Here is a 135,241-nt window from a genome sequence, read left to right as displayed (position 1 = left end):
TGTGCTACCTGGTAGATTGTGTGTCATCAGACCGGACAACGTTGGTCTTTGACTGATTGTGGCGTAAAACACACTTATTCATTTACTTATATCGGAAATTGAATGTTCATCTTAATTGTTATTGTTGAACATGTAATATATTTTTTACAGAAATAAAACGGTGACATAATAACTACAACTTTATGTGAGCGCGAGTAGCTTTTTAGGAATGAGATGAATAAGTCTTATAAAGTTGTAAGCTTCTTCACAACCGTTTAACTATGAATTGACTGTATTGGGTAATCAAAAAAGAGATAGGACCTAAAATAGCCAAATTTCATACGATTTCACTTGTCCGGCATCTTGGATGTAAGGCGAAAACATTTCAGCGCGTTTGAAGCCACTGAGAACGCCCCCTGCAGAGTTGGACGAACATTCTGCGGTGGCGCGGCTGAGTTGACCAAAGGCTATCAGCAGTATTTCCTGTCCAGGTTATTTAGGTCGGTTGTTTGTGTGTGTGTGTGTGTGTGCGTGTGCGTGTGCGTGTGCGTGTGCGTGTATGCGTGTGTGCGTGTTTGCGTGCGTGCGTGCGTGCGTGCGGGTGGGGGGTGTGGGCGGGGGGTGGGGGTGGCGTGGGGGGTGAGATTGGGGGGATAGATGATAGATTTAGCAACAAGTAAGGTCATCTTGAGTGGGAGGGTATTAGCATATGAACTATGATTCTCTTTAGGCAGAAAATGAAGATCCACGATGTTCGACCTGGTAGAAGTGTGTTATCAAACCTCACAGCATTGGTTTTTTGACTGACTGTAGCGTCAAAACAAACTCATTCATTTACTTGAACTGAATGTTCATCTTAATTGTTATGGATAGTCACGGAGCCATGATCCAGAGTACAGGGTGTCATTAAATAGAAATAAACTAAGTAATAATAGGATTACCAGAAAAACGGGGTTTTACACACAAGCCAATAAACTTCGCTCATTAACACCAGAGTAAGTCAGTACAAGATTGAAAACTGCCCCATAATTATGTATGACATGCTTGTCGGGTATTGCTACATATATATGTGAAAACAAAGTTATTAAAATGAAGAGCAAAACTAATGAAAGTTAACAATAAACGTGTATACGTGTTATATCGTCACTGCAAAAATAATGACTGTTTGTCTTTAGTATTAACATTCAAATACGTTATATCTGTATTAGCGATATTGTCTTTGTTCCACCGGTGAGTCAGCGTTAGCCGTACTATCTCGTAGTATAATAATGTATTTCTGAAGACATCACGATACAGTTTTTACGATGCATCACGTCTGCACTAGCGCTTGATAACAGCCTTGGGTGTTTCAGTGGTTTAAATCGCTGCTCTTGATATTGTTGATTAAACTTTGATACTATGAACAATATAATGTTATGTGAGAGGTTGACTTTAGAACGGTAACATACTAATAGTATATAGGATGACATAAACAGAACAATGAGAAGTTCGTCCAGATTAGTGTATAGGCAACATTTAATAATTAAAATAATTACATTCAACAACTCCCCTTTTAAGTCCATTTTCCTGACTTATAAGTAAATGCAAGAACAATCGGCCGGAATACAATGTATAGTTCTTGTCCACTTCCATATGACTATCTAGCATACAATAAGCTATCGGGTCCCGTTTAGATCGGTTTGGGTGGCAGCCTAGATAGCCACAGAATAGTTTCATCTTGGAATCTCCCATATCACTGGGGATACTCTTCAATTTAAATGGAGTTACTCGTCACGATTCCGAACCTTCACGTGACTGTGTTTATGAACCATTGTCAAATAGTGGTGACATTAAATCTAGGAAACAATACGCGAAATCCCGCATGCACAGAACGGAAAATTTGGTCAAGGCATTAAGTAATCCGCATGCGCAGAACGATTGATTTCAATACTTCCGCTAAGCGCTTCGAGTGCTGCGTCAAACGCGGGCCTGTAATCTAACACGCGGGGACTGACCAATGAAAACCGAGAAGTAGAAATACCGGTAGACGCTGTTGCTTGATTGACAATGTCAATCAAGAAAGGGAGGAGCTTAACGCTATCGTTCTCTCCCAGTAAATTCCGATGTCAAATAACGACGTTATTTGGACGGAAAAACGATGGTTTGAAAACGTCCAAATAACGTCGTTTTTCCGTCCAATGACCATATACGGAAAAAAACGACGTTTTCGTGTTTGCAGTGTTAGAGTTGATTATTTTCAATTTTGAGAAATTTGGAATTTGGAAACTTGCAATTGGTGGCGGGACTAAGGGATGGTGTGGCTATGTGGTTTTGGGATTTGTGTTTTATTAGTTTTTTATTATTGGTGGTTTATTTTTTGCAATTTTAGTAGTTCAGTTTTTATAAGGAAGATGCTTAATGCTTTGAAGGTTTGTGTATCGTTGAGCGGATTTAGAAGTGTTGCTACTGTTAGGTGAGTGCTGCAGTCTGACCTGTCCCGGACTTTGTCTTGATTATAAAACTACTACACAGTTCAAACTCAGTGGTGGATTTGTTGCTTTAGTCACTGTCAAGGAGTCAAAAAGTGGAGCTGTTTACTCAGCAAGTGGTTGAGTTTAATCTGTCGGATATTTGAGGATCGGCTCAATACTGCATACGGCACTGCGTACTCCCAAGGTTAGTATGTGATGTGTACTGTAGCATCGTACGTGCGTATACGTGTTTGTATGTGTATGGGTATGTGCAGCTCCGTTGCATGTGCATAACTTAGTGCATGCAATTACGTATATATATTTCAATACAATCGATTTGATATAGAATATGTTTTAAACTGATATTGAAGATGTACTATAATATTAGACATCTATGGTTATATGTTTCTACTTGGGTAATGTCTCTGTTGGGTAAAGACATGTATGGAAATGTATTCAAAATGGTTTGTGATTCAAATCAATACGTTTCACTGGTTTCGCAATACTGTATTTCACCTGCTGTCACTGCACGTCACGGTGTGTATAGGCAACCCCGCCCAGGGCATTGTGGAGATCCTCTATGATAGGACGAAATAAAACTTGACAAGAGGTAAGTCGCTGACCATTTCTCACTTGAACTTTATATTGTATCAAAGAATCTGCTCAACATCTAACAAAACTTTTTAATTTACATAACTTTAAAATTTAGAAATATGTGAAAATAGATTGCATTGATATGTGGTAACACAACGTGACGCATTTGTTATTGTTCTGAGAACACACATTCGATTTTGATAGAGAAAGATGCTATATTTAATGGTACTGATTACAGAGCACCGTGATTTAGCTGTTATGTTACTAGTTATAAGGCATATTGTAATAACTGTAATATTGCTGGTTACAGAGTACCTTGATATAGCTGTAATGATACTAGTAAAAAGGCACCATGCAATAGCTGTAATGGTACCAGTTATAACGGTACCAAAAACCCTTTTCGTGCACACATGGTATTATCAGTATTTGACAGTGATTCATTAACACATGCTTAGGATATAGTCTGAATGGTAAAATGGACTCCTAGCAAAGGTTTCCGATGATTATGGAAAAGGTTTTGTCGCTTTTATTTTTATCATTAAACCACTTGAGAAAGCACAACATTTTCCGAGTCAGATCTCGGTCAAGGTTCGGTATATGACGTATTCACCGGACATGGCAGTGAAATCAAATGTTTCAAAGAGTTAGCGGCATGATAAAGAAAACCCAACTGTGCGGCACAGAATCAGCAAATAAATACCCGGATACACAAGGGGGGTTCACAACATAAAGCGTTACAATTCATCACAGACAGTTTTACACTGGATTGTGTTGGCAAATAGTGAATGGACGCTGAAAGCCCTTACGTTGTACACAGAAAGACGAGAGAATTCAAATCAATCAGGAAGTATATGAATATTATGAATAACGATCGGCCCCCTTTTGGAAGTGTGTGTCAAATTTGAATATTAGTCAAGACTCTAAAGAGTGTACATGTATGTGCGTGGCGCTTTACGATCAGACAAGGTCATTCACCAGTATTTCAATGATACGAATGTTTTTAGCGTTGGGGATCTTTGCCGTTTGTGTCTATAAGTCATGACGGGGTGGGGGTGGTCGACTCCCATGATTCACTGGTGTCTCAGTGGTATCAGCGGTGGTTGCATTTCATTGGTAACGTCGACAGTGGTATAAGAGTTACACAAATACCAAGATGACACATTGTAACAGCGTGATCCTTATTAGTCAGAAAGAAATGACAGTAAGGACCTCATTCGTACCCGCAATCCTAACAGGGTATTTAATTACATGGGCATTTATCAGTGATACTCGACACAACATGTACCTTGAAGTGTATATTACAAAATTCAAAACACTCAATATGAAAGAAAGCAAAAGTTCCATATAGAATATCAACTATAAAACAATAACAATGAATGGTAATGATATTGCATAAAACTTAAACTATATACCATGGTAAAAACGTGTAATATTATTTATAGTATTTCAATATATTTTGTTTGAACAAATGAAAGTAGAGAAAGGGGATATGTGAACTATTCCTGTCATTTTGTCAGTGAAAACCGTTTTCATATACACTGCCGGGCAAAAGCAAGTATACACTTAGCAATTGGTTTGATTTGGATTTGATATAAAAAAGTGACAAGCATTATCAGGCTGAAAACAGTCGCCGGTTCTGAGGTACTCATTGATATGATGAATTAATATCGCCTATATTATCCTCATCAAGTACGTCACCAGCGAATAACTATTTCTTATTTGTTTCATTTTTAGCCACCATCAAACAAACAAGGGTGTAAACTTCTTTTCGCCCGGCAGTTTACATGTATATCTTATTGTGATTGCGACAACCGAGAAAGCTTTCTGGATGTTTACAAATCAAATAACATCAATTGTCGGGACAGACACATTTTATTCTGGATGCTCTATACTTCATAAGTTAATTAACCACATTTCGTACATCCTGCTGTGAGGGTAACACATCATCATGTGATGATGTCATAGGGAACACCTCTGTTGGGATTCCCGGACATGTTTGGTCTTAACCTATGTTTGTAGTAAGAAGCTACATAATGGATCTCTGACAAAATATATCCTTACACTTCAGTTAGCATCTGTACCTGTGGCAGTCAGCAACGTTACTAACAATAATACATACAGTAGATCTACTCAGCACTTCGGGTTCATGCGAGAGGTTCCTGGGGAAACAATTGCAAGGTCCAGTTCCTGCTGTTCTGTTTGGGCCATGCTGCCAGTTTGGGACGGTCTGGAGTTTTCCGTATCTCTGTTAGCGGAATGGAGAAGGTGGGTCTTTGTAATCATGTACCGAGTCAGGATTGTTTTGAGCATCCACTTATTATTGATTATTCACCCTTCACCTTAGTACATCTGATACCTGACTCAATTCACTTTAAACAATATTCGAATATAATCAGTTGTGAAAGATGTATATACAGTTATGACATCTACTTGTCTGTCCAGGGATACAGTATATTACATACCAATTGCCCCAGTGTCAAAATACAGCTTACTCTATTCTTGCAGCCACATTCCTCATTCTCTATTTGATCTTGGTGGTGGTGATCGGCCTACCAATACTCTTCACGGAGATGGCCCTCGATGAGTTCGCCTCAGAAGGGACGATCACAGTGTAGAAGTTAAGCAACAAACCAATAATCAGGGGGGAGACTTTATACTGAGGGGGGGGGGGGGGGGGGGGGGGATGGGGAATATATCCGCCCGGGGGAGATTTTATTTCAGAACAGATTCTGTACCGGTATAAAATATAAAATCTCCGGGGGGAGAATTTGTACGAGGAAGAGTTTGTACCGGGACACCGGCATTCCAGGGTAATAGTTTCGTTGGGGACATAAAGCAGTCAATGCTTATGTTGTATGAGCAATAGTTGTAACAAAGTAAAAAGCATTAAGAAATAATCATATGTTATTTCTCTAGACAGGATCATATATACAGATCTTTCTCCTCGGGTCTAGGTTGTGGATATTTGCATTACTCATATTGAAAGAAAGCTCAGACGCATTGCACCTACATTGAATATACATTTAACACACACTGCACATACACAAATTATCTCAGTTCTCCATCGTGGCCTGTATATGTTTTATATAATCTCCGAAGTTGTATCTGGGATAAGCAATTCGTTCATTTCTTATGTACGATCCATTTTTTACTGAGTCATATTGCGACATGATCTTTGTTACTTACAAAATGTAGATGGCAGAAGATATTGCATGGATAATGATGAGAGTAACATCTGTCTTCTTATATGTTGCAGGTATCGGCTTGGCTATGGTTATCACCAGTGCAATGTGTGTCCATCTACTACAATGTCGTCGTCATGCACACCATCTACTACATGTTTGTCAGCTACGTCAATCTTGACGACACGGTACCCTGGGGGTCGTGTGGCAATCCTTGGAATACCGACTCCTGATCCAGGACGACATCACAAAGAGCTGCCTGATCAAGTTCACTACAGCCATGTAAGAGTACTGGAAGTCAGTTTCAGATTCTGCTTTTGAGGGAAGCAATTGAAGGTGAATCCATGGATAGTAACCAAGCAAATTTTGGTTTCTGATTCTTTAAACATAAAGAGATAAGATCGCGTCCATTAGGGGACTACTGTTTTCTGATTGGCTGATAACAGAGTGGGCAGGGCTTGTGTTACATTTTTGCGCTGAACGATGACACTGATTTCGTCTCGTTTTGCGTTAATTATTAAATGTTATTATTGATGACGTATTTATTTATACGAAATGCCTTGTTTTTTGCGTTTACGAAGGAGGTATAAACTTTAGCTGTATACACAATGTGCACACTTGGTTTTACTTTCGTACCTTCATAAACTCATATTTATTATAACAGTTATATTTGTAAATTTTTACGTTATGTACTTTGTCTCCATGAATCTGATGGTTTTGAAGATTTCGGAGGGTTCAGTCCCAAGAAAACCATGTAACCCTTTCCTGGCTCCACGTCATCTTCTGTCTGAAGAAGGGAATCAAGACATCAGGCAAGGTACATTAAGTATTTGTTACCCAATATCTGGAGGCCATGTTAATTCGGCTACTATTGCTCGTCAAAAGGTACGACTTCGTGAATCAATAATCTGCAACAAAGCGGTTTGAAGTCCACATTTGTGAGATGTATATTCCTCCACGTGTGTTTACATACCGGCGTAATGTCCAACTATAGAAAGTAGGCAATCTGAATATTCAATACATCTGATTCGTTTTTCAGTTAATTAACACACGACTTTGTTTAGTCACTAGATGAAAGAAAGATGTTACTAAGACACCTACCTTCCAGACTTTCGTCATAATTTCAAAATAAAACTATAGTTTATTTTCTTATACAATCTATCTCATACATGTATGATTAATAACGAGTATTTATGTTACTCGTGTTCCCATCCCAGGTCGTGTATTTCACCGCTACCTTCCCCTACGTCATTCCTGTGGTGCTGCTGATCCGGGGCCTGACGCTGCCAGGGCAAGAGCATCGCATTTTGCATGACCCAACAGGTCACTAGGTTGACAGAGGCCAAGGTAACATAAAATGTCAACGCCAGCAAAAAATCGTTCTTCATTATCTGCCTTAACAAAAAAAATTGGGCGTAAAAGGCAAAATAATGGAGAAAATAACTTGAAAATCAGTGATGACCGGGCTTCGCGAAAACATCGTCTAAACGCCGTCTATCTGCCTTCCCCTTAACGATTTGGCAGAGATTAAACAGAGAAATTATTTTTCGGGTGCTCCCTTTTCACAAGGTAGATAATCTAACAGCTAAATATCGAAGAACAGAGCTTTTTTGTAATAAGAGAAGCAATTACTTTTATATATAAAATATATACCTTAGGAAGAGAATAATCAATTGATATATTGCCACCACTCGCTCATTGTATTCAGGTATGGGGAGATGCCGCCACTCAGACATTTTAGTCATTGGGAGCTGGATTTGGCAGTGTGTGGACCATGTAAAGTTACAAGTTATGAGCAACTGTCAGCAGTGAGTTGATTGCAGAAACATAGCACCCTTGCCTCCGACAATAATGGTCGTTTGAATTTTTAGTTAATGTATATTTATAAAAATTATTTTGTTTTAGCGTTAATGTGATGAAGAGGAAGCAATAAGGTTTTCCAACATGCGCCTATAGCCATGTTTACACTTTGTGTCTTGGAACAAGGGCTCTGAGCTGATGATGAGCCTAACCAGCCTAATTGTGCCAGGATCACCCAAACCCTCCTTGCTGCATTTTATATCTTAATCTGCACATAATAATAATATATGAATTTCAGAGCTGAACGCTCGCAATAAAGTCAAAGCCACAAACACTTATGCTGTACCCGTTCTTTCATATTCTATTGGTCTTGCTGATTAGACGAAACAAGAAATTTTGGGTATTGACACCCTCACACGAGAAACATGTCAGACAACAGATCCAACCACCCTCGCTCTTCCCCAATCGCATATATTTACCAGTTATAATTGGAGCGCGTCGATTGATTAACGTGGAGGCTCTTCAAGATAGAATTGTATTGTGCACACAATTATTTGTCTGATGATCATCTTGTGAAGCATGTCAAGACTCATGATGAAAACAAGACATTCCGCAGTTTCATTAAAGGAGCCAAGGATGCGGGACATCATCTCGATGCCAATGATGGTTTTGTTGATGGTTCCGTACTGCTGGAAAGTACAGACATGTGTGTCAACCAAGCGAAGTATTAAATATTAAATTTAGCCCAGACTATCTGGCAAAAGAGAAACTATCTAAACGAATTTATGTGCAGTGTGTTGAGACAGCAACCCTCCAGAATCCTTCGCTTGGATGCAGTCGGCTGGCCTGAAAAGTGAAACAGAAGGCTTTTTGTTTGCTGCTAAGGACCAATCCCTTCCCACTCAAAACCGTCAATGTGCGACTTTGCATCAAAATGTAAATATGAAATGTAGATTATGCAATGAATTTAATGAGACCGTCCAACACATTGTAAGCGGATGCACAGTTTTGGCACAAACACAGTATCTTAAGCGACATGATGGAGTGGCTCGATTCCTACAGTGTTTCTTTATTCGTTTCCATCAGTATTTGTTTGTTTCAGTTCCTCCAAAAGTGTCAGCCACTTAGTGCTCCCCGGCCTACTACGGAGACTACACGTTCCCATCGTGGACTGAGGGGATTGGCTGGTGCATGGTTGTTACCCTGTTGCTATCATTATCCTGGATATGGTGGTCTACACGCTCGGACTCCAAAGTTCGAAATACATCATTTCCAACTGTGTTTTCCAGAGTACTGCAAACATGTCTACATAGGCACGATGAAGTTTTATTCTATTGTTCATGAAGTCCATGCACATGTGTAGAAGCGTTTGAAGACTAACGAGATATTATATGAAATATTTTATACCATAAAACGCCGACATTCCACAATCATGGTGCAGGACTAACGCTTTCTTGCCGAAGTGATGATTCCTACAAAGCAGCATTGCTGGCGCATTGGGATCATTGTCTAATCAGATTAAAGTGTTCGCCCCCACAGCTGGGGACTTGCTAACCAGGCAAATCGGACCTCATCACTCCTGAGGCTCCTGGTAGCAGGGGCCACGCTATGGACAAGACTAGTGCGTGCACTGAGAAGGGGAGCCCAGCATCCAGTGTCATAGGTGACAACTCTGGATACTACATGTACAGCAACAGACTATAAGCTACGACCAGAGCTGTTATATTAGTAATACTTATTCTTACAAATTATGAGTTCTGGTCAATTATATACAGACATGGTTCTGCAGTCATAATCCGATAATCTATTCCACTATTTAAGTGTGTCACGGGCGGTTGATGTTTAACACTGTAGTAAAAACCACCACCAAGGGTATGGTGCTTATGAACCAATGATTACAATCAGGCTAGCATGGGTTTCGAAATCACTATCAAAGGATCCTGGCCTGCATTTGGGACACATCGCAACAATTTAACCGCCTTGGACGGCTTGACTATCCGTGCCCCAAATGACTGTGCCCTTGGACATGTAAGCTTGACTGTATCCAGACGGCTGCACCACCATAGTATCTGGGCCAATAGAAATTTTCCCGGGGTTAATTTTCACGCGTCACCATAGACGTGAAAGACTCAAGTGGACGCGCAAAGATGGCAGAACCGAAACTGGCAGTCTGAGAGAATCACGTTTTCTGATTAGAGCAGGTTCCAGCTCTTCAGAGCAGATGGTTGTTTATGTACGTGTGTGTCGTCAACTAGACGACTTCACGGCTGTTCCATCTGGAGGTGGCAGCGTAATTATCTCATCCAAGTTCTTTACTGTATCCCAATTGCGTGGATCGATGCTCATGATGTCAAGCACTGGATTATCTGGTCCAGACTTGATTATTTACAGACCGCCACCATATCGCTCGAATATTGCTGAGTGCGGCGTTAAACAACAAAACCCGACAATAAATACAATAAGGAAGAGAATTTATGGATGTCAACTTCCTTATTACGATGAACACATGCTTTCTCCTTCATCTTAATTCAACGAAGGAGTACGCATATACTCCGAAACGTTGTGTATATATATATATATATATATATATATTTCACCACGCTTATCCTTTTACGTTAAATCAAATTGAAAGTTGCGAAAGTGGTCGGGTGCGTCACGGCAGTCGTACATTGTAAATCGATTTATAGATCTAGCTCGATAATTATATGTCTGTAGAAGCTCTATGCATAACTTATATAGGATGCAAACCGATTTTGATGCGTGTGACTATCTTGTTTGGTTTAATAAAGTGTTTGTAAATATCTCTCGTTCTCATGAATTTCTTCAGTTCTGCCTTGTAATCGCAAAATGAATGACGTCTCGCGATTTTTTATGAATGAAAAAAGTAGTCCCGGTGTGACAGAGGTCACGGTTATCCAATCAAAACGAATAAAACAAGGTCAACCTTGTACGACACACGTGTGACGTACGGATTTAGTATCTTACCACCTGTATCTTCACCACGTGGGTAATAAAGTTGGAGATGCGTAATTTGATACAGATGATGGAGACGATGATGCATTGAATGACAAAGAAGATGTAGACGAGACTTGCAAATGTGAAGAAAGTTGTGATGATCCTGAAGAAAAGGTGTTGGGGCAAGTTGAGGTCCGAGATAGAGATAATGGCATCAATGTTGTGGATGTTGTATAAAGCAACGACGAGGGTAATGATGAGGGAAGTAGCAGAAATTGTGAGGTCTATAGTGAGGAGGATAGAGTTCAAGTTCCGGCTTTACCCTATCTAGCTCTCGAAAGAATAGTAATCCATGCAGTCAGGTTATCGCCTTTAATGCGCTATGCTTTACAAATGGTGAGCCCGGCCTTTGCTGAAATTGTGAGGAGCGTGGGATATCCTCAGATTTACCTCCAGCCACGCCAAGCTCATCTTCCCGAGGCAAGTAAGTTAACTGACTATGAAAGTCCAGTTTCCACCCTTGCCGAACTAGGCCAGTATTATGGAGTTAGATTTTGGCTGGACTAACGAGTATAAGGATAGTCCAATCAAAATCACGCATCGAAATCGAAATCCGGTTCGTAGAGTGTCATGCAGATTTTGGTCGACTGCAGGATTTGCAAAACATGTGCACCGCTAACTCCTTGTAAACAGATATTTTCTAAATCTTTTGATGTTTTTAATCAAGGTGCTCACGTGATTTGATGCACTTCGCGATGTAAGACTCGTTTTATCACAATATAGATCTTGATTATCGATCAGATCGTCTTGACTGGGCGCCACCGTTTTGTTTGAAACAAATGCAAGTGATACGAGAGGTTGAATCTGATTGGTCAAAAGGGGAGGCACAGAAAAGACATAACACGTAATAGCCACTGGTGACGCTACGATCGAGCCCAGGAATTCCAGCCTAGTTTGGCAAGGGCGGAAACTGGACTTTCAAAGTCAGTTAACTCTCTTGCCTCGGGAAGATGCGCCAAGCTATTAGCATACCAAATCTAGTCAGCGTGGCGAGACTAGCCCGTATTTATGGACGCCAGATTGGATGTAGGAGGCAGATGGTCAAGGGCATGGTTAACTCTGACGGAAGTTGGGTATGGATCGTACGACGTTGTTAAACTGTCGTGGAGGTAGATAAGTCCTGAAACAGCATCCTCGTGTTTGAAACCAAAAATGATAATTAAAAAAATACCAAAGTAAAATATTTAAAGATAATGATAAAAAATGAAACAACAACAACATCCCCCCCCCCCCCCAACAAAAAAACCAACAACAACAACAACAACAAAGAAAAAAAAACAAAACAAAAAAACAACAACAACAACAAAAACAACAAAACTTGACAGATGGTTTGCGACCTTGACGTGGTTGGCAGGCTTTAATCTAACAGAAAACTTTTTAGAAACAATAGTGACACTCAATACTCCGTAGTAAGTATTGTTAAATTCACAATAACTACCTATATCACAAAAGGTTATTGTGTTTTTAATACGATACTAGTACATGTCACAGTTTTGCAAAAGAAATTGTCATATATTATTATTGTTACTTCACATCACTTGTATACCAAATACACTATTGATTGATCTTTCTATGGAAACTTGTTGTGGATCTATGCCGTGTTTTAGTTTCCCACAGCACCTCTTTGTAATTCATTCCCTTGTAAAAAAACGAGGGGTACTTAACTTTTTTAACTGTGTATATGTTTACTATAACACATAAGATAATATGAAGATAATATATATATATACTAGTATGCAACTTTATTACAAAAAACTCTCAACCCGTTTTGTAATAATTATTACACTTTGAAACGATTCCAATATTAGGTCAACTTTTCATCCAAAGTAGATATGATGACGACCAAACTTAACGTAAAGACCGTTTGTGTTCCTAATTGAACTTGTAAGCAAGTTATGGGTGCCAATTGAACACTTTCAGCATAATTCACCAAGTTTATTACACTTTGCAACTTTATTACAAAACGGGTTGCCATGTGCATTTCACTTTGTAATAAGACTCTCAACCCGTTTTGTAATAATTATTACACTTTGCAACTTTATTACAAAACGGGTTGTAACAAAGCCTTGCATTTAAAATCATTTATGGTCACAATAGGACAATACCTTTTTTTTTCATTTCGCAAATAGTATTTAAGCAAAAACTATCCACATCAGTAAAAGATTTTTTAACCCTGTATACTATTCCAGCATTTTTGATCAGGACATCCAATCCCCCGTAGTTGGTCTGTAGGAATGACTTCAGTCGCTCTACGCTTGACTGGTCGTTGAGGTCCAGCTGGTGGAACTTTGGCCGCAAGCCTTCCTTGTTGAGGTCAGCAACAGCTGCCTGGCGACGACCTTCATCTCGTGCTGTAAGGTAGAACAACGATGGGATGGGCGTAATGCTTCTGTCAACAGTACTTCCGTTCCGTCGCTTTGTTTGAGCTTAATTTGGTTGGAAAGCCCACGATGATGCAGGTCCATCACCTAGGGTACAGCACTGGGACAAATCTTGGACTTGACTCCATGTTCAAAGGATTCTAGTAAACCTTGGAGATGCCATCTTCCAGAGGCAAGGGGGTTAACTGAAAAGTCCAGTTTCCACCCTTGCCGAACTAAGATGGAATTTCCAGGCTCGACCTACAGATGGGTGCACAACAGTCCACTGACAGTTTTCTCTTGAACACAGACCTACAGATGGGTGCACCACAGTCCAGTGCCAGTTATCTCTTGAACACAGACCTACAGATGGGTGCACCACAGTCCACTGACAGTTATCTCTTGGACATAGACCTACAGATGGGTGCACCACAGTCCAGTGACAGTTATCTCTTGAACACAGACCTACAGATGGGTGCACCACAGTCAGCTGACAGTTATATCTTGGACACAGACCTACAGATTGGTGCACCACAGTGCACTGACAGTTATCACTTGGACACAGACCTACAGATGGGTGCACAACAGTCCAGTGACAGTTATCTCTTGAACACAGGCCTACAGATGGGTGCACCACACTGACAGTTTTCTCTTGAACACAGACCTACAGATGGGTGCACCACAGTCCAGGGACAGTTTTTTCTTGAACACAGACCTACAGATGGGTGCACCTCAGTCCAGTGACAGTTATCTCTTGAACACAGACCTACAGATGGGTGCACCACAGTCCAGAGACAGTTTTTTCTTGAACACAGACCTACAGATGGGTGCACCACAGTCCAGGGACAGTTTTTTCTTGAACACAGACCTACAGATGGGTGCACCTCAGTCCAGTGACAGTTATCTCTTGAACACAGACCTACAGATGGGTGCACCACAGTCCAGGGACAGTTTTTTCTTGAACACAGACCTACAGATGGGTGCACCTCAGTCCAGTGACAGTTATCTCTTGAACACAGACCTACAGATGGGTGCACCACAGTCCAGAGACAGTTTTTTCTTGAACACAGACCTACAGATGGGTGCACCTCAGTCCAGTGACAATTATCTCTTGAACACAGACCTACAGATGGGTGCACCACAGTCCAGAGACAGTTTTTTCTTGAACACAGACCTACAGATGGGTGCACCTCAGTCTAGTGACAGTTATCTCTTGAACACAGACCTACAGATGGGTGCACCACAGTCCAGAGACAGTTTTTTCTTGAACACAGACCTACAGATGGGTGCACCTCAGTCCAGTGACAGTTATCTCTTGAACACAGACCTACAGATGGGTGCACCTCAGTCCAGTGACAGTTATCTCTTAGACACAGACCTACAGATGGGTGCACCTCAGTCCAGTGACAGTTATATCTTGAACACAGACCTACAGATGGGTGCACCACAGTCCAGTGACAGTTATCTCTTGAACACAGACCTACAGATGGGTGCACCTCAGTCCAGTGACAGTTATCTCTTAGACACAGACCTACAGATGGGTGCACCGAAGTCCAGTGACAGTTATCTCTTGGACGCAGACCTACAGATGGGTGCACCACACTGACAGTTTTCTCTTGAACACAGACCTACAGATGGCTGCACCACAGTCCAGTGACAGTTATCTCTTGAACACAGACCTACAGATGGGTGCACCACAGTCCAGTGACAGTTTTTTCTTGAACACAGACCTACAGATGGGTGCACCTCAGTCCAGTGACAGTTATCTCTTGAACACAGACCTACAGATGGGTGCACCACAGTCCAGTGACAGTTATCTCTTGGACACAGACCTACAGATGGGTGCACCACAGTCCACTGACAGTTATCTCTTGAACACAGACCTACAGATGGGTGCACCACAGTCCACTGACAGTTATATCTTGCACACAGACCTACAGATGCCTGCACCACAGTCCAGTGACAGTTTTCTCTTGAACACAGACCTACAGATGGGTGCACCACAGTCCAGTGACAGTTATCTCTTGGACACAGACCTACAGATGGGTGCACCTCAGTCCAGTGACAGTTATCTCTTGGACACAGACCTACAGATGGGTGCACCACAGTCCAGTGACAGTTATCTCTTGGAAACAGACCTACAGATGGGTGCACAACAGTCCAGTGACAGTTATCTCTTGGACACATACCTACAGATGGGTGCACCTCAGTCCAGTGACAGTTATCTCTTGGACAGTGACTCACAGACCTACAGATGGGTGCACCACAGTCCAGTGACAGTTATCTCTTGAACACAGACCTACAGATGGCTGCACCACAGTCCAGTGACAGTTATCTCTTGGACTCAGACCTACAGATGGGTGCACCACAGTCCACTGACAGTTATCTCTTGAACACAGACCTACAGATGGGTGCACCTCAGTCCACTGACAGTTATATCTTGCACACAGACCTACAGATGGCTGCACGACAGTCCAGTGACAGTTATCTCTTGGACAGTGACTCACAGACCTACAGATGGGTGCACCACAGTCCAGTGACAGTTATCTCTTGAACACAGACCTACAGATGGCTGCACCACAGTCCAGTGACAGTTATCTCTTGGACACAGACCTACAGATGGGTGCACCACAGTCCAGTGACAGTTTTTTCTTGAACACAGACCTACAGATGGGTGCACCACAGTCCACTGACAGTTATCTCTTGGACATAGACCTACAGATGGGTGCACCACAGTCCAGTGACAGTTATCTCTTGAACACAGACCTACAGATGGGTGCACCACAGTCAGCTGACAGTTATATCTTGGACACAGACCTACAGATTGGTGCACCACAGTGCACTGACAGTTATCACTTGGACACAGACCTACAGATGGGTGCACAACAGTCCAGTGACAGTTATCTCTTGAACACAGGCCTACAGATGGGTGCACCACACTGACAGTTTTCTCTTGAACACAGACCTACAGATGGGTGCACCACAGTCCAGGGACAGTTTTTTCTTGAACACAGACCTACAGATGGGTGCACCTCAGTCCAGTGACAGTTATCTCTTGAACACAGACCTACAGATGGGTGCACCACAGTCCAGAGACAGTTTTTTCTTGAACACAGACCTACAGATGGGTGCACCTCAGTCCAGTGACAATTATCTCTTGAACACAGACCTACAGATGGGTGCACCACAGTCCAGAGACAGTTTTTTCTTGAACACAGACCTACAGATGGGTGCACCTCAGTCTAGTGACAGTTATCTCTTGAACACAGACCTACAGATGGGTGCACCACAGTCCAGAGACAGTTTTTTCTTGAACACAGACCTACAGATGGGTGCACCTCAGTCCAGTGACAGTTATCTCTTGAACACAGACCTACAGATGGGTGCACCTCAGTCCAGTGACAGTTATCTCTTAGACACAGACCTACAGATGGGTGCACCTCAGTCCAGTGACAGTTATATCTTGAACACAGACCTACAGATGGGTGCACCACAGTCCAGTGACAGTTATCTCTTGAACACAGACCTACAGATGGGTGCACCTCAGTCCAGTGACAGTTATCTCTTAGACACAGACCTACAGATGGGTGCACCGAAGTCCAGTGACAGTTATCTCTTGGACGCAGACCTACAGATGGGTGCACCACACTGACAGTTTTCTCTTGAACACAGACCTACAGATGGCTGCACCACAGTCCAGTGACAGTTATCTCTTGAACACAGACCTACAGATGGGTGCACCACAGTCCAGTGACAGTTTTTTCTTGAACACAGACCTACAGATGGGTGCACCTCAGTCCAGTGACAGTTATCTCTTGAACACAGACCTACAGATGGGTGCACCACAGTCCAGTGACAGTTATCTCTTGGACACAGACCTACAGATGGGTGCACCACAGTCCACTGACAGTTATCTCTTGAACACAGACCTACAGATGGGTGCACCACAGTCCACTGACAGTTATATCTTGCACACAGACCTACAGATGCCTGCACCACAGTCCAGTGACAGTTTTCTCTTGAACACAGACCTACAGATGGGTGCACCACAGTCCAGTGACAGTTATCTCTTGGACACAGACCTACAGATGGGTGCACCTCAGTCCAGTGACAGTTATCTCTTGGACACAGACCTACAGATGGGTGCACCACAGTCCAGTGACAGTTATCTCTTGGAAACAGACCTACAGATGGGTGCACAACAGTCCAGTGACAGTTATCTCTTGGACACATACCTACAGATGGGTGCACCTCAGTCCAGTGACAGTTATCTCTTGGACAGTGACTCACAGACCTACAGATGGGTGCACCACAGTCCAGTGACAGTTATCTCTTGAACACAGACCTACAGATGGCTGCACCACAGTCCAGTGACAGTTATCTCTTGGACTCAGACCTACAGATGGGTGCACCACAGTCCACTGACAGTTATCTCTTGAACACAGACCTACAGATGGGTGCACCTCAGTCCACTGACAGTTATATCTTGCACACAGACCTACAGATGGCTGCACGACAGTCCAGTGACAGTTATCTCTTGGACAGTGACTCACAGACCTACAGATGGGTGCACCACAGTCCAGTGACAGTTATCTCTTGAACACAGACCTACAGATGGCTGCACCACAGTCCAGTGACAGTTATCTCTTGGACACAGACCTACAGATGGGTGCACCTCAGTCCAGTGACAGTTATCTCTTGGACACAGACCTACAGATGGGTGCACCTCAGTCCAGTGACAGTTATCTCTTGGACACAGACCTACAGATGGGTGCACCACAGTCCAGTGACATTTAGTAAGTATCCAAGAAAGTACTAATCATTTCCAAACTTAAAGTCAGCTCTTTTATAACTTTAATCGACTCGGGCAAATGTTTATTAACTTTTTAATTTCCGTATATTTCACATCACTGACAATGACCGCATTGTGAGTATATTATCAACATCAACTGTAGGTCGTCAGTTGTAAACTATAAGCAGTCTCGTCTCATGTCAACACTCCTCTCTGTTGTTTACTTGTCAACTTGCCTACATGCTTTGAAAAAGGATTCCTTACACCGGTAGGGTGAGTGAGTGAGTGAGTTGAGTTTGACGCCGCTTTTAACAGTATTACAGTTATATCACGGCGTGTCAGCTTAATGTGGGAGGAAAGCCCGAAGTTATGCAGGTCTCAGACGTTTACCACTTCGGTGAAACCCACGAGCACAGGTATGGTGCTGACAAACCTAGAAACATAAACGGGGCGAACCGGGATTCACAATCATAGGTTTCTAGCGTGCCCAAGGGGCGCAACTCTGCACAGCAAATCGCGGCGCCCTAGACGACTGTGTAATGCACGGTTAGTTGAACGAATACTACATGTGCAATGTGTGCGCATTAATTTTAATGATTCAAATAATAAAATCAGTTTATGATACTGTTAAATTAATTATATATAGAAAGGAATTTTGGAGCAGGTGCATTTTTGATAAGCCAATAACTTTATATACCCTGGACATACGATGTCAAATGGACCTAATCATGATTTGTTTCTCAGAAAGGGGTACCTTTATAACGGAAGTCGGGCATATTGCCAAAGATTTTAACATATATATAAGTACATTGTTTATTCATTCACTTCTCATGTGAATTAAAACCACTGCACACAAGGATATGCAGAATGCATAAGACATGCTACGCTAGGTTTCTTAGAAAGGGGTACCTATAAAAATAAAAGCTGGCATGTTGCCAAGGATTGAAACATATATATAAATATATAACCTACTTTTTGTTGTTTGCAGGAGCACGTTACTGACGAGACAGCTCCCGGGAGATATTGTTTATCTGACGAAGGACCTGACTGGGTTTTTCCATGACACATTTCAAGGAGGGTGACGTTGCAACACTTCGTGCATGTAACACAGGTAATACACCCTACTGTCGCTCTGGGGAGTACAACTGGCCGACGCGTCTAAGGTTCCGACATTCGCTGTGCAAAATAATGTCTTCCCCTTTTCTGGAACAATGTTTCTTTTTTATATCCCTCTTATTTTAAAGTTAAACCCAAATATTTATTACAATTCTGATACATACTGACATACAATTATCACTGTTGAGCTGGTAATTTAGCAAAAGTTCGACCCAATAAAAGATAATGGTATACGGACAGAAAACATCAGATGATTCACAGAGATGTGTACAGGTACGTCGCATCTTACACAAACATCCGACATGGGACATAGTGTGACTGCCTGATTAAGCAGTGGCCACAGAACAGCCACAGATTCTGCTGTATACATGAGGGGTGGGCGGAACTGGAAATGTGCCAGGTATACACTACGTGATAATGTAAACAAATGCATAGATATTACGACAGTCAATATACTTAGCTCATCACGTAAGTTATATGAATAGATGCAGGTCCGTGCGCACATCAAACTGTCACACAGAATGGGTCGAACTTTCTAGTATACAGCCGTGTGATATCTGCGATCATCTTTAAGGTAGGTTTCTGGATTTATTGAATACATATTAGTAAGTTTATGTAAGAGAAATGGTATGCCCAAATGTAAGCAAACTGGTCATGTTGATGTATTGACATCTGACCATTAATAACAACCAGAAAACTGTATGTCTGTACTGCAATCAGGCTGCAATGGCGGACCAACGTAACGTGATTCACTGTGGTCAATCAGCCTGAACACAACCATGGCTTCATTAACTTAGCAATTAGTCAAAAGTATTTTGATACAACATCAGCCAAGTAAAACATAATAACACGTATAATCTTCAAAGAAAAGAGATAATTGAAGTTGTGTGCTTCTAATTATAACTAAACAATGTGTTTTTTTATTGTGGAAAATAAATATGTATACCATTTCGAATGGTGTCGAGCACACTTTCTGTGGTGTTTAATTTTCAATCATCAGTTTACAGCTGTACCAGAGGTGAAATGGGGTTTAACGTCGCGTTCAGGATTATTGCACTTATATAGCGATGTGTGTGGCTGTGTTTTCTTGTATTAGTCGGGAGTTATGCCGATTTTATAGCCTACTGAGATACCATGCCGTTATTAACATGAATACTACACTCAGACACAGTATACTGACTCCGGGCTGACCAGTCCTTTGTTTTGGCCTCTTAATGCCGAGCGCCAGGCAGGGTAACAAAACATACCATCTGTTAAATTCCTTGGGTATGAAGTGGAATTGAACCCCCGACCTCCCGCACTCCGGGCGGACGCTCTCCCATTAGACCACGGAGGCAGCCAGAGCTGTACCAGACATTGATCGTTTATTGACGTTTGTTCTCAATCTTTTTTCGTAAATTTGAAAGTCAACATCGTGTAGTTTTTTTCATTTTATTGAAATGTTATAGTTCCATCTGTTCGTTTGCAGAAGGTTCACAATCATGACTACAGGAGAGTGCGCGGCTCTTTGGACTGTGGCCACCCTGTCAGTCGTTAGTACACTCGTCAACGGTATGTATACATACATCGAACTCGAATTCAGTGTAGATGAATAACAGAACTGTAAATTATTTACTAATTCTGTAACAGAAAATTGATTTCGGACACTTGATATACTTGAAAATATGTTCAGTATGAATCATGTGATATAAGTCACAGAGTCTTGTAAACCGAATGCTCCTACTCAGATATATATGTACGATAGATATGTACGAATAGATTAATATTGTGATGAATAGTGGTCACTTGTGAGCATAACATTATTCTTCACGTTTAAACACTGAGCGATTTCCATGTGACAATACACTAAACTGGCTTTTAAACCTGCTACATTATCATTATGTGACATGTTCCGTACATGCAGGTCAACTTCCATGCCATACTAATGGCTGTCTCCATGGTAACGGTGGTCTCCGGTGCAAGTCATGTTTGCCTGGGTGTTACGGCTCCAATTGCAGTTCCTCATGCCATGGAAGCTGCCACACAGACGGCTGTGACAGAGACACTGGTCTGTGTTTTAGATGTCGACCTGGGATCTACGGAGAAGACTGCGCCAAAACATGTCCGCAACAATGCGCCAACAGTATGACAGGCGGGACTGTCTACTGTGAACGACACACAGGCGCGTGTTCTGAAGCATGTACACGAGGATGGACTGGTACACACTGCAGTGAACGATGTCCGCCCAACTGCAAGGGTCAAACCTGTAACAAGCAAACAAAACAGTGTATCCTTGGTTGTGAGACAGGCTGGACAGGAGGCTACTGTAATTCAACATGTGACAACTGTCTGATGAAGAGATGCAACGACAACGGCTATTGTCTGCTGAGGTGTAAAGCGGGCTTCTTTGGACAGGGTTGTGAGAAGAGATGTCCACACTGCTGGACTACTGGTTGTGACAGACGGACTGGGGTATGTGAACAGTGTCAGCCTGGTTACCATGGAAACCGTTGTAACGAAAGGTGTGCTGAGACATGTTATAAAGGTCGGGAGGGTCATAGAAACTGTGACCGCGACACCAAGGCGTGCCTGGAGGGCTGTGAAACTGGATGGCACGGTTCTCATTGCCATACACCGTGCAGTGCCTCCTGCATGTCCTCATGTTACAGCCGCGATGGCTCCTGTGTAGATGGCTGTGTAGCAGGTTACTATGGGAAACATTGTCACAGGAGATGCATTCATGAAAACTGTAAAAACAACACGTGTGACCACAATGGTCATTGCACGGAATGTGAAGATGGCTGGTTTGGAGAAGACTGTGATCAGCATTGCCCAGCACTGTGTGAGTCTTGTCTTCGAGACACTGGACAATGTTCACGATGTTCCGATGGTTACCATGGCCCTGGCTGTGCTGAACGTTACCAATACCCATGCAGCGAGAACTGTGAGACATGCGACCAGACAACGGGGTGTACAAGGTGTAGAGAAGGACATTCCCTTGAAGACAGCAAATGTACCTCCACGCTCCCCTCAACATCTGGGGCAGATTCTGTGAAGCAAACGCTACATAAAATGAAACATGCGTTTACTGTTTCTCTAGCATTTCTTATCTGTGTTTGCGCTATGACATGGCGTATCTAGAAGATAAGTTGCTATCTTAGTTCCTAGTATTCATGTACGACTTAAAACAGATTATTATGTATGATTTCAGTAAAACAACTTCAAGCGATACAGTAGATGTAATGTGCACTCAATATTGACTCCGTCTATATGTCATTAAGCATTTTGTATATTGCCAAAATGTTCTGCATATGATTTTGTTACAAAATATGCCTTAGTTTTTATTTGGTATTCGTTGCGTGATGTAAGTTAATGATGATATTAAACATGTATATAGTGTTAATATTACATAATTGTTTTTGTTAATTCTGTTATATGTTATATAAAATAAATATCTGTGTTACTATTCTTAACCGTTTTATCGTTTGGTTCTTGTTGCATAGTCTTGTAATCACATGACAGCCAGAACAAAACGGACAATATTATTTCATAAATCGTCTAGTAAAGGCAGCATCAACGTATCCAATACGCTGCACATGACTGAGGTTTGCTTATCAATCTCATTTTATATAAGCATTCCTGAAGAGGAACGTGTTCGAGCCTAAATGTTAAGTCTTGAGCCAGTAGTAACGGCAGCCGGTTGCTTTCCCTATGTTACACTATGGGCTGACGCTACAATTGAATCCAAATATATTTCAAGAGATAAAATCGAATAATCACAATGTAAGGGACATGGGATGTCCCGGCGAGAGGTAACCGATATTTTGCATGTGTCTTAGTCTGTGATTTTGGAACAGATTTTGGAACAGGTGTCTGCTGGCACAAAATGTCACAGGGCGCCCGAGGCCAACAACACAATTCCAGAATCGAGAAAAACAGAAACCTGTTTTCCAAAATTGATCCCAAACAGACAGTAAAATGGTTGTTCACTTCGCCAGGCCACTGGGTTCAAGTTACTGACCAGAAAATTAGAAAACGCCTGCTTGCTTTGCGACCACGTGTTGTACCAACGTCAACAAAGTAGCTCGCTCTTGCCAGACGCAAAAGGAGCTTAGAGCACAGCGAACATCAAAGATTTGGTCGTGGGTATGTAATGGGGCAGGATCACTATGACTGCCAGAACGCGACTACATATTGTCCATGGACTGTACTACCGCGGCAACGAGCTGGCGACATTAGTTGTGCCGTTTGCGCGCCATGTTGGTCCACGTTTTGTCTGTCGGGACGATGACATCCCCACCATGCATGTATCGTAGCTGGCTACATCCAGGAGCCATACGTCCCTAGAATGCATAGGCCAGCCATGAGTTCCTACCTTTTCCTTCATAGGGCAGGCCTGGGACATGATCGGCCGACGTGTACACCGACGTCAAAGGCCACACGCTACGTTAACCGACATGGACCAGAGCTGCAAGAGGAGTGGAGATTTCCTCAAATTGTCAAGTCATCTCAAACATTCATATTTTGTCGACTACACACCCCTGTTGTCTTTCATGATTGCTTTCACCCTTACAATACACCACCTTCATGATCAGTTGATTGTCATGTTAAACCTAGTCCTTCCTTGTTCTTATCCATCCATCACTCCATACCTTTTTGTATTTCAGTAATCATCCGTTATCGTCGAATATCCACTACGTTTTGTGGAGAGTGTATATGTAAACTGCAGGCAAAGTTACTGTTATTCCATTACACTGAAAAAACCATTATGTGAAGATTATGTTATTGTTTCCGTAAACTTACATCTGACAACAGGATGGGGACTAAAATGATATACGTTATGTATCATTGGTATCTCTTTAACGAAAACGAGTGGGTGTCTGTGTCCTATTCCTTTACGTTTATAACTTCCGATGTCACTAGTTACATGTAAGTAAACAATCGTTATGTTGCTTAAAACAATAATGATATGGAAGTTCAATATTCGCTATTTGAAACAGGGGGTGTCAGACTGGGGACAATTGATTGGCGGTCATCTACATATTATTTAGTTGTCGTACGATTACTTAAGTATAACGAGTTGACACATATTGAGTGTCATTTTTTTTTAAAGATCCATTTCCATATTTTGATGATTCAAGTTAACCGAATTGACACAACACCAAATAATGTATACAAAATACCGATAAGGCATTTTGTCTTTGTCAAATGATGGTGAGTGAGTGAGTATGGTTTTACGCCACTTTTAGCAATACTCCACCAATATCACGGCGGGGGACACCAGAACTGGGCTTCACACATTGTACCCATGTCGGGAATCGAACCCGGGTCTTCGGCGTGACGAGCAAACGCTTTAACCACTAGGCTACCCAAATGATGGTCCCCTGTCTCCCCTGTTTTTCATGGTAGTGGTAACAAACAAAGCGAGCTCGGTGAGGTAACCGTGACTAGTTCTCCTTGTTGCCAAGCTGAACAATAGCCCTGAGTTACAGGACTGCTCACTGTTTGGACGTGTGCCTATATAGCTATCTATACGTCTGGGTCGACAGTATGCGACTAAGCAGTGTATAAGGCAACTGAGACTTGATACACCCCCCCCCCCCCCCCCCCCCCCCCCCCGGCTTGTGGCGATGATACAATCTTCACTCGTTTTGCTGTCAGTCGCTTCACATTTGTACATTCGAATGTTACAGAATGTTACTTTCTGAACTGCCATATATGGGAATGCTATTGATAAGGCAACTTCAACAGTGACAAAGTACAAGGACGTGCATGCGATGTTATTGTGTTCTACTTTGACGACAGTGGGCGGAGTTGTAGGCTACCTGCTGTGACTAAGCTGCACCCCGGGAAAACATATCTCAAGTCCCCCTCCACTAGTCAGGCGACACGGCCTCCGGGGTCAATCATTATTGCGTTTGTACTGATCACGCGATACGAACATTATAAGGTCACACAGGCCGATAAGAAACACATATTATATAAGAAATATAACTTTGCTATTTGACGTACGTGTTGTTGTTGCTGTACAAAGAGTTTCCTGAAATACTTGCGTCCATACAGTGGACATAAAAAGGAGCATCTGTGTCCAGGTTTTCACCTGTCCATGCAAGTGTACACTTACACATGGGTTTTTGGTTGTTAGGACTATTCAGTTTGGGCTGAAATTGTCACAGTGTTGTCAAAAAGTTCGCAGATTTAATTCATATGACATTATTAGACTTGAATTTTTCCATTTGTGTTCAGATAAGCGATTTCGGTGATAATACAAGTAGCGTGAACAGTACAAGACGAACGTACATTTCTGTAAAGTAGGATACGGAAAAAATATGTTTTCGGGATAACTGTGGATTGTAAGTTGAATTTGAAAACATGTCATCGCAAACATACAGAAATACACAGAACTGACCCTGATATGGGATGTGTCAAGATGAACCCTTCAGATAACATGTTTATCTGAGTCTTATGTTCATGGCTAAACATAGCATGTATTTCTTTTGTCGCTGATGTCAGTGGAGTCCCGCAGCTGCGTTAGCTGTACAGGAGATATGCACACCAGGCCTGTCCTTACATGCGCATGACTAGAAGGCGTATATCACAGGGGACACAAACGACTGTTTTTGGTGTAAACAAGTGACCAACTTGTTTGCAATGGACGACGGTGTATGAAGTCTGTGGATAAATATTAATGCCAAAGTTGGCTGATAGCCGTTCAGACGGAGGAAAATGATTCGTGCTGTCATTATCCTCGTTATTGTTTTTGCTACAGGTAAGTTTTTTACATATTGTAGTCAGGGGGACATGTGTCTGGTTAGCATCAGAGGCTGCACGTAAATCTATCTTATATACGTTTGGTAATAGTGTATGGACTATACAACGCTCAAGTTATGGTATATGTATTATACAACGCTCATGTAATGGTGTATGTACTATACAACGCTCAAGTTATGGTATATGTATTATACAACGTTCAAGTAATGGTATATGTACTAAACAACGCTCAAGTTATGGTATATGTATTATACAACGCTCAAGTAATGGTGTATGTACTATACAACGTTCAAGTAATGGTGTATGTACTATACAACGTTCAAGTAATGGTGTATGTACTATACAACGTTCAAGTAATGGTGTATGTACTATACAACGCTCAAGTAATGGTATATGTACTATTCAACGCTCAAGTAATGGTATATGTATTATACAACGCTCAAGTAATGGTGTACGTACTATACAACGTTAAAGTAATGGTATATGTACTATACAACGCTCAAGTAATGGTATATGTACTATACAACGCTCAAGTAATGGTATATGTACTATACAACGTTCAAGTAATGGTATATGTACTATACAACGCTCAAGTAATGGTATATGTACTATACAACGTTCAAGTAATGGTGTATGTACTATACAACGCTCAAGTAATGGTATATGTACTATACAACGCTCAAGTAATGGTATATGTACTATACAACGTTCAAGTAATGGTATATGTACTATACAACGCTCAAGTAATGGTATATGTACTATACAACGTTCAAGTAATGGTGTATGTACTATACAACGCTCAAGTAATGGTGTATGCACTATACAACGCTCAAGTAATGGTATATGCATTATACAACGCTCAAGTAATGGTATATGTATTATACAACGCTCAAGTAATGGTATATGTATTATACAACAGTCAATTACTGCTATATGTACTATACAACGCTCAAGTAATGGTATAGGATATATACAACGCTCAAGTTATGGTATATGTACTATACAACGCTCAAATAATGGTGTATGTACCATACAACGCTCAAGTAATGGTATATGTACCATACAACGCTCAAGTAATGGTATATGTACCATTCAACGCTCAAGTAATGGTTTATGTAAAATACAATTTGTGAACCCCATTTCTGGTGTCCTACGCCAGGATATAGCTAACAGCGACGTAATACCCCATTCATTCATTCATTCATTCATTTCTGATGCTAATGACAAATAGTTATCATTAGTTGTTTTTGCTTCAGAGGCAGAATCGAGGGATGGCTATCATAGAAAGTACTGCAAGTCTGGGTGTCGAAGTTTGCTGAACGGACCCCCCTGTCAACAATGCAAATATGGTTGCTATGGGGACAACTGTACACACCACTGCAGACGGTGTGACATTAGCGGGTGCGACAGAATGACAGGAATCTGCTATAGGTGCAAACCAGGCTACTATGGTGGAAGCTGCGATAACCACTGTCCCCGAGGATGCACGTCCAATGGGTATGAAGACTGTGACCGCGAGACAGGAGTTTGTTTACAAGGCTGCAGAGTTGGGTATCACGGCAGGAGATGTGACCGACAGTGTCCAAAACATTGTAAGCATTCAACCTGTCGAAAAGAAACAGGCAGTTGTTCATACGGCTGCAGAGAAGGTTGGAGGGGCACATCCTGCACCGACTCTACTCCCGATTGCCCCAACTGTGTACATGGACTATGTGGACTGGACGGGAAGTGCAGCACGAGGTGTATACCAGGCTTGTATGGGCAATATTGTGACTGGAAATGCTTAAACTGTCACACAACTGGATGTGACAAGAATTCGGGCAGATGTAACGCATGTTCTCCGGGGTTCTACGGGAGTCGGTGTAATCTGCGGTGTAATAGAAACTGTTACACAGGGCTGGACCACGTCCGTCGTTGTCACCGGGGAACGGGTCAATGCCTGGAGGGGTGTAGGGAAGGGTGGCATGGGGGCTTCTGTAACAAACGCTGCAGCAGCAACTGTAAAGACTCCAGATGCTTCAGTGATGATGGTTCCTGCGTTGATGGCTGTGAAGAAGGTTGGAGCGGAATACACTGTGATCAGGAAACAAATTGTCTTCGAGGCATGCGTGATAGAGACGGAGAATGCCTCCTAGGTTGTTTACAGGGTTGGACAGGACGAACATGCCACATCAAGTGTCCTTTCTATTGCGAGACTTGTGATGCAGAGACGGGGCAATGCCTCCAGTGTTCACCAGGATATTTTGGTGCCGCATGTGCCTATGAATGCAGCCTATCCTGTACCAACCTGACATGTGATATGGATGGCGCCTGCACACATGGGTGTATAGACGGGATGTCCGGTACCCGGTGCCAGACTACATGTCGGTGGCCGTGTTCTTCCTGTACCCAGAGTGGGAAATGCACAGCATGCCTCCCAGGGTACAGGTTGATGGGAAGACAATGCATAGACACTGTTCATCAGACCATGTCATCACCGGGGGCTGCTTCATCAGCTCTGTCACATAGTCCAGGTAGATATCGACGTACTTCATACATATAAAATGCAAATGGGAATGATTGGTCGTGTCGTCATCAAGAACATCCCATTTCTACGTCAACAAAAAAGGCCCGTGAATTAAGGAATGGCAAATCATCATAGGGTACACAATGATATCATAATTCAAATCAAACATACTCATCTATAGGGTATTTGTTATATTCTTATTTCACTGCTATTTTACGAATGCACCATGTCCTTGTTTACAACACTAATATAACGTTTTTGTTACAGGCAATATTTTACAAGTAGATGCGATGGTATTGTTTTCTGGTGTCCTGGCATCACTCTACAACCCACAGTAGATCACCACAGCTGCACTTAAAGCAGGTGTGGCGAGTGGTTTCTTCATGTGTGTATCTACAAGAGTCCCAGGAGAGACTGTCGCAGCTCGAACCTACTGTTTTTGTGTCGGTAGTTGAGAACAGTTCATGTAACAGACGAATGTTCATGTTAAAACTTGTATATCAATAAAGTTCTAACTGTGTATATATCATGTTGTGTCATTAATGAAACAAAACATACAGGAAAGCGCTTAATCCAGACGGACAATTATCGTACTGATTTCTGTTATAACAAGAAAATATCTTAAACTAAAAATACCGTGAAGATCCTGGATTAGAATTGTTATTCAGTAATCCATGCTTGTCGTAAGAGGCGACTAGCAGGATCCGGTGGTCAGAATCGCTGACTTGGTTGATGCATGTCATCGTATCCCAGTTGCGAGGCTCGATGTTCATTGTCAGTCATTGAATAGTCTGGTCCATATTAGATTATTTACAAATCGCCGTCATATAGATGGAATATTGCTGAGGGCGGCGTTAAGCAACAAGCAAACAGACTTAATTGCATCCAAACTGATTACGTAATATTCTTCGGGGGATAGTTCTATTCATCCGAAAACACTACAACTGGCAATTGGAAAAAGGACTGAAAGTCACATGCACACAAAGTGCACACGTGTACAGTTAAGTTCAGACCTTTATCGTATCTTTGAAGTAGTAATGACTGAATCTGAAAAGCACGAAGGGAATGTACAAGGGAATATTTAATTCACGTCTCATTATTTCAAAAACGCAGTGCTTATAAAAACCTTCTTGAACTTTCATCGCGTGGACCGATGCTCACGATATCAATCACTGGATTGTCTGGTCCTGACTCGATTATTTACAGACCGCCGTCATATAGCTGGAATATTGCTGAGTGCGGCGTAAAACAACAAACAAACAAACAAACAAATTCAAACTGAAAACGTTCAATTTAAGAAATTGTAGGACACAAAAGATAAAAGTTGTTGTGGCAAACACAACATAACTGTAATCTGATTGGAAAACTAGTTATTTTTAGAAATTAATTCATGGATTAAATTAGGAATTATTAGATAGAACATACGCCACAGTATTCTAATTGCACTGTCAGTGTCAATGTTTGGTGATGCATGTTAGCGGTCAGTGTGAGGGTTTTTGTGCGATGCTGGTGCATGTACAGGGTAGGGAAAGACGAGGTTCCGACGTTACATGTCATACAAGAAATGAATGCTCAATAAAATATAAATAATCCCACTATCTACATGTCACTCATGTATACATGCTACTGCATGTTTCACACTTTGCAACGGGCCAGACGTTGAATCAGATCTTTATACTGACCTGTGACAAGCGCCAATGTATTTACCCACCAAAGCCAGGTCATAACTATTTAGAGGTGTATGTGCGACATATTTATTGCACAATCACGAACAGTCGTATGGAGGTCAAACACGACACTCTCTAGTCACTAACAAATTGGAAAAAAAAAATTTAAAAAGGTGAGGTGAAAAATGATTTAGCATCGCTATCAAGTTGATATAGCGTGTGTTTTTTGTGCGTGTGTTTTGGGTTTGTTATGTGTGCGTGCGTGCGTGCGTGCGTGCGTGCGTGCGTGCGTGCGTGCGTGCGTGCCATTTACACCCCACTCAGACAGAGTATACTGACTCCGTGCCGACCAGGCCTTGTTTCATCCTCTTTATCCCGTGCGTCAGGCCGGGTAACAAGTACCATATTTGAACAACTTTTTGTATGCCGCGGCCGGGGATCGAACCGCCGACCTTCTGGTCCCAGGGCGGACGTATTATCCTACATGACCACGGAGGCGGTTTATATTACCGATAACGAATGAACCGTACCGGTGATATTGATATCCATACATGTGTATAACATCGTGTTATTTGGTACCAGATTAAACATGTCATTGTCGGAATCAACGAAACGCAGTAGCGATCCGTATTCTCATTTCGTCCATTGGTAGAAGGTACAAGGAGTGGGCACACACGCAATACTGAGTTCACAATACCTTGACCTTTGTCGTTTTGCCTGTAATGTCTTTATACTGGACAGGTGTCCACTATGTTCTTGTTTGCACTGTGTCTCTACTCAACACCTGTTCAGATGTACTGTTTTAACTTATCGTATAACCATTATGATTATGTTATTCGTTCAAATAAACAAAACATTAGCATTTGCATTAAAATATAGTTGACCATCTTTTTACAAGGTTTGGAAGTGATTGCAGCATGGTCAATAATTAAAACTAGTATTTACGGACGTTACTATGCTTCATTTGAACGTGACATGTTTTAACTATGCAGGCCGACGCTGAGCTATACACACGATATTAATCCGCCTGTTTGTTTTATTGACAAATGACAATAATAAATATCAGATTTTATTATTCAATCTCACCATTTACTTGTATTCACAGTGAGCCTCTAAGTAGAAATATAACATCATTCGACAGTCGTGCATGGATGGATGTTCTAATAGATACAACCGTTTACACTTTATTAATTTCTATTTTAATTTTTAATTCTTCACTCTCCTTTGAAATGATATTAAAACTAGATTTTGAAATGACATAAATTAAAAAAAGTTTCTTGGCAAATGTCCCAGCATAAAGTCATTTCGAAAAGAACAATTCAATCCTTACGACCAGATTCGCGATAGCAAGCAGGTAGTACAGTAACTAGTAATCCCCTTATGATCCAGACAAACAACTACACAATATACAGTTGCCGGGGTGAGGTAATACCTCCGTGGTGGTAGTGCATGTTATGCCTGATACCTGCATGCTAAAGAGGGACGCGGGTGGCCAACTGCTCGAATACTGCGCAGAGGTTCGTTCCTAGACATGCCGGGACACAGTGCTAGAGGGTGCTAGGCCCAGGCCCAGATCCAACCAGAATACGACCTCCGACCGTCACTTCCTGATCCATCGTCGATGTTTTCAATTTTAGGAAAATGACAACGCTTACTTTTCGCCATCATCCCGAAGCACAAGTGCCCGCCAGTCTTGGGAAGATGACATTACGCTGACATACCGCAGTCAAATGCGCTTCAAAACGGCGTTAAATCTAACTCACTCATTTTGATCATTACTACAGTTGGATTTGAAATAGTTAAGTTAAGATTCATTATGTAAACATTTACATTAACTTGTACTCAGGTGAGTTAAATATAATGCCCTTTAGGTCAATGTAACTGTATACAGACACATGGAAAAACAGAAACAAACTGCTCGTGTATTCACAAGGAAATATTTGTGCATGTGTGCTGAGTTATACCAGGGCTTGCAGTCGGGGGTTTATTGAACAATATGTAGGTCAAACGTGACTTGCTTGCTAACATTGCTGATAAGAAAGTACACCCATGCACCCGACGCAAGAACACCTTGACATTAGCGGATGAGCACACATACACTAAGGACTTGTACAGTTTCCCCAAACTGGTGTGTCTGCAACTATAGCTCTTCAGGATGTTTCTGGTTTGTAGTCGTTTAATTTAATTTTTTAAATAAAAATAAAAATCTTACTAACTTTCCAATGAAAATGACGGCAGTTGGTGTTCATCCTATTATAAAGGGCAATCATATCTCGCTCCCTCGCCAAATTCACACTCTAGATACAGGGTCATACAGGGAAATCACCCACCGTCTTAACAGTTTAGCATAAAAGCATAGTATTTAATTTTCTAAAATATTTTAACCACCAATGAATAGAATGCTATCTATAAAAACAAATTCAAGCTTTGCATACGTGAGAGTGCTATTTACATAAGCTGTTTATATATATGTTCATATGTACGCATTAACTACCTTCATTCCTTCATTTCCTGAAAGGTGACAATCGAGGTGTTGGACATGGCGACATGAATATAACCTTCATTTTAAGTTCAGTTTTATAGTGTCCTCGTCATGGAAGCAAATGACATCATTCATTGTTTGATGGCGTTATTACACTTATAACGCTCCGTTAACTTGATGATATGACGAGACCGAACCAAGCTTACATTGACAGTGGCGTTGTAACTGGTTTACGACTGTTTGAGTGCAAATAGAACGAGACCTAGAGGGCTGCAGAAAATCGGCATTATCTAAGCAGCATGTGTTTTAGAATTGTTGCTGTAACTAGGTATACGAAGCCAGAACATGTCATTAGGAACGGACGATTAAAGTGTATTTACGGTAATCTTCTGTTAATCGACATTTCCATCTCATAACGTCGTACTCAATGTATTTATAATGGTCATCTCACAAACAGCATTAAAAATGTAAAATATACCACGATATCATGTCTCCCAGTCATATTGACATCTGTGTAGTACCGTACCCACAACATGAGTCTCTCAGCTGGTTCGGACATCCGGTCACAAGGAAACTGTAGTTATTAAAATAAATACAATGTGTAAATAGCTACACTAGGAAGTGCGTAGTGTTAGTCCTTTCGTTGCACTTGCTAGCTGCTGGTGGAATCACGACGTTCTCTACACATGACGCGTTCACCACTAGGAGTTCAGCCTGATAACATGTAAAGACAGATTGGCTGTGCAGAGTTGCGCCCCTTGGGCACGCTAGAAACCCATGATCGTGGGTTCGAATCACTGTTGGTCCCGATTATGTATCCAAGTGTGTTAACACCATACCCTTGCTCGGGGGTTTCACCAAAGTGGTAAACGTCGGGGCGGGGGTGGGGGGTGGGGGCTGTCAAAAAAGAGACCCGAGATACATCAGGTTAAAATGTATGTATGTATGTATGTATGTATGTATGTATGTATGTATGTATGTATGTATGTATGTATGTATGCTTGAATTCTGTTTTACAAGCACCTCAGCATTGAATTTCAAGTAAGTTTCGCAAAAAACGCAAATTATAAAGTTGAAGACGCGAAAGCGATGTCCCCTCTCGGCAATCACTGGTTCACATACATTCACCTATATAAGTGCAATGCTGATATTTTATCACATTCATCAAGATCAAACATTTTCAACTGCACGAATTGATAAATGATATTACAAGTGTACCTGAATAGTGCTTATTCCTATTTTTCATTTCGGTGATTTCAATGGAATAGAAACAAACAGCTTCCAATATTATTAAATCAATGAATATCCCAGAAAGTGTAGATCTGGTTTTAAACAAGAGCAAATGTTTACATTTCAATGTTCAGTTTCACATTTCTCCTGATCTGGGACATCTCCCGACTGATAAGTGGTCATCCATTACACCAGCCATGCTCCTTTTATGTAAATCGTCACAGTCCGTTTTGCTTTGTGTATCTGTGTTCCTCTGTGGAGAAACAAGAACCTTCATTTCTATGTGAGTCAAGGAAACGGGGCTGCCCTCGGAGGGTTGTCCTGGGAAATCAGGATCATTAACATGGTCCCTTTGATTATCTGTGCTCGACGTGTCTCCGTGTGCTTCCTTCACCTCGCAGTAGTCGTGTGGAGCAGTATGGGTAGATGAAATGTCACCTTTTCCACATCGAGAGGGTGGTAGCGGAGGAAGTTTTCTTCGAAACCGTTTTCTCCGTTCTTCCTTTCCACCGTCTGTAGGAAGGGATGCTCTTGCTCTACAGTGTCTTGTGTGAAATGAATAGCAATATTATAATGATATTTGGACATTTACCCTTGTAGGGTGTTACAAAATACAAAAGATTTATTATTTTTCCTTGTTATGCATTTACCACTAGTCTTTAATTCCTGTTTATTAAGCTCAATGTAATGAGGGAAGAGTTGTTTATAAAGAAGGGTAATATAGTGTGCAGCGCTAAAGTAACATAGAAAGTATTTATTACATGTACGTGTATGTGAAATGAAACAATGCATTGCTATTTTAATTTATTCTGTATATTAAACCAATAAGGTGTATTGCTATGATTGGCCAAAACGGCAATAGAGTTCATATTATAGTTTTGTTCCCTTCCGATATGCATATTAACATGTCCATTATGTAAATAATTTTAAACTGTTCTCATAGACGTTAACTTAACCAGTTGTGTTAAGTAACGACAGTAGTGCATGAACACCTTACGTGTAAGTGCGCGTGACTTCATAAGACACGTACCGGTATACAAGCAGAGAGATGACAACAATACACATCCCAGCAAACACAACCAAAGATATTATGATAATGACCAGCGTCCTCAAGTTGACGGCACCACCCTGACCAGTGTCTGAAACAGTGAACGATGAGGTCAACACGAAGCAGTATTACCTCATCTCCAAATGTACAGCACTTATGAGTGGGAATTTAGACAGATTCTATAAATATTGGTCATCATGCCATACACTTTTTTGTACCATGGAAGTCACTTTTTCCTGTTTTGTAAAAACAATATGAATGCAACAAATAAAACAATTATTAATGATGAGGTCATTTAGCAAAGCCTGAACTCAAGTGACTGACTCAGTGTACATTGATTCAGGTCCCTATGTTGAAGGTGGGCTCGACATAAACAAATGGACAATGTGCTTTCGAAATCTAATCTTATGTCTGATCCATGTTATATGCCACATAGATGATTGATGAAAGACTCCGGCTCGTGCAATGAAATTGGTTCAGTACTCATTTCCGTAACAGCAACCTCACTGAGTATTTAAGATAGTACGCAGGTAAAAACACAGTTGTGTATGATATAAGGAAGCAAAATGTAAACGACCATATTGGAATACGAAACATTTTATGCTCATTGATATCTGATTGCTTTAATCATGGAAACGCTAAGTACTGTGACATATGCATGCACAAATAATGGAGAAAATAATATACAAATTCTAACCTAATGGTATTCATAGACAATTGTATCAGCTTGTTAAAAGGGTTGGTGTCAGTGGGTCTTTCCTTTGGCATCGTCAGTTGTCTTTGGATGTCTACATATATCTCCATTATATCTCTCGCAATGTTGGCAGTTGCGAGAACATTCCAGTGTACATGGCGTTCCATGACGACCCGCAACACAACCAAGTGTACAGCATATATGCATGTACATCACACTGCAGACACATTCATCAGCAAACATATATGCATGTATATCACACTGCAGACACATTCATCAGCAATCATATATACCTGTACATCACACTGCAGACATATTCATCAGCAATCATATATACCTGTACATCACACTGCAGACACATTCATCAGCAATCATATATACCTGTACATCACACTGCAGACACATTCATCAGCAATCATATATACCTGTATATCACACTGCAGACACATTCATCAGCGATCATATATACATGTATATCACACTGCAGACACATTCATCAGCAATCATATATACCTGTATATCACACTGCAGACACATTCATCAGCAATCATTTATACCTGTACATCACACTGCAGACACATTCATCAGCAGCATATATACATGTACATCACACTGCAGACACATTCATCAGCAATCATATATACATGTATATCACACTGCAGACACATTCATCAGCAATCATACAATGGTGTGGACGGCACAAGGAATGGGGATTTTTTAGGCTTTTAAACAATTCCTCGTATGACCACGACGGGTGTTGATGACGGCCATTGGGATCTGGGTCCAAATACAGTACGTAGAAAAGCTGCAATAAGATCTTCCGCAGTTATCTGCCTTGGACTAGATCAAGTGTTAAATAGGGTTCAAATCCGGACGGTGGATCGGGCCAAGACATGGTGATTGCATGCGACAGTCTTCGATTTCCTTGCGATAACCTACGATAATTTAGGACTAAGATCGGTTCGAAAATCTGGGTCGTATGACACTCATAATCTGACATCCTTCTGCTGATTTGTCTTACGTATTAAAACTCCTTTCTGTTGCACGCATCAATGAATCGGCAAACATATTGTTTGTTTGTTTGTTTATTTGTTGTTTAACGCCGCACTCAACAATATTCCAGCTATATGACGGCGGTCTGTAAATTATCGAGTCTGGTCCAGACAATCCAGTGATTGACATCATGAGCATCGATCCACGCAATTGGGATCGATGACATGCATCAACCAAGTCAGCGCGCGAGCCTGACCACCCGACCCTGTTAGTCGCCTTTTACGTCAAACATGGGTCGCTGAAGGCCTATTCTTAACCCGAGTCTTCACGGGTCGGCAAACATGTTTACTTTGAGGGATATATATTTTAAATAAACAACAACATTAAATTAGCGAGTGGGTTCAGTTTAACGTCGCTACTAGCAACAGAGGTATCATGGTTGTGTGTGTCGATAGGGGTGTAAAGGAGGAACGGATGGGGGTGAGGTGAGGTGAAATGGGGTTTAACGTCGCGTCCAAGATTATTGCACTTATATAGCTACGTGTATGCACGTCTGTGTGTGTGTTTGTGTGTGTGGCTGTTTGTACTAGTCCGGACTGATGCCAATTTATAGTGCTAGCTCACTGAGATACCATGCCGCGGTTTAACATGAATACCAAACTCAGACACAGTATACTGATTCCGAGCCGACCAGTCCTTGTTTTAGCCCCTTAATGCCGAGCGCCAGACAGGGTAACATCAAGTACCATCTTTTGGTATGAGGGGCGGTCGGGTAGCCTAGTGGTTAAAGCGTTCGCTCGTCACGCCGAAGACCCGGGTTCGATTCCCGACATGGGTACAATGTGTGAAGCCCATTTCTGGTGTCCCCCCGCCGTGATATTGCTGGAATATTGCTAAAAGCGGCGTAAAACCATACTCACTCACTCGCTTGGTATGACGCGGCCGGGGATCGAACCCCGGACCTTCCGCTGTCCAGGCGGCCGCCCTACCACTGGACCACGGAGGCGGTCAGGAATGGATGGGTCAATAGTGTAACATCAAATAAGTAAATAATCAATTGTGTTTGTGTTGTACCGTTAAAATGTATTTCATAACAATTTAAAAAAACCAAGACACTGCCATGAAATGAGTCGTATGCTTGCTCTAAGGATCACAATAGAGTACCTACCCATTTTTGGTGGTGTTATTATTTTGTAGCTTTATAGCCCAACAAGGCTACCATACATTGGTTTCACAGAGTTGTATCCGGGCTCTTGGCTCATGCAGCTCGTGATTCTTAGTGATTGCAGGTCACATGACCTGTCCATTGCACAGCGCCACATGTGCTATACTGAACACCGGTGCATCCGTTCGTCATGACGCAAAGTTATCATCACACACTCCTAGAACAGGTAGTTATCTCAGAATATGCATGACCATTGTCTTGACATGTTAAAACAGGCCAAAGATTAATCTCAGCAATAATTGATCCCATCATAACAGCAAAACGGAGTTCCGTACAGACATGCCGACTGAAATGTAGGCGGCACAGGTGGCCATGTCGTCTAAGGCGCCGCAATTAGCTGTGCAGGGTTGCGTCCCCTGGGCACGCCATAAACCTATGATTGTGGGTTCAAGTCCCGGTTTGCCTCGATTTTGTGTCTGTCTGTCAGCACCATACACGTGCTCGTGGGTTCCCCAAAATGGTAAACATCTCAGAACTGCATCACTTCGGGCTTTCCTCCCACATCAAACTCACACGCCGTGATATAACTGGAATCCTGTTCAAAGCGGCGTTTAACCCAACCCACTCACTTATCTACCAACGGCTGGTCGGTAGAGGCGATTAATGTGGATCGAGTTCTCACACATAGTGGCCTGGCATGGTTCGTTGCTCGTGGTTTCAGTCACTGTTTTTCCTGGTCCAAATTCTATTATTTACAAGCCACCATGATATAAGCGGCATATGGCCATGACTATGCCTGTTGTACGTTGCTGAGCTGATCTGCAATCAGCGAGCACAACGGTCCTATCAAATCAATCAATCAATGTTTATTGGATCCATGAAGATCCGGGGTAGAATAGGTCTTTAGCAACCCATGCTTGCTGTAAAAGGCGACTATGCTTGCCGTAAAAGGCGACCATGCTTGTCGTAAGAGGCGATTAACGGGATCGGGTGGTCAGACTCGATGGCTCGGTTGATGCATGTCATCGCATCCCAATTGCGTAGAACGATGCTCATGTCAATCACTGAATTGACTGGTCCAGGCTCGATTATTTATAGCAGGAATAGTGCTGAGTGCGGCGTAAAACAACAAATCTCATACCATTTCTTACATTGGAAAAGGTAAAACCTCGCACGCGGGATGAGGTCTTCCTTGGAAAAAGTAAAACCTCCCAATAGGTTATTACGCGATAGAAAGATATCTACAATTCCATAGGCAAAAGTAGTCGTAGGTTTATAAGGGCGGTGTATCAAAACGCCCATCTTTAACTCATGCGGATTCAGGGGCAGACTAGGTCCCCTGTCCCACATGCACCACAGAGGACCGGGTGGACACAATGGCTACTGACAGCAGTGCGGGAGACTCTCAGCTGTGACAGGACTTGTCTATTCCAGACGCTATATGGTTTGCTGGACGTTGTAATTAATGCAGTGGCGGCATACACCTTCACGTTCTTGTCTCTAGGGAGAGAAGAAGACTGAAGAACGGGGGTCGTGGGGAGGCAGGTTCGAGTTCCTGCTGTCCTGTGTGGGCTACGCTGTTGGTCTAGGAAACGTCTGGAGGTTCCCTTACCTCTGCTACAGGAATGGAGGAGGTCAGTGTTAAACATCTTTGCGTTGATGGTTTGTTCAATGAAACCCAGAAGCGCTATATGTGTTAATATTAAATTAAGATAAGACCCGTTAACTAGGCTAGCCTCTGACAAGCTGGCAGTCCCAGCAAGTTGGATTCAAGTCGTTCAAACAACCCTTTGTTTGTATTTAAATTTCAGATGTACATTATTCGTGTGGGATAAAACATGTCAGAGGGTATTTACCCGGCTCCAAGGGATAAAACCGAGCGGCGTAAGCCCCGAGGTTAAATCTCATAAAAAAAAAACGATGGTAAATGTTTTATCTAAATCATAAACCGAAAAATGAAACTTTAAACATTTATCAACATGTTTGTTTCAAACATGCTTTCCATGAAGCTTAGGAAACGGCCTTAAAATATTTGTTACTGGCGTACAGGTACTTGAACGCATTATGATTTATCAGATCAGCGCCTATGGCTACAGACACAAAGTAGCATGTTCGGTCCGCGGGGATATAAAGAAACCGTTTGTCATTTGATCTTACATTTCATAACATTAAGTTCAAATAGAAAATAAATTTCTAGCAAGATGCATTTATATGTTACAATATAAACGTAAGTTGAATTAATAAAATTCCTGGGATATTATGTATAGTCCTAGGATATTATTACATCCCTGTTTGAGATTTAACCCGATTGGAGAAGAATAGGATGACGTCACTGGAGGTCAATGACTGCCTGTTCATCATGAAACAGCTTATAATATTATTTTGAAGCACGTTTTGTTTACAGCTACGTTCCTCATCCCGTACGTCATCATGTTGGTGGTTGCTGGTCTGCCGTTATTCTTCCTGGAGCTGGCGGTGGGTCAGTTCGCCTCCGAGGGGCCGATCACAGTGTGGAAGGTCAGCCCAGCATTCCATGGTAAGTTGTTTGTTTTGTTGTTTAACGCCACACTCAGCAATATTACTGCTCTACGACGGCGGTCTGTAAATAATCGAGTCTGGCCCAGACAATTCAGTGATTAATACGGGATACGTACGATGACATGCATCAACCAAGTCACCCAATCCCGTTAGTCGCCTCTGATACAATGTCCAACGCGGTCATTGATAGTTGTTGGACATCCCTGTAAGGTTGTATAATCAACACTTAGCAATATATCAACACAGATTGCCATCAGAAATTACATTGACCACATTTGCTGTATTCTACATAACGACTAACAGTGGACATAATCAAACATATCCTTGTCTTGTAAATGTCCCTTTCGGATACACAAACATATTCCAGGTATCGGGTTTGCAATGGTGACCATCAGCGGCATGGTGTCCATCTACTACAACGTCATCATCATGTACGCCATCTACTACATGTTTGTCAGCTTCGTCAGCCTGGATACGACGGTACCGTGGGCGTCGTGTGGCAATCCCTGGAACACCGACTCATGTAGGTCGGAGCCCTACCCAACACTCAATACCATGGATGAAACAGCAAAAATGGAAATACTTTACAGTAAGTACACAACAATATTGTCCTGGAATCTCGAAATCATATCAGATTGCATATGTTTCAAGTTTAATTTTTTAAGTTCTTGATCTCATTAGACCGCCTCTGTGGTCTAGTGGTAGAGCGTCCGCCCGGAGAGCGGAAGGTCCGGGTTTCGAACCCCGGCCGCGTCATATCAAAAGACGTTAAACAATAGTACTTGTTGTTACCCTGTCTGGCGCTCGGCATTAAGGGGCTAAAACAAGGACTGGTCGGCTAGGAGTGAGTATGTTGTGTCTGAGTGGGGTATTCATGTTAAACTGCGGCATGGTATCTCAGTGAGCTAGCACTATAAATCGGCATTAGTCCGGACTAGTACAAGCAGCCACACACACGTGCATGCACGTCGCTGTATAAGTGCAATAATCTCACCTCACCTCACCTTGATCTCATTAATTAAAGAGCATCTGACTTCAGACATGATCGAACATCTTATGATAAGTTTCCACGGTTTAGCCTCTTTGACCAGATGTAGACATTCTGAAAGCTATTCCTGTGCTTGTCCTTTCAGCCCAACTGTATAACGTGACGTGTGTTGGCGATCTCCTTGGGAACTTCTCCAACACGTACAACAGCACGTTCACTGACCCCGCCCAGCTGAACTCATCAATGGTTCTCAGTGACGTCAACAAGGCCTGCAGGATCAGATATGTTGCCCCCAGTGCAGAATACTGGGAGTGAGTGGTTTTGTCAGTGACACCAACACGGGATGCAGCATCAGATATGTTGCCCCCAGTACCGATTACTAGGAATGAGTGGTTTTGAAAAATGATTGGAGGGTCATGATAACAATATTCCCCTTGTGTCCGTAGTTGTCGTCAGCGCCTTTGAGGTCACATTGTCTGCTGATTGAATTTTGTAAATGACCTGCTGTGACCTCGCTTGGTGACGGGTGCTTGTGACGGGTGCTTGTGACGTGTGCCTCCTGTGACATCTTCACTATTTAATTGTGATTCATAAACACATGCTAATGATATAGTCGGAAACGTTCAATGGACTCTGCTTTCAGTAGAAATGTCTTATGAATATGGAAGTGATCGTCAACCGAAAACTCTTAGCTTGATGAATACCGCATAAAATACCATTAATGGTTCTATATCTGTATTTATAGACGCGCTGTCCTGCGTCTTCACGAAGCCGATGGGTTTGAAGACATGGGAAGCATCAGTCTGAAGAACGTCGCCTGTCTACTGATTGCCTGGACCATTATCTTCCTGTGCATCATGAAGGGAGTTAAGTCTTCTGGCAAGGTTTGAGTTTTGCCGATTCTGTAACGTTCTAAGGGAGCGACCATTTGATAATCTGGGGGGAGGGGAGCTAGGATTTCATCCAAAAATTTAAATTGGACCCCTCAAAAAGTCTTGAAAATAAAGATTAATCTTCAGACTATTGAAAATAGGATAAATTGCCGGCCACAGAATTGACATTGTTGCAGGGTGTTTTTCTTTCTTTTAAAACATCAGGCTCATACTTGGAAGTAAAAAAGATATCTGTACCTGTAGCCGATATAATATCTAATCTCGATACAAAATTCCAGATCGCCCTTTCCCCCCCCCCCCCCCTTGCCTTCTGTTGAATTGGATTTTAGTGGCAGACTCTGTGACTTTACATTTGTGGAAATGTTTTGCGTCAAAGTAGTACAATTTGAATCTGACCTTTTATCCCCCAGGTCGTTTACTTCACTGCCACGTTCCCCTACATCATCCTGGTGGTCCTGCTGGTCCGGGGCCTGACTCTAGAGGGATGCGAGAAGGGCATTACATTCTACATGACCCCACAGATCCACAGGTTGACAGAGGCCAAGGTGACGGACAGGAATAACTGGTCAATCCTAATTTGTAGTCGTGATTTTTATTTGAAAAAAAAATTGATCATAATTTGTATTTATGGGTTCTCTGTCATTAAAACACCTGACATGATATATGACCCCTAAAGATCCGGGGTAGAACAGGTCTTCAGCAACCCATGCAACAAACAACTTACCATGGAACGCTGGAGTGGAAACAAAACACACAAAAAAAGAGTACCGTTGCAAATTATGTGGACTTGTATGATATGATGTGAATGTTTGTCGGACAGGTATGGGGAGATGCTGCCACGCAGATCTTCTACTCCCTGGGAGCTGGGTTCGGTGGATTGTTGACCATGTCCAGTTTCAACAAGTTTAGGAACAACTGTGAACGGTGAGGCGACAAGGGGATCAGCAATCATCTTCATCTTAAATCAGAACGTGGCATCACCACATACTGCCTTAAACGTTTTGTACACATTCAGTACTATCCATCACATGAACAATGACATTAACCGAGTTTAATTACAAATATTTTATCTTTTTTTTACAAATATTGTGATTTTAGGGATGCTGTCATCGTCGCCATCATCAACTGTGTCACCAGTGTGTTCGCGGGCTTCGCCATCTTCTCCCTCCTTGGTTTCATGGCGCACACCACCAACCAGGACGTGGAGAGCGTGGTCGACCAAGGTGATATGTTTTCCTTATATAACGGGGGGCACGGGTGGCCTGGGTGGCCCGGGTGGCCCAGTCAATCGTCTAAGGCGCCGCTGTACAGAGTAGCGTCCCTTGGACACGCCAGAATCCTATGCTTGTGGGTTCGAATCCCGGTTCGCCCCGATTATGTTTCTAGGTTTGTCAGCACCATACCCGTGCTCGTGGGTTTCACCGAAGTGGAAAACGTCTAAGGCCTGCTTCCCTCTCACATTAAGCTGACACGCCGCGATATTACTGGAATGCTGTTAAAAGCGGCGTTAAACCAAACTCACTCACTCACTCACTCTTTATATAACGCAGAACTCGCTGCCCATGTGACCACACTAAACTTTTCCACTGATCACGGGTTTCTTCTGTCCCGCCAGCAGTTGTTCTTTGTTTCAGGACCCGGCCTTGCTTTCATTGCTTACCCAGAAGGCCTTGCAAAACTTCCGATGTCGTCGTTGTGGGCTTTCCTGTTCTTCTTTATGTTGCTGACCCTCGGCTTGGACAGTCAGGTGGACATGATTTAGGGTTTTTGCAATATTTAATGAAGGGATGATAGATCAATACTCTGGTTATTTACGTGACGCCGTCGTTTAGCTGGAATATTTGAGTGCGGCGTTAAACAACAAATTAAACTTATCTGAAGTTTAGAAATGTCTTATCAGCAGTAAATTGTGAAATAGAACAGTGACTGCCTCCAATGCACTAGAGTACTGTCGGAAATGCTAGTAAATGCTTTTCTGGTTTCTTTTAATAAATACGAGTCATTGGACTATAAATAGAGCATATATCAAAATAACGCAAATTGACCTAATCTAGCCTGTCCGAACTGACATTGTGATTACCCTTAAAATGTACTTTTACAGGTAAAATGATGATAAACTTAGCAAATGTTCGTGTGTTGTAATGCATGCATGAGACGGCCTGTAACCTGAGTTAATTACCTAACACTTGTCCTGAGGCGATGACCTCACACCGTCCCGTGCATTCTCATAGGTGTAAATGTCACCTGAGTTGGGGGTGGTCTCAAAATATTGCTGTTATTGTACTTAATTGACATGTGCGTTGATGGGGTAGCAATTTAGGGTAATATACTTCATTATATTTCCTTGGAAACATGATGGAATAGTTAAAGTTATGAAACGGTTGAGTATTGGAAGGTTGCTGCTTTGGAATCAAGAAGTATTTGTTGTTCTACAGATGGTTTCTTGAGGTAGCACTTATCTCCGCTGATGACGTATATGAATCTGTACGTTTGAATGTTGTGTTATGTCTTGCAAGAACCCTTTACACTTAGCCAAGAAAGGCACAACAGGGTTGAGCTCACAACATCTGACTGGCGTGCGTAAGACATCGTGACCGCACATATGTCCTGTACTTTGCAGGGTTCCTATTCAGCCTAATGTTCTCCATGGGTTGAACTTTCGTTTCAGATGGTCTGGAGTCGTATGTCATATATTCCTGTATGGTCGCCTTCAGACTACTCATGGTTGGTGCGACAGCATATGATTCCCGGACGTTATATTAATTGGCGTTATCTATGACAATGACACTGACGTTGTTTAAAATGGGCAATAGCTGATGTTCAAACCAGTCTATGAACACATCACCTCCTAAAATGTCCTTATGAAAATCACCAGTTTTCTTTTTCGCTTCGAAAACTAGAACACATCCAATAAGACTCATATCATGGGTTGCGGCGTGCAAAATAATGACACGATTACCTTTACCTGATGGTACCATGGGTGATTTTTGTCCATTAGTGTCCATCTACTACAACGTCATCATCTGCCGATAGCCACATGTAGTCATTGGAATGATTCATCAAGGTAATTTATCTGGACTGGGATAGTTATGAATTGTCCGGAGATAATGTGACCTCATCGACAGGATAGAATATTTTCCCCTGAAAACTGCTAATTCATCGCCACGCGAAGTGTATCGAAATCCCATCTCTTGGAGAGCAATAGTTTGTGCAGTCCGGGAAACATTATTTGTATTCCTCCCAAATTCTACTACAAGTCATGATCAGGGTTACCTTCTGCTCATAAAGCTTGTACACCTTACGCCTAATCACCCTGTATCAAAGCTGTCTAATATCTTTTTACGTCCCGGTTTTGTTTTTGAGACCACCCCTGTACCTGTTTTGTTTTATTTATCATACGGAAGACTTGATGGTTTGAATTGAAAACCCCATAGTTTGGGAAGTTCGGTAATTCACCAAACCTAAATAAATAAGTGTTTCCCCTATATCTCTCTAAAGTGTAAAGAACTTGTATACATTTCCAAGTAAGGTAACATGCATTATGGGAGCATTGTTGACAAAACAAACGCATTGTCCTTTTGTCATTTTAGAAGATGCACATCTAGAATTTTCTCCAAATGATTTTTGTGTGTGGATTAGATGTTTTATGAAGTCTACATTAGTATCATTATAACAGTCACGTGCGCATTTGTCTATAGTCCGTTTCAACTGCCATCATTGGAATAAATGTGAACTTCCTGTTTTCGTTCGAATTTGTCTCCTGTAAACTTATCGATAGGACTCCTTGTGACTGAAATACTTCAAACCGAAGGTAGGTCGATCGGTAGTTACTCGATATTTCAATAACAACAGTCTTTGAATTTTTTTTAACAGGCAAACAGCATTTGTCTAGCATTTCCGACAGTACTTTAGCTTCTATTTGTATGTACATTGTGTTTTCTTGTATACATACCATAGTTCGTCATGATGGAGACGTTGATCAGCGGCATCAGTGACATCTTCCCACGTTTCCTGAGAACACATAAAACTCCCTTCACCGCCTTCTGTTGTCTCATTGGTTTTCTGCTTGGATTGCCTCAAGTCACAAAGGTAAAGGTCACAGCAGCATTTATCAACATCGCCTGGGCTCACCCCAATTTCGCTCTTCCTTGTTTTTTAAGCATGGTCCAGTCGTTAAACCTATGATTGTGGGTTCCTATCCCGGTTTGCCCCGATTATGTTTCTAGGTTTGTCAGCACCATATCCTTGCTCGTGGGTTTCACCAAAGTGATAAACGTCTGAGACCTGCATAAGTGGGTACTTTCCTCCCACATCAAGCTGATAGGCTGTGATATAACTAGAATACTATTCAAAGTGATATTAAAGCCAACTCACTCACTCGGTCATTCTCAATCAAGACCGAAAGAAAAATCGGAAACAATAATTAACAAAAAAATTGTTTCAAACTTACAGAACCCGTAAAAAAAAAGAACGTAAAATATCTCTTGCTGGCATACATGTTTTTGAAAAGGCGATCCTTAAAAACATTGTGCTTTACCAGCGCAACTGTCGCTTTGTGGTTCACTCACTTGGGTGCAGATACAAACGTTGGAAGTTCAATCCACTCCAATATAAAGAAGACATGTCTTGTTTGACTTTACATTTCCTTATGCAGCTTGTTTAAATGCAAAATTTACCTCTAGCGAGTGATATTGGAACAGAAGAACTTTCTATAGAATATCCACCGGGACAGAAACATTTTCTATAAAATATCCACTAGACAGAGGAATTGTCTACAGAATATAGCTGGAATAATACGGAGTGCGGCGTCAAATAACTAACAACAAACTTATCAAAGTAACAATGCACAACGGATTCAAATATATATATATATATTGCTATATACACCACAGGTATGACAATGATGGCAATGTCTTCCACAGCTGCGGATGGGTAGGCACTCACATTTCGTAGTCAGGTAAAATATAGAATTAAAGTAATTCATTCACTTGCGCTAAGCTACTTATAAATAGCAGATAGGTGCTTGGGCAATGGACTTATTGTTTAGAACGTCACGTTAAAACAATGGTGTCTCCAGGGTGGTATCTACATGATGACACTGATGGATTGGTACTGTGGCAGCTACAACCTGATGCTGGTGGCTCTGGCGGAGATAATTTGTCTCATGTATGTCTATCGTAAGTACAGTATTCTTATTTTTTGGTAAAATCAAGTATATAATCATGCTGTGTTGACCTGCTGGTACATAAAGTTGCGCAGTCTCATTTGTTTAAAGCCGGCGCCACACATGCTAGGGGCGTAAATATGTGATGGTTAGAGATCGGATGTCTTTGCACTCAGGGCACACTCGTAACATCTACCCAGATGGCAGCCACGTGCACGATATTGTTACAGGTTACAATATAAATGGACCATGCCACACATGCATAATCATTTGGGTCACTATCGCCTCGTCATCGTAGCACCAGTCTGTGAGGTTAACCAGAAATGGGCATCAGTCTGTGCCAGTAAGGTGACTAATGTGTCTCGATTGTGTAGATGTGTTTGTAACTAGATGAAGGCAACAGAACCCTTTCCATAATCATAGGAAATATCTGCTTAACGCAGTCGATTGTACAATTCCTACTTTATCATAAGCATGTGTTTATGAATCACTATCAAATCGTGATGATACCAGATGTTCTCGAAAAGGTGAGCGTATCCTGTCCCGCCGGTGGCACCATCAAGAACACATGCAAAGTCAAGTCAATTGTTCACATGAAAACGAGAATAAATGGTCAAAATAGGGAATTACATCGGACATCATTTTTATCACAGATGCGTCAAATTTTGAAATATCCTCCACATGTCTACCATGAAACGTTTTGAAAGTTTTACTGAGGCCTTGAATGTTGTAACCCTGATAAAACAACTTCTGAGCCAGAGTCGTATGCCGCTCTTTGAAATCTTGGTAGAAAGAACATACTCGATAGTCTCAAAAGTAATGTAACCACCTGTACATCCAAAGAATATTTCCGCTATGAAGCGTTATGTTGGACAATCTGCTTTTCGTAGAGATTTCTTATGATTATGGAAATGCTTTTATCACTTTTTTATTTACATGAGTCTGCCAACATTTCAACAAATTAGCCCTGGATCTTGGTGATATAAAACCGTAACATTAACACTTTGTTGTTGAAGCTTTGGTCGGTTGGTTCTGGCCACAACAAGAAGGAAGAAAAACTCTGTTCCCGTTCATGGAGGACATCGAGATGATGATTGGCCACAAGCCCAACCCCTACTGGGTCATTAACTGGGTCTTCCTGGCCCCTGTCATCATCATTGTAAGCGTTGAAACTCTTGTGGACTCTTTTGTTTCCTTCATCAGCAATATCTATCCTGCAAAGTCGCCAACAGCTCACCCATTTGAACAATAAATAGTCTTCTACATAGTATTGTAAAGATGGAAAATGAAGCTTTCCATAATGCAAAGAATGCTACTTAAACTGTATTATGAGTCCAATACTTATAGTCCATACAGAATGTATACATGAATAAGTTAGTTTTATATCTGCTGCTAATGTACTAAGTACTCTTAACAAACGCAAGCCTCGAATATCTCATATTTTCTATGTTCCTACTCTTCAAATACCAATTTTACAGCCTTTAGAAAAGTAATTGTTGTCTAAAATGTGTTTTAGTTCATCGTGATCGTGTCAGCCACTCAGTATGCCCCCGCTAACTATGGAGACTACAAGTTTCCACCATGGACGGAGGGGATTGGCTGGTGCATGGTTGTCGCCCCTGTTGCTATGATACTCCTCGTCATGGCTATACAAGTGTGCAGACTTGGTCCGGTGAGCTGGAGCGTCAGCTGGAGATAGGACTTTACAGTTCAATCATCTTACATATTACGAAATAGTACACTGTTAATCATATGGATATGTATTCGACCTTTTTAAATGGCACTTATGTCTTCAGCAAAAATATATAGGACTATTAACTAACACTAAAATGCAAATTATTTGAACACCATATCATAATATAAGGAGAAACATGCATGGCAAAGTTCAGCTTCCCCAGTCTGTCAATTTCATTTCAGAGAATTTAAGGCATGAACAAAACAAGGTAACATTTTAAAATATCGCACAAAAACGGAACCTATAATATTGAGACCCTCTACTACTAACTTCACATGTACCAGAAGTGGTCATGCACTAAATCGATTTGGGCAAAAGTCCAAAGACCAAACCAAGATCATTTTAAAATACCAAACATGTTGAACCCCACTACTAATTGCACATATGCCAAATATTATTAAATTATGAACTGATATGACTGAATACTGACTATATGTAGTTTCGGCTGTCAGTATGGTCAAAGTGCACATGTTATTGCAGGTCAGAACTTAAAATGCCGCAGACAATGAAACCTGATTTTGAGTCCTATAACTAACTTCGCATGTCTTAAATTTCATATTGTTACAAGAGTAAAGAGTATATATATAATAAAGAGTATTCGCACTACATTTAAAAACGATATATTTCCTCCAGTCTAATCAAACATCCCATTAGACACAATAATCAAATAACAGTATCAGTGATTACAATTAAAGTCTTACGTCTTGCTACAAATATTCTCTCATGTCCCAACAAGATCCATCGAATTTCCCACTGCATATAATCCTTTGTGATGCACAAAATTTGTTCTTCACATATTGCCGACATTGCATATGCAATCTAATTTTCAAACCACCGCCGATCTGGTACGTCCATTCACAACTAGCCCCTTCCAAGGTTCTATCGCTGTGCAGAGTTGCGTCCCTTGGACACGCCAGAAAACTATGATTGTGGGTTCGAATCCCGGTTCGACCCGATTATGTTTCTAGTTTTGTCAGCACCATACCCGTGCTCGTGGGTTTCACCGAAGTGGTAAACGTCTGAGATCTGCATCACTTCGGGCTTTCCTCCTACATTAAAGCCGTGATATAACTGGAATATTGCCGAGTGCGTCGGTAAACAAGAAACAAACCTGATTGTAAGGTATTTTAGTAATACTGACTGTGTAATCTATATCTATATAATAAATAAGGTGATGTGACCTGGGTCATTGTGTATTGTATCATATCAACGTGTTTCAAGCAGTAGTCTAACATATATTATTACGTCCAGGACAGACTGAAGACCACCTTGATATAACAAACCCTGACATTCGGTTTAACACTTGAAGAGCACAACCAATGTATTTATCAAACATGAAAGCGACACAATCCTGCCCATGGTAATAAGAATAAGCAAACAGTTGTACTTTTCGACTGAAAAGCCCGGTTCGCCCCGATTATGTTTCTAGGTTTGTCAGCACCATACCCGTTGGTTTCACCGAAGTGGTAAACGTCTGAGACCTGCATCACTTCGTGCTTTCCTCCCACATTAAGCTGACACGCCGTGATATAATTGGAATACTGTTAAAAGCGGCGATAAATCCAACTCTCACTCGACAGAATAGCATGGCATGTGTTTTATGAATCACTATGAAACGGTGATGACATCCGGTGTTCGCGAAAGAGTAGCGTATCCTGCCCCACCGGTGGCAAAGTCAAATCAATTCATTTCCGAGGTAGTTCATCCTGTCCATTATCGATTGATTAACTCATACACTCGGAGAATACATCCAATCTTATTGTAACTATGTTCTGCCATTCAGCTCAAGGCGTTCAGCCCTACAGACAGTTGGGGACCCGCTAACCCCGAGGATCAGACAGGTAAATATGCCAGTCTCAGGAATGAGCCAATAATGGTGTGCAGCATGAGTGACATCAAGCTTGACAGCCCTCCTTACATCGGCGGGATAGACTCTCCTCCCGCCTCCGAAAGGGTATACGGAGACGCCTCACCCTACATCGGCGGGGTAGCCACTCCATTGCGTCACGTACCTTCACTTCGACAGGAACGAGTGTTTCAAGAAACCGTTGCCTGAAGTTAATGAGGACAAGAACCTTTCATGCATGGGCAGTAACCCGTCCATTCACATTCCATGACGGTGAGGAACAGAGCATGTGTCTTCATTACGACAATTAACGTGTATTTTCAGAACAAACTTTGTGATACCATTTATACTTTTACATTTAGACTGCATTATGGTTTTAAATGTCATCCATATTGTCCCGTACGAAGAGTCCACAAGAAACCTCTACCAAGCAGTTAACCATTTGTGTGATTAGTGCCTCTTTGATAGTGCTATGTTTGGTATTGAATTATCCTATATGTTTATTCAGTACATGACCAAAGCTACAGCATACTAAGAACTGCATTTAAACAATTATCTTATTTGAGAGCAAAACATTAGATGCATGTATAGGTGATGCACGTATCAAACTGTAAATGTCACTACACCCGTATCATGCCATCATAACATCTCAAGGGACATGCTTCAAATTTCGACTATAACAAAAACATGCAAATGCTGGATTTGTTCCAAAGGCTTTCAAATAATAAGTTCATCATTGTTTGAGTAAACTGTTGTGTGTACATTGTTTTAACTCTGTATATCCAAACTATATGTGTTGCGTGTTGTGAACAACGTTTTATACTATATGGTGCATACTAATAACCTTTTAGTTATTAAAGTGTTTTAATATATGTTCAGTGTCGTTATGTATAAAGAGTGCGTTGTTTTTGTCCAGTCGCTGAAAATGATAGAACTGAGATTCATCAAACATAGCGCGAACTCGTATTCCTCTTGCAGACCCGTGAAGATCCCATGCGTGTAATTAAGAGGCGACTAACGGGATTGGGTGGCCAGGCTCGTTGACGTGGTTGATGCATGTCATATCCCAATTTCGTTGATTGATACTCATGACTTCAATCAATCACAGGATTGTCTGGTCCAGACTCGATTATTCACAGACCGCCCCCATATGGATGGAATATTGCCGAGTACGGCGTTAAGAGACAAACACACAAATAATATACCTCTTGCACAAATGGGTTTTAGGGCGATATTGTAAATACAAACATGATATAAACATTTTGATAGCGTTCATTGACGGGTCTGTCAATAAGACAAAAAAAAATTTAATTAAAAAAACAAATTCTTATACCTATACCTATACCTATACCTATATACCGAACCAGGCATTTCCAGCAAAGTGCAATGTCCGATTCTGACTATATCATATATGCTTATATATGCTTATATGCTTATGAATCACTACACGATCACGTTGGTTCAAAGCATCAGTGCCCCGCCATATGCGATACCTCAGAAATGCATAATTATGTTACTGAGGTAAGGAATTGAATTTTAATGTGTGGCAAAGTAAGCAGGAGAAAATGTAGCTTGAATATACTGCCCGGAGGTTCTACATGACACAAGTGAAAGGCATGACGCTGCATAATGATATTTACCAGAAATGTGACAAGGCTGGTATGCAAAAAAAAATTGATTACTTTCTCAATACAGTTGCTCCATTTGCATGGGATAGCTGTATTTCTAAAAAAAACCAGTAAATCGTATGACATGGCAGCTGTTTCGCTCTCATTTTACATAATCCTATCAAAACTATGTACGATAAAATGTGGTTCCATTTACAAGTTATTTTTCCTAACGAAACAATCTTGGACAACATTTAATTTAGCACTTTTTGCTTTTCAAACCAGTCGTTGATATTGACTATGGGGTAGAAAATTCAATAATATACAACTCCGTTAAATTGTCAGAGGCGGGCCTAAAACCGCGCGAGTACAAGTCTTGCAAGTCTGCCTCTGAACTCGGTAACCAGGATCCCAGCTTTTAGTCAGAGATCTCGCGAGATCCGAGTTGTATGGGTGTGAATGCCGAATTGTACACATCAGTTTGTACAAGCAACTGCAACACACAGCCATGGCGTACTGGGTTAATTTAAATTATGGAAACAAACGATTTCAAATATTTTTAGTGAACATGAGCATCCAAGCAACAATCACAAGTGTGGAGTGTAGTATGAGGAAGTGAGCTATATTACGTGTAATCCTCAAGATGTTGTCATTGTTGATCGTTCATAAAATATAAGCAAATTAAAAAATATTTAATTTGATTACTGATGAAATATGCAATTAGTATCGATGACATGCATCTACCATGTTAGCGAGCCTGACCACCCGATCCCTTTAGTCGCATCTTACGACAAGCATAGTCGCCTTTTACGGCAAGCAAGACCTGCTGAAGACTTATTCTACCCCGGATCTTCACGTGTTCAATAGAAGGGAACTGGCTATGTGATTGTCATCAGTGATGAAGTCCAGCATTTCACACATTGAACTTCAGCTGACATTTGCTTCTATATTTGACACGTTGTCCTGAATCTTCGAAGATATAACTATATATATGGTCACCACGTTTTGTGACAAATACCCCATGGATCAAGGAATGCCGTGTGGGATAGGCGGATAGTAGTGTATAGGATGACATGTTGACATGCGGAATTGAACTTGGTATTGTCTGCATTGCAAAACATCAAGCTAATTCTTTGAGGTTTTGCTTATTGACATGCTATTTGACATGCCATTTGTCTCCAATACATTCTGTGAATATGACGAAAGTCCTTCCTTGAATATAAATTAAAGAGTATGGTTAATCCATATCTAGCTTATGCCTCCATCCAGCGCTTGACCATCATAATGAACTCACAGCCCAGTTCTGGAACATTTCAACATGGTCATGGCATATCAAAACGTTATTCATAAGTACAGCGTTCACATAGCCACGCACGCCTGTAACACACTCGGTAAACCAGACGTGAGTGCGCATTGGATTACGACAGCATGCTTTGTGCAGGTATAAAAAACATCCATCATCACCGAACACGGCAAGGTCTCATGACTGTTTCACTGAACCAGAGAGAGAAGCAACCGTGAGTGCAGTGGTTCCAGGTCTCTACGGTGAAGCTTTGACGAGGAAGGTGAGTCTACTCAACACTCTTTTAAACTCCAACTGAAATAATAACGGGTCCTTGTTCCTTGTCAATATCAGTGCGACCCCCTTTGTCCTGATTCTGTTTTACATATTCCAGGAATATATCTATCGTATATATAAAAAGATTTTTACTTCTGATAATGTTCATACGGGTTGATTTGTTTACGTATATATAGTGCGACAAAGTACCAACTGGGCAATACATCTTACACAGTAAACCGTTACACACCATTAGCTAACAAGCTTACTGAACGTCTATACTGAGGTGTGGGTGTGGGTGAGTGGGTGGGCTGTTTGTACTCATCGAAATGAAAAAAACCCTGTTTTGCTTGATTTAATAATCAACACAAAGAATTACGTAGATGTAAATACGAAATAACAAAACAACTGGAAAAGTACTAGTCTGGATTTGCTAGTTTTATCTCAGTGCTCAATACAAAATGTACTTTACAGGAGGTAATTTGTAGGCACTTTCAACACTCAAAAATAAAACTAAGTCCAAATTGACATGGCAGAAACAGGCTATAGGCATTATGCAAATTACCCGGAAAAAAAGTTATCAAAACAACAATAAAAATAACAGCTATGTTTATGTACATAATAATAATGACCTGTATGTTGTTTGAGAAGGGAATATGTTACTTTTACGTTCTGATATTTTGACGATGATTCACTATCCCACAATGCCACTCACAAATCACTAACCACTGACAAATCACATGCACGTGGGTTTCAAGCAACTGTCGTCAAGGTGTCATAGGTCATGGACATTAACCTTGATCTACTAACACCTGGTTATACTCAGTTTCACAATAGTCTGTTTTGTTCATATTTTGACACACTTTTACGTGTAAAAAGACATAAAAACCTTTGATAACAAAGCCCAATTAGTACTAATTGAGTTGTTTGAATATTTATATATTTTGTATATTAACTGCATTTATTTAAAATCTGAGATCGAAAAAACAGGGTTTTTTTTCATTTCCGTGAGTACTTTAGTTCTTTACTAATGACAGATCTTTTATTGCTTGCCAAATGAGATACAATGCTGCAGTTTAACATGAACAACTAACTCACAACACAGTATACAGACTCCTTGGTTTCTTCCCTTAATGCTGAGCTCCAGACAAGGTAACAACAAGTACCATCTTTAAACGTATTTTGGTCTGACACGACACCCCAACCTTACCCTCTCCAGGCAGAAGCTCTATCGTTTGTCATTTGACTTCTGAGGCAAATAATGATTTAGCAAATAAGGGAAACAACTTAATAGTATACTTAACTGTGACGTATCCGCCGAAACTGTATGTTTCAATGACTACAACCCGCATCCTATGTAAAATAATACCGTGAGACAAAGATGCGAAACAAACAGTGGTCATCATGGCAAACCAAAGTCATGATTAGGTCCGAGAACTCATACCAACAGGTTGCAAATAATTTCAACATATCAACCGTCCATAGAGACGCTAGAGACATCACACCGCACACCGCTTAACTCCCTTTCTCTGTCAACAAGCAGCTGGTGAAAGGGGATGTAGACTGTGTACTTATCTAGATGTCTCCAGGATATACGGTACTGTGGGTACATACACGTACATGTATCTTGACTGAGTTTATAAGTAGCCACTACGTCCTTCAGCGTGTCCCGCCGTAATATTGCTGGAATATTGCTCAAAGCGGCGTAAAACCATACTCACTCACTCACTCACTCCTTCAGCGTGTCACTTGTCACATGATCAGCGAATAGACTGGAGCGTAAGATTCATGCGATTTCAAGGTCGTGGATACGCGTGAAGATCCGGGGTAGAATTGGTATTCAGCAACCCATGTTTGTCATAAGAGGTGACTAACGGTATCAGGTAGTCAAGCTTGTTGTCTTGGTTGATGCATGTCATCATTTTCCAATTGCCTGGGACGATGTTAATTACTGGATTGTCTGGTTCAGATTCTCGATTATTTACAGTAGGTTGGAATTTTGCTGAGTGCGGCGTTAAACAACTATCAAGAAACAACCATGGACGTTGACCAGGCAAACCATTTGAAGGGCGCCACGATCGCGGTAAGCGTAAAAGCACGACACACCGTGAAGATCGTCAGAGAGACCCATCGCGCTGAGGGATAGATTCTGCTTGAATTCCAATGAAATTACGGAATTCCACAGAAGGCTTGTTTGTCAATGAATTATTTTATGTATAGATTCATAAAAAACAAAACACTTGCATAATGCAGTACTTCAATAAAAGCATGCAATGTTCTTAAAGAGTGATTTTTTGTGCACCTGTTCGGTTTCTGTTTACTGCAGTAGGAAGTCTACCAGAAAGTGTCACGTCTCAAGCCTCCTTGATAAGGAAACATATGTTCATTTCTGGTTTAATGATTGTCATTTAAGTTTAATTTGAATGTCTATTCTTACTGTTTATTGTGGCAATTAAATGAAACTTTGATATTCTTTTAATCATTTTGGATTTCAATTAACAAAATAATACAACTTTTAACACTAGTCACCACGCCTCCAGCTAACTATTTCGTCTCTTTTATGTTTTTTGAATGTCAGTTCTTATTGTTTATTGTGCCATTTGAATGAAATTTTGATACTCTCTTAATCAATTTTGGAATTCAATTCAAATATAATAAGATGACTATAATTGTTCCACAATTTGTCATACCGAATAGCTTCGTATACATCCGCATTTCTTTATATACGTATCAGTTTATTAATGTGTGTATGTCAAGGAGAAGGAGGAGCGAGGGTCTTGGGGAGGCAGGTTCGAGTTTTTCCTATCCTGTCTGGGGTACGCCATTGGTCTTGGAAACGTCTGGAGGTTTCCCTACCTCTGCTACAGGAATGGAGGAGGTCAGCGTTCATGTGAAACCAAGCATGATCTATAAACCTTGTAAACGATGAGTGTAGGATAGAAAATTTCCGGTGGATTTTATGAGATTTAAAACCCTCATCCGAGGGATAAAACAGTAACGTCTCAAACAACATATATTTACAATTTTATGTTTCAAACCTACTTTCCATGGACCTTAGGAAACGGACGTAAAATATATTTTGCTTGAATAAACTACTTGGAAGAAGCGAATCATTAACGCTTTGTGGTTTATCAACACCTCTTATAGCCTGATGGTTCACTCACAGGCTACGAAGGTTGCAAGCTTGATCCACTGAAATATAAAGAATAAAAGCGACAAAAGTTTAACCCTTTCCATATTCATAACAAATATCTGCCAAAAACAGAGTTTACTGTACGATTCCGACTGTGGTCGATTGTACGTCAAAGGTTGTGAAATGTAGACACCCAGGGCTTGAGCTGGAGGAATATTGCTCGACATAAAGGGAAAGTTGAAGTCATCCCTCTTGTCATAGTCTTGTGGAGAATCTTTATGCATAGATCTAGATATGACACAGATGAAGCGGTCTCACTGGAAGACATGTGTCGTTTGAATTATTACTTTCGGTACTGCGGACATTTTACAATATCTCTGGGGCTTGTATATATAGAATTCCAGGGCATTGGTTGTGAGTAGGTATTGCATATGGCCGAACCAGCAATTCTGTATAAGGATACTGTAAAATCCCCGTATATGAGATTTAACCTGATTGAAAAATAATTAGCCTGACGTCACTGGAGGTTAAAAGGTATTTCTATATTTATAATTACCAATAGAATAGTTTCGTTAGGAAAGAAATCACACTTCAGTGACAAATATTGTAATTAAACCAGATGGCAAAGCACCATACTGTCTTTCTGCCACTTCAAATGGAATTTAAAGAAATACCTTATGTATATCTACTAGATGCCTAACTGCTCTCAAAATGTACATTGTAAATTGTTTATTCATAGCACTGTATAACATGATTTCATTGTATATAGTCAAGTAATTTCCTTGATGTATTGTAAATAATGTATTTGCCCATGTAAAATCTTCAGAATCAACTATGGAGGAAATAAAGACATTCATTCATTCATTCATTCATTCATTCACTATCCTGAATTTACGGGCGATGTTATTTATATACACGCACGGACGCCAAGAATAGGTTTCATACATTGGACCCTTGTGGGGATCGAACCCGTGTGTCTGGCGGGATGAGCGAACCGCCCCTATAGAAAGCCCATGTGAAACAACCAGTGTCAAGTGTCCTTTACGTAAGTTTACCCGACCCTACTTACAGCCACGTTCCTCATCCCGTATGTCATCATGTTGGTGGTTGCTGGTCTGCCGTTATTCTTCCTGGAGCTGGCGGTGGGTCAGTTCGCCTCCGAGGGGCCGATCACAGTGTGGAAGGTCAGCCCAGCGTTTCATGGTTAGTATCATCGCTGTCGAAGCAGTTATCAGTTGTCCAGGTATGTCGGGATCCGTCATATGATGGAGACAAGACTTACCAGTATTTTGGTCGTATTCGCAATGGTCATCGGTCGTCTTGATGGATGGACACACATTCCGCCAGATCACACTTTGCTCCATTATTATATTTCACCATACGTTCGTATTTGATCCATTAGTTGTTACATAATTATTGTTTGAGACATGGTTGGCTTTTTATATAAAAACATCCCCTACAAACTAACGAAGGTAAACTGCATTGAACATATCACAAGACAGGATGTTTCATTGGTCATATGAACCTCGAGTACATCACGTCTGTTTTCATCACGTTCCAGGTATCGGGGTTGCTATGGTGACTATCAATGGCATGGTGTGCATCTACTACAACGTCATCATCACGTACGCCATCTACTACATGTTTGTCAGCTTCATCAATCTGGATGGCTCAGTTCCCTGGGAGTCGTGTGGCAATCCCTGGAACACCAACTCCTGCAGGACTAGCTACCCGCCTCTTCATACGATGAATGAAACGTCAAAACTGGATATTCTGTCCTGTATGTGTAACAAGAAATACATGCTGTAACTACATATTTGTTATACATGTGACAGGAGACGTGTAGGAAGATAAATAACTACATTTTAAAATCACACTTTAGAAACCTGCATCTACTGTTTTCGGATGTTTCTGGTACTCGCATAATGTCCTAAAAAGATGCGTTTTGGAAGTTCAACTATTCTCGATTCGTCTGGTTTTATTAACCATCACTGCTACCCTCAGGTTTTACAATCTCAAATCCTCAGGTTTTACTACCTCAACGTCTCAGATTTTACATTCTCAACCCCTCACCTTTTACATTCTCAACCCTCAGATTTTACTATCTCAACCCCTCAGGTTTACAATCTTAGCCCCTCAGATTTTACAATTTCAACTCTTCAGGTTTAAGAATTTCAATCCCTCAGCTTTTATAATCCCGACCCCTCAGCTTTTACAAACTCAACAAAAACCTCTGAGTTGTGATTTACTACATGAACGTACGTGTTACCGATCATTTTCGTCAGTTATAGGAACATTTGACTAAGAATAAGTAAGTTTAACCAATACAATCCTGACAATGTTACTGATGTTCCAGCCGAGCTGTACAACAAGGACTGTGTAGTTTCTCTCCTCGGTCGCATCTCCAGCATGTTCAACAACACCTTCACCGACTTCACGCAGCTCAACTCTTCCATGGTCTTAAATGACGCCACAAAGGAATGTCGGATACGATACACTTCACCCAGTGCCGAGTACTGGGAGTTAGTATCATCACTTTTATAATATTTTTGGGTGATGACGTCAGCTTTCAAAAAGTCAACTTTCCCTTTATGTGGAGTAATGTTCCAGCAGTTGCATCCTTTGTGGTCTACATTTTGAGGTGCAATTGTGCATGCGTTTTTTACGAAGATATCAAAGAGAGTCTGACTCTTGCTCAAAAGTTGTTTGATCAGGGTTACAACATACGAGGTCTTCGTGAAGCTTCCAAAATGTGTTATGTGGAGCACATTTCGACGCATCAGAGACCAAGATGATGCAGTTGTTTGACTTGTACCATATATGTTCCAGATTTTTTTACATGCCTTTGCATATGTTTGTTACATGTGCCACCGGAGGGGCAGGACATTTACACGGACAGTGGTATAATCACTATTTGATATGTATTCATAAACACATGCTTATGATGTAGTTTTAATCGTACAATGCATTCTGTGATTATGAAAAGGGTTTCTCGCTTTAGTTGTGTACACATACATTTGTGACACTTCGGCATGAACACATATAAAATCTATATATGGCAAGGTCTTCGGTATGTGTTTATCATGTCAGCTACACTCAGACAGCCACACAAGCATGCATTCACACATTAAGGGATCATTTTCATATTCATTTGAACCCTACTGGGGACACAATAGATTTAATTTTCTCAAACACATTGCCCACTGAAAGTCAACATTCCCTAACCACCCACACGCACCCTTCTCCCAAGCAGATGATACTATATATTGTTCAAGTCATCCGTTCATCAATCCATTTTATCATACTATGAAGCCGTCTCTGTATTACTGTATTTTCAAGGCGGCATGTCCTCCGTCTTCACGAAGCGGATGGCTTTGGAGATATGGGAAGCATTAGTCTGAAGAATGCTGCTTGTCTTGTGGTTGCCTGGCTCATCATCTTCGCTTGTATCATGAAGGGAATAAAGTCATCTGGCAAGGTTTGGTTTCTTGCAGCAAATAAAATAATGGAGAGTTCATCACGTTTGGCTTTCTGGCGGTTTATATGTCTTGGAATTCCTCTTAAGAACCCTTCTACTCGAGTTATTATCTAAATGGAAGTCACATATCGCACTTTTTAGGATAACAAATGGAAATGTGGCTGCTGATATATTAAATACTCAAGTTGGCTGTTTGATCCATACCATGGTCAGCATACAGACATATTTGAAAAAGGTCCCTCTCTCCAACCCAGGTCGTGTACTTTACTGCAACCTTCCCCTACGTCATCCTGGTGGTCTTGCTGATCCGGGGCCTGACTCTAGAGGGATGCGAGAAGGGCATTACATTCTACATGACCCCACAGGTCCACAGGCTGAAGGAGGCTAAGGTAAATAGGTTTATATTATATCGGGTCTAACTGAATTTTGTTGACTATATTAGTTTTTTATGTTTGTTTGATGATTAACGCCGCACTCATCAATATTACATCTATATGACGGCGGTCTGTGTAAATAATCGAGTCTGGATCAGACAATCCAGTGATTAACATCATGAGCATCTATCCACGCAATTGGGATTAATGACATGTTTTACCTGGACAAGTGTACACTACTATACAGATATACATTCTCTGATCAGCATTGTATCGTGTCACATCTGATAGAATAGGATTTTAGGTATACATCTTCCCACAGGACGAAAACAGCATTATAAAATCTCGAGAAAATACCCGAAGAAAGATAAAGGTATTTTTTCAATTTGGTCACAGTTATAAATCCCACGAACCATATAGAAGTATTGAAGTTATAATTACATCGATAATGAACAGGAATAATTGGTATTGGTATTTCACAAATGAATATAGACTTGAATGGCTATGTTGTCAAAGCGCTTCAGTCCTTTACAATATTTAGTGCGTTTGTATACCAACGTTGGCATCTATTCGGGCCATTTCTCAAGATATGATAACCAGCAACCCTTTCTAATAAATTAATCTTTGATTTAGAATTACTAAGTGGCACTTTCAACTCATTGTGTTACATAGCAGTGTAATTTATTGTTAAACAATGATTGTAACAGTATTACATTGTTTCTGTTGAGATTCAGTAGAAGCTCACAGCATTGTATTTGGACAATGATTAGTTGTCAAGAATGTAGTACTATTTATTGTAAGCAGTGGTGAGAACTTATTATATTTAGATGTTCGAATTATCTATAAACCTCCGCAATGGCATGGGTGGATGTCAAGCGTTATACTGGTCTAGCACTGTGAGGAAAGTGCTGGAAGCGAGTTAGACTTTATAAGTGGAGCGGGCGCGTGTCTATCTCATCTCAAATTTCATCTGACATTTCATCTGACATAACATCAAGACCAGCTTTCGTGTGAAGATCACTTTTCACACAGGATTCCTAGCCTTGACATATCTCGGAAGCTTGACAACTGTTACGGCGACGTGATTATTTTGCTTTCCACTGCTCTCACATTTTAAACTGTCATAGAATAGTGTACTACCACTCTATTGTGTACTGCCATTGTAATTGCTGTGTAGTCATTTGTATAGATATGTAAACCCAGTTAATTTTGAAATACAATTGTTGATTGTTCACCATTTGTTGGTTGTTTGTTGGTTTCTCACTAAATTCTGTTACGTTCAGATTCTCCTGACATGTCTAACGTTTCGAGGATACTCAGAAATCTGACAGTTTGGCTGTTGAGAAACCAGTTCTGGGTAGGGAGCAGTGAGTTAATTTACATGGGAAGACCGAGAATTCAGTGTCCCATTCTGTCCCATTTCTTTCGGCCTAATTCGGCTGACCTTTGCAAAAAATTGTCAGATGTGTCAAATGGTTGACAAAGCTAATCAGAAAATCCCAGCCGCATCTTTGAAACCCATTCCAACCTTTGAAGAACCTTTCAGCAGGGTCATCATTGATTGCATTGGTCCTTTTCCTTACACCAGGTCATGAAATCAGTACATGCTTACTATCATGTGTGCTTCCATAAAGTTTCCAGAGGCCATTCCTTTACGAAAAATTACAGCTCAGGTCCTAGATTTTCGAAACGATCGTAGCCCTAAAATTATCGTAAAGCTATCGTAAGGAAATCGTAGGCTATCGAAGCCTATTTTCGAAACTATCGTAGCCCTAAGGTATCGTAAGATTGTCATAAAACTAAAATAGCCCCATACCTGTCGCAAGTTTATTTTATCGTTGTCCAAGATGGTGGAATACTTTGCCATAGATATTTTTAAACAAATAATCTGCCTTATGTTCAAATATTGACATTTCATTTGTGTAAAATTGTGTGATTCAAACTGACACTTCTAAAACACGACGACCGCATAAAAGATTTCAAGTCGGAAATGTTCTTAATCGCAACAGCGATCCACATAACTATAGAATCGATAGCTTACAATATATTTCTACCCGAGTCCTTGTTGAAGAAGTGTGCATCAATACACCTTTTCGATAATTTTGAAAAGGATATAAACGGAAGGTGTTGGCATGCTATAGTAATGAGCGTGACCTTATTGATAACTCAGGGGCAGCTAATCTTAGTTCATTCTCTAACTGAGAGTGGTTTCCCTTTGTCTTCGCCCGACGAGACCTTGCTCAATGTTACAGTTTTCGTAAAGCGCCGATTTCCTCTGGTATATTTTCTGGATCGCATTTGTGACAATGCATTAGTCTTTCTTCGCATTTTATAAAATTATATTTATCTACATATGTGACGAGGTGCAAAACCTAAGCGTTTTTTATCAGGTTTTACATCTAAAATGGTGTGGGACGAATGGTCTTAACAACTGAATATTAACTATACAGTACAGTATTTATTGATTTAATAAGGAAATACATGTGATCAAATATGTGTATATAGTATATTTGTATAAAGAGTATATTTTCTAGGAAAAGTAAGTGTATTTTGTTTCGTTTTAAAACCAACACCTATGTTATCAATATCATTGAAAGACAAATATTTGAAAACACGTGTTAAAATATTGTCTGGTGAATAATTACATTCTTTAAAAACAGGTGATTAACGGCAGAGATGTATTCCATTAAATATAGCAATTTATTGATATTGTGACAGTTAAAGTAAAGCACATATATTTGTGTCCTATTTTCGAAATTGGCGATTAGAAAAATTAAGTTAAAAAGTCTTCTGGTTTAAAATGCCATCAAAGAGTAACATATTTTGAACATTGTCCAAAATCCATTTTCCAATATATTTTCGCAGAAAATGTTTATTGAATGAGATTTGCTCATCAATATATAATAGATATTTTCGTCACAATAATCTTTGAATTATGCATTCAGTGAACTGATTTTAAAATAATAATTGATATTGATCTATTTTAAATTAAGTCTACATTTACCCGTATTATATTTTAAAAATATAGATACTTGAGCCCATTCAGACAATGAAATCAATGTAAAGAACAAGGTCACCGGAGATATACTTTCAAATGGCCCTCATCAATGCTGTCAGACAAGCCTAACGTCATCGAACTACGTTCGGGAATAGATTTCACACATTTACAATGTAGATATTTCGCTCCTCAGCCAGATTTAAATCGAATCAGACAAATCAGTTTATTAGCTCTTCATAACTTAAAAGGATAGAAAAGGACTCCATTGTATGTATGTTGACGTTAATTTGTGGCGTGTTTCATGAGACAACATAACTTGCCAATTCCTAAGTTATCTTCCTTTGTGAACGAAAATTAGTGTCACTTTAAAATTTTGAATAGAATTATGGATCTAGATAGATATATTGTGGTAACACGACACTTATTGATTGTAACATTTGATGGGTTTGAAAAATGCCTTTGAATGGCATACGAATGCTAATTGTGTTCGGGTAGTCATCTTTCAGCATAAGAACAAAACGTCTATATGTAGGACATATCTAGGATTGTACGGAATGTCACTCTAATAGTTGCGTGTTAAACAGTGTGACCAGACAATATGATCATGAATTCCGTGCCACTTCTCGATGTTGTTATTGCCAGCCCCCTTTTTCAATCTCTTACACAAATGAGTTCTCTGTCTGCCATGCATTCAAAACCTTGTTAAGTTGCTATGGATAACTCGAAGGATACCAGGACAAAACGAAAGTGCATTATGACAAAAAGTTTGAAGAGAGAAATGTCAGTCTTGCCAATCCCAGGTCAACCATTACGTTCTAGGTACCACGGTCCATATGTTATTGACAGGACAGGCAGTGATACTGACTATGTTGTACAAACACCTGACCGTCGTAAAAAGACACAGCTTTGTCATGCCAATATGATTAGAAAGTATCATGGAAGAAAGAAATGACAATGTACCTACCTACTCAGTGTGTTGCCACTGTTTCGCATGTGGATATTGTATCAGGGTGTGATACTGATGATAATTGTGTCAAGTTTAATGGCATTGCTGACTATGCCAGACCTAGGCTAAACAATTCGGAATATTAAGATAACTTTGATGCTAAGTTACGTCAAGGTCAGGTACGGACCGTACAAGCAAAGGTGGGAGCTATTTCAAAATTCCAAGTTCCAGAAAACAAAAAGGAAATTATGAGATTTCTGGTCATGGCTGGTAACTACCGCAAATTTTGTCAACATTTCTCACATGTACCGGCCACTCTCACAAAAAGGTGAAATTTGTTTGGGACATCAATTGTTTGGCTGCTTTTGAGAAAACTAAGGCCATTCTCTTGAATCTTCCTATTCTCCAGGCAACTTTGAAAAATGTTTCACACTGGCAGTAGGTGCTACTGACGCTGACGCTGGAGCTGTCCTGTTACAGGAAGACGCATCAGGCTTTGATCACAAACATCAGAGAAATTATTCCACCATTGAAAAAGAAACTCTTCTTCTGTTGTTAGCTTTGCAACAATTTGAAGTGTACTTGAGTATGTTTGTTTCCTATTCAAGTGTACACCGATCACATTCCACTGACTTTTCTTCGTAAGAGGAAGAAAAACACAACAACGTCTAATGTGCTGCAGCCTGTCTTTGCAAGAATTTGATTCAGACACCAAGCATATCAAATGCAAAGACAACGTTATTGCTGATGTATTGCCACGAGTGAGTTAGATGTGATTAGTTCTGACTGCAAACACGATTTGCATTTTTGTAAACATTTCTCATGATGACCAAACTTTCATTCTCCAAAGGGGTAAATTGTTGTATGGCAGTGTAATATATTGTTAAACAATTATTGTAACTGTATGGCATTGTTTCTGTTGAGATTCAGTTTATAACATTGTATTTGGACAATGATTAGTTGTGAAGATCACTTATCACACCGGATTCCCAGCCTAGGCCTATTTCCAAGGCTTGACCATATTTGCGGCGAGGTGAATATTATTCTTGTCCTTGTCATTACCACTGCTATCACATTTTATACTGTCACTGAATATTGTACAACAACTATGTTGTATTTGCCATTGTAATTGCTGTGTAGTCATTTGTATTACAATCGTTGATTGTATGCCATTTGTTGGTTGTTTGTTGGTTTTGCAGATTTCAGGATTAACAGGGGGCGGTCGGGTAGCCTAGTGGTTAAAGCGTTCGCTCGCCACGCCGAAGACCCGGGTTCGATTCCCTACATGGGTACAACGTGTGAAGCCCATTTCTGGTGTCCCCCACCGTGATATTGCTGGAATATTGCTAAAAGCGGCGTAAAACCATACTCACTCACTCACTCAGGATTAACATATTGTTTAAATTTGGGATTCGACACGTAACAATTGGTAAAATCAGCAACATCATAAACCCATCTGTAAATAGTAGTAGAAACTTATGTACAATATACGAATATAATTACGCTTCCCTTGAACACGCTCCTTAATGTCCGCTGCCAGTGTATGTACAATGCATAAACCATGTGAACGTTTACGTTCTTGTCAAATGGATGTATTTTGAGAATATGCTAATCCATGACCAGCGATCGTTTGTGACTTAATACCACTTTTAACATTTCATGTTGTACACAGGCAGATATGCATTCGTTGTTTTCTCATCTACTAATACTGTTATATAGGTATGGGGAGATGCAGCCACTCAGATCTTTTTTTCCCTGGGAGCTGGATTCGGTTCGCTGTTGACCATGTCCAGTTACAACAAGTTTAAGAACAACTGTGAACGGTACGGTCATCTGTTTGGGGGAATTTTAACCTAAAAGTCCTTAGTTAATAAAATCAGTTCCTGTACTGTCTCTGTTATACTATCAAATTAATGCACAATTTCACAAAAGTATGTGTTTTGTTGTGTATTTCAGAGAGAAGCATTTTCGGTCGCACTTTTTACTTCATTTCACGTATTCAATATGCATTCAGGGATGCTCTCATCGTCAACTGTGCCAACAGTGTGTTCGCGACAAGGTGATCAGCAATCATCTTCATCATAAATCAGAACCTGGCAGCACCACATACTGCCTTAAACGTTTTGTATACATTCATTACTATCCATAACATGAACAATGACATGAACCGAGTTTAATTAAACATATTTTCTCTACTTTTTACAAATATTGTAATTTTAGGGATGCTGTAATCGTCGCCATCATCAACTGTGCCACCAGTGTGTTCGCGGGCTTCGCCATCTTCTCCCTTCTGGGATTCATGGCGCACACCACCAACCAGGACGTGGAGAGCGTGGTCGATCAAGGTGATTACCAATCCAAGCCGATTAGAGCTTTTGATTATGTTTGGAGAATGTAAACGAAACATCCTCTCATTGGTATGATTGAATCTCCACGAAGTAAAACAAAATGTTTTCAGGGCCTGGTTTTGCATTCATCGCATACCCTGAAGGCATTGCGCAACTTCCGGTGTCACCACTGTGGGCCTTCCTGTTCTTCTTCATGCTGCTGACACTTGGCATTGGCACTCAGGTGGGACACTCAATCTTACCTTACATCTACATAGAAATCCCCCGAAAATCCACGGATATTTGCCAAACAAGAAAATAGAAAATCTTTAAGGTAAATATTGTAAAGAGCGAGTTGGAGAGTTTGGTCTAATCTCGCTTTGCAATTGAAGATATGTCAGTTATAAAGTGAGAAGTGAACTGAATATGAGATCAAATCAAATGACGCAGGACGTTTGCGATTCTATGTTTGTTTGTTCTATAACGCCGCAGTCAGCAATACTCCAGGTATATGGCGGCTTCACTTTCGGATTACTTTTCACGTCAAGCGTCATTCAAATAATAATTCAAACCGGGTGATCGTGGGTTCGAATGCAAGATTCTCTCTGACTATGATGCTTTGTCAGCATTGTCTCCATCATCCCCAGTGCTTATTGGTTTCACCAAAGTGGTTAAAAACTATGACATGCATGACTTCCCAAGCATCAAGCTGAGCCGCAAAGATATAACTGAAATACTGTACACTTCTTTATTTGGTTATTCTATGCCGCGCTCAGCAATACTCCAGCTATATGACGTCGGGATGTAAATAATGGAGTCTGGATCAGACAATCTAGGTTGTGACATCACGAGCATCGACCTACTCAGTTGGGATACGATGACATGCATCAACAAAGTAAGCGAGCCTGACAACCCTCTCCCTTTTGTTGCCTCCTACGACATGGGTTGCCCAAGACCAATTTTAACTCGGATCTTCACTAGTTACGATTCTAGTGAACCCCATGAGCACATGTATTCGGTCAAGGCCATACATAAGTGTACAGAGACGTGATCACATGATAGACATAATCCTATTCCTGGAAGTATCTAACATATACACCCACCTAACTACTATTACATTTACTTGATGGACACGTGGTAGACTATGGTTGAACTACACGTACCTGTTACATAGACATTGTCGTCTTATTTGGTTTCTGGATATAATGATGTTCCCAGTTCATTATGTTTGTGGCGACTTCTTTTGATGAATATGTGAACTGTCACAACCTCAGTTCGTCATGATGGAGACGTTGATCAGCGGCGTCAGTGACATCTTCCCACGTTTCCTGAGGAAACACAAAACCCCCTTCACTGCAATTTGCTGTCTCGTGGGCTTTCTACTCGGTCTGCCCCAAGTTACAAAGGTAGGAAAAAACAAACTAGGTTTCGTATGAGTCAACATTCGTAAAACACCATCACAAATTTACCAAGGTGCCCAGGCTAAACACAACGTTGTGTTTCGTGGAATAGTGTTTCCGTGAGCCAGGAAGTTTAACTTCAGCTTCAGGCATATGGATGGTCTCAGGACAGTTTAATACTGGTCAAATAGCCCACACCTTTCCACTCAGTACCCACTTCAACAAGAAATAGAAGACAAAAGTGAAACCGTTTCATATTAAGAGTGACAAAACATATACCCACAAGACTGTGTGACAAGAGGGAAGATTCCGGCAGCTCCAGCCTTTGGTGTCTTCATTTCACAACGTTTGGGGTACAATGGAGCATGTTCTTTCTCTTCATATTTCAAAATCGTCATACGACTCGTGTTCAAAAGTTGTTAATTATAAGAACTGACTTTAAATATTCCACGCGGATTTACACAATATGCACACCTGTTTTTACGTTAATACCGCCATCAAGGCAAAGCATATTGAAGTCGATTCTAACAAAAATGCAGAGATTTCAAACATTATCAATCCTTTGTCAATCAATGGTGTCTCCAGGGTGGTATCTACATGTTGACACTGATGGACTGGTACTGTGGCAGCTACAACGTGATGCTGGTGGCTCTGGCAGAGATCATCTGTCTCATGTATGTCTATCGTAAGTATAACTATTGCGTACGTTAATCTTCCTTACCATCTTCTCAAACATAGATGCAAGCCAAGAGGACAGTGAATTTCAATACACGTAGTTTACTCCTTATTTGTTTGGGTACTTGCACTTTCCTCCAGTACAACTCTTGAACAAATCGGGACTTGAACACTTTAGTGAATATAAATATAAATAGTTCTGATGTTTATATAAAACAGGGTTTTGAACTCTAAAGTGCTATCTCCCTTCGTCCAAATCTGACAATACCTCATAAAAGGTCACGTCAAGCGCACTTTGATCGCTTAATTAAGGATAAATCGCCCTGGTTGTTTTTCGAGGTTTTACCAAAGTAAACGTAGTAGACCTCGGCGACCTGCATCACGTCAAGTCATGCTTTAACTAAACAACTGTTGAAAGGTGTTTTAAGCCAAACTCAAACCACTCATACATTCATTCTTTATTCGGAACTGTCCGTTTATGTTCCCTTTCATATCGAGATTTAAGAAGCCTCTACGATTAACTGCTTAAAAGTTTCACCTCACGTGACAGAGTCGTATCGGAGAAAAAGATCTGATTTTAGTAAGATTGATCTAAACTGCCGGGAAACAGAAAGTATACCATTGAAAATTGGATTTGACCAAAACATTACAAACGTTAAATATGAAGTTTTTAAAAGCGGTGTAAAATCAAAACTCACTCATTGCTATTTTTTCTTCTCAGACGAGACCAGAACTGTCCAACAGTTGTCTTGGATATCTGTGTACATGTATAAGGAGGCATATGTAATATGTTTACCCAATCATTTTAACTTTAACTTGTACATGTACAAACAATGTAAGTCTTCCACATTCACCGTACACAACTGCATTTGGTGTGTAAATCCACAAATCATTTTACAAGCATAGGCGTTAACTCTTTCGATTAAGTCTAATTTTGTAATTCCCCGTACCTCAGCACCTTACAACAAAATAGGATTGATGTTTGTATAAAAAATGTATCTTTTACATTAGCAATGTTTGGTTTTTTTAAGAATGCTCTTCTTCGCCTAGATAGCAGCTTGTGTTGAATGGAAATTCCATGACAGTTTGCTCGAGAAAAAGAAACACAGATATTTGTTTTCAGTAGCAACATCTAATACGTTTCGATAATATATCCCCGTTTCTGAAAACAATTACCTTAGATTTTCCCATGTCGACTGTTAGACATGGCTATTCAGAATCTGTTGTAATACATTAATACAATAATTAGAGGCTGTAATCCAGTTATGGTGCTAGTAGAAAACATTACAATACGATCAGCGAATATCAGTATAAAACCTTTTTAATATTGTGATGTAATTGTACCCCACTTTGTCATTTAACTTCTGTTTCCATGGCTAAATCGTTAACAACGAAAGAAAAGAGGAAAGGGCTTAAAATGCATCCTTGTCTTACTCCTATATTGCAATCAAATTTGTTACTGAATTTAACGTTGATTCGCACCAAAGCTTTTACGTCTTCTAAGATACATGACAATAATTTTGACATTTTGTAACTGAGGCCACGGTTCTTAAGTTATAAACCACAAGTCTACAAATAGTGTGTACAATTCATCTACCTTCTTTGAAAGATACCATACGAATGCAATACGAAGTGTGTGTTTTCTATAGAAATGTTACCTTCTCTAAAACTGGAATGCTGCTATTTCACCCCGAGAGACGTTATTAAAGCATTACTAGGGGGACAATACTGCAAACTTATTGTACCCGTATCAACAGCAAATATCCATTTCTTGTTTCATGTTCAGCTTGGATGTATACTTTTTTGGACCGGTCATATATTTCACAGATTTCTCGTGACATCACCCTTTGTTAATCCTTAAATCATGATTGAAATGATTTACTATAAATTTTGATGTTGATATAGTTATGTTTAACATGGTGATATAATTATGTTTAACATGTTGATATGATAATGTTTAACATGTTGATATAATTATGTTTAAAATATTGATATAGTTATGTTTAACATGTTGATATAATTATGTTTAACATGTTGATATAATTATGTTTAACATGTTGATATAATTATGGTTAACATGTTGATATAGTTATGTTTAACAGGGGCGGTCGGGTAGCCTAGTGTTTAAAGCGTTAGCTCGTCACGCCGAAGACCCGGGTTCGATTCCCGACATGGGTACAATGCCGTGATATTGCTGGAATATTGCTAAAAGCGGCGTAAAACCTTACTCACTCACTCACTCACTATGTTTAACATGTTGATATAGTTATATTTAAAATGTTATAACACATAATAAAATCACCATTTTGTCTAAACCTCAGCACCATGCCGATCAAATCCTCTCACTCACTGCTGCCCTTGACATAGACGCGCCACTGATGACTCTCGCTTTACAGTGATCAGTGAATGTACGTTCTGTCATTTGTTGCTTCCATTTTCTGTGGACTGATTCTTTACAAGAAAACTAATATGGTATAGATGTTTCCAAATGCATGCATCTGTGTACACGAGTTTCCAACTCATGGATCATACAGTAGGTGGTAGTATCATACCATTGCAACAGGAGAAACCTTTTTACTTTGTCGTAACCGTTTAAGCTTTAGTTGGCTGGTTCTGGCCTCGAGGTGGGAATAGGAGAAGTCTCCTCCCGTTCATGGAGGACATCGAGATGATGATTGGCCACAAGCCCAATCCCTACTGGGTCATCAACTGGGTCTTCTTGACTCCTGTCGTCATCATTGTAAGCGCTGAAACTCTTGTGGACTGTATTGTATTGTTTACTTCCTCAGCAATATATATCATGCAAAGTCGCCCATTTGAACAATATATAGTCTTCTACATAGCATTGTAAGGTTGTAATTGCTGCTACCATAATGCTAAAATGCTAATGTTTTATGAATCCAATACTTTGAATAGTCAATACTGAATATATACATGAACAAGTTAGTTTTATATCTGCTGCTAATGCTTGAAACGATAACATATTATACAAAAAATTTACGTGAAATTAAATTGGATATTTTTGAGCATATATGCATTTCTTGATAATGATATACACCACGTTTCCAATCTGTTTTACAGATAAATTCCAATTGCCACAGCTTGAATTGGGCGCGATAATGGTCACTACAGAGGAATATAACATTTCTAAATATCTAACATTCTTGAAAACGATCTATGAAAATATATCTTCTAGGTGAACTTTCAAAATAGTACTCAGGTGGAGATTTAAAGAAATAATCTCATACCATGAACAAGGGTTGTTGAGCGTGTTACAAAAGACAATAACGTTATAACAATTATGAGTGTTGTTTCCATTAAAAGTTCATCCTGATCGTGTCAGCCACTCAGTACACCCCCGCCAACTATGGAGACTACAAGTTCCCCCCGTGGGCTGAGGGGATTGGCTGGTGGATGGTTGTCGCCCCTGTTGCTATGATACTCCTGGTCATGGCAATACAAGTGTGCAGACAAGGAATGGTAATGATGTTATTAACAACTGCTTGAAGCGTTGGCTCGTAACGCCGGAGACTCGGGTGCGATTCCCAAAAAGGTTACACAATGTGTAAAGCCCATTTCTGGTGTGGCCCGCCGCACCGTGGCTGGAATTTTGTGCCATACTCTCTTACCTAATTTACAGATTTACAGATTTTTCTATCTGTCTTTGAAATTTTGAAATTGATATGACAGTGGATAATGTTTTCAGTCCTTATTCTTTCGTATGACGGAAGGTCGTCATGTGACAGTAGAACATGTCTATTTTTCGAAAAAGTAAACACGTTTGTAAGTCACCAACGATATTGGTATTCAACTTGAGGTTTGAATGGCGATGTTCAGTACAAAAACTGTGCATTAGTATCACTTTGCATGCTCTGGTTTAATCCTAACATAAACAACATTTTCCCTAGTTTGCCCTGAGTTCATCTCATGATTCACAACATATAGAAATAACAGTAGATCATGGAGAACGTGGTTTCATAGACATATGCTTATGGTGTAATCGGAATCGTACAGTTGGCCCGGCTTTTAGCGGAGGTGTCTGGTTGTAGAAATAGTTGTGTTATGTTTTGTCACTTATATTTAATGAAGCAACATATACCATATGTCTCTCGCAAACTGATCCACTTTTTATCCACGTAAATTCCCAAATAGAAGACATATTAGGACAATGAAATAGTAGATCATTGTTTCATTTCTAGTTTCCTGCTCCATGGCGTATATTCTTAAACTCAGTTATAGCACATGATTTAGAGCGCCACAATTTTCAGTGCATACTTTCGTCCCTTAGACAAGCCAGGTCCGTCGGTCGAATCTCCCAGATGTTGATCCTTGTTTTTTGGGCCCCAACATCGATATCCAAGGCCTGCGTCATTTTTTAATTTCAATCCACGTTTACCTGCCATACCATAATATAAATAATCACTGGTCAATCTTACTCGCTTTTTTGTCACACAGCTTAAAGCGTTCAGTCCAACGCAGAGCTGGGGACCTGCACTTCCCGAGGACCAAACAGGGAATTACGCCAGTCTCGGGAGCGCTAATGGAACAATGCCCAAAGTTACAAGTGTCAAGATGGCGGAGAAACCTTCCGACAGCATCGGTGTAGAAAACAAGGCGTTCTTTACCAACATTATGTAGCCTTCCATGTCCGCATTGCAATAATTGAGAACTGATTTTGTTGTGTCATACAGCATATGGTCGTCGTTCTTTAATGTGCTATATTTGCGTTTACAATTATTTGTATCCATAAGTTCAGTTAAAATGGCTATTCACACTTACTGCTAATTCCACTCCGCGTAAAATGGCATAGCGTTTTTCTTCGTCCAAACTATGTGTTTATGTACTAATTGTAATTGTAGTTTTTCTTTACAAATAAAAAGAAACAAAGTGCAATGATTACGTACTTGTGGAGGACGATGGGGTACGCAGCCATGCGGTGCATGAGTGAGGGAGGGAGTAAAAATTTAACGCCACTTTGGACAATATTTCTACCCGTGAAGATCCAGGTTAGAAAAGGTCTTCAGCAACCGATGCCTGTCTTAAGGGGAGACTATGCTTGTCGTAAGAGGCGACTCAGGATGATCAGGTTCGCTGACTTTGTTTAAATGAGTCATCGTATCTCAGTAGGTAGATCGATGCTCATGATGTCAAAAGCCCGATTGTCTGGTCCAGACTCGATTATTAACATACCGCCGTCATATAGCTGGAGTATTGCTGAGTACGGCGTTAAAGATCAAACAAATAATTGAACAGTATTTCAGTTATATCTTGGTGGGTCAGCTTGAAGTGGGCAGGTCATGGATGTTTACCACTTGGATGAAACCAATACGCACCGGGATGATGGAGACAATGTTGACAAAGCATCATAGTCAGAGAGAATCTTGGATTAGAACCCACGATCACCGGGTTCCGATTATTAATTGAATTACGCACGAAGTGGAAAGTAATCCCGAAATGTTGCAGGTTTTTACCATTTACCACTTTGGGGAAACCACGGGAACGGATATGGACCTGATAAACATAGAAACATAATCAGGGCGAACCTAGGATTCGAACCAACGCTCATACGTCTCTGGCACGTAAATCTACTCAGCACAACGCACCTTAGACGACAGGGCCACCCGTGCACCCCTTTGTTAGTAAGGGGTTTGGGAGGGGAGAACTAATGTAGGCAGGTGCTCGGGGTAGGGATGGAATGAGACTGATAGCAGGGAGTTTGTGTTTATGAAGTAAAATACACTAGCACATCTTGTGTCCATTTCGAATGTTATGGTTGCTGACCTGTTTCATCAAAAGATTTTTTTTTGAAAGTATCATGATAACAATATTTTCCTGCAGCCATCTGCATTCGTCATCGACACGGGGAATTACATTGTGCCCGTGTCAGACCGCTCACTGGTTTCTGGTCACACACTGGTGCACCCTGAGGTCTTTACATCAGTGGAATTTTAATAATATCTTCATCTTTTGTAACAAAAATCTATATAAGTTTTAGGCAACACTAACAGAACAAACTATTATGGACAGACGCCAGAGAATAAATTCTTGATTTTCTGCTGAAACGTTGGGCAAAAAAGGCAAAATATCAATAACATTTTGATAACCACCGGCGCGGAAAACATGGATATTTTAGAACGAATATAATTGTTTGATATTTTGATATTGAAATGTTAAAGTACCTTTAAGGGGTTATATTTTAAGTAATTGTCAATGGCAGAAACTGATAGAACTGCTGGTAGAAAGTGTCAAGAGATGTCGTGGAGGGATTTGAACATCAGTCAACAGCAGCCAGTGGATCAGTCAAGAATAGTTTTCTTCTGATTTGGGTTATCTACCCTTGTTGAGCACAGCGGGCTTGATCGTTCTAGATGTTTCTGGATGCGACAGTTTCTAAAGCCTGGCTGTAACAATATAAGAGCGATAAGCGAGCGATTCCAGACTTTACCGACCTCACTTGTCTCTGGTCTACTTGCCAAGTTCTGTTTGGATGCCTGTTTGTAAACACCAAATTCCTGCCTCTTTCAACACTATTCCTGGGCTCATGAATAAAGACACGCCTCTTTCAAGACATTCAACACTATTCAATATGTGACAATATTCGGAACATTTGTGCGTGCACTGACGTTAATTCTAGGGCACGTTAATTATAGCCGCTGTCTCTTATTTGACCTAAAATATTTCCTTTTCGAATGCAAACCTAAATCTGTGTGTATAAATATATGAATTATTCATTGATCTTGTGTGGTCATTTGCTGATTTCACAATTTAGTTCTGTACGTTCCGGTTTCTTGGTTACAATGGACTCCTCTAGGAAGAGATATATTATATTATTATGGAAATGATATTGTCCATTATATTTTTAAAATATTGAATAAATAGAATTGCCCGGGACATGTACGTGTTCACTTGCCAACGTTCCCTACGCCACCTACGAAACAAAGCGTCATCTACAATGTAGAAATATAAATTAATATGCCACGGCAGGTGCCTGGATCGTGATGGGACTACAATGGCTGGTGAGGTCCACATTGTCGTGGCAGTGTTATGGTAGTAGGAACTCCCGTGTAACGTGTTGGACTTTACATTTGGGTTCTACCAGAGTCTTAATCTTGTGGAATACCTGCCCTTGCCGAAGTGACTCCTTCTCAATTCTGTAGCTCACCTTCAATCTCTACACGATGGCCTTGGACAAGGAGGTAAGTTGAACGCTTGGCGGCCTGTGTATGGCACGTACGTGTTATGTTATACTTAAGACCGTCCTTACCATATGACCTTGCAAGATAACAGATGAACAAATTTGGACAATATATGGTTATTAAATGTGGTAATAAATTATGTTTTAGAGGAGGTCATTTGTACGGGTTTAGATAGGTCATCCGACAAATGCCTTCAAGTTAAGTATTAAGCTGGAGTAGAGCAAATAGCTCTACATTATACACAACCAACTGCGATATATTATTGGTGGGGACGTTTTGTACATGTTTGGAATTTCAAATCCCTATATTCGCATCACATCGAAGACCAAACAAAATGTACATTTTCACATTTCTATGAATTTATTCAAACTGAAATTGTAAATGTACTCATAATTGTAATATTCGTAACACGGGACTGATATACTATAGCTAATTGTAGCTATGTACATCATCTGAAGATGTTGTTGTGCCATAGCTCTGGAATGCAATCGTTCCATTGTTTCAAGTATTCATTCAAATGCACGTGAATATTTAACGTTTCAAATCGAGCATACCGTATCATTTATGAAACACGACCAATTCCCCTGAAATCATGATTTCGTACTGACCCCATGTCATAGCGACTGAGTGGGAATACGTTTAAACAATAAAGTGTGAAAAAACATACAGACTTTGACCACTGAATTGAAAATCAAATGGAAGAATGCTGGATACAATAGAGCGCCCTGTCGTAGCATTAATGAGCAGTAATTTCGTGAAGGACGTGTTTTATTACATCCCTGATGAACTACACAGACACAGCGGGCAGGCAACATTGTTTGTCAGTCAGCTACTGTGACACGCCTACTATGTCAATCAGCTGCTGTGACACGCCTACTATGTCAATCAGCAACTGTGACACGCCTACTATGTCAATCAGCTGCTGTGACACGCCTACTATGTCAATCAGCAACTGTGACACGCCTACTATGTCAATCAGCTGCTGTGACACGCCTACTATGTCAATCAGCTACTGTGAGACGCCTACGATGTTAATCAGCTGCTGTGGCACGCCTACTATGTCAGTCAGCAACTGTGACACGCCTACTATGTCAATCAGCTGCTGTGACACGCCTACTATGTCAATCAGCTGCTGTGACACGCCTACTATGTCAATCAGCTGCTGTGGCACGCCTTCTCACGTGTTCACAATTTATTGACTCATAATACATGAATCATCAAGTGTTAAGTTGCACTAAAATATATATGTATGCGTTTAACAAAGGTTAACTAATGCATAAAGATGAAGCTATCTAATCTGAAATTCTTAGGTAAGTGAGTCAATTGTGATACACGCGTTTCCATTTTTTTACGAAATCTCTGCTAAAAGCAGAGTCGATTGTACAATTCCGACTATATCATGAACGTATGTTTCTAAATCATTATCAAATAGTGATAATGCCAGGTGTTCGCGAAAATGTGAGCGTATCACTGAGAGTGAGCGTCACTGATATTTTAACTTGCAAATGCCCTGCACTTATGTACCATATAACGTTTTGAAAGCTTTTCTGGGGCCTTGATTGTTGTCATTTTGATCAAACAACTTTTGAGCATGAGACGTATGCGCGGGAAGAACATGCTCGATTGTACCTTGTAAGTTTAAAATGTAAACACCAAAGGCTGGAGCTGTTGAAATATTGCTCGACATAAAGGGAAAGTTGTGGAGAGGTTTTTGTCATCCTGAAAGGTTATGCATGGGTCTAAATATAAAGCAGAGGTGGCGGTCTCACTGTTCTTCTTTTTTAATTCTAGTTCAGGAGGGTAAATTTGAGGAAGGGAAGTAGCTATTGACCTTTTTTAACGATATCGGATCATCGATATACCTTAAGCTTAAGTGAAACTTCTTTGCAAAATTACCTCGTTTTTGACTTTGCAGAATCCGAGCAGAAAGATTCAAAAGCATCAAAAAGACATCAGCAAAAAGGGGAGTACAGTTGGTGCCTACATAAGGACGCCAGTTCTTGCCTGAATGTCTCACCCATAAGGACGCCACTTCTTGCCTGAAAGTCTCACCCCCAAATTTAAAATAGATGTTATCAATGAGGAAGTCCAGCCTTTCACATATTGTTTTCTCAGTAAACTTCAGGTGACATTAGCTTTCATTTTTGACAATTTGTCCTGAAGCACTGAAGATAGCATATGACTATAGGACATATGGTCATCATGTTTGTGACAAATGCCCCATGGATCAAGGAATGATGTTTTCCTTCAGTTTGCCTTGTTTGATAGTGGGGTACAAAGTTGAGAAATCAGTCAAATTTTGTCCTTTGTTAAGGATTGCTCTTACATTCTATCCTCTTTGCTCTGACGTGATGAGGCACCCAGGGGTAGAAAGAACTATTTGTCATCAGAGGGTGGAATTCAGAAGTACTTCGTTAAATACCTGAGGTACTCAGATAAAGGCATCTCGAATGAGAAACAACATGAAAGTTGTTTCGTGTGGTCGTGTAATTACGTGTCCGTGATGTATCCAAGATTTTGCTTTCAACAGTAAAACTCAATTGTGATGAGTATATCTGTATGACCCAGAAAATACGAACAGTCCCATTGAGTACACCTCACTTCCGTCAATGTTACAGTATGGGAGTTGCGATCGTCGTAGGGCTATCGTTGCTTTGTGGGTCAAGGTACACATACAATATTGCATACAATCATAGTCATACTCGTATACCTTTACTTAGTCTTATGACAGTCCTAGACCTGCGGTTGTTTTGTGAATCCGGTCCAGGGTCAAATTTATGTTCATGCCAATTGATATCGTCACTTTAACGTAACAGTGATGCGTGCCTGTTTCGTGCCCAATAATTGACTTCACTATTGTTTGTGTTTATTGGGGTATTAACGTAAAGAGCAGTGTGCCAGTGTGTTGAAATCCACAAGTTGGATTTACAGAGTGAGCACATCGGTCTACGTTTTCACCTCCATGAACGCAACAAATGTTGAAGTCAATTCTTAAATAATTACAAGCATCAGTATCGGTACATTGATATTCTTGTGTTTGAGGCGGATTTTCTACCTTACAGGAGGAGATAGAACGGGGAACCTGGAGCAAGAAGCTGGACTTTATCCTGTCCTGTGTGGGTTTCTCCGTGGGACTCGGCAACATCTGGAGGTTTCCTTATGTTGTCTACAGAAATGGAGGAGGTAATGTTACCAAGGAGTATCGACAGCTGCCCAAGGGAAGACAACTCTAGGACATAAGATAAATAATTATTTACCCAATTTTTTTTTATGATGATGATGATGATGATACTTCTGGTCAGAAATTACTCGTTTCGTGTGTGCAAATACGAGTCAAGGGGAAGTAACCAGATGTAACCTGTGATGTTTTGCTGTATAAATACCGTGTGTGCGTAAGGAGATGTATCATAGTCACATTTCCAGGTCACTGTCAAGATCATTCCTTACGGAAAAGACTTCAGTTTTGTCCAAAAGGTACTGGCAGCATATGGTAGCGATAATTCATATTTGTAACACTATCTATGTACAACAGTTTGATTGACTGAGATCGACCATTGTAACATAAGAATAATATAAGCTGTACCAGTATCACGAGGGATCTATGTGTTTTTATTCGTCCTACGTATACCGTAGGTAACACTTACCGAGGGACACATAAGGCCACATTTGTACCTTGTGATACTGCTACAACGATTTTTTCGTACCGACATGTTTCAATCTGCCATTGTAAAAGAATTAACACGAATTGAAAATTAATAGAAATCAGCTGTTCGATTGAGCTGGGGTTATCTTGTGCTGTGGCACGTGACTTTCATAAACTCATGCGTCGTTTTCTTCATGGCGGGGTATAAGGTTTTTTTTCTCCGAGAAATCCAAGTGCAGCCTGTTTTCTACGCGGGGGATTGCAAGGGATCTATTCTCACGCTCAGAACTATATTTACATAGTATTTGTTTTAAAACAAATCCAATCGCAACTTTCTGTGTTTGTGTGTGTGTGGGGGGGGGGGGGGGGGGGGAGTCATTTTGTAGCCGCAAGATTTGAATCGAGCTAGAATTCCACTGTTCATGACAACCATCTTAACCTCAGAAACAGCACATCAAAAACATTAACCTATTGTTCAGTTACAACGTGTACCATGTGCCGAGCCACGTTAAAGTAGGATACCCTGTGGGATTCAAGTTAAGATAAGCTCAGTTAGGTTTATCATAAAACATTTTTTTAGTTTCAATGATGACGATCCCATGTAACCGCCACAGGTTCATTAACAACTTCGGAAAGTTCCCCCGTCACGTTTAACGTGTCGGCCATTTGGACGTCGTGTACTTGAAGTAAATGCATTACGACGCGCTGTCATTATGACTGACTTACTGAGGTATTTCTCAACAGCTATTTTCAAGCTGGACAGTAAAATGTCTGATTTTACCCGAGCATATAGAGCATGATTTAGTTTTTAGCCCTTTTAGTTAATATTTTGAAGTAAATCAAACTTATATCACGCACCGAAGTGCTTCCGGAACACAATCGTTAATGACTCAGACACACAATAATACTTCAATATTGTTTACTTTACTTTTGGTGTCATTTGGCGCAAATTACACGAGTTGAAAACAAGATGTTTTTCAGCGTAAATACGACGTTACTTTTTCATACTAGCGCATTTTTGTGTCAATTTTAGCTTTATTATGCTTTTTCAGGATTTGAGTCAAAGTATTACCTGTGTGATACATTCCGAGATATTTAAGAAAACCGACCCTGTGCGAGTTAGTTGGCTGCGTGGATATATTTACTGTCAAGGCTGTTGGAATACTCTCTGGGTAGTTAGTATTAGCATGATACATTGCTTTGAAAAGATTTATACAGCAGGGGTATTAATGAAAACCGTTCTTGTTGAAGACATTTGTATTCCAGAGCAGCCAAATACAAACCATTTTGAATAAGAAATGAGGAATTATAAATACCTGTAATGATACATTAGGGCATAATCAACGTATGTATTGAAACGGGGCAGTGGGGTAGCCCAGTGGTGAAAGCGTTCGCTCGTCACGCCGAAGACCCCGGTTCGATTCCCGACATGGGCACAATGCTGGAATATTGCTAAAAGCGGTGTAAAACCATACTCACTCTATATTGAAACAATACAACTGTTTTAGTCGTGTTGAAGTTCGCAGTAAAGCTACAAAGATTGGAACAGCTGTTTATTTTTTGTCCATTCATCTTAGATATTAACATCTGTAGTCATGAACAGTGTTCAATACATGCTTCTGTCTAACATCAATGTGTGCTGCACGCTCGATTTAACGGGATATGACTCAACATCAGGTTACAGTTCGTGTACTTTCTCTCGGTGAATATGGTTTGATATACTCTTTGTGTGGCTATGTGCATCAAACCGCTTTCCCGCGGGATACGTTTAAAACTAATTTATCTTACCGTATCAATTATCCTTTACCGTACTTACACAACAAAAGGATATTCGTTTATATTTTGGCTGTGCGCATCACGTACATTTAAAGTCAATATTAATAGTGTGCATGAATTGCAGAGATTACAGACGTCGGAAAAAGAACGGTAAAATGTCAGTTGCCCTGACGGCGCGGCATATTTGTTCCGTTAATACATGGAAACTGACCAATAACATTGAAGTATTTGACAAGGTAAGATAAGCGGATGTGCAACCCCTTTACAAATCAGTACTGGTACCAGTACCAGTAACACTAACACACATTAACAGCGAATGATACTGTCCACCAGCTACGTTCCTGATCCCGTACCTCATCATGCTGGTGATTGCTGGCCTGCCGTTGTACTTCATGGAGTTGGCCGTTGGTCAGTTCTCATCCGAGGGGCCGGTCACTGTGTGGAAGGTCAGCCCCATATTTACAGGTAGGCTTCCCCCCTGACACAAGTCCCTGTTTCCCCAGCATGTTTTGAAAATAATATTAACAAAATAACAATCTTTTCTACGTCACTAGTGTGTCCCGAATGCATTAACGACGTCGGAAATGTTTCAAGGTTGTTTTTTGAAATAACCTTTTTGTATTTGTGTCTGTAATGGTATATATTCATTGCATTTCATAATAAAATTATGAAGATGGTGATTGCTCCAGTCTTACTTCCCACGTGTTTGTATAAATCTGTTGGCATATAGTTCACAAATCTGGCATCGACGATGATGAATGAAATACATGTACAATGTAGCTTTGGATATACATCTACATACGTCCCAATGGTATTTGTACCTAACGGGTTATTCTTTCTCTCCCTTGGCTTCTTTGTAGCACTCCGTCAAGTAGTGTGTACATAGGTTTAATGCTCTATTCTATTTCTCGCTCAGGTATTGGGATCGCCATGGTTACCATCAGCAGTATGATTTCTATTTATTATAACATCATCATTACCTACGCCATGTACTACTTGTTTGTCTCCCTTGTCAACCTTGACCTTGAGGTGCCGTGGGCGACATGTACGAACACGTGGAATACGGACACGTGCAGGACAGAGGCGTTTCCCGACCTCACTGGGATGAACGAGACCGCCAGGCTAGACAGCATGTACGGTACGTGCTTCAGTGAGTGAGTGAGTGAGTGAGTGAGTTTGTCTGGTGCGCTATAAAAATGGATATGATCATTCCCGTGGGAGAAAAACGGAAAGTGATAAAGTGGTATAATGCTGACATGACATATATGTGCCACCGGAACTGCACTACTAACCGCGGTTGAACTCGAGACTAATCTATTTCGGGATAATAAGATTTGTATTCATGTCGTATGTCTTCGATGTCATACAGTCCTTTTAACGTCAAGTGTCGAATATTCGGATTACCGTCACTTGTACATTCCTATAATGTCAATTGTCTTACATTCCTAGACCTGTTCCCGTAATGTGTCTTACATCCCTGTCAACGTTAAGTGTCGGACATCCCCGTCAACGTTAAGTGTCGGACATCCCCGTTAACGTTAAGTGTCGGACATCCCCGTTAACGTTAAGTGTCGGACATCCCCGTTAACGTTAAGTGTCGGACATCCCCGTTAACGTAAAGTGTCGGACATCCCCGTTAACGTAAAGTGTCGGACATCCCCGTCAACGTTAAGTGTCGGACATCCCCGTCAACGTTAAGTGTCGGACATCCCCGTTAACGTTAAGTGTCGGACATCCCCGTTAACGTTAAGTGTCGGACATCCCCGTTAACGTAAAGTGTCGGACATCCCCGTTAACGTAAAGTGTCGGACATCCCCGTTTACGTTAAGTGTCGGACATCCCCGTTAACGTTTAGTGTCGGACATCTCCGTTAACGTTAAGTGTCGGACATCCCCGTTAACGTTAAGTGTCGGACATCCCCGTTTACGTTAAGTGTCGGACATCCCCTTTAACGTTAAGTGTCGGACATCCCCGTTTACGTTAAGTGTCGGACATCCCCGTTTACGTAAAGTGTCGGACATCCCCGTTAACGTTAAGTGTCGGACATCCCCGTTAACGTTAAGTGTCGGACATCCCCGTTAACGTTAAGTTTCGGACATCCCCGTTAACGTTAAGTGTCGGACATCCCCGTTAACGTTAAGTGTCGGACATCCCCGTTAACGTTAAGTGTCGGACATCCCCGTTAACGTTAAGTGTCGGACATCCCCGTTAACGTTAAGTGTCGGACATCCCTGTCAACGTTAAGTGTCGGACATCCCCGTTAACGTTAAGTGTCGGACATCCCCGTTAACGTTAAGTGCCGGACATCCCCGTTAACGTTTAGTGTCGGACATCTCCGTTAACGTTAAGTGTCGGACATCTCCGTTAACGTTAAGTGTCGGACATCTCCGTTAACGTAAAGTGTCGGACATCCCCGTTAACGTTAAGTGTCGGACATCTCCGTTAACGTTAAGTGTCGGACATCTCCGTTCCCGCCAGGACTCGTACAATCCTGTTGACATTAAGTGTGGGACATTGCTCCGTCGATCAAGTGTCGTACATTCCTGTTGCCATCATGTGTCGTGGTTTTATAGTAACCGTTAAGTGTAGTACTTTTGCGTTACCGTGAAGTGTAGAACATTCCTGTTACCGTCAAATATTGTACATCTTTGTTACTGTCAGTTATCTTACATTCCGGTTACCTACACGTGTCGAACATTCCTGGTAGTGTGAATCACATTCATGGCGTGAGTGGTTAAGGCGCACGACTCCCAAGAAGTTATTCATACATGAAAATGGCGTTTCGCACAGCACGATGAGAATATTGTTTGAATAACGAATCTAAACAGACATTTCATTAATTAATTATTAATTAATGTATCTCTCGCTAAGATAACTGCAATTTACAATTTTGCTACCTGACCTACTGTTTATTATGGTGAAAATGCAGTCTTCAATATATCTATCAACATGTTCCTTTGAACAACCAGCAATTATTGTATCACGTTGTTACTTTCATTTGTCTAGAGGAGCTATACAACAGCACGTGTGTGTCCGTCGTCACTTCCAACAGTACATTGCTGCCTCAATTTGACAGCATCAACTCCACCATGCTGTCAGACCGAGCGTTCGACTCCTGCAAGTTTGTGTACACGTCCGCCAGCGAGGAGTACTGGACGTGAGTTTGGGTTCAGTTTATGATGGGGATACCCGGAACTCCGTGGTCCCAGGAACAGTTCAAAGTTGTGGCTCATGTCGGGTTCCGCTGGTCAAGGGTTCGATTCTAATTTTCGCCCAATTCTGATGTTCTCGTATGCTTCAACAAAATTGGTAAAGGTTCTCGACTTGGGCTCCAACATTAAACTGGCATGCCATGAAATACTGAAATTCTGATTAAGATGATATAAGATTAATTTATTTGAAGGCACGGTTGTTGGTAATGTATGAAAGAACTGATGTTCAACTTATTCTGTTCAATATATGACTACTTTACAATCTCATTAAAATCAGATGTTTGTTCTCTCTATGCTAAACTAAGATCTGAGGACATCCCATTAAGGGTCACGTCAGAACGACCTTTCATCCAACCAATCAGAGCGTCGCTTACCAGATCATGAAAGTGACAGTCGGAATGTGTTTTCGTATCATGCAACCACGAAATTTTTAACATGGGTAATTCCGAACGACAGTTACGGGTTTTATGATTATATTCATACAATCTAGGCCATCTATAAGCCATTCCAGAATGTTATCGTCAGTTTTAATTTTTTTTAATCGAGAATGCGTCAAAATATGTTTTGAAGCGAAGTCGCCAGTTTGAAACTAGTGTCGTAAAGCTCGAAAACGCTGCCTTCTGATTGGCTGATGTCGATTGCTTGTCAGTCATTTCATTGGTCGGTCAAAAGTCGCGAAAGGTCGTTCTGACGTGACCTGTAATGGGATGTCCTCAGATCTTTGTTAAGCTGTGGCGAAAACAAAGATCTGATTTTAATGAGATTGGACTACTTTAAAGCTAGTTAGTGAGTTGGGTTCAACGCCGCTTTGAATTGTATCTCATTTACATCATGGATTGTTAGATTAATCTAGAAGGAAAGACCCAAACCATGACTGCTCGTTGAGGCCCACGACCACGATGTAAGGGATAATAATCACGTCGAACCTTGGATTTAAACGACTATATGCACGACTAAGAAATTCCACTCGACACATTTTGTTAGACCACAAACTACTAACGTCCATTGTCATATTACTATTATTCAATTTTCGTTATATTCGCGTATATTGTTTTGAGTTTACGACAATCATAGAATGTATTTTAACAATGTGTTTATCATATATACATGGGCCACTCAGGCGCTCTGTGCTACGTCTACACGAATCAAGCGGAATCCATGACCTTGGCGACGTCAGCGTGAAGCTTGTAGTGACCCTCATCCTGGCATGGATCCTTATCTTCTTCTGTCTCCTGAAGGGCATCAAGTCGTCGGGGAAGGTAGCTACGCTTCTTACCATACGCTACAGTAGTGACCACACACGTGTGTCATCACGTTCACGATATGGATGGGTGTAACTATCATGTACCGTGTTATTGCCTTGTTACCAAAGATATCTGAGAGAGGATTACAGACACTGTACAGAATTGAGCCCCTTGCTCGTGCTAGGTCGGTCAGTCCCCCAGATGTGCCTCGATAAGGATATCTGTCTATCAGCATCAAGCAGGTACATTTAGCCGAAGCTATTTCAGGCTCTTCATCCCTATTTTGTGATGTAACTGTAATACCGCTCACCGCGACCTTAAAACTCATCCCTTAATGTCTTACACTCGCTGTTTACGAGACCAAGTGTGGTCTTTACTGATTTTATTTGCTTCAGTTTTGTTTGGCCTTTGTTTGACTATCTTACTGTACGACTATGTCCAAGTCGATTTGTGTAAATTCCGTTGTCCCAACTTTCGATTTTTTAACACTTGGAGTTCAATATATGGATAACATGTGAGAAAATTGTTTGAGGGAATTGATCGAAGGAAGGGGAATCCGTTCATTGAGTATTCAATACCATACCTACAATATATATTGTTCGGATGAACAATATCTTATTTCTCTGACAATCTGAATATTGTTTCTTCTTTTAGAAACGAACTTGTTTAACCTTTGAAAAAGGCAACATTGTTATCAATCTTGAAAAAGGTAGCTCAAGAAGTTCTTGTCGCGGTTATAGCCTATGTGCCTGTCTTTTTGCACCACGGAACGGAGTAGGAAATTTGTAGAATTTCTTTCAGGATACGACGTATGTCATACTTCAATGTGCATCTTAACTATGGCAGTTAAAACACTTGGTGTGTATATATGATTGCCTTTTGTTGTTTAGCACCGCACACAGCAAAATCCCAGCTGTAATCCAGCTATAGTCTGGACAAGACAATCAAGTGAATGACATAATGAGTTTCGATCTACGCAATTTGTATAAGATGACATGCATCAACAAGTCAGCGAGCCTGACCAACCGATCCCGTTGGTCGAATCCTACGACAAGCGTGACTGAAGACCAATTCCAACCCGGATCTTCACGGGGTTATTCAGATACTGTATAGACAGCAGAAAACAACCGTTTACGTTATTTAACACTGTCAATTATGTACATAGATACAATACAATAGTAACTCATAAACTCCATGTGAAGCGGTAGGCCAGACACACGCGACGTAACGTCCCCTGTAAAGATCAGATCCTCGCCATCGATCTCTTTTCAACTGTTTATTTTATGGTTATACAAGAAAAGGAAATTGATGTTATTTTTAATTTAAATGAAGCGTTACTGTTGTGAGTGGGATATCTGCTGATAACGGGAGTGATAATTACTGTTATATCAATTGTTCACCTTGTTTATCGAAAAACAGGAAACTAAAATAAATAATCGAAAATAATGATGAAGGGGAAAGCCTGTGACAAATATGTGATACATAGCTATTCAATACATACTGTACATACATGTAGTTCTATGAAACATGTAAACGCTGTAACATAAGCGCGATGATGAGCCAGATACTGGATCTCAATCAAAACAAAAACATGTCCAAATATATATGGGAAGTTCAATTGTGTGACACCTAAAAGCAGAAAAACCTATCTAATCTGATGTTTTCCAGCTTGATTTTACCGGCAATATAAACTTCTTAAAACCTGGAATATACACAATCTTTAGTTTGCAATTGTATCTAAATTATTTCGTAAAAGGATTTATTTTTAACTTTCATTTGAAAACAGAAACATGAGCACATATTGGCTTAGATTTAAGTAGTGATTCAAAATGCTTATAAACCTACTGCCACTTTTGCCTATTATATTGTATGTATCGTCGTATCTCATCGTAACCTTGTGAGAGGTACTATTTACAAGTTAGAGCTGTTCAGAGATATTACATTTGAATTTTAAGACCTACATGTATGTTTTACATTTGAAGTTTTATAAACTGGCTTTTCGAAATGAATGGGATTCTTGGTTGGTTATGAGTTACAGTTCTCTTTTTACGTGAACATTTATGACGTGAATCGAACTCTGAACCTAAGTTTTGAAAACCACTGTTTTCCCACTGAGCCAGTTTATAAAATGTTGTTCAATTTTATGTGTTATGACTTCAGTTGTGTGCATGTTGCTAGTGGTCTTCCTCTCTCTTTCTTTGATTGAATACCTATTATACCGCGACACACTGTATTGTTTCACTATAAGGTATCCCGATGTTTTCCTATTTTTTTCTGACATTTCTTGCATTTAGTCGGTTAAAAAAAAAACTCCTCGGTTTAGGTTGAAAATGTAAACCTTGAAGACATGTTTTATCCTTAACTTCAAAATTATGATTTTGTCTTGCAAGCCATCAACATTCTTGAAAACAGATTTAACATAAACTTCAACTTTACACAAATTCAATTCGTTTTGAGTACAAAATTTGCTTAATTTGGTATGCCATCGTCTTCTGAGAACAGGGATTGATATTACACGTACTTTCTTGCAATTGCCCAAAGTGTAAATACATATTATAGTTCTAGTGTCGTCGATGTACGAGGAGGTATCACAACGTTTTGAGTCTAGCATATATAGAACTGAAATATTGCTTTCTCATCACTATAATAAATCATAAACACATGCTGATGATGCAGTTGGAATTGTACAATGTACATTTATTTATTTATTTATTTATTTGATCGACTCAATCTCTTCAATAAGTTGGCATACTGTCAACCATACATAGTTGTTCTCCATGGCAAGTAATCCATGTGTGTGTTATGCCTTTGCTATGAATTATAAACTTCTTGGTTTGAGGAGACCCGACGAACTTCCACTCCATGGATTCTTGTTTGCTCCGGGGATAATAGTGATGGATCCAGGTATCATCACCTTGTAACAAGGCTAAAATGAACATCTTCTGGGTTGCGATTATATATGGTTAACGGGACATTAGATGTAGTGCCCTGCGTACCGATTATTTTGCCAGATATAATTTTAGGAACAAACCTTCGACAGATGTAGACGTTCATGAAGGATACAAGAAGCATGTGTTCTCCTCCAACTCATGGAGCGTCATGAGGACGATGTCTGTTCTATTGTGGTGCTGGTGGTGGGTCGCCCGGCGTTTTATTGTCATTGTCGCATATGATGAGGCATCCAGCCTAATACAGCACGCAACCGTTCATCAATATTCTTTGGTTGTAGGCCAACTGAGGTTAAAATATGCTCTATGCTGAGTTTGTTTATTTCAATGCTAGGAATATGGTACCTCCGTCGAATTAAATTATCAGAAAGTCAAAGATGACTCGACACGCGCAGCTGAGTAGTGATATATACCACACGTAATCATAAGAACAAGGCCAGGTTCAAACTTTCTCATATCCCCTCGTACTCCTGACCGCGTATGCTGCCACTCTCCATTCACTCTCTCACCCTGGTAAGCAGTTAAGGAACTTTGTGATTAAATTAAGACCGATCGCACCAAAGCCCTGTGTTCGATTCTTTACATCGGTGAAGTTCAGTCATAGTTTCTACAGATACGATATTGCTGGATTATTTCTTGGTGTCAAATGCCCCTTACTCACTCACTCCAGGTCGTGTATTTCACTGCCACCTTCCCATTCGTCATCCTACTAATCCTCCTGATCCGGGGCCTGACGTTGCCAGGATACGAGAAGGGCATACAGTTCTATGTCGTGCCACAGCCTGAAAAACTGCGGGAAGCCAAGGTAAGATAATAACTGCACCGTTTGCTTGTGCTGTTATTAATTTACAAAATTAATTGTGTAAATATCATATTGATCGTACGAACTGAACCCGTGTGTTCGATATTATTGATCAGTACATTAAATGGGTCAGTATTTTAAAACAGAAAATGTTGTATGGATCCCATGTCAGACGAGTGTAGATATATCGGTATGATATCGAGTCTTTATCTTAATGATTCTATGGTTACAGGTATGGGGTGAAGCAGCCACACAGATATTCTACTCCTTGGGGGTTGGTTTCGGCGCCTTGCCCACCATGGCGAGCTACAATAAATTCAACAACAACATCTACAGGTGCATGTAGAAAGACTGCTGGTGTTTGTTGTCGATGCTGTGATCATTGGTGAAGTCGTGAGGCTGGTCATACAGGTTCAGAAACTTGTTATTTGTGAAAGATGTGATTATGATCGTGTTTATGGTAGTCATGGTTATTGTTTTAGTGTTGATGGTCGAGGATGTGGTGGTGGTTGTAGTGTTGTTGTTGTTGGTGCTGGTAGTTGTGGTTATAGTGTTGTTGGTGGTGGTGGTTGTGGTTGCAGTGTTGATGGTGGTACTGGTTCTGGCTGAAGTGTTGATGGTGGTGGAGGTTGTGGCTGTAGTGTTGATGGTGGTGGTGGTGGTTCTGGATGTAGTGTTGATGGTGGTGGTGGTGGTTCTGGCTGTAGTGTTGATTGTGGAGGTGGTGGTGGTTATGGCTGAAGTGTTGATGGTGGTGGTGGTGGTTCTGGCTGTAGTGTTGATTGTGGAGGTGGTGGTGATGGTTGTGGCTGAAGTGTTGATGGTGGTGGTGGTGGTGGTTCTGGCTGTAGTGTTGATGGTGGTGGGGGTTGTAGCTTAGGTCGTGAAGCTGGTCATACAGGTTCAGACGCTTGTTGTTTTGTGAAAGATGTGGTTGTGATCGTGTTGGTGGTGGTCGTGGTTATTGTTTTAGTGTTGATGGTCGAGGATGTGGTGGTGTTTGTAGTGTTGATGATGATGGTTTGGGCTGTAGTGTTGTTTTTGGTGCTGGTGGCTGGGGTTGCAGTGTTGTTGGTGGTGGCGGTTGTGGTAGTTGTGTTGATGGTGCCGGAGGTTGTAGCTGTAGTATTGTTGTTGGTGGTGGTGGTGGCGGTTGTAGCTGTAGTGTTAAAGATGGCGGTTGTAGCTGCAGTGTTAATGGTGGTGGTGGTGGTGATGGTGGCTGTAGTGTTGTTGGTGGGGGTATTGTGGTTGTAGTGTTGATGGTGGTGATGGTTGTGGCTGTAGTGTTGATGATGGTGGTGGTTGTGGTTGTAGTGTTGATGGTGGTGATGGTTGTGGCTGTAGTGTTGATGATGGTGGTGGTGGTGGCTGTAGTGTTGATGATGGTGGTGGTTGTGGTTGTAGTGTTGATGGTGGTGGTGGTTGTGGCTGTAGTGTTGATGGTGGTGATGGTTGTGGCTGTAGTGTTGATGGTGGTGGTGGTTGTGGCTGTAGTGTTGATGGTGGTGGTGGTGGTGGCTGTAGTGTTGATGATGGTGGTGGTTGTGGCTGTAGTGTTGATGATGGTGGTGGTTGTGGTTGTAGTGTTGATGGTGGTGATGGTTGTGGCTGTAGTGTTGATGGTGGTGGTGGTTGTGGCTGTAGTGTTGATGATGGTGGTGGTTGTGGCTGTAGTGTTGATGGTGGTGGTGGCTGTAGTGTTGATGGTGGTGGTGGTGGCTGTAGTGTTGATGGCGGTGGTGGCTGTAGTGTTGTTGGTGATGGTGGCTGTAGTGTTGTTGGTGGGGGTATTGTGGTTGTAGTGTTGATGGTTGTGGCTGTAGTGTTGATGGTGGTGGTGGTTGTGGCTGTAGTGTTGATGGTGGTGATGGTTGTGGCTGTAGTGTTGATGGTGGTGGTGGTTGTGGCTGTAGTGTTGTTGGTGGGGGTATTGTGGTTGTAGTGTTGATGGTGGTGGTGGTTGTGGCTGTAGTGTTGATGGTGGTGGTGGTGGTGGCTGTAGTGTTGATGATGGTGGTGGTGGTGGCTGTAGTGTTGATGATGGTGGTGGTTGTGGCTGTAGTGTTGATGATGGTGGTGGTTGTGGCTGTAGTGTTGATGATGGTGGTGGTTGTGGCTGTAGTGTTGATGGTGGTGGTGGTGGTGGCTGTAGTGTTGATGATGGTGGTGGTTGTGGCTGTAGTATTGATGATGGTTGTGGTTGTGGCTGTAGTGTTGATTGTGGTGGTGGTTGTGGCTGTGTTGTTGTTTGTATTGGTTGGGGCCACAGAGTTGATGGTGGTGGTGGTGGTGGTGGTGGTGGTTGTAGCTGTTGGGCTGTTGGTGGTGGTGTTTGCAGCTGTAGTGTTCCTGCTAGTGGATATGTTGGTGGTGTTTGTAGCTGTTGTTGCAGTTGTGGTGGTTCTGACTGCAATGTTGATGGCGATGGTGGTAGTTGTAGCGTTGATGGTAGTGGATGGGGTTGCGCTTGTTCTGTTAGTGTTGTAGTGTTGGTGTGGATAGTGGTGTTGTTGGTTTTGGTGTTGGTGTTCGTGTTGAGTTGATGTTGATGGTGCTGGTGTTGATAGTGTTAGTGCTGGGTGGTAGTTTATGGTATTTGTGCCGTTGTTGTTGCGATGGACTAAATCACCCTGGCTGTGTTTGTAGTACTGACGTAGACGCCATAGACGACCATGGTCTTGACATACCCCGCACTGAAAAAAGCCAGCGATCTGATTATCTATAAATATGATATTTTTCCCTCTACATCGTCTGCTAAATCAATGACGCGACATTTTTCAATGCGAGGTATGTCAAGGCCAAGGTCGTTTATGGTGGTAAAGGGCTTATTGAGACGAATAAATGTACCTAAACTTATCATACCATCAAATCAATGTGTTGCGGATGACAATAGGCCATCGTCCAACAGCAGTCGCAGAATTGTCCGAGGTTCCGAGGCATTGGTTCTCTACGAGTTATGTCTCTCGTGACAAAGGAATGAACAATCCTTGAAAAATTTCATATCCACATGCATGCACACCTGTTGCTCAGCATACGGCATTTAACAATATGCAACAGTCAAACATACCGGCCGCTGTTCCTCTTCTTCCGCCATGTTTTCGTCCGCCATATCACACCCCAGGCCGTCGATTCACGTCGGTTTCTCTCTCATGTAGCGCACCCAGTTCGATAAGCACACTATTTCATGGCTTGCAGTTGCTTGAGTCTGCTAACATTAGTGGCGGAAACAAACAAAGTTGCAACTTGTAGAACATAAACTCAATTCAGCTCACAATAACCAGCGACACCAAACTTCGGCGATATTAGCCATTGTGCATGTTAGCTCGGCGCTACAATGCACTTGTGGAATGTTTCGAGTCACGTGCTATAATTGAAGCAATTAAGCATAAAAACTTAAATTTAAGAAGTCTTCTTATTGCTGCATGTGGTTATTGATAACCACACACTGAGCGGATAATGAATAATAAACAATAAACAACCCATTTTAGAGCTGTTCTAATGTGTTTGAAACGTAAGTGTGTCTCTTACAGGCAACAGGCAATTAGGTGGAACAGCCCGTCAGTTCGTGGATTTTCAATTTAGGGCACCACTCATTTCTCTTTCTTTTTAAACCCATCTCTAATAAAACACAGGTTAGTCTTAAATTTGGCATCTTTGAAAAGTAAAAAGGTTTGCTCTACCCCCATGTATGGTGTAATAAAGTATTCTTTTGCCCTGAACTATTATAACGTCAAAGCACTCGTGCTTTAACCATAGCAGTTCATGGCAAAACTATACTGTACTACACTACGCATGGGGGTAGAGCAAACTTTATTTCTTAAATAAGTTAACCTTTAGCTACCAAATAACATCTCTTTTTCCAGAGACGCCATTGTGGTGGCTGTCATTAACTGTTCCACGAGTATTTTCGCTGGTTTCGCCATCTTTTCTTTGCTGGGTAACATGGCGTATACTACGAACCAGGAGATCGCTGACGTCGTGGATCAAGGTGATCTCTATCTCTATCTCTTTCCCCTCGTTTACTGATTTGAAACATTTTGTCAATTCAAACCGGCAACTAGACGTATGTTCATATAATCAGGAAAATGGATTAATAAATTTGTCTGTAGCACAGAATTATTTTTTTAAAATAATTCACTTATAATTGGTCTACTCCTTAACGCACTGATTCACACATTTCTTCACAGGACCAGGTCTTACTTTCATCGCTTACCCAGAAGGACTTGCTCGACTCCCACAGTCCTCGTTTTGGGCGTTTTTGTTCTTTTTTATGATCCTTACTGTGGGACTGGACAGTCAGGTACATGTACACTCAGAAAATGTTTAGAATATGTTATTAGTTACAAATGTGAACATTTGTCTGATATTTATTTTAGAACAAAGAGTATTTGTACTTTATCAGGATGAAGTAGATTTCTGTACGCTATTGAAGTTGGCAATACATGTAGTTCCAAATCCAGGGGATTTTTATATATGACACTGCATTGTCCAGAGAGTCACCTTAGATCCAGACATTAGAACCCCATGAACGGGGCTAGACGAATCTATAAGTTATATCCTATGTGACCTTTGTCCGTAGTTCGCCATGATGGAGGCAGTGATAAGTGGCATCTCCGACATACATCCCAAATTCTTCCGGAAGAACAAGGCGGCCTTCACCTTCTTCTGTTGCGCAGTCGGCCTCCTGTTGGGTATTCCACAAGTCACCGCGGTAGGTTAACCTTCTTCTGTTGCGCAGTCGGCCTCCTGTTGGGTATTCCACAAGTCACCGCGGTAGGTTAACCTTCTTCTGTTGCGCAGTCGGCCTCCTGTTGGGTATTCCACAAGTCACCGCGGTAGGTTAACCTTCTTCTGTTGCGCAGTCGGCCTCCTGTTGGGTATTCCACAAGTCACCGCGGTAGGTTAAGCTTCTTCTGTTGCGCAGTCGGCCTCCTGTTGGGTATTCCACAAGTCACCACGGTAGGTTAAGCTTCTTCTGTTGCGCAGTCGGCCTCCTGTTGGGTATTCCACAAGTCACCACGGTAGGTTAACCTTCTTCTGTTGCGCAGTCGGCCTCCTGTTGGGTATTCCACAAGTCACCATGATAGGTTAACCTTCTTCTGTTGCGCAGTCGGCCTCCTGTTGGGTATTCCACAAGTCACCACGGTAGGTTAACCTTCTTCTGTTGCGCAGTCGGCCTCCTGTTAGGTATTCCACATGTCACCACGGTAGGTTAAGCTTCTTCTGTTGCGCAGTCGGCCTCCTGTTGGGTATTCCACAAGTCACCACGGTAGGTTAAGCTTCTTCTGTTGCGCAGTCGGCCTCCTGTTGGGTATTCCACAAGTCACCACGGTAGGTTAACCTTCTTCTGTTGCGCAGTCGACCTCCTGTTGGGTATTCCACAAGTCACCACGGTAGGTTAACCTTCTTCTGTTGCGCAGTCGGCCTCCTGTTGGGTATTCCACAAGTCACCATGATAGGTTAACCTTCTTCTGTTGCGCAGTCGGCCTCCTGTTGGGTATTCCACAAGTCACCGCGGTAGGTTAACCTTCTTCTGTTGCGCAGTCGGCCCCCTGTTTGGTATTCCACAATCACCACGGTAGGTTAAGCTTCTTCTGTTGCGCAGTCGGCCTCCTGTTGGGTATTCCACAAGTCACCACGGTAGGTTAACCTTCTTCTGTTGCGCAGTCGGCCCCCTGTTTGGTACTCCACAAATCACCACGGTAGGTTAACCTTCTTCTGTTGCGCAGTCGGCCTCCTATTGGGTATTCCACAAGTCACCATGGAAGGTTAACCTTCTTTTGTTGCGCAGTCGGCCTCCTGTTTGGTATTCCACAAGTCACCACGGTAGGTTAAGCTTCATCTGTTGCGCAGTCGGCCTCCTGTTGGGTATTCCACAAGTCACCACGGTAGGTTAACCTTCTTCTGTTGCGCAGTCGGCCTCCTGTTGGGTATTCCACAAGTCACCATGATAGGTTAACCTTCTTCTGTTGCGCAGTCGGCCTCCTGTAAGGTCACCACGGTAGGTTCTTAGGTCTTCATTTCCCAACTTTTAAGGGTACAATCAAGCATGCACTTTCCACGAAGATTTCAACGTGTGTCATACGACTCTTGCTTCAATGCCCTAGGATAGACGTGTTGAGGACGTTTCCAAATTGGATGCACCAGGAACAAAACTTATGTCTAAATTATTTACTTTGTGTTTTTTCAGGTGAACAATTGATTTGCACTCGCATGTGTTTATGACAGGTGTTTTGTTTGTTTGTTTACTGTTAAACGCTGCACTCAGCAATGTTCCAGCTATATGACGGCGGTCTGTAAATAATCGAGTCTGGACCAGACAATCAAGTGATTGACACCACGAACATCGATCCACGCAATTGGGATGCGATGACATGCATCAACCAACTCAGCGAGCCTGACCACCCTATCCCGTTAGTCGACCCTTACAGCAAACATGGGTTGCTGAAGACCTATTCTACCCCGGATCTTCACGGGTCTTAAGACGATGGGTGTAAGCTCGCGGGCAGGAGACGCTAACCTTTTCGCGAACTCCTGATATCATCACTATTTGATAGAGATTCCTGAACACATGCTTATAATAAGGTCGAAATCATTCAATGGAGCTTTCTTGGCATTATGGAAATAGTTTTGTCACTAAATTTACACATAAATCAGGTTTATCTAAACACACTGTTTATGAACCATGGTTAGCTTGAACAATGAATAAAATGCGTTGCACCTTTCCCTGAATGAGAAATAATCTACTTGTCACAACGTTTGAAAAACAAATATGGCATAGAAGTTTATGTAATAGCTCCAAAATGTCCTATTCTCATTTTAAATTAACGTTGAAGTGAAAATATTTGTGAAATATTTGTATTGTGTAACCTTGAGTAAATTCCGGACATGTATGTCAAGGTTTGGTGCAGTGCACACTGGCGGGAAATAGAAACTGGTAGAAAACTTAACATCCCTCGTGAAGAAAGATTTTGCAGACTATGTCAATTTGGCAAATAAAAGACGAGTTTCATTTCCTGCTAGTGTGCCCTGCATATATTCACCTACGCCATGTCTATATTCCTTCAAAATATGATCTACACCCAAATGTCCATAAGTTTGATATTCTTTTATCTACAGCTAATAATTATTAATATCGTTAAATATCTATATCACAGTAAAGAAGAAAGAATACGCATTTTATCATTGTGACTGTTGCCATAAATATGCCATACCTTTTGTTCAAAGGGCCTGAGTACAAAGTACTGAATAAAGAATTCATAAAAAAATATCGTTTCATGCATGTGCAAATTGTGCATTTCTCTAATACATTGCGTGTACAATGAGTATTTAACTCCTGGCTATCTCTGTGTCTAGGGTGGTATCTACGTGTTGACACTGATGGACTGGTACTGTGGCAACTACAACCTGATGATAGTGGCTCTGGCGGAGATCATCTGCCTCATGTATGTGTACGGTGAGTAGCGGGATGCTGAGACTGGCGCATGGCGCTTTCATTTAATTACTACATCAAGAGAGCTTCTCCGTACTTCTGAAAAGCAGATCCCAGGTCTTCGGGGCTGGCTTATGTTATCTCTACTTATTCACCGTGCAGGTGTGAGGGGAGTCAGGGCTGGTCTATATTATCTCAACTTATATACAGTGCAGGTGTGAGGGGAGTCAAGGCTGGTATATATCATCTCTACTTATTTGCCGTGCAGGTGTGAGGGGAGTCAGGGCTGGTCTATATTATCTCAACTTATATACAGTGCAGGTGTGAGAGGAGTTCAAGGCTGGTATATATTATCTCAACTTATATACAGTGCAGGTGTGAGGGGAGTCAAGACTGGTATATATTATATCAACTTATTCGCCGTGCAGGTGTGAGGGGAGTCAAGACTGGTATATATCATCTCAACTTATTACAGTGCAGGTGCGAGGGGAGTCAAGACTGGTATATATTATATCAACTTATTCACCGTACAGGTGTGAGGGGGAGTCAGTGCTTACATATATTATCTGTACGTATTCACCATGCAGGTATACCGGGGTTCAATGTTGACATGTATATTAGCTCTTACTTCTTCACCGTGCAGGTGCGAGTTGAGTCAAGGCTTGAGTATGTTATCTCTACTGATTTACCGTGCAGGTGTGAGGAGAGTCAAGGTTGACGTATAATATCTCTACTTATTCACGGTGCAGGTGTGAGGAGAGTCAAGGTTGACGTATAATATCTCTACTGATTTACCGTGCAGGTGTGAGGAGAGTCAAGGTTGACGTATAATATCTCTACTTATTCACGTTGCAGGTGTGAGGGGAGTCAAGGTTGACATATAATATGTCTACTTATTCACGGTGCAGGTGTGAGGGGAGTCAAGATTGACGTATAATATCTCTACTTATTCACGGTGCAGGTGTGAGGGGAGTCAAGGTTGACGTATAATATCTCTACTTATTCACGGTGCAGGTGTGAGGGGAGTCAAGGTTGACGTATAATATCTCTACTTATTCACGGTGCAGGTGTGAGGAGAGTCAAGGTTGACGTATAAAATCTCTACTTATTCACGGTACAGGTGTGAGGGGAGTCAAGGTTGACGTATAATATCTCTACTTATTCACGGTGCAGGTGTGAGGAGAGTCAAGGTTGACGTATAAAATCTCTATTTATTCACGGTGCAGGTGTGAGGGGAGTCAAGGTTGACGTATAATATCTCTACTTATTCACGGTGCAGGTATGCGGAAGTTCATGGCTGACATCGAGATGATGATTGGACACAAGCCAAACGTGTACTGGATGGTCACGTGGTTTGTCCTGACTCCAGCAACTATCCTGGTAAGTTAATCCTTCTTGTTCATCAGACAAACCTGGAATTGAACCCAAATCAGAATCCTGGCACGACCAAGTTGCGGAACTCTGCACAGCAAATTGTGGTGACTCAGACCACTGGCTCATCTCCGAGTTAATGGTAAAGTGTGTCAATCTACCTTTCAAGTTAGAGTGCAAGTATCATGAAACATAGAAATAGAGTTTTCCTACATCATTATGTAGCCAGCATGATGTACAATACGATGGCCAGGAAAAAAGTGTGAAAACGTACTCTTCATTAAAAGTACGTATTTTGAGGTCTGTATTTGTGACAAGATAGAGGAGAATAGTTTACGTCTTTAATCAGACTCAGACGAAGGAAAGTACAGCGTCGAATGAGTGTTGTTTTATTGTGAATAGGTGAATGTCTAAGTGTTAAAAGGGGTGAAGAGTAGGTCAGCTTTGGTGAGAACGTGTGCAGCCGACCATGACTGTGAACGTGGACTTGCCTGTTGTAGTGTGAACCGAGGGGCGGGTTGGTGCGATCAAGTGCGTAATTCTGGAGGTAATCCTCCAACGGGACCATATACGGAGCCTCTATATATATAGGCCCCGCCTCCTCTGTATATAAAGGTTCCGCCTCCTCTGTATTTACGTTTCAGCCTTTGAAATTGATAGACAGAACAAAAGGCATATAAACCTTATTTACGCGCCGCTTTCGATGTTTTGAATACGATACTTGCATTAACGATCTATCCAAAGTTGTGTATACCCATGAGACTTGCATTTTAACAATAGAATTCACAGAGTATCAAAACAAACCTCACACAGTCAGATTTGTGTCAAAGATGTTTCACCCTAATTTGTACGCTAATGGAAGTATATATTTAGATATATTACAGGACCCGTGAATATCCGGGTAAGAATAGGTCTTCAGCAACCCATGCTTGTCATAAGAGGCGACTAATGGGATCAAGTGGCTAAGGCAAGTGACTGAGTATGGTTTTACGCAGCTTTTAGCAATATTTCAGCAATATCACGGCGGGGGACACCAGAAATGGGCTCATCACATTGTACCCATGTCGGGAATCGAACCCGGGTCTTTGGCGTGACAAGCGAACGATTTTACCACTAGGCTACCCGACCGCCGCGAGTGGTCAGGCAAGCTGACTTGGTTGATCCATGTCATCGTATCCCAACTGCGTAGATCGGTGCTCAAGATGTCAATCACTGGATTGTCTGGTCCAGACTCGCTCATTTACAGGCCGCCGTCCTCTTGCTGGAATATTGCTGAGTGCAGCGTTAAACAAAAACAAACAAAAACAAAAAGACATATTACAGAATTGTTAATACTGATTAATACTGATACTGCACGCATTACAACATTTCAGCTGTTGAGATACCAATGCCCATTTATTCAGAAATACATTTAACCTAGCCATTGTGTTAACATAATTGCACCCAAATGAGTTGTTTCTTACCTGTCTTGTGTCATCCTGCGTTTGTTTCTCATTCCACCAGTTCATCATCATCATCTCGAGTGTCCAGAACTCGCCCGCTAAGTACGGAGACTACACGTTCCCCACGTGGGCGCAGGGCGTGGGGTGGATGATGGTCGGCCTCCCCGTGCTGCTCATCATCATTGTAGCCTCCGTCCAGATCCACAGATACGGCTTCGTGAGTTCCTCCTGTTGTTGGTATCAATGAAGGATCTTGAGAAAATGTCCATTTGCATGATAAACGTTAGGAGCCTCATTTCTAGGTAATTTTCATGAAGCCTCGTTACGTCTTTTACGAGTCAAAGTGCCCCACTCTGTGTAGAGTTCAACTCAAGACACACATGTCAATGCTTCAGATGATAATTATCATTGGAATGAACTCAGACACGTAAAAGAGAGTGAGTGAGTGAGTTGGGTTTAACTCCGCTTTTAACAGTATTACTGTTATAACGCGGCGTGTCAGCTTAATGTGGGAGGAAAGCCCACTTTGGTGAAACCCACGAGCACGGGTATGGTGCTGACAAACCTAGAAACATAATCGGGGCGAACCGGGATTCGAACCCAAAATCATAGGTTTCTGGCGTGCCCAAGGGGCGCAACTCTGCATACAAAGACGAATATTATAACGATTGTTGACCAACAATCGAATATATCCTTCAGTATCGTATTTAGAGATACTGAGTTTGAAATCAATAGATCTGTGTTTCTATAAACCTTACAAAATCAGGCCCCGACCACTAGCGCACTACTTCCGTAGTCGTGTTGCATTATTGCGCGAAACAATGTCACTTATTTCGAATCGTTTTCTACAATTTGTTGTGTATTAGTGAGTACTTTAGCAGTTATGCATTGAGTATGAGAAGCTTATTGAATATCTAGAATTGCTGGGCGGAAGAGGTGACTGCATTAGATCGGTGGTCGAGGTATATCCCTTCTATATATATGCTTACAGACGTGCTGTAAAAACTGGTGTCGAATTGTAAATATTCCTGAAAAAGGATATGTGAAAATATTTTATGTGGTGCTGTTATTTGCAAATAATGGAAAGATCAACTGGTTATCTAAGATTAAGCACTTGCTCTACACCAATGGTTTTGACTATATTTGGGAAAATCAGTCTGTTGGTGACGTTCTTCAATTTATTTTAGAATTTACATTTCGGTTAAAGTCTTCCTTCGAACAAATCTGTAACAGTTAAAAAATGTATAGTTATTCTTTGTATAAAACGTCATTTGGTCTAGAAAATTTATCTAAATGTAATCAGTATCTCTAAGTTTTCAAACTGTCTTGCAAAACTAAGTTGTATTTCCCATCAGTTAAGAATTGAAACGGGATGACCCTGTAAACAAGCAAGATGTGAGAGAGCATGTTTACTGTGTAACAACTAGTAAAATGAAGATATTTTAAAGAATCATGCTATGTATATATAAGTCTACAGAACTAAGATCAGCTGTAATAGAACCACATAACACTGCCCAACGGCCTGGGTCGTATTTGTATTTAGTCAATCAAATATGCTTGGTCTAGTATCGATTATTTTCCAAACCTGGAATACCGCTGACCGCGGCATAGAACACCTCAACTCACTTGCGCATTAACTATTGCAGAGAAACTCCCTGAAACCTACATCAGATTGGGGTCCAGCAAATCCTGAGTTTCGGACAGGGCGTTATGCCAGGGATGAAGACGGTTCTCTCACCATGGGCGCGAAGCGGTCCACATATGCCATCGCTAACTCCGGCTATACCCCGGATGTGGAAAGAAACGATAAGGGAGATAACCAAGTAAATCACACGAACCAATACAGCATCACGCAGTGTTCGGACACTGTCACGTTCAGGAGTGTTCCCCCGCCGGACTACAGCCCCGAGAGACTTGCTAGGATGCAAGTACAGAGGATGTAGACAGGAACGGCATAGATCAGCACAATGTACACTTTATAACCTGTCATCTTACTGTTTGTTGAACTTTCTTGTCTTGTCCTATTTGGTCTATACTTCATTCACGCCCTCCTCTAACCACACAACACACACCATATCCATCCAACGAACATACATCACCTATCCACACCCACACCCACGAACACCCACATGCTCACCAACACCGTTACCACTAACCCCACCTGTGTGCATCTGCCCTCAACATATGTATTGCTATAAGTTCTATTAATTCATAAATTTTCAAAAGGTGGGGGCCCCTCGACACAAAATATCAAAACCCTCTCTCAGATAATTTTACTGCCTACACCATACTACATTTGGTTTTCAAAAGGTGGGGGACCCTGCACACACACACACACACTAACACTAACACTAACACTAACACTAACACACACTAACACTAACACACACTAACACTAACACACACTAACACTAACACACACGCACACTAACACTAACACTAACACTAACACACACACACACTAACACTAACACTAACACAGAGACGCACGCACACACACTAACACTAACACTAACACACACTAACACTAACACACACACACACACTAACACACACACACACTAACACTAACACTAACACACTAACACTAACACTAACACACTAACACTAACACAGAGACGCACGCACACGCACACACACACACACACACACACACACTTGTGACTTGTCCTGTCCAGACTGCATTATTTGTTAAAGCTCAAAATAGCCAGAATGAAAATTTAATACTTCTCATCGAAACTTTCAATGCTTTGGGACTGAAGACGAGGTTAGTTTTCGTTAATTCTATGTTTTGTATTATCATATTATCTCCCTCGATGGCATATTTACTGTAATAATATAGCAGGTTGTCGTGGATATATTTGATAATGCTGTGGTGGCTTTGTCAACTTTTCTCAAATAAACATCTTCAATCTACAATTTTCCGTGCAGTTCAATTGATTATATCCCGTTGTAACGACACATGTGTCTGAGACCAACAGTATTCACAACTGTAAAATGTCAATATTTCCTATACCTTTCTAAGCATCAAGGAAGTGATAATTATTTCTGCAAACATTTGGCGCTGTTTTCCTTCCCGAGAAAACAAGACATACGACATGAATGCATGTACGCTGCTAATTGGCAATAAGTACCACAGCTTGTTCTTTTAATTCGGATTACAAATAACTTGTTTGCACGGAAGACTTAACAATAATTAAGAGTGTATTGATTAAACTTTATGCTCTTAAATGTGTTAAGAGAAGTTGGAAATGTTGACATGTTTTAGGATTAATGCGCTCTCACGTTCTGCATGTGTGTTGACTGAGCGTCATGTACATTGTGTGTGTATTCCAGTTGTGCATTATTCGCATCATTGTTTGGACTTTTATGCATCCTGCTTTGTAATCGTATCATCAGTATATAATCAACAACATTTGTCCTTCAAATATAATTTTGGTCATCAAATTGTAAGGGATTGTGGATATTCGTGATCAATATAATTATATTAAAGTGAATGCCAATTACCCGCCGCACCACGGACCACTTCACTGAACTGCACAAGATCTAATGGATAAGCACCTGCTTCACCTGTCCACTTCACTGTACTGTGCAAGTAGATTTAATGGATAAGCACCTGCTTCACCTGTCCACTGCACTGGGCTGCGCAAGTAGATCTAATGGATAAGCACTGCTTCACCTGTCCACTGCTCTGAACTGAGCAAGTATATCTAATAGATAAGCACTGCTTCACCTGTCCACTGCACTGAACTGAGCAAGTATATCTAATAGATAAGCACTGCTTCACCTGTCCACTGCACTGAACTGAGCAAGTATATCTAATAGATAAGCACTGCTTCACCTGTCCACTGCACTGAACTGAGCAAGTATATCTAATGGATAAGCACTGCTTCACCTGTCCACTGCACTGAACTGAGCAAGTATATCTAATAGATAAGCACTGCTTCACCTGTCCACTGCACTGAACTGAGCAAGTATATCTAATGGATAAGCACTGCTTCACCTGTCCACTGCTCTGAACTGAGCAAGTAGATCTAATAGATAAGCACTGCTTCACCTGTCCACTGCTCTGAACTGAGCAAGTAGATCTAATGGATAAGCACTGCTTCACCTGTCCACTGCTCTGAACTGAGCAAGTAGATCTAATGGATAAGCACCTGCTTCACCTGTCCACTGCACTGGGCTGCGCAAGTAGATCTAATGGATAAGCACTGCTTCACCTGTCCACTGCTCTGAACTGAGCAAGTAGATCTAATGGATAAGCACTGCTTCACCTGTCCACTGCACTGGGCTGCGCAAGTAGATCTAATGGATAAGCACTGCTTCACCTGTCCACTGCTCTGAACTGAGCAAGTAGATCTAATGGATAAGCACCTGCTTCACCTGTCCACTGCACTGGGCTGCGCAAGTAGATCTAATGGATAAGCACTGCTTCACCTGTCCACTGCTCTGAACTGAGCAAGTAGATCTAATGGATAAGCACCTGCTTCACCTGTCCACTGCACTGGGCTGCGCAAGTAGATCTAATGGATAAGCACCTGGTTCACCTGTCCACTGCACTGAACTGAGCAAGTAGATCTAATGGATAAGCACCTGCTTCACCTGTCCACTGCACTGAACTTTGCAAGTAGATCTAATGGATAAGCACTTCCTTTACCTGTCCACTGCACTGAACTGAGCAAGAAGATCTAATGGATAAGCACCTGCCTCACCTGTCCACTTCACTGGAATGTGCAAGTAGATCTGATGGATAAGCATTTGCGCAATCTAGAAATGAGCAAAACGTTTCGATATGTTATCAGATATGCTCAAATGATCATTGTGGTACTTGCCTCACTTACAACACTAAATATAGAGGTATGGCTATCGTGTGAGCAAACTTTTGAATTTTTAGGTTTTGATAATACTTGTATGTGAGGAAGTCTTTGAACCAAAGTGATTTATTTAGATCAACTAAGAATAGAGCTGATAGCCGTAGTAGTCTACTGATAGCCGTTGCAGTCTACTGATAGCCGTTGTAGTCTACATATGCCGTTGTAGTCCACTGATAGCCGTTTCAGTCTACTTACAGCCGTTGTAGTCTACTGATAGCCGTTGTAGTCTACTGATAACCGTTGTATTCTACTGATAGCCGCTGTAGTCCACTGATAGCCGTTGCAGTCTACTGATAGCCGTTGTAGTCTACTGATGGCCGATGTAGTCTACTGATAGCCGCTTTAGTCTACTGATTGCCGTTGTTGTCTACTGATAGCGGAGAGGTAGATATGTTGTTGGTATAATGAAGAATAGCATTACAAAGCATAATCTTTTTGTCGTTGAAATTATACACAACCGAGTGCAATGTTTGAGTATGTATGTTTATGTCAATAAACTATTAATAATGTGTATGCTTGTCAAGAATATTGATAGTGTTCGTCGATCTCATATATCGATCAAATCCATACAGATAGTATGTGCCTTGAAAAATGTAAAATTAAGCATTTAGGGAAAACAGGGAAATAAATGTACACATATTTGCTTTATCTCAAACGCTGGCGGAACAGTATGAAAGGTATTTTATTATGGCGATTCACCAAATGTAACATTGGTGTAACCCACGACAAAGGTATAATGCTGATAGACGAAGATCCTTGCACGGCTAAGGGGCGCAACTCTGCAAATCAAATGTCGCCTTATGAATTTGGGACCCCGTAACGTGCAACATCAGCTATGTCATTCATATAATTGAAGCTAATCAGTCGGTTATGCATATTAACAAACAAGGGACTTTACCTATAGGTTTGACATTTGTTCACAGTATCGTGCCAGACTATATGGAATGTAACTCCAACTTGTGTCTTCTTCCTGTTTAAGTCCAGTAAGTTTTAAAATGATGGCATCATGTGATTACGGCGTGACACTGGATATATACAAGGAGTGTCTGTGGACATGCAGAGCCCTGTACACCAATATCAACACATGTAATTAGCAACTAGGAGAGACGTATACAATACAGTATATAAACAATCGCCATTTCTTGTAATCGAATAATTATAATATTGATGAATAAATATTCCGTACTAACATGCACTGTTTATGTCACCCTACCAATATCTCCTGGTATATATAACCTGTTTCTTGGGCCTACACACACAGCGATGTATCCTACCAATATCTAGCATGATATGTCCTGGTATATATAACCTGTTTCTTGGGCCTACACACACAGCGATGTATCCTACCAATATCTAGCATAACATGTCCTGGTATATATAACCTGTTTCTTGGACCTACACCCAGAGAGATGTATCCTACCAATTTCTAGAATAACATGTCCTGGTATATATAACCTGTTTCTTGGACCTACACACACAGAGATCTATCCTACCAATATCTAGCATAGCATATTCTGGTATATATAACCTGTTTCTTGGACCTACACCCAGAGAGATGTATCCTACCAATATCTAGCATAACATGTCCTGGTTTATATAACCTGTTTCTTTGACCTACACACACAGAGATCTATCCTACCAATATCTAGCATAGCATATTCTGGTATATATAACCTGTTTCTTGGACCTACACCCAGTGAGATGTATCCTACCAATATCTAGCATAACTTGTCCTGGTATATATAACCTGTTTCTTGGACCTACACCAAGAGAGATCTATCCTACCAATATCTAGAATAGCATATTCTGGTATATATAACCTGTTTCTTGGACCTAAACACAAAAAGATCTATCCTACCAATATCTAGCATAGCATTATTCTGGTATATATAACCTGTTTCTTGGACCTACACCAAGAGAGATCTATCCTACCAATATCTAGAATAGCATATTCTGGTATATATAACCTGTTTCTTGGACCTACACCAAGAGAGATCTATCCTACCAATATCCAGCATAGCATTATTCTGGTATATATAACCTGTTTCTTGGGCCTACACACTGAGAGATGTATCCTACCAAAATCTAGCAAAACATGTCATGGTATATATAACCTGTTTCTTGGACCTAAACATAGAGAGATGTATCCTACCAATATCTAGCATAACATGTCCTGGTATATATAACCTGTTTCTTGGACCTAAACACAGAGAGATCTATCCATCCAATATCTAGCATAGCATATTCTGGTATATATAACCTGTTTCTTGGACCTACACCCAGAGAGATCTATCCTACCAATTTCTAGCATAATATGTCCTGGTTTATATAACCTGTTTCTTGGACCTACACCCAGAGAGATGTATCCTACCAACATCTAGCATAACATGTCCTGGTATATATAACCTGTTTCTTGGACCTAAACACAGAAAGATCTATCCTACCAATATCTAGCATAGCATTATTCTGGTATATATAACCTGTTTCTTGGACCTACACCCAGAGAGATGTATCCTACCAATATCTAGCATAACATGTCCTGGTATATATAACCTGTTTCTTTGACCTAAACACAGAGAGATCTATCCTACCAATATCTAGCATAACATGTCATGGTATATATAACCTGTTTCTTTGACCTAAACACAGAGAGATCTATCCTACCAATATCTAGCATAGCATATTCTGGTATATATAACCTGTTTCTTTGACCTACACCAAGAGAGATCTATCCTACCAATATCTAGCATAAAATGTTCTGGTATATATAACCTGTTTCTTGGACCTACACACATAGAGACGTATCCTACCAATATCTAGCATAGCATGTTCTGGTATATATAACCTGTTTCTTGGACCATCACACTGAGAAATGTATCCTACCAATGGCTAAATGCAAATGGTACTACACTATACTAGCGGGGGAAACGTAACTGTGCTTAATATAAAGTTCAATAAAAATAAATTAAATAACGCATCTTTAAATAAATATTCACAAAGACTTTAAGGTCATGATTCTCAATTTCCACGTGCATGTTCCTGCACGGCGCACATTTGGATGTTTGGGTGTGTTTTTGGAGTATGATACTCACACCTGTGGTTTTTAAATGTGACCAGCACACACTGATTGTTTAGCTATCAACTGGTCATAAAACACGTTTGTTTAACCGTAAATAACGCTTACGCACCGTCACGGCTGGCAGAAAACCAACGTCTAAGCGCCGTGGGTATGCGGAGCATTTAGGCAAAACCTAAGCATCATCATGGGCACCAATTGTTCGCCCATCATTGCTGATCTGTTTCGTTATGTATACGAGTCAGAATTCCTGCTCGGATTGTAAACTTCAAAGCAGAGTTTTAATTTTAACGTAAGACGTTTAACGTAATCGTAATATGTATGGATCACCTGGTATCGTTCAAAAATGGTCTCGTCAACTGATTTACCCAAATGAGCTAGAATTATTAGAAACCAGTGAAACAGCCCCATCTGTTTCATACTTAGATCTCTGCATAAAGTTTCGGAGTGAGAAGCGATCCACAAGATATGATAAGAGGGATGACTTCAAGTTTTCACTTGTCTACTCTCCGTTTATGTTATGCAATATTGCAGCAGCCTCAACCTTTTGTGTCTTCAGTTCAAAACTTTTGAGGTGCAATCCAACGTGCTGTTACAACTATTCGATCAAGGTCACACCTTTTAAACTTATAGTAAACTTTCAAAAACTCTAATGGTAGACATGTTTAGGACATTTACAATTAAACAACATCAAAGCTATTGTTAAAGACATCACTAAAGTAATGTTTGCGAGCTGTCACTGGCACGTCAGAGCAAATATTTACATGAAATACAGACACTATAATTCCACATCGTCATTTGTTAGTTAAATATAGAGCAAGCGTTTGTGTGGTGGTTAATAGATAATAAAAACGCGATCTGTTGGTCTTGTTAGCGGTAAATAATCCAGCGAGATCAATGCATTGTACAATCACACCCAGTTGATGTAGGTCCTGTTGACGATGACACTCGCATATCACCCGATGTCTCCTTCGGCAGCTTGGGTCCTGTTGGTCTTGGGGCTATTCGTGCAAGGTAAACTCCACATTCTTTTGATAGTACTTACATAGTGTGTATCCAACGTGTACAACACAACTGTAAAGCAAGAGTGAGTGAGTTCCCTTTGAACCGTATTTACGTTTTTCATAACCGTATCTAATATGCGTCAGCACAAAGTAGGTACAGGAAAATGGTATCCTACGAGCACGGCATTATGCTTATAGACCATGGAACACACCAGCGCCATATCATGGATCCTACGAATGCGGTAAAGTTCAATGAAATCCTCGAGCACGTTCAAGTACTTACATGCTATGGGACCCATGAGCTCGATGTGGTGCTGAGATGCCATGGGTGCCACGAGCACGGTGTAGTGCTGAGATGCCATGGGTACCACGAACACGCTATGGTGCTGATATGCCATGGATGCAACGAGCACGGTATGGTGCTGATATGCCATTGGTGCCATGAACACGGTGTGGTACTGAGATGCCATTGGTACCACGAGCACGGTATGGTACTGATATACCATGGGTGCCACGAGCACGGTATGGTGCTGAGATGCCATGGGTACCACGAGCTCGATATGGTGCTGATATGCCATGGGTACCACGAGCTCGATATGGTGCTGATATGCCATGGGTGCCACGAGCACGGTATGATACTGAGATGCCATGGGTGCCACGAGCACAGTATGGTTCTAAGATGTCCTTAGTGCCACGAGCACGGTATGGTGCTGAGATGCCATGGGTGCCACGAGCACGGTATGGTGCTGAGATGCCATGGAAGCCACGAGCACGGTATGGTACTGATGTGCCATTGGTGCCAAGAGCACGGTATGGTGCTGAGATGCCATGTGCGCCAAGAGCACGGTATGGTACTGAGATGCCATTGTGCCATGAGCTCGATGTGGTGCTGAGATGCCATGGGTGTCACGAGCTCGGTATGGTGCTGATATGCCATTGGTACCACGAGCACGGTATGGTACTGATATGCCATGTGTGCCACGAGCACGGCATGGTACTGTGATGTCATGGATGCCACGAGCACTGTTTGGTGCTGAGATGCCATTGGTACCACGAGCACGGTATGGTGCTGAGATGCCATGGGTACCACGAGCACGGTATGGTACTGATATGCCATTGGTGCCACGAGCACGGTATGGTACTGTGATCTCATGGATGCCACTAACACTGTGTGGTACTGAGATACCATGGGAGCCACGAGCGCAGTATGGTGCTGATATGCCATGGGTGCCACGATCACGGTATGGTACTGATATGCCATGGGAGCCACGAGCACGGTATGGTACTGAGATGCCATGGGTGCCAAGATTACGTGGTGGTACTGATATGCCATGGGAGCCACGAGCACGGTATGGTAGTGAGATGTCATGGATACCACGAGCACGGTGTGGTACTGATATGCCATGGATGCCACGAGCACTGTGTGGTACTGAGATACCATGGGAGCCACGAGCACGGTATGGTACTGAGATGTCATGGGTGCCACGGGCACGGTATGGTACTGATATGCCATGGATGCAACGAGCGCGGTATGCTACTGAGATGCCATGGGTACCAAGAGCACGTTATGGTACTGAGATACCATGGGAGCCACGAGCACAGTATAGTGCTGATATGCCATGGGTGCCACGAGCACGGTATGGTACTGATATGCCATGGGAGCCACGAGCTCGATATGGTGCTGAGATGCCATGGGACCCACGAGCACGTTCTGGCACTGAGATGCCTTGGGCGCCACGAGCACGGTATGGTACTGAGATGCCATGGGTGCCAAGAGCACGGTATTGTACTGATATGCCATGGATGCCACGAGCACGTTGTGGTACTGATATGCCATGGGGGCCACGAGCACAGTATGGTGCTGAGATGCCACGGGTCCTAAGAGCACGGTGTGGTACTGATATGCCATGGGAGCCACGAGCACGGTATGGTAGTGAGATGTCATGGATACCACGAGCACGGTGTGGTACTGATATGCCATGGATGCCACGAGCACTGTGTGGTACTGAGATACCATGGGAGCCACGAGCACGGTATGGTACTGAGATGCCATGGGTGCCACGAGAACGGTATGGTACTGATATGCCATGGATGCAACGAGCGCGGTATGCTACTGTGATGCCATGGGTACCAAGAGCACGTTATGGTACTGATATGCCATGGGTGCCAAGAGCACGGTATGGTGCTGAGATGCCATTGTTACCATGAGCACGGTGTAGTGCTGAGATGCCATTGTGCCATGAGCTCGATGTGGTGCTGAAATGCCATGGGTGTCACGAGCCCGGTATGGTGCTGATATGCCATTGGTACCACGAGCACGGTATGGTTCTGATATGCCATGGGTGCCACGAGCACGGTATGGTACTGAGATGCCATGGGTGCCATGAGCTCGATATGGTGCTGATATGCAATGGATGCCACTAGCACGGTATGCTACTTAGATGCCCTGGGTGCCAAGAGCACGGTATGGTGCTGAGATGCCATGGGAGCCACGAGCACGGTATGGTGCTGAGATGCCATTGTTACCATGAGCACGGTGTAGTGCTGAGATGCCATTGTGCCATGAGCTCGATGTGGTGCTGAAATGCCATGGGTGTCACGAGCCCGGTATGGTGCTGATATGCCATTGGTACCACGAGCACGGTATGGTTCTGATATGCCATGGGTGCCACGAGCACGGTATGGTACTGTGATGTCATGGATGCCACGAGCACTGTGTGGTGCTGAGATGCCATTGGTACAACGAGCACGGTATGGTGCTGAGATGCCATGGGTGCCACGAGCACGGTATGGTACTGAGATGCCATGGGTACCAAAAGAACGGTATGGTACTAAGATGCCATGGGTGCCACGAGCACAGTATATGGTGCTGATATGCCATGGATGCCACGAGCACGGTATGGTACTGAGATGCCAACGGTGCCACGAGCACGGTATGGTACTGATATGCCATGGATGCCACGAGCACGGTATGGTACTGAGATGCAATGGGTGCCACAAGCACAGTATGGTACTGAGATGCCATGGGTGCCACGAGCACAGAATGGTGCTGAGATGCCATGGGTGCCACGAGAACGGTATGGTACTGAGATGCCATGGGTGCCATGAGCTCGATATGGTGCTGATATGCCATGGATGCCACGAGCACTGTGTGGTACTGAGATACCATAGGAGCCACGACAACGGTATGGCACTGATATGACATGGATGCAACGAGCACGGTATAGTGCTGATATGCCATTGGTGCCATGAACACGGTGTGGTGCTGAGATGCCATTGGTACCACGAGCAAGGTATGGTACTGATATGCCATGGGTGCCAAGAGCACGGTATGGTACTGAGATGCCATGGGTGCCAAGAGCACGGTGTGGAAATAATATGCCATGGGTGCCAAGATCACGGTATGGTACTGAGATGCCATGGATGCCACGAGCGCGGTGTGGTACTGAGATGCCATGGGTGCCACGAGCGCGGTATGGTACTGATATGCCATGGGTGCCAAGAGCACGGTATGGTACTAAGATGCCATGGGAGCCACGAGCACGGTATGGTGCTGAGATGCCATTGTTACCAAGAGCACGGTGTGGTGCTGAGATGCCATTGTGCCATGAGCTCGATGTGGTGCTGAAATTCCATGGGTGTCACGAGCCCGGTATGGTGCTGATATGCCATTGGTACCACGAGCACGGTATGGTTCTGATATGCCATGGGTGCCACGAGCACGGTATGGTACTGTGATGTCATGGATGCCACGAGCACTGTGTGGTGCTGAGATGCCATTGGTACAACGAGCACGGTATGGTACTGAGATGCCATGGGTACCAAAAGAACGGTATGGTACTGAGATGCCATGGGTGCCACGAGCACAGTATATGGTGCTGATATGCCATGGATGCCACGAGAACGGTATGGTACTGAGATGCCATGGGTGCCACGAGCACGGTATGGTACTGATATGCCATGGATGCCACGAGCACGGTATGGTACTGAGATGCAATGGGTGCCACAAGCACAGAAGGGTACTGAGATGCCATGGGTTCCACGAGCACGGTGTGGTACTAATATGCCATTGGTGCCTCGAGCACGGTATGGTACTGATATGCCATGGATGCCACGAGCACGTTGTGGTACTAATATGCCATGGGTGCCAAGAGCACGGTATGGTACTGAGATACCATGGATGCCACGAGCGCGGTATGGTACTGAGATGCCATGGGTGCCACGAGCGCGGTATGGTACTGATATGCCATGGGTGCCAAGAGCACGGTATGGTACTGAGATGCCATGGATGCCACGAGCACGGTGTGGTTCTAATATGCCATGGGTGCCAAGAGCACGGCATGGTGCTGAGATGCCATGGGTACCAAGAGCACGGTGTGGTACTAATATGCCATGGGTGCCAAGAGCACGGTATGGTGCTGAGATGCCTTGGGTGCCAAGAGCACGGTATGGTACTAATATGCCATGGGTGCCAAGAGCACGGTATTGTACTGATATGCCATGGGTACCAAGAGCACGGCGTGGTACTAATATGCCATGGGTGCCAAGAGCACGGTATGGTGCTGAGATGCCATGGGTACCAAGAGCACGGTGTGGTACTTATATGCCATGGGTGCCACGAACACGGTGTGGTGCTGAGATGTCATGAATTCAACGAGCAAGGTAAAACTGATGGTATCACAACTTTAAAATCATCATGGATGCTGTCGAAGCATATGCCAAAAAATGGTCCAAAAGAGAAGAGGAACCCGTTGAATGTCTTTCAGAGTGGCTTAAGTGCGTCATGTTGTCATTGGTAGAATGAACAAACATAGTAGGAGGAAACGGAATCGGAATAAACCCATTCTGTCCCAGCGAGCTGTCATCCAAAGTCCTATGAAAAGTTACTGACCAGGCATCAAATTTCACACCCGTTATATGTAAGCATCACTACATTATTTGTTTAGATCAAAGGCCTTGGTATAGTGACATATCAAATAATGCCACATATAAGGCCAATATGTTAGCTGAGAAAGAAATCTGCCACAACCATGCATCAGTACTATCAACGTTTGACTTGACTCTAAAACCTGACCACATGTCCATTCCTCTTTTGTACTGGATTCCAAAGCTCCATAAAAATCCGTACAAAGAGAGATATATTGCTGGGTCCAGCAAATGTACCACCCAATCCCTGTCTCAAAGACAAGATACAATCAAGGAAGGACTTTCTTTATATTCATCCCGCCTCATCAGTTTCGTAATTAGATCAAGGCATAAAGATTGAGAGTGACAAAACACTCTCAACAAGACTGTATGACAAGAGGGGTGACTTCACCTTTCCAATAGTCAACGTTCCCTTCATGTCGAGCAATATTCCAGCCTTTGGTGTTTACATAACACAACTTCTGAGATACAATCGAGCATGCTCTTTACCGAGATTTCCAAGAGCTTCATACAACTCTTGCTCACAAGTTGTATGACCAAGGTTACAACATTCAAGGCCTCAGTAAAGCTTTCAAAAAGTATGGTGGACATGTGCAGGACATTTCTTCAGTGACAAAATTGATGTCCTATCCAATTCCCAATTTTGACTTGTACCATATGTTCCCGTGTCTTTCAGGTGAAAAATCGAATTGCCTTTGCATGTGTTTGTGACGGGTGCCACCGGTGGGGCAGGATACGCTCATCTATAATTACACGAACACCTGGTATCATCACTTTTTGATAGTGATTCATAAACAAATGCTCATGATAGAGTCGAAGTCGTACAATCGAAAGGGTTTTGTTGCTTATATTTACATGCTAAGGATCCCAGGAGAACTGTCGTGTGTGCTAAGATGCCATGGATCCCACGAACATGTTGTAGAGCTGACATGCCATGGATCCCAAAGCACGGTATTGTGCTTACATGTCATGGATGCCTCGAAAACCATGCCATGGACCTCACGAGAACTGCAGTGCTGATATGCCTTGGAACCTACGAGCACGGTATGTGGCTGGAATGCTGTGAATCCCTAGAGTACAGTGTTGTGCAGACATGCCATGGATCCCAGGAGAACGATCATGGGTGCCACGAGATATCGCTCCGGACATACTAGGGATCACACGAGCAAGGTGTAGCGCTGATCATGACATGCCATAGATCCCACGAGCCCGGTATTTTGCTGACATGCTATGAATCCTACGTTTACGAAGATGTGCTGACATGCCTTGGATCCTAAGAGCAGTGCGTGGTCCTCCATGACATTTCGAACAAGTGTGAAAATAATGCCGTTTAAGACATTGCAAATCGACAATGGCTGCGTTTTGACGCACCGTTTGTCGAATATCAGGCCACCAACATTTTCCAATAACATATATCAAGTTTATATACTGGATTTTTCATGCTGTCAGGTTCAATGAACTACATACTAACTGTGCGTTTCTTTTTTTTAAGAGCGTATCTTGTTTTTAATGTCCCTCTAATTCTATACAGTCGGTTTTCCGGACTTGAGGAGTAAGGCGTAACGGGTAAGAGGCGACTAACGGGATCGGGTCTTGAGGCTCGCTGACTTGGTTGATGCATGTCATCGTGTCCCAAATACATAGATCGATGTTCATTATATCAATCACCGGATTATCTGGTTCAGACTCGATTATTTACAGGCCGCCGTCAATTAAGCTGGAATATTTCTGAGAGCAGCGTTAAACAACAAACACAATCATGACTCAGCTTGATTCCCAAAACAATTAATTTGAACTTATAAGTGAGGTGTTGTTTCTATTTGGTCCTACAGCGGTCAGTTATACCGTCCTGCCGACAGCACAACATGCAGATGCCAGGGCTGCCTGCCTCGCCATCAACCAGAAACTACTTACTGTGCAGTCATTGAGGGAGAAGGCTGCGCTTGATGCGTTTGTCTCGTCAACCAATTTGTAAGTTGGATTTTCAAGGTTGATAGTAATTAGTTAGTTGGTGTAGAGATATGAAAATGTATATTTGATTTATTATATTTTCCTCATCCGTATACAGTTCTTGAGTTCAGCAGCGAAGAACCGATATTCCTTTAATAATTTAGTTTCAAAAATCCCCTTGGGCAGTTCCCCCCCTTCCCCCACCCCCTTAGGTCATTTTCCCCCAGGTCAACGTCTTGTGAAGTCAACGTTATATCCTGGTCCTAATCCAAACCAAGACTATTTGGGGTAAATTAATCCATCTAAATAAGTCTACACATGTTTTTTGGTGATGGGAGAGTAGCCTCTGTATTGCTATTTACTAATTCAATTACAGCTTATAATTAGTTAGTTGTTCAACTCATCCTTTCCTCTTCATGGTGGAGGGAGGAAATTAAGCTAGGGGTGATGTAAGGGGGTGCGGGAAATTTGACCCCGGGGGCAATTGGCTGGGGATGCGTGATACCGTGTATGTTTTAAAATGCAAAATAGGTGATGTCGACGCCACAAAACAGTCGAAGACCCGCGACAACACTGACATCATGCCTAAGACGCCTTCGTCCTTTCGAAAATGTCAATGTATGGTCCATTTTCTATGATACTTTGTATCTTCAGGGTAACTGATCCGTGGATTGACGTCACTTATGACGCGGTACAGGAAAAGCACGTTCTTCATACAGGAATGCCGGTCACGTGGTCAGACTGGCTGAACATGTCCGCGCCACTGGAGCCGAAAGACGCCACAGTGAAGAGGTGCGTCAAAGCGGATCGCACCAGCGAGCACTCATGGCACACCACCTACTGTCATGACACATACTGGGCTTTATGCGGAGGTAATGTCACAATTATAAACAAAGTTAAACAAAAATTACACCATAAATATTAAGGCATATTTCTTTTGGCTGTTCTCTCAGTATTTTGGCCAATGTAGTTCTTTTTCAGAACCTGCTTACATTTTCAAAATATATATTGATAAACACTTGACCTCGGATATTGCTGTGGACTAATAATGAGTGTTGATTCACTGTGTATGTAAAATGTACTGACACGATGGGGTTCCTGGTCAGAATAGGTCCCCCAGCTACCTGAATGGGTCAAGGCGACCATGAGGATCAGGTGGTCAGTATCGGTAAATATATGATTGCATGTCATTGTACCATGATCTCGTAGATCATTGATCCCTGGATTGTCTGATCCAGGCTCGAGCTTTTATATGTCGTCGTCATGTAGAGGAAAGATTGCTGGGTGTGGCATTAAACAAGAAGCAAACAGATCTTAATACCAAGACCCCCGGGAGAAACCCCTGTTGTAATTACACGGAAAGGGAGGGTCAAGTCCGAGTGTCTTGTTTGATGTACTCCACCAACCCTCTGTTCGACTTCCCTTGGCATCCCAATGGGCAAAGGCGACCCAGTGGATCGATGCGCGGCTATGTGGTGTGGAAATTGCCACGCTTTACTCGTATGACAATCCGTGTTTGTGAGTTCGAATCTCGAAACCGGCACGGTTATCATCAGCATACCCGAATTCAGAGGTTTCACCAAAATGGCAAACGTTTCGATCAGCCCCGTTTCTGGCTTTTGCCCATCATCACTTAGAAACATCGTGTTGTCAAGCGTTAGCAAATTGTAGACAGCAGCGACACTCCTGACACCTTCTAACGATGAAGGGGAGGTCGAGTAGCCTAGTGGCCAAAGCGTTCGGTCGTTACGCCGAAGACCCGGGTCCGAATCTTGACATGGGTACATTTTGTGAAGCCTATTTCTGGTGTCCCCCGCCGTGATATTGCTGGAATATTCCTAAAAGAGGCGTAAAACCAAACTCACTCACTCACTCTAAGGATGAATTTCTACCGGCAGGTAGGTGTCGCACCAGATATAAGTATCGGAAACTTAAAAACAGACTAGGAATTATTCTCACTTTTGGAAAAGAACGGTCAGGGTTATTGGTAAGGGATATTGATTCCTTGTTAAGACCACTTAACTCAGTGTCAATACTTATAAGAATGGCATTATCCCGTTCTTCAGATTACAAACGTTTTTAGGTCGTTGTTTGCTCAATGTGTTTGACAAGCTCCTTTCGTGACAGCAATATGACTATTATATCCGCCAGGCATTGATATCAGTAGTGTTCTTGTGTGCAATATCGACAGGCGGTTGCCATGTGCTCTGTTGTTGCTACAGAAATCCGGTCCAAAAACATCAATGAATAATTTTAACCATGAGTGAATACCTCTTGACAAAGACCTTGAACAAATGTAGCTATCGCTACATGTTGCATCACTTATGTTTACCATGCTGTCAGCACACACTTCCACTGAAAGAAATGAAATAATTTTCTGTCTTCCAAGTGGTTCTGTCATCCATGTTGCATTCTCACTATTCCATTCCAGACTCAGGACTGTACTTCAACCTGTCGGTGATGTCGTACACTGAAGCCAAGGCGGCGTGTGGCGCACAGGGTTCCGTCGTAGCCAAAATCGAGAACCAAGAGCAACTGGACGCCTTGGCCGACGTCCTAGACAATATTTCAACGTACGTAGTTTGCGTCTATGCCTAAATACAGTCTCATAAAGTTGTTGTTGGGGAGTTGTAGTATCAATAAACAGGCAGATTCATTGATTTAAACTTCTTTATTCTTTTAAATTACGTTTCGGTACAGGTGCAAGTACCTTTATCTAGTGCGTGATCAACAGTACCGAAACAGAAAATCAAAGCCTTTGAACATGAATCACCTGTACTGTTGATACTGCTCTCCCTTGCTGTCAGGCAATGTCCATGTATTGACTCTTTTAAGGCAGCTCTTAACTTCCATTTTGTCAACTCCACCATAAGTAATCTCCTCTTGACCACTATGTCTTTAATGTACCGCTGTGACCATGCATCAGTTGGTGGATTCGGCACATAACAAATGTTTATTATTATTATTATCATTATTAGTAGTAGTAGTAGTAGTAGTAGTAGTAGTACAGTAAACTACGGTTATAACGAACTCAAAGGAACCACTAATTTTAGTTCGTTATAACCGTAGTTCGTTATAAGCATATATACAGCATAACTACAGCAAATAGTCAGGACAAAAAAGTAAGTTCGTTATAAGCGTGTTCGTTACAAACGTAATTTACTGTATTATTTTTATTATTATGATTATTATTATTATTAGAGGTGGTTGTGGCTGTTGTAGTAGTAGTGGTGGTAGTGGTAGTGGTAGTGGTAGTGGTATTTCTTCAGATGATTTTTTTCAGAAACAATTCCTTCCATACCAGACAATTGAGGCAGCTGATCTCATGACTGAAACTATCACAGGCTCAGACCTGTTCAGCCATCTAACTACGAAGGTCCTATAGTACACCCTCATTAGTTCGCATTTTTCAGTACAATACTTTCAGCGCTTACGGGCTGCATTTGAACCAAATACACAAGACGGCAGCATACCTCTCCAGGCAACACAGTCACTGGGTATTCTCTGTTGATGGTAAAATTGGCTCCGCGCTGTCATCAAGTATGTCCAACTGTAAGAGCTAACACCTAGGAACATAATCGGGGCGAACCGGGATTCGAACCCACAATCATAGGTTTCTGGCGTGTCCAGGGGACGCAACTCTGCACAGCGAATCGCGGCGCCTTAGACTGGGTCCCCCGAGCCCCCTAATAAGTTTAAAGCAATATACGAGGGGTGATTGAACAGTTCTGAGTCTAATTATGATGCACTGCGTTGATGGACTTGGTTGTTAATTATGTTTCAACATGCTCGTTGATGTTGGTGTTAGCTCTTACAGTTGGACATACTTGATGACAGCGCGGAGCCAATTTTACCATCAACAGAGAATACCCAGTGACTGTGTTGCCTGGAGAGGTATGCTGCCGTCTTGTGTATTTGGTTCAAATGCAGTCCGTAAGCGCTGAAAGTATTGTACTGAAAAATGCGAACTAATGAGGGTGTACTATAGGACCTTCGTAGTTAGATGGCTGAACAGGTCTGAGCCTGTGATAGTTTCAGTCATGAGATCAGCTGCCTCAATTGTCTGGTATGGAAGGAATTGTTTCTGAAAAAAATCATCTGAAGGAATACCACTACCACTACCACTACCACTACCACTACCACTACCACCACTACTACTACCACAGCCACAACCACCTCTAATAATAATAATAATCATAATAATAAAAATAATACAGTAAATTACGTTTGTAACGAACACGCTTATAACGAACTTACTTTTTTGTCCTGACTATTTGCTGTAGTTATGCTGTATATATGCTTATAACGAACTACGGTTATAACGAACTAAAACGCCGGTTCAAATCTAAGTTCAAATCTCGGTTCGGCCCGATTGTTTGTTTGTCAGCACCATACCCATGCTCGTGGGTTTCACCAAAGTGGTAAACGTCTGAGACCTGCATCACTTCGGGCTTTCCTCCATTAAGCTGACACGCCATGATATAACTGGAATACTGTTAAAAGCGTCGTTAAACTCAACTCACCCACTCACACACTTTAAACTTATTACATGTAAGTTTACGTATCTGAGTTTCATTCCAGTGATAAGAATCACCTCAGGGTGTCGTGAGTTTAACTCAGATTATATATCAGGTCGCGTATGTAGTATACGGAGTGGAGCACTTTGACCCGTAAAAAGGCGTAATGAGGCTTAATGAAAATTACCTAGAAATGAGGCTCCTTACGTTTATCATGCAAAATCAGTATGAATCAAATTAGGTATTATGGGTTTTGTGCATGATGTAATACCATTTGAATAGGTTTGTATGAGACGATCCGAAACTTGAATAGCTGATATTGGAAGTTTCATCAGATGCAGGTTGGGATAGGGTTCCTCAATATACAGCATGAAGCAGGTGAGCTGCAGATCCCTTGACCCTTTCATTTGTCTTTGCCTGCTTCTTTTTCAATATGAAAGGGCAAGGCCAAAGAAAAACCAGTTTCGATTTGGGTCCATTGGGCAGTGCAGATTATGTGAATGGATTACTGAACATCAGTGATAACACGAGGTGTTCGGGGAAAGGGCAGAAGGATGGTTGTACACCCTATAACTCTGTAGTGTGAGACATGGTAGTGTTTGACAGTGTTTAACGGTGTATTTAAAACTGTGCTGAAAACTGTGATTTTATTTACCATCCCAGCTCTGGCCTCCTCTGGCTTGGCATGGAATTTAATGACACTGGCCACGTGTTCATGGACGGAAGTGAGGTCACGTGGTTCAAGTGGGCAACGTTAGACTTCCGTGAACCTGACGACCTGTCGTGGAAACACTGTGTGGTGTATGACCACGAGTACCGGGGCTGGAAGGCGAGGCAGTGCACGAACCCTGCTCCTGTCATCTGTCAGGAAAAGAAAGGTCAGTGAACTCTTCATGCTGGTGTAACTGGTATGACGGGAGACCTCGCAGTCTGACTACATGTACTACTTCTGACTTAACTAAATATGGACTGTTATGAACACGGATATCGTGCTGACAAACCAAGAAACACTGTTTCTGGCACGTTTAAACTAGGCTACTCGCTTCCAATAATCATGTTTGCATAAGTTCATGTCCAATCTCCCCTCCAAGTCCACCTCCAAGTACTAACAGAAGATCGAAAATGAAGAATTGATGCGTAGCTAGATGTACCGTAGATAGGCACAATATGTAGTATACATGTTATGTTGTTCATGGACAAATATCATGAACTGTATGCGAGGATTTATCATTGTTTCGCTTGTGAAAATACAAGCGACAGTTCACGGTAAGTGCAATCTTATCATTTACATCAATTGCTAGTAAGTAATTGATGATTGTAATCCATAAAAAATATCGACCATGCTGGAAATGCCTGTTACACAGTCATTCCATTAAATCGCCATTGATATCAATTGATATAAAAATACGGGTTTGTTTATGTGATCAAACAATAAGTATAAAACTGTCAATAAGTGTCAGGGTGACATAAAATGTTTTATGGTGCAGAAAAACAGAGCCCGACGACTCGCTTTGTAGTGTTCACTTGACAGGGGTACGAGATTAAATATTTCTTTGGCATTTTGGTTTTTGAAATTTATTTTATGATTGCAGTCACTCCCAATTACAAGCTTCTGAACACTGATGTCGACCTGGTCTTGACGCCATCTTCAACCATAGAAACGAATGTCCCCAACAAGTGCGCAATCACCTGTTATGACCAGTCTTGTACCCATTTCACCCTCAATGGAGCAGAGTGCCGTCTCTATGCCGCCACAGGAGTGCCAACACAGACGCCGCTCGTGGGCGCCACGCTCTGGATTGAGGACGAACAAGACTAAACATCTTACCCAGGAACGTGAATTTGTTATGACCTCAGACCTCTCATACTCCGGAGAAAAGAGTTTCCACTTGCCTATATCTACATATGTTTTTCACCCTTGCCCTTTCAAGCCGACCTTTCTATGCTAGAACAGACACGCTCGGCTAAAGCCTATCGTACATTTCGAAAGCCCAATCAGATAGCATATCCGGGCTCCGACAACATGGCCGCTGCTATGGCCTCAACTGTCGAGTGTCAAATTTGTGCTGACAATGGTCCAGCAATTAAGCGAAGATAAATACTTTCGAATTATTTGCAAGTTTTCAATCAACTCGCCTGAATACCTTCATAGATATGAGTTCAAACTTCATTGTATATGATCTCGAACGACTGAACGCGAATCGCTGTGACTGAGATGCAGTGCTGTTTTTGGACGAATCATGTTGAAGGTTTGATGTCATCGCGATGTGCAGTGTTACTGGATACTGTGTGGTCCGAGAGCCTCCATTAACGTACGAGCTAAATGCGGCAGTAATAAGTATAGCCACACTGGTAATATGTCATTTTGTTTGTCGGGGATGAAATCTCATATCTTTTCATTATTTGATTGTACAGGGGTCTGCTATTAAAAGTCGCCATATTTGTGAAGCCATACGAAATATGAACAGCGATCTGATTGGATGTCGCAGTTTCTTCACAACCCGTGCTCTACAAGCCTTAGATTGAGTTACGAAATGTCGGATTGAAAGGACAAGGGGTAAACTAGACTTTTACTTAGTAAGTAAACACTCTGGCCTCAGGAAGATTCAAACCCCTGTGTAGTGGCTACATCTGACACGAAGGCCCGTACGTCTAACCACGCAGGAATCTGGTTTTATTTGTGAATCTGTGTTTTTTCTGTACGAACGTTAAACAGAAACAACGCGTTCCTTTGGTGCATAGGTCAATTATGTATTCTTGAATGATGAATAAAGATTATCTGTCTCTTCAACACAGTAAGCGGCTTTCCTTCCAGTGATGTTGTGAATGTTCCGTATCTCCTTGTCACGCATTATCTATCTGTATGGTTGTGTGTCTGTCTGTATTGTTGTGTGTCTATATGTATGTTTGTGTGTCTGTCTGTATGGCTGTGTGTCTATCTGTATGGTTGTTTGTCTATCTGTATGGTTGTATGTCAATATGTATGGTTGTGTGTCTATCTGTATGGTGTGTGTGTCTATCTGTATAGCTGTGTGTCTTTATGTATGGTTGTGTGTCTATCCGTATGGTTGTGTGTCTATCTGTATGGTTGTGTGTCTATCCGTATGGTTGTGTGTCTATCTTTATGGTTGTTTGTCAATCTGTATGGTTGTGGGTCTTTATGTATGGTGGTGTGTCTATCTGTATGGCTGTGTATCTATCTGTATGAGTGTGTGTCTATGTGTATGGTTGTGTGACAATCTGTATGGTTGTGTGTCTATCTGTATGTTTGTGTGTCTATCTGTATGTTTGTGTGTCTATCTGTATGGTTGTGGATCTATCTGTATGGTTGTGTTTCTATTTGTATGTTTGTGTGTCTATTTGTATGGTTGTGTATCTATCTGTATGGTTGTGTGTCTATATGTAATACTATGGTTGTGTGTCTATCTGTATGGTTGTGTGTCTATCTGTATGGTTGTGTGTCTTTATGTATGGTTGTGTGTCTATCTGTATGGATGTGTGTCTATCTGTATGGTTGTGTGTCTTTATGTAATACTATGGTTGTGTATCTATCTGTATGGTTGTGTGTCTATCTGTATGGTTGTGTGTCTATCTGTATGGTTGTGTGTCTTTATGTAATACTATGGTTGTGTGTCTATCTGTATGGATGTGTGTCTATCTGTATGGTTGTGTGTCTTTATGTAATACTATGGTTGTGTATCTATCTGTATGGTTGTGTGTCTATCTGTATGGTTGTGTGTCTATCTGTATGGTTGTGTGTCTTTATGTAATACTATGGCTGTGTATCTATCTGTATGGTTGTGTGTCTATCTGTATGGTTGTGTGTCTACCTGTATGGTTGTGTGTCTATATGTATGGTTGTGTGTCTATCTGTATGGTTGTGTGTCTACCTGTATGGTTGTGTGTCTATCTGTATGTTTGTGTGTCTATATGTATGGTTGTGTGTCTATCTGTATGGTTGTGTGTCTATCTGTATGGTTGTGTGTCTACCTGTATGGTTGTGTGTCTACCTGTATGGTTGTGTGTCTATCTGTACGGTTGTGTATCTATATGTATGGTTGTGTGTCTATGTGTATGGTTGTGTGTCTATCTGTATGGTTGTGTGTCTACCTGTATGGTTGTGTGTCTATCTGTATGGTTGTGTGTCTATCTGTATGGTTGTGTGTCTATCTGTATGGTTGTGTGTCTATATGTATGGTTGTGTGTCTATCTGTATGTTTGTGTGTCTATCTGTATGGTTGTGTATCTATATGTATGGTTGTGTGTCTATGTTTCTGGTTGTGTGTCTATCTGTATGGTTGTGTGTCTATATGTATGGTTGTGTGTCTATCTGTATGGTGGTGTGTCTATCTGTATGGTTGTGTGTCTACCTGTATGGTTGTGTGTCTATCTGTATGTTTGTGTGTCTATCTGTATGGTTGTGTGTCTATCTGTATGTTTGTGTGTCTATCTGTATGGTTGTGTGTCTATCTGTATGTTTGTGTGTCTATCTGTATGGTTGTGTATCTATATGTATGGTTGTGTATCTATCTGTATGGTTGTGTGTCTATCTGTATGGTTGTGTGTCTATCTGTATGGTTGTGTGTCTATCTGTATGGTTGTGTGTCTATCTGTATGGTTGTGTGTCTACCTGTATGGTTGTGTGTCTATCTGTATGTTTGTGTGTCTATATGTATGGTTGTGTATCTATCTGTATGGTTGTGTGTCTAGCTGTAAGGTAGTGTGTCTATCTGTATGGTTGTGTATCTATCTGTATGGTTGTGTGTCTATCTGTAGGGTTGTGTGTCTATCTGTAGGGTTGTGTGTCTATCTGTATGGTTGTGTGTAAAAGTAGTAAGAAATTGTGCCCACGTTTCATGAAAACCACCCATGCCTAAATCGGCCTTAACTTTGTTCTTCGAAAACCAATGTTATACAGGATTAATCTAAAATATCAGCTGACGAAACCAATTCCGTAATATGTCAAACTGAAAGTTCCAAGTGAGGATCACGTCTCGGGTGGCTTCGTCAGCCGAGCTAGACTGTTTGCGTGAAGATGAAGATCACGGTTCCATAACTGTTCCTATATACATTGAAACAACAACTTCGGGACATGCTGAATGATATCAGGTTACGATTATAACTGTCAGTCCTGTACTTATATATCAGGCAGGTATACATGAACACTGGGGATTTGTTATTATAAAGGAAGGAAGGAAACGCCAAGGTATTTTCATGATTGAAAAGAAAGTCCAGGGATCATTACCCCTGATCAACCAATCAGTTTGTGTTTATACACCATTACTGTTCATGGCGTGTTCCGTGCCGGGTGTATAGGAGTAAACAGATTCGACACTCAAAGCAGGCTTTTTTTTAAACGCCACATTGTACGTGAATCACGATCGAGTACGTTTACTGTAATTAACAATGGGATGCAGTCTGAGGAATATTGTCACCCGATTCAAGTACAACGTTAATGAAGTGGCAGTAAAATGACTCTATACTCGCTCTGGTGTGGAAACAGTTGCGTCTCCTGGGTCCCTGGCTTCGGGGAGTGTCCCTCGGTTATCGGTTTAGACTATGTTTCTTTCAAATATAATTAAACAATCCATACAGGGGAATTCTGTTCGGGGCAATTTGCAGTCCAAGGTAAATGTGAATTAAATTGTTGAAACACCTCTACGCTTGTTCACTAAAACACATTTTTGTTGATCAATAGTACATTTAATGATCAGACAGACAATTTGACAGTTTCATAAAGAGGACTAATTAAAATACCAAGGGGTAGACTTAAAATGGGCAAGAGAATTGTTGAACAAATTCCATCTGTAAAGTATTGTTTGGTGCACAAAGGCCGAATGTTTATTTTCGCTGACCCCTCCAGCCAGCACGTGACCTATTCACTACGTACCCACAAGGCATATCACGTCCACGACAAGGCCTATAAATCAACGTGGGGAACAATATTGCTCATATCCGCGTGTTAATTGTGCACGATATATCACAACCTTCAGGCATACGCACAAAATATCCCAGTGTTATAAATCGTTTTAGCCTTCAAGTTATTTGTATTTATCTGCATGTATATTGCCAATAGTGAATCTGTATTGAAATCCAAGCTATATTATTCTAGAGCTATGCACAGTAATAAAGGGCCACACGAGCGCATGTTGTCATTGCTGCTCCTCGTAGCGGGTGTATATGGGCGAAAACGTCACACCCAGCTTTGTGATATAGCTGTGAATACAGCTTTTCTCTGTAGCACTATGGCCTTTGTAAGATTATTCCAGTGTGTTTTGGAGGCACACAGTCGTTACCCAGCTAGATCTAACCAAACGGGCGGTCATACTGCCATTATACTGTAACCTGCCTTGCCACACAGAGACAACTTAAGTCTGTATTTGTTTATGTCGATGGTATGTCTATATCTGCTGGATAACAGCCGGAACGGGATATTAAAGTGGTACAGTCAATGAGTTGGGTTCAACGCTGCTTCGAACAGTATTCCCGTTGTATCATGGCGTGTCAGCTTAATGTGGGACTAAGTCCCGAAGTACTGCAGGTCTTGGTGAAACCCACTAGAACGGTAAAAAGCTGACAGACCTAGAAGATTCGAACTCACGAACATAGGTTTCTGACACACCCAAGGGACGTAACTCTGTACAGCGAATTGCGGCGCCTTCAACGTCAACAGTGGGGCCTCCCTGAGAGTGAATAATGTTTTACCCCGAAACATGAATTGTTCAACTGTTCGGGATTTAATTATGTAATGGAACATTCAGTTCATGTTTTATGGTTGACAGGCGCAGATATAGGCCGCGCACACAACGACAATTGAACATGACTGGAAATGAGTCAATCTAGCTATACCCCAGGCCTGTCGGAACAGTTGTCAAGCTTTCATGAGACTAGGCCAACGACACACGATCACATGAGCGTCATTCAAATTTCATTATACCGATGTGTTTAGACTGAGACAAGCTTCCTATAACGATACTTCAGCTTCTTCATATCACACACACACACACACACACACACACACACACACACACACACACACACACACACACACACACACACACACACACACACACACACACACACACACACACACACACACGTGTACAGCGGGGATATATAACCCAAGTGGGCCCACGAGTGTTACGTCACTTCAAATGTGAATCGGGTCTTTGCAATGGCAGCTGTGTGAAGTACACGACTGCAACATCGTGTATGTTGTCGTTAGCCAATCGATGCTCACACTATCAACCACTGGGTTTCTTGACCAAGGTCTGTTCCACGTCCTAGCTGTTATTGGTTTAAGACGAAATTGACTCACAACTGAGTTGAAATAAATTTACTTAATGTATTGACCTTGTGAACCATATTTGTATTCTGACGTCTGGAGAATACACACGAGGCCGTAACAAGCATACATGTAAAAGGATGGTGATATGACAGCAATTCGTCCTTCTGTGGCCGATGTTGACATAGAGCTGAGGTAGGGCGGATCCTCCAAGCACAACACATGGCCACAGTGAACATACAATATGTACATTATCCACGTCGCCTCTTTAAAAATACATGTAAACATGGGTAGTTTAAGGAGACCGATGTATGTAAACATAGAGTATACACGGTACATGTGGAGGTCGTTTAAAGAGACTAATGCTATTTACTTGAAGTTGGGAGAAGCTAGGTGAAGCTAAAAGGCCAAACAATTCCGACTTAACAAGAAAATGTTCTTTACATTGATATTTTTTTTATAATGATCATTTATCCTTGCTCACAGAGGAACTGAAGCCAGATCCACACTGTGAGGTGAGGTGAAATTGGGTTTTACGTCGCGTCCACTTATATAGCGACGTGTATGCATGTGCGCGTGTGTGTGTGTGGCTGCTTGTACTAGTCCGGACTTTATAGTGGTAGCCCACTGAGATACCATGCCGCAGTTTAACATGAATACCCCACTCAGACACAGTCTACTGACTCCGAGCCGACCAGTCCTTGATTTAGCAAGCGATGTGTTTGAGAGTAATAAATCTGACGTAAGTTTGTTTGTCTGTGTTTGTTTGTTGTTTAACGCCACACTCAGCAATATTCAAGCTATATGACGTAGGTCCGTAAATAATCGAGAATTGGCCACACAATCTGCTGACTGGCATCATGAACATCGATCTTCAATTGGGATACGGGGACATGCATCCACCAAGTCACCGAGCCTGGCGACCTGATCCCGTTAGTCGCCTCTTACAACAAGCACGGGTGATATGTGTACGTGAGTGAATGTAGTTAAACGCCGCAGTCAACAATATTTCACATAATCGGTTTGTACGTTATGAACCAGGCAGAACCAGCTACTCAGCACATCAGCAACATCAGCAACGAACCATTTCATCAAGCCACGGGCACCCCCCTCCACCAGCCCCCCCCCCCCCCCCCCCCCCCGCTTTAAAAGCCCTCATTTTGCGTCTCAAACCAAGACTTGACTTCAGAAATCAGTGTTTCATCATTTGTGAAATGTTTTCCCATCAAAAATGACTTCATGGTGGGAAAGAGGTGGAAGTCAGATGGTGCAAGGTCAGGAGAGTAAGGAGGATGTGGAAGGATTTCATAGGCACAGGACCGCGCTTCTGTCCTGGCAACATGAGAGTTGTGTACTGGAGCATTGTCTTGCAGGAGACGGACACCCTTGGTCAGCATGCCACGCCTCTTAAGCTTGAGAGCGTCCCGCAATTTCCGCAGCAGTGAAGCATAATAAGCTCCTGTAATTGTGGTACCCTTTGCCAAGAAATCCATCATCACTACTCCGTGCTGGTCCCAAAACACCGTGAGCATGACCTTGCCTGCAGAGGGTTGGACACGTGCCTTCTTGTGGTGAATCCACATGCTTCCATTGCATCGACTGAACTTTAGTCTCAGGATCATAGTGATGGACCCATGTTTTATCCTGTGTGATAAGTCTGTCAAAAAAGTTTGCCTGTTTTTTTGGGCACATGTCCAAAAGATCCTTCGAGCAATTGACTCTTTCCTGCTTTTGAAAAGGTGTGAGCAACCTGGGAATCCATCGTGCAGACACCTTATGCATGTTCAAATTGTCATGGATGATTTTTTCCACAGACCCTACACTGATCTTGACATCTTGTGCTAACTGGCGAACAGTTATACGTCGGTCTGCCAAAATGGCGATCTCCACTTGATGGATAGTGTCCTCATCAATGGCATTCCACAGATGTCCGATCCCACTTGAACTGGCGATGCCAGTGTTTAACAACGTTATATGATGGGGCATCTTCCTCATAAGTTGCTTCATTTATCGAAAGTTTCTTTTGGTGTGCGACCTTTCAAATATAAAAACCTAATCACTGCTCGGTATTCTACTGGCTCCATTGTCACACCCTACTCGATCATAACACCTGTAAAAGTGGTAAGATTAATAGTTCGGTGCTGCAAATTGCGACATAACCCATAAATACATGTATCATTACACATGTGAAATTTCAACCAAATATGATAACCCTAAGTGGTTTAGGGGAAATCTTTAATGAACACCCCTCGTAGTGGTGGTTCAATACCATGTATACATGCATGGCTGGTTTTTAATCATAACATGTACCCTGCTAGCTTTTGGTGATATAACGAGGTTATCTGCTATAAAATCAGTTTTAGCATCATAAAAGTAGCAAATAAAATTCATTTCATGACGTTTCTCACCAGCGTAATCCTATGTCATTGTCAGACGCCCACCTGGATCCCAGTCCACGTTAATGTCATTCTTAAGATCTGGCCACACAACTGTCTACACCAGCACCTGCCCACAGATGCCCTGCAGACCGTGCGGGAGATAACCCCCAACCCTACCAACACCTCCACAACCCCTCCCCCCCCCCCACCCCTCCCTCCCCGCACCCACTCTGGAGTCTCCTGACCCCCTGGCTGTCTACACCAGCACCTGCCTATAGATGTCCTGCAGACCATGCGGGAGATAACCCCCAACCCTACCATCACCTCCCCCAACCCTACCATCACCTCCCCCAACCCCGAACCCCGAAACCCGAACCCCCAACCCCCGACACCCCTCTCTGGAGTCTCCTGACCCCCTGGCTGTCTACACTAGCACCTGCCCTTAGATGTCCTGCAGACCATGCGGGAGATAACCCCCAACCCTCCCAACACCTCCCCAAACCCCCAACCCCCAACCCCCAGCCCCCGACAGCCCTCTCTGGAGTCTCCTGACCCCCTGGCTGTCTACACCAGCACCTGCCCTTAGATGTCCTGTAAACCGTGCGGGAGATAACCCCCAACCATCACGTCCCCAAACACCCAACCCCCCACCCAACTCCCTCCCTCCCCACACCCACGCTGGAATCTACTGACCCCCTGACTGTGTACACCTGCAGCTGCCTATAGATGTCCTGGAGACCGTGAGGGAGATAACCCCCACCCCCACAAGCACCTCCCCCAACCCCCGACCCCCCTCTCTGGAGTCTGACCCCCGTCTCTATGGCTGTGTAACATATTAAAGTAACCCTACACCCGAGGGCGCTGGGGAGACCACGTCAACAACACTGAGAGCTGAGTCATCCCACATTCCTCGTCATAAAAGATACATTTTCACATTTTATCCATTAACTTATTCCGATAACATCAGCTATTAAACATACGGATTTGTTGTTCAGAATGCAGTAACATCGTAGTTTCTGCTCAAACATGAGAATACTTACTGAACAATATCCCGTTCAGGCATTAACTCGCAACATGATATGATTCTTCGAAGGGTTCAAGTGTTAAACATTTTGTTAAGCGTAAAATTGAGATATTCTGTGTGCGATATGAATTCCTTACACCTGTGGGAGACGAACCCGTTTGAGATAAGTGGTATCAAATAAACGTGTGAGATCGTATTCCAGCTCCTTGATTGGCTACTCCATGTTGATGACCTAAGGTCAGCTTATGACGGACTACTTTTCTGATTGGAACTCATTGATTGGTTTCTCGTGTTTCAATCCATCTATATCTGTTTCGAAACTGTATGGTTTTTGAATGTTTAATGAATGTTCTTTGATATTTGCTAGTTTACATTATCATCATCGCCTTAGTAATCCATAGATATGGCTGACACCTTTTTGTGAAGGGCCACACACGAGCATACGTATAGTAAACAGTAAGCCGGATTACGTCAATCATGACCGTCGTGTCATGTATTAATGCGCCTCTATGATCATGCGAATAGACAAAATATACATCGATTTGATGCTATTATAAAATGCTGCCATGTGAAGGTGTGTAAGAAACAGATTACTGCCTGTCACGTATCATTTATCTCTCAAATCGCTTTCGTTCGTAAGATGCGTTTGAAGCAACTCATTCAAAGAGATGTTGAATCTGACACTCGTGTAGTAATCTCTACATTGCAGTGAGAGATTGGGTTGGCGCCAGCAGTGTCCTCCGCCGTGACAAGGTGGCATTGCTGTTTTAGATCAAGACGATCCTAGGCAACAACTGTCATTGTAACTGCCACACCCGTAAAGTTTGTTTGTTTGTTGTTTAACGCCACATTCAGCAATATTCCAGCTATATGAAGGCGATCTGTAAATAATTGAGTCTGGACCAGACAACCAAGTGATTGACAGCATGAGCATCAATCTTCGCAATTGGAATACGATGACATGTATCAACCAAACAACAAGCCTGACCACTCGATCATGTTAGTCACATCTTACGGCAAGCATAGCCGCCTTTTATACTCATATGGGGACTCGCTTTCACAGCTAGACCATATTGAGCCACACAGTCTCTACCCCTGGACAGGCTGCTGTGAATTAAGTTCTGCTCAGTAGTGTCCTTGTGGCGTGAGTTCAAATCCCATCTCCGGCCCAGTTAGGACACTCGTGGCTCACCAACTTTTACTGCCTGTCTCACTCTTGGCTTTTTCTCTAATAAAGCTAACACTCCATGATATATCTTAAATTCTGTTCAGAGTGGTGTGGGACCGCCTCCGTGGTCTAGTGGTAGAGCGTCCGCCCGGAGAGCGGAAGGTCCGGGGTTCGATCCCCGACCGGGTCATACCAAAAGACGTTAAAAGATGGTACTATTTGTTACCCTGTGGCGCTCGGCATTAAGGGGCTAAAACAAGGACTGGTCGGCTCGGAGTCAGTATACTGTGTCTGAGTAGGGTATTCATGTTAAACTGCGGCATGGTATCTCAGTGAGCTAGCACTATAAATCGGCCTCAGTCCGGACTAGTACAAGCAGCCACACACACACACGCGCGCGCGTGCATGCACGTCGCTATATAAGTGCAATAATCTTGGACGCGACGTTAAACCCCATTTCACCTCACCTCCCCTCACCTACAATTGCAATGTGCTTCCAACACACGGCCCGTCAATGTCCCTTACAGACACACGACAGCGTATCTTATATATGACGGTGGTCTGTAAAAACTCGATTCTGGACCTGACAATCCTGTGATTGACATCATGAGCATCGATCCACGCAATTTGGATACGATGACATACATCAACCACGTCAGCGATTCTGACCACCCGATCATCCCGTTAGTCGTCTCTCACAACATGCATAGTCGCCTTTTGGGGCAAGCATGGGTTTCTAAAGACTTATTCTATCCCGGATCTTTACGGGTCTTGTATGTTGTGACTGTACACAGTACAGTGTATCTTGTGTGCAGTGACTGTACAGTGTATATTGTGTGTAGTGTCTGTACAGTGTATCTTGTGTGTAGTGACTGTACAGTGTATCTTGTGTGTAGTGACTGTACAGTTTATATTGTGTGCAGTGACTGTACAGTGTATATTGTGTGTAGTGACTGTACAGTGTATCTTGTGTGTAGTGTCTGTACAGTGTATCTTGTGTGTAGTGACTGTACAGTGTATCTTGTGTGTAGTGACTGTACAGTGTATACTGTGTCTAGTGACTGTACACTGTATCTTGTGTGTAGTGACTGTACAGTTTATATAGTGTGTAGTGACTATACAGTGTATCTTGTGTGAAGTGACTGTACAGTGTATCTTGTGTGTAGTGACTGTACAGTGTATATAGTGTGTAGTGACTGTACAGTTTATATTGTGTGTACTTACTGCACAGTGAATCTTCTGTGTAGTGACTTTAAAGTGTATATTGTGTGTAGTGACTGCACAGTGTATCTTGTGTGTAGTGACTTTACAGTGTATATTGTGTGTAGTGACTGTACAGTTTATATTGTGTGTAATGACTGTACGGTGTATCTTGTGTGTAGTGACTGTACAGTGTATATTGTGTGTAGTGACTGTACAGTGTATCTTGTGTGTAGTGACTGTACAGTGTATCTTGTGTGTAGTGACTTTACAGTGTATCTTGTGTTGTGACTGTACAGTGTATCTTGTGTGTAGTGACTGTACAGTGTATATTGTGTGTAGTGACTACACAGTGTATATTGTGTGTAGTGACTGTACAGTGTATATTGTGTGTAGTGACTGTACAGTGTATCTTGTGTGTAGTGACTGTACAGTGTATCTTGTGTGTAGTGACTGTACAGTGTATCTTGTGTGTAGTGACTTTACAGTGTATCTTGTGTTGTGACTGTACAGTGTATCTTGTGTGTAGTGACTGTACAGTGTATATTGTGTGTAGTGACTACACAGTGTATATTGTGTGTAGTGACTGCACAGCGTATATTGTGAATAGTGACTGTACAGTGTATATTGTGTGTAGTGCCTGTACAGTGTATCCTGAGTGTAGTGACTGTTCAGTGTATCTTGTGTGTAGTGACTGTACAGTGTATCTTGTGTGCAGTGACTGTACAGTGTATCTTGTGTGTAGTGACTGTACAGTGTATATTGTGTGTAGTGACTACACAGTGTATATTGTGTGTAGTGACTGCACAGTGTATATTGTGAATAGTGACTTACAGTGTATATTGTGTGTAGTGCCTGTACAGTGTATTCTGAGTGTAGTGACTGTAAAGTGTATCTTGTGTGTAGTGACTGTACAGTGTATCTTGTGTGTAGTGACTGTACAGTGTATATTGTGTGTAGTGACTGTACAGTGTATATTGTGTGTAGTGACTGCACAGCGTATATTGTGAATAGTGACTGTACAGTGTATATTGTGTGCAGTGCCTGTACAGTGTATCCTGAGTGTAGTGACTGTACAGTGTATCTTGTGTGTAGTGACTGTACACTGTACAGTGTATCTTGTTAGAAATGAATGTACAGTGTATCTTGTGTGAAGTGACTGTACGGTGTATCTTGTGTGTAGTGACTGTACAGTGTATATAGTGTGTAGTGACTGTACAGTGTATATAGTGTGTAGTGACTGTACAGTGTATCTTGTGTGTAGTGCCTGTACAGTGTATATTGTGT

The 135,241-nt window shown here is 41.7% G+C and overlaps 6 protein-coding genes and 1 long non-coding RNA gene across 11 annotated transcripts; all 7 read left to right on the top strand.

Annotated features, from left to right (window-relative positions):
* Positions 1-6,091: 6,091 nt before the first annotated feature.
* On the top strand, positions 6,092-10,416 carry LOC124141911. The gene is made up of 5 exons (XR_007219078.1): positions 6,092-6,541; positions 6,929-7,022; positions 7,423-7,552; positions 7,914-8,013; positions 9,108-10,416. It is a non-coding gene; the product is annotated as an uncharacterized LOC124141911 (long non-coding RNA).
* An 8,716-nt stretch (positions 10,417-19,132) lies between these two features.
* On the top strand, positions 19,133-22,740 carry LOC124141882 (multiple epidermal growth factor-like domains protein 11). Of its 2 annotated transcripts, none has more exons than XM_046510059.2 (3): positions 19,133-19,283; positions 20,757-20,839; positions 21,192-22,740. In XM_046510059.2, the coding sequence occupies exons 2-3, from the start codon at positions 20,770-20,772 to the stop codon at positions 22,406-22,408; spliced, it is 1,287 nt and encodes a 428-aa protein (XP_046366015.2). In that variant the 5' UTR covers positions 19,133-19,283; positions 20,757-20,769; the 3' UTR covers positions 22,409-22,740. The 2 variants fall into 2 exon arrangements, with proteins under 2 accessions (XP_046366015.2, XP_046366014.2); XM_046510058.2 differs by lacking the exon at positions 19,133-19,283 and adding an exon at positions 19,756-19,862.
* Positions 22,741-25,619: 2,879 nt separating this feature from the next.
* LOC124141886 (multiple epidermal growth factor-like domains protein 10) lies at positions 25,620-29,068 on the top strand. Its single transcript, XM_046510069.2, has 3 exons — positions 25,620-26,036; positions 27,295-28,551; positions 28,812-29,068. Exons 1-3 carry the CDS (start codon positions 25,994-25,996, stop codon positions 28,880-28,882), a joined length of 1,371 nt encoding a protein of 456 aa, XP_046366025.2. The 5' UTR covers positions 25,620-25,993; the 3' UTR covers positions 28,883-29,068.
* An 8,841-nt stretch (positions 29,069-37,909) lies between these two features.
* Positions 37,910-51,859, top strand: LOC124141883 (sodium- and chloride-dependent glycine transporter 1-like). The gene is made up of 15 exons (XM_048387969.1): positions 37,910-38,049; positions 39,328-39,457; positions 40,228-40,359; positions 40,729-40,950; positions 41,495-41,660; positions 42,095-42,233; positions 42,653-42,787; positions 43,063-43,166; positions 43,341-43,465; positions 43,877-43,989; positions 46,200-46,331; positions 47,320-47,419; positions 48,423-48,565; positions 48,923-49,078; positions 50,925-51,859. The coding sequence occupies exons 1-15, from the start codon at positions 38,014-38,016 to the stop codon at positions 51,195-51,197; spliced, it is 2,106 nt and encodes a 701-aa protein (XP_048243926.1). The 5' UTR covers positions 37,910-38,013; the 3' UTR covers positions 51,198-51,859.
* A 2,199-nt stretch (positions 51,860-54,058) lies between these two features.
* LOC124141884 (sodium- and chloride-dependent glycine transporter 2-like) lies at positions 54,059-74,212 on the top strand. Of its 4 annotated transcripts, XM_046510063.2 has the most exons (16): positions 54,059-54,159; positions 56,140-56,235; positions 56,910-57,030; positions 58,357-58,488; positions 58,847-59,065; positions 59,642-59,807; positions 60,625-60,763; positions 61,018-61,152; positions 66,801-66,904; positions 67,302-67,426; positions 67,540-67,652; positions 68,683-68,814; positions 69,394-69,493; positions 72,081-72,223; positions 72,808-72,963; positions 73,939-74,212. In XM_046510063.2, the coding sequence occupies exons 2-16, from the start codon at positions 56,191-56,193 to the stop codon at positions 74,119-74,121; spliced, it is 2,013 nt and encodes a 670-aa protein (XP_046366019.2). In that variant the 5' UTR covers positions 54,059-54,159; positions 56,140-56,190; the 3' UTR covers positions 74,122-74,212. The 4 variants fall into 4 exon arrangements, with proteins under 4 accessions (XP_046366019.2, XP_046366022.2, XP_048243927.1 ...); XM_046510066.2 differs by lacking the exon at positions 58,357-58,488; XM_048387970.1 differs by lacking the exons at positions 72,808-72,963; positions 73,939-74,212 and having other exon boundaries at positions 71,805-72,217.
* A 2,272-nt stretch (positions 74,213-76,484) lies between these two features.
* LOC124141890 (sodium-dependent proline transporter-like) lies at positions 76,485-102,933 on the top strand. The gene is made up of 15 exons (XM_046510072.2): positions 76,485-76,679; positions 79,742-79,862; positions 82,432-82,563; positions 83,015-83,236; positions 85,105-85,255; positions 86,431-86,569; positions 90,173-90,307; positions 90,537-90,640; positions 94,171-94,295; positions 94,495-94,607; positions 94,887-95,018; positions 97,664-97,763; positions 99,019-99,119; positions 100,614-100,769; positions 102,199-102,933. Exons 1-15 carry the CDS (start codon positions 76,662-76,664, stop codon positions 102,493-102,495), a joined length of 2,046 nt encoding a protein of 681 aa, XP_046366028.2. The 5' UTR covers positions 76,485-76,661; the 3' UTR covers positions 102,496-102,933.
* Positions 102,934-117,048: 14,115 nt separating this feature from the next.
* On the top strand, positions 117,049-123,636 carry LOC124141929 (C-type mannose receptor 2-like). The gene is made up of 4 exons (XM_046510124.2): positions 117,049-117,254; positions 118,814-118,955; positions 121,563-121,777; positions 122,492-123,636. Exons 1-4 carry the CDS (start codon positions 117,104-117,106, stop codon positions 122,716-122,718), a joined length of 735 nt encoding a protein of 244 aa, XP_046366080.2. The 5' UTR covers positions 117,049-117,103; the 3' UTR covers positions 122,719-123,636.
* Positions 123,637-135,241: the final 11,605 nt, after the last annotated feature.

Source organism: Haliotis rufescens, unplaced genomic scaffold (genome assembly GCF_023055435.1).
Source record: "Haliotis rufescens isolate VD_foot unplaced genomic scaffold, xgHalRufe1.0.p SCAF_7, whole genome shotgun sequence".
In the NCBI taxonomy this organism is placed as follows: domain Eukaryota; kingdom Metazoa; phylum Mollusca; class Gastropoda; order Lepetellida; family Haliotidae; genus Haliotis; species Haliotis rufescens.
The sequence above is the reverse complement of the archived record's forward strand: the minus strand, read 5'-3'. Positions and strand labels throughout refer to the sequence as shown.

Bases quoted from the DNA above. Each gene is read 5' to 3' on its own strand.
- LOC124141882 (XM_046510059.2), top strand. From the start codon at position 20,770: ATGACTACAGGAGAGTGCGCGGCTCTTTGGACTGTGGCCACCCTGTCA. The intron at 20,840-21,191 runs GTATGTATACAT...CCGTACATGCAG, and splicing joins CGTTAGTACACTCGTCAACG to GTCAACTTCCATGCCATACT.
- LOC124141886 (XM_046510069.2), top strand. From the start codon at position 25,994: ATGATTCGTGCTGTCATTATCCTCGTTATTGTTTTTGCTACAG. The intron at 26,037-27,294 runs GTAAGTTTTTTA...TTTTTGCTTCAG, and splicing joins CGTTATTGTTTTTGCTACAG to AGGCAGAATCGAGGGATGGC. The intron at 28,552-28,811 runs GTAGATATCGAC...TTTTTGTTACAG, and splicing joins AGCTCTGTCACATAGTCCAG to GCAATATTTTACAAGTAGAT.
- LOC124141883 (XM_048387969.1), top strand. From the start codon at position 38,014: ATGACGCAAAGTTATCATCACACACTCCTAGAACAG. The intron at 41,661-42,094 runs GTGAGTGGTTTT...CTGTATTTATAG, and splicing joins CCCAGTGCAGAATACTGGGA to ACGCGCTGTCCTGCGTCTTC. The intron at 46,332-47,319 runs GTAAAGGTCACA...TGGTGTCTCCAG, and splicing joins GATTGCCTCAAGTCACAAAG to GGTGGTATCTACATGATGAC.
- LOC124141884 (XM_046510063.2), top strand. From the start codon at position 56,191: ATGGACGTTGACCAGGCAAACCATTTGAAGGGCGCCACGATCGCG. The intron at 58,489-58,846 runs GTTAGTATCATC...ATCACGTTCCAG, and splicing joins GGTCAGCCCAGCGTTTCATG to GTATCGGGGTTGCTATGGTG. The intron at 66,905-67,301 runs GTACGGTCATCT...TTGTAATTTTAG, and splicing joins TTTAAGAACAACTGTGAACG to GGATGCTGTAATCGTCGCCA.
- LOC124141890 (XM_046510072.2), top strand. The intron at 79,863-82,431 runs GTAATGTTACCA...ACTGTCCACCAG, and splicing joins TGTCTACAGAAATGGAGGAG to CTACGTTCCTGATCCCGTAC. The intron at 94,608-94,886 runs GTACATGTACAC...CTTTGTCCGTAG, and splicing joins CTGTGGGACTGGACAGTCAG to TTCGCCATGATGGAGGCAGT.
- LOC124141929 (XM_046510124.2), top strand. From the start codon at position 117,104: ATGCCGGTCACGTGGTCAGACTGGCTGAACATGTCCGCGCCACTGGAG. The intron at 117,255-118,813 runs GTAATGTCACAA...ATTCCATTCCAG, and splicing joins ATACTGGGCTTTATGCGGAG to ACTCAGGACTGTACTTCAAC. The intron at 121,778-122,491 runs GTCAGTGAACTC...TTATGATTGCAG, and splicing joins CATCTGTCAGGAAAAGAAAG to TCACTCCCAATTACAAGCTT.